The sequence below is a fragment of the Setaria viridis genome, chromosome 3 (genome assembly GCF_005286985.2).
Source record: "Setaria viridis chromosome 3, Setaria_viridis_v4.0, whole genome shotgun sequence".
In the NCBI taxonomy this organism is placed as follows: Eukaryota; Viridiplantae; Streptophyta; class Magnoliopsida; order Poales; family Poaceae; genus Setaria; species Setaria viridis.
In genome coordinates, this window is record NC_048265.2 from 62,690 (window position 1) to 190,613 (window position 127,924).

The 127,924-nt window shown below is 48.7% G+C and overlaps 22 protein-coding genes and 1 long non-coding RNA gene across 38 annotated transcripts; 11 read left to right on the forward strand and 12 right to left on the reverse strand.

The window, feature by feature from the left end:
• Positions 1 to 11,799: 11,799 nt before the first annotated feature.
• LOC117847935 (protein unc-13 homolog) lies at positions 11,800 to 15,492 on the reverse strand. Its single transcript, XM_034729239.2, has 2 exons — positions 14,200 to 15,492; positions 11,800 to 14,087 (listed from the first exon to the last, which is right to left on the reverse strand). Exons 1-2 carry the CDS (start codon positions 15,490 to 15,492, stop codon positions 12,483 to 12,485), a joined length of 2,898 nt encoding a protein of 965 aa, XP_034585130.1. The 3' UTR covers positions 11,800 to 12,482.
• A 1,169-nt stretch (positions 15,493 to 16,661) lies between these two features.
• LOC117847936 (glycosyltransferase BC10) lies at positions 16,662 to 17,677 on the reverse strand. Its single transcript, XM_034729240.2, has one exon. It carries the CDS (start codon positions 17,622 to 17,624, stop codon positions 16,662 to 16,664), a length of 963 nt encoding a protein of 320 aa, XP_034585131.2. The 5' UTR covers positions 17,625 to 17,677.
• Positions 17,678 to 43,955: 26,278 nt separating this feature from the next.
• Positions 43,956 to 44,452, reverse strand: LOC117851030 (cytochrome c). The gene has a single exon (XM_034732930.2). The coding sequence runs from the start codon at positions 44,441 to 44,443 to the stop codon at positions 44,105 to 44,107; it is 339 nt and encodes a 112-aa protein (XP_034588821.1). The 5' UTR covers positions 44,444 to 44,452; the 3' UTR covers positions 43,956 to 44,104.
• A 1,086-nt stretch (positions 44,453 to 45,538) lies between these two features.
• On the forward strand, positions 45,539 to 49,058 carry LOC117846820 (uncharacterized). Of its 2 annotated transcripts, none has more exons than XM_034727913.2 (6): positions 45,539 to 45,803; positions 46,306 to 46,707; positions 46,886 to 47,163; positions 47,651 to 48,037; positions 48,135 to 48,558; positions 48,645 to 49,058. In XM_034727913.2, the coding sequence occupies exons 2-5, from the start codon at positions 46,362 to 46,364 to the stop codon at positions 48,525 to 48,527; spliced, it is 1,404 nt and encodes a 467-aa protein (XP_034583804.1). In that variant the 5' UTR covers positions 45,539 to 45,803; positions 46,306 to 46,361; the 3' UTR covers positions 48,528 to 48,558; positions 48,645 to 49,058. The 2 variants fall into 2 exon arrangements, with proteins under 2 accessions (XP_034583804.1, XP_034583803.1); XM_034727912.2 differs by having other exon boundaries at positions 45,540 to 45,803; positions 48,135 to 48,533.
• A 501-nt stretch (positions 49,059 to 49,559) lies between these two features.
• LOC117848462 (ras-related protein RABC1) lies at positions 49,560 to 52,251 on the forward strand. The gene is made up of 6 exons (XM_034729884.2): positions 49,560 to 49,819; positions 49,950 to 50,018; positions 50,650 to 50,715; positions 51,202 to 51,323; positions 51,476 to 51,604; positions 51,932 to 52,251. Exons 1-6 carry the CDS (start codon positions 49,663 to 49,665, stop codon positions 52,037 to 52,039), a joined length of 651 nt encoding a protein of 216 aa, XP_034585775.1. The 5' UTR covers positions 49,560 to 49,662; the 3' UTR covers positions 52,040 to 52,251.
• A 1,156-nt stretch (positions 52,252 to 53,407) lies between these two features.
• Positions 53,408 to 55,766, forward strand: LOC117848454 (ABC transporter G family member 5). Its single transcript, XM_034729873.2, has one exon. It carries the CDS (start codon positions 53,662 to 53,664, stop codon positions 55,690 to 55,692), a length of 2,031 nt encoding a protein of 676 aa, XP_034585764.1. The 5' UTR covers positions 53,408 to 53,661; the 3' UTR covers positions 55,693 to 55,766.
• A 193-nt stretch (positions 55,767 to 55,959) lies between these two features.
• On the reverse strand, positions 55,960 to 57,965 carry LOC117848458 (uncharacterized). 2 transcript variants are annotated; one of them, XM_034729878.2, is made up of 7 exons: positions 57,765 to 57,965; positions 57,553 to 57,655; positions 57,291 to 57,458; positions 57,097 to 57,143; positions 56,507 to 56,666; positions 56,360 to 56,423; positions 55,960 to 56,277 (listed from the first exon to the last, which is right to left on the reverse strand). In XM_034729878.2, exons 1-7 carry the CDS (start codon positions 57,963 to 57,965, stop codon positions 56,217 to 56,219), a joined length of 804 nt encoding a protein of 267 aa, XP_034585769.1. In that variant the 3' UTR covers positions 55,960 to 56,216. The 2 variants fall into 2 exon arrangements, with proteins under 2 accessions (XP_034585769.1, XP_034585768.1); XM_034729877.2 differs by having other exon boundaries at positions 56,507 to 56,681.
• Positions 57,966 to 58,127: 162 nt separating this feature from the next.
• Positions 58,128 to 59,346, forward strand: LOC117848461 (uncharacterized). 2 transcript variants are annotated; one of them, XM_034729880.2, is made up of 4 exons: positions 58,128 to 58,319; positions 58,397 to 58,648; positions 58,802 to 58,876; positions 58,994 to 59,346. In XM_034729880.2, the coding sequence occupies exons 1-4, from the start codon at positions 58,128 to 58,130 to the stop codon at positions 59,135 to 59,137; spliced, it is 663 nt and encodes a 220-aa protein (XP_034585771.1). In that variant the 3' UTR covers positions 59,138 to 59,346. The 2 variants fall into 2 exon arrangements, with proteins under 2 accessions (XP_034585771.1, XP_034585773.1); XM_034729882.2 differs by lacking the exon at positions 58,802 to 58,876 and having other exon boundaries at positions 58,397 to 58,540.
• A 634-nt stretch (positions 59,347 to 59,980) lies between these two features.
• On the forward strand, positions 59,981 to 63,680 carry LOC117848457 (probable magnesium transporter NIPA4). The gene is made up of 9 exons (XM_034729876.2): positions 59,981 to 60,273; positions 60,860 to 60,916; positions 61,005 to 61,095; positions 61,187 to 61,347; positions 61,453 to 61,580; positions 61,661 to 61,798; positions 62,787 to 62,879; positions 63,066 to 63,174; positions 63,257 to 63,680. The coding sequence occupies exons 1-9, from the start codon at positions 60,099 to 60,101 to the stop codon at positions 63,376 to 63,378; spliced, it is 1,074 nt and encodes a 357-aa protein (XP_034585767.1). The 5' UTR covers positions 59,981 to 60,098; the 3' UTR covers positions 63,379 to 63,680.
• Positions 63,681 to 63,831: 151 nt separating this feature from the next.
• Positions 63,832 to 66,219, reverse strand: LOC117848463 (thylakoidal processing peptidase 1, chloroplastic). Of its 3 annotated transcripts, none has more exons than XR_004638892.2 (6): positions 65,770 to 66,219; positions 65,402 to 65,470; positions 65,249 to 65,317; positions 65,063 to 65,149; positions 64,696 to 64,987; positions 63,832 to 64,315 (listed from the first exon to the last, which is right to left on the reverse strand). XR_004638892.2 is itself a non-coding variant. In XM_034729885.2 (6 exons), exons 1-6 carry the CDS (start codon positions 66,013 to 66,015, stop codon positions 64,246 to 64,248), a joined length of 609 nt encoding a protein of 202 aa, XP_034585776.1. In that variant the 5' UTR covers positions 66,016 to 66,219; the 3' UTR covers positions 63,832 to 64,245. The 3 variants fall into 3 exon arrangements, 1 of the variants encoding a protein (XP_034585776.1); XR_004638890.2 differs by having other exon boundaries at positions 64,696 to 64,993; XM_034729885.2 differs by having other exon boundaries at positions 64,696 to 64,763.
• A 147-nt stretch (positions 66,220 to 66,366) lies between these two features.
• LOC117848456 (farnesylcysteine lyase) lies at positions 66,367 to 68,758 on the reverse strand. Its single transcript, XM_034729875.2, has 5 exons — positions 68,214 to 68,758; positions 67,967 to 68,140; positions 67,254 to 67,613; positions 66,969 to 67,144; positions 66,367 to 66,869 (listed from the first exon to the last, which is right to left on the reverse strand). Exons 1-5 carry the CDS (start codon positions 68,694 to 68,696, stop codon positions 66,578 to 66,580), a joined length of 1,485 nt encoding a protein of 494 aa, XP_034585766.1. The 5' UTR covers positions 68,697 to 68,758; the 3' UTR covers positions 66,367 to 66,577.
• A 395-nt stretch (positions 68,759 to 69,153) lies between these two features.
• Positions 69,154 to 76,611, forward strand: LOC117848453 (SNF2 domain-containing protein ENL1). Its single transcript, XM_034729872.2, has 20 exons — positions 69,154 to 69,662; positions 69,735 to 70,603; positions 70,887 to 71,017; positions 71,103 to 71,157; positions 71,359 to 71,595; positions 71,682 to 71,737; positions 71,834 to 71,924; positions 72,378 to 72,515; positions 72,601 to 72,684; positions 72,929 to 73,138; positions 73,230 to 73,301; positions 73,958 to 74,038; positions 74,113 to 74,231; positions 74,329 to 74,440; positions 74,819 to 74,887; positions 74,970 to 75,064; positions 75,404 to 75,532; positions 75,679 to 75,750; positions 75,839 to 75,971; positions 76,075 to 76,611. Exons 1-20 carry the CDS (start codon positions 69,470 to 69,472, stop codon positions 76,240 to 76,242), a joined length of 3,114 nt encoding a protein of 1,037 aa, XP_034585763.1. The 5' UTR covers positions 69,154 to 69,469; the 3' UTR covers positions 76,243 to 76,611.
• A 1,295-nt stretch (positions 76,612 to 77,906) lies between these two features.
• Positions 77,907 to 85,357, reverse strand: LOC117848464 (protein STAY-GREEN LIKE, chloroplastic). Of its 6 annotated transcripts, none has more exons than XM_072292480.1 (9): positions 85,048 to 85,357; positions 82,928 to 82,990; positions 82,403 to 82,453; positions 81,362 to 82,242; positions 80,980 to 81,056; positions 80,793 to 80,873; positions 78,932 to 79,434; positions 78,498 to 78,863; positions 77,907 to 78,423 (listed from the first exon to the last, which is right to left on the reverse strand). In XM_072292480.1, the coding sequence occupies exons 7-9, from the start codon at positions 79,091 to 79,093 to the stop codon at positions 78,154 to 78,156; spliced, it is 798 nt and encodes a 265-aa protein (XP_072148581.1). In that variant the 5' UTR covers positions 79,094 to 79,434; positions 80,793 to 80,873; positions 80,980 to 81,056; positions 81,362 to 82,242; positions 82,403 to 82,453; positions 82,928 to 82,990; positions 85,048 to 85,357; the 3' UTR covers positions 77,907 to 78,153. The 6 variants fall into 6 exon arrangements, with proteins under 6 accessions (XP_072148581.1, XP_072148585.1, XP_072148583.1 ...); XM_072292484.1 differs by lacking the exon at positions 85,048 to 85,357 and having other exon boundaries at positions 81,362 to 81,408; positions 82,122 to 82,242; positions 82,928 to 85,024; XM_072292482.1 differs by lacking the exon at positions 85,048 to 85,357 and having other exon boundaries at positions 81,362 to 81,491; positions 82,122 to 82,242; positions 82,928 to 85,024.
• Positions 85,358 to 85,392: 35 nt separating this feature from the next.
• On the forward strand, positions 85,393 to 86,720 carry LOC140222316 (uncharacterized). Its single transcript, XR_011897689.1, has 3 exons — positions 85,393 to 85,579; positions 86,095 to 86,359; positions 86,429 to 86,720. It is a non-coding gene; the product is annotated as an uncharacterized lncRNA (long non-coding RNA).
• Positions 86,721 to 86,778: 58 nt separating this feature from the next.
• On the forward strand, positions 86,779 to 89,990 carry LOC117847945 (uncharacterized). Its single transcript, XM_034729249.2, has 5 exons — positions 86,779 to 87,669; positions 87,752 to 88,211; positions 88,289 to 88,372; positions 88,443 to 89,055; positions 89,800 to 89,990. The coding sequence occupies exons 1-4, from the start codon at positions 86,899 to 86,901 to the stop codon at positions 89,051 to 89,053; spliced, it is 1,926 nt and encodes a 641-aa protein (XP_034585140.2). The 5' UTR covers positions 86,779 to 86,898; the 3' UTR covers positions 89,054 to 89,055; positions 89,800 to 89,990.
• Positions 89,991 to 91,416: 1,426 nt separating this feature from the next.
• LOC117848455 (proteinaceous RNase P 1, chloroplastic/mitochondrial) lies at positions 91,417 to 94,817 on the reverse strand. Of its 2 annotated transcripts, none has more exons than XM_072292479.1 (6): positions 93,657 to 94,817; positions 93,455 to 93,544; positions 93,155 to 93,336; positions 92,817 to 92,937; positions 91,784 to 91,847; positions 91,417 to 91,672 (listed from the first exon to the last, which is right to left on the reverse strand). In XM_072292479.1, the coding sequence occupies exons 1-6, from the start codon at positions 94,779 to 94,781 to the stop codon at positions 91,665 to 91,667; spliced, it is 1,590 nt and encodes a 529-aa protein (XP_072148580.1). In that variant the 5' UTR covers positions 94,782 to 94,817; the 3' UTR covers positions 91,417 to 91,664. The 2 variants fall into 2 exon arrangements, with proteins under 2 accessions (XP_072148580.1, XP_034585765.1); XM_034729874.2 differs by having other exon boundaries at positions 91,784 to 91,852; positions 93,657 to 94,815.
• Positions 94,818 to 95,222: 405 nt separating this feature from the next.
• On the reverse strand, positions 95,223 to 99,657 carry LOC117849853 (probable methyltransferase PMT26). The gene is made up of 9 exons (XM_034731563.2): positions 99,443 to 99,657; positions 98,301 to 99,169; positions 98,061 to 98,210; positions 97,378 to 97,648; positions 97,180 to 97,290; positions 96,908 to 97,082; positions 96,555 to 96,827; positions 96,155 to 96,349; positions 95,223 to 96,013 (listed from the first exon to the last, which is right to left on the reverse strand). Exons 2-9 carry the CDS (start codon positions 99,120 to 99,122, stop codon positions 95,797 to 95,799), a joined length of 2,214 nt encoding a protein of 737 aa, XP_034587454.1. The 5' UTR covers positions 99,123 to 99,169; positions 99,443 to 99,657; the 3' UTR covers positions 95,223 to 95,796.
• A 183-nt stretch (positions 99,658 to 99,840) lies between these two features.
• LOC117849854 (uncharacterized) lies at positions 99,841 to 103,069 on the forward strand. 3 transcript variants are annotated; one of them, XR_004639113.2, is made up of 6 exons: positions 99,841 to 99,998; positions 100,073 to 100,149; positions 100,307 to 101,249; positions 102,309 to 102,377; positions 102,566 to 102,640; positions 102,778 to 102,829. XR_004639113.2 is itself a non-coding variant. In XM_034731564.2 (5 exons), the coding sequence occupies exons 3-5, from the start codon at positions 100,338 to 100,340 to the stop codon at positions 102,889 to 102,891; spliced, it is 1,101 nt and encodes a 366-aa protein (XP_034587455.1). In that variant the 5' UTR covers positions 99,841 to 99,998; positions 100,073 to 100,149; positions 100,307 to 100,337; the 3' UTR covers positions 102,892 to 103,069. The 3 variants fall into 3 exon arrangements, 2 of the variants coding, with proteins under 2 accessions (XP_034587455.1, XP_034587456.1); XM_034731564.2 differs by lacking the exon at positions 102,309 to 102,377 and having other exon boundaries at positions 102,778 to 103,069; XM_034731565.2 differs by lacking the exon at positions 102,309 to 102,377 and having other exon boundaries at positions 99,846 to 99,994; positions 102,778 to 103,069.
• Positions 103,070 to 103,562: 493 nt separating this feature from the next.
• On the reverse strand, positions 103,563 to 106,075 carry LOC117849855 (uncharacterized). 2 transcript variants are annotated; one of them, XM_034731569.2, is made up of 10 exons: positions 105,654 to 106,075; positions 105,445 to 105,558; positions 105,337 to 105,382; positions 105,180 to 105,262; positions 105,036 to 105,097; positions 104,709 to 104,770; positions 104,415 to 104,474; positions 104,298 to 104,330; positions 104,142 to 104,207; positions 103,563 to 104,037 (listed from the first exon to the last, which is right to left on the reverse strand). In XM_034731569.2, the coding sequence occupies exons 1-10, from the start codon at positions 105,953 to 105,955 to the stop codon at positions 103,993 to 103,995; spliced, it is 873 nt and encodes a 290-aa protein (XP_034587460.1). In that variant the 5' UTR covers positions 105,956 to 106,075; the 3' UTR covers positions 103,563 to 103,992. The 2 variants fall into 2 exon arrangements, with proteins under 2 accessions (XP_034587460.1, XP_034587459.1); XM_034731568.2 differs by having other exon boundaries at positions 105,445 to 105,542; positions 105,654 to 106,074.
• Positions 106,076 to 106,251: 176 nt separating this feature from the next.
• LOC117849856 (tubulin-folding cofactor B) lies at positions 106,252 to 108,548 on the forward strand. Its single transcript, XM_034731571.2, has 7 exons — positions 106,252 to 106,451; positions 106,551 to 106,821; positions 106,898 to 106,959; positions 107,071 to 107,112; positions 107,569 to 107,702; positions 107,862 to 107,931; positions 108,277 to 108,548. Exons 1-7 carry the CDS (start codon positions 106,347 to 106,349, stop codon positions 108,322 to 108,324), a joined length of 732 nt encoding a protein of 243 aa, XP_034587462.1. The 5' UTR covers positions 106,252 to 106,346; the 3' UTR covers positions 108,325 to 108,548.
• A 2,039-nt stretch (positions 108,549 to 110,587) lies between these two features.
• LOC117849814 (UDP-galactose transporter 1) lies at positions 110,588 to 112,750 on the forward strand. The gene is made up of 5 exons (XM_034731508.2): positions 110,588 to 110,916; positions 111,109 to 111,358; positions 111,471 to 111,678; positions 111,853 to 112,084; positions 112,160 to 112,750. The coding sequence occupies exons 1-5, from the start codon at positions 110,800 to 110,802 to the stop codon at positions 112,370 to 112,372; spliced, it is 1,020 nt and encodes a 339-aa protein (XP_034587399.1). The 5' UTR covers positions 110,588 to 110,799; the 3' UTR covers positions 112,373 to 112,750.
• A 72-nt stretch (positions 112,751 to 112,822) lies between these two features.
• On the reverse strand, positions 112,823 to 118,716 carry LOC117849813 (putative 1-phosphatidylinositol-3-phosphate 5-kinase FAB1D). Of its 2 annotated transcripts, none has more exons than XM_034731506.2 (10): positions 118,395 to 118,716; positions 117,849 to 118,307; positions 117,226 to 117,736; positions 116,349 to 117,134; positions 115,809 to 116,140; positions 115,578 to 115,695; positions 115,316 to 115,477; positions 113,835 to 115,154; positions 113,468 to 113,728; positions 112,823 to 113,365 (listed from the first exon to the last, which is right to left on the reverse strand). In XM_034731506.2, the coding sequence occupies exons 1-10, from the start codon at positions 118,412 to 118,414 to the stop codon at positions 113,015 to 113,017; spliced, it is 4,320 nt and encodes a 1,439-aa protein (XP_034587397.1). In that variant the 5' UTR covers positions 118,415 to 118,716; the 3' UTR covers positions 112,823 to 113,014. The 2 variants fall into 2 exon arrangements, with proteins under 2 accessions (XP_034587397.1, XP_034587396.1); XM_034731505.2 differs by having other exon boundaries at positions 115,569 to 115,695; positions 118,395 to 118,715.
• Positions 118,717 to 123,499: 4,783 nt separating this feature from the next.
• On the reverse strand, positions 123,500 to 127,309 carry LOC117848785 (FT-interacting protein 7). The gene has a single exon (XM_034730321.2). It carries the CDS (start codon positions 126,801 to 126,803, stop codon positions 123,732 to 123,734), a length of 3,072 nt encoding a protein of 1,023 aa, XP_034586212.1. The 5' UTR covers positions 126,804 to 127,309; the 3' UTR covers positions 123,500 to 123,731.
• Positions 127,310 to 127,924: the final 615 nt, after the last annotated feature.

The window sequence follows — 127,924 nt, forward strand, 5'->3', positions numbered from 1 at the left end:
AAACACACATTTTCGTGGCCGAAAACACGTCTATAGGCCATTTTCACGTCTTCGTTTCACCCCCACATTTTCGACCCCGGTGGCCGGTGTCGCTGTTTTCGGGTTCCCGTGATTTCACAGGTTTTCGTGGCCGAAAATGCATCCGGAGACCATTTTAACCTCTTCGGTCTATCCCCCATGTTTTCGACCCCGATGGTCGGTATCGCTATTTTTGGGCTTCTGTCACCTATATCACACGTTTTCATGTCCGAAAACGCGTCTGTAGGCCATTTTCACATTTTGAACCCCGGTGCTCAACGTTGCTGTTTTCGGGATTCCGTGACCTATAGCACACATTTTCGTGGCCGAAAATGCGTCCGGATGCCATGTTCACATCTTGGGTCCATCACCCACATTTTCGACCCCGATGGTCGGCGTCGCTGTTTTTGGGCTTCCGTGACTATATCACACGTTTTCGTGTCCGAAAACGCGTCCGTAGGCCATTTTCACGTTTTTAACCCCGATGCTCGGTGTTGCTGTTTTCGTGTTTCCGTAACCTATAGCACACATTTTCGTGGCCGAAAACGCGTCCGGATGCCATTTTCACATCTTGGGTCCATCACCCACGTTTTCGACTCCGGTGGCCGGCGTCGCTGTTTTCGGTGTCCCGTGACCTAGAGCACACGTTTTGTGGCCGAAATCGCGTCCGGGGACCATTTTAACGTCTTCGGTCCATCCACCACGTTTTCAACCCCGGTGGCCGGTGTCGCTGTTTTTGGGCTTCCGTGACCTATAGCACACAATTTCGTGGCCGAAAAAGCGTCCGGGGCCATTTTCACGTTTTCGACCCCGATGGTCGGTGTCATAGTTTTCGGGCTTTCGTGACCTATAGCACACGTTTTTAGGGCCGAAAACGCGTCCGAAGGCCATTTTTGCATCTTCGGTCCATCCCCCACGTTTTCAACTTTGGTGGCCGGTGTCGTTGTTTTTGGGTATCCGTGGCTTATAGCACACGTTTGCATGGTCGAAAACACGTCCGATGGCCATTTTCACGTTTTCAACTTCGGTGGCCGGTGTCGCTGTTTTCGGGCTTCCGTGACCTATAGCACATGTTTTAGAAGCCGAAAACGCGTCCAAATGCCATTTTCACGACTTCGGTCCATCACGCACGTTTTCGACTCCGGTGGCCGACGTCGATGTTTTTGGTCTGCCGTGACCTATAGCACACGTTTTCATGGCCGAAAACGCGTCCGGAGGCCATTTTCAAATTTTCGACCCGAAGGTCGGTGTCGCTGTTTTCGGGCTTCCACGTCCTATAGCACACGTTTTCATGGCCGAAAACGTGTGTGGACACCATTTTGACATCTTCGATTCACCCCCCCTCGTTTTCCACCCGGTGGCCAGTGTCGGTGTTTTAGGGCTCCCGTGACCTATAGCACGAGTTTTCGTGGTCGAAAACGCGTCCGGAGGCCATTTTCAAGTCTTCGGTTCATCCCCCACGTTTTCGACCCCGGTGGCCGGTGTCGTTGTTTTCGGGCTCCCGCGACCTATAGTAGACGTTTTCCCAACCAAAAACTCGTCCGGAGACCATTTTAATGTCTTTGGTCCACCCCCTACGTTTTTGACCCTGGTGGCCGGTGTCGCTGTTTTCTGGCTTCCGTGACCTATAGCACACGTTTTCGTGGTCAAAAATGCATTCGGAGGCAATTTTTACGTCTGCGGTCCATCCCCCACGTCTTCCACCCTGGTGGCCGGTGTCGCTGTTTCCAGTTTTCCGTGACTTATAGCGCACGATTTCTTAGCTGAAAACGCGTCCGGAGGCCATTTTCACGTTTTCATCCCAAGTGGTCGGTGTCGCTCTTTTCAGGCTTCCGTGACCTAAAACACACGTTTTCGTGGCCGAAAACACGTCTATAGGCCATTTTCACGTCTTGGTTTCACCCCCAAATTTTCGACCCCGGTGGCCGGTGTCGCTGTTTTCGGGTTCCCGTGACCTCACAGGTTTTCCTGGCCAAAAATGCATTCGGAGACCATTTTAACCTCTTCGGTCTATCCCCCATGTTTTCGACCCCGATGGTCGGTATCGCTGTTTTTGGGCTTCCGTCACCTATATCACACGTTTTCATGTCCGAAAACGCGTCCGTAGGCCATTTTCACATTTTGCACCCCGGTGCTCAGTGTTGCTGTTTTCGGGATTCCGTGACCTATAGCACACATTTTCGTGGCCGAAAATGCGTCCGGATGCCATTTTCACACATTTTCGACCCCGATGGTTGGCGTCGCTGTTTTTGGGCTTCCGTGACTATATCACACGTTTTCGTGTCCGAAAACGCATCCGTAGGCCATTTTCACGTTTTTAACCCCGATGCTCGGTGTTGCTGTTTTCGTGTTTCCGTAACCTATAGCACACATTTTTGTGGCCGAAAACGCGTCCGGATGCCATTTTCACATCTTGGGTCCATCACCCACGTTTTCGACTCCGGTGGCTGGCGTCGCTGTTTTTGGTGTCCCGTGACCTATAGCACACGTTTTGTGGCCGAAATCGCGTCCGGGGACCATTTTAACGTCTTCGGTCCATCCACCACGTTTTTAACCCCGGTGGCCGGTGTCGCTGTTTTTGGGCTTTCGTGACTTATAGCACACATTTTCGTGGCCGAAAAAGCGTCCAGGGCCATTTTCACGTTTTCGACCCCGATGGTCGGTGTCATAGTTTTCGGGCTTTCGTGACCTATAGCACACGTTTTCAAGGTCGAAAACGCGTTCGGAGGCCATTTTCGCATCTTCGGTCCATCCCCCACGTTTTCAACTTTGGTGGCCGGTGTCGCTGTTTTTGGGCATCCGTGGCTTATAGCACACGTTTTCATGGTCGAAAACACGTCCGATGGCCATTTTCACGTTTTCAACTTCGGTGGCCGGTGTCGCTGTTTTCGGGCTTCCGTGACCTATAGCACATGTTTTCGAAGCTGAAAACGCGTCCGAATGCCATTTTCACGACTTCGGTCCATCACGCACGTTTTTGACTCCGGTAGCCGACGTCGATGTTTTTGGTCTGCCGTGACCTATAGCACACGTTTTCGTGGCCGAAAACGCGTCCGGAGGCCATTTTCAAATTTTCGACCCGAAGGTCGGTGTCGCTGTTTTCGGGCTTCCGCGTCCTATAGCACACGTTTTCATGGCCGAAAATATGTCCGGAGGCTACCTTGACGTTTTCGACCTGATTGTTGGTGTCGTTGTTTGAGGGCTTCCGTGACCTATAGCACACGTTTTCCTGGCCAAAATTGCGTCCGGGGACCATTTTCAAATCTTCAGTTCACCCCCCACGTTTTCGACCCCGGTGGCCGGTGTCGCTGTTTTCAGGCTTCCGTGACCTATAGCACACATTTTCGTGGCCGAAAACACGTCCCGATGCCTTTTTCACGTTTTCGACCCTGGTGGTCGGTACCACTATTTTCGGGCTCCCGTGAGGTGTCGTTGTTTTCAGACTCCCGTGACCTATAGCACATAATGCCAGCATATCAAAACCTAATTGCTCTTGCAAATAATCGTGTGCTATAGGTCACTGGGGCATCACAACGACCACACCGACTGCCGCGATGGACCGAAGACGTGAAAATGGCTACCGAACGGGTTTTCGGCAACGAAAAAGTGTGCTATAGAACAAGGGAGCCCGAAAACAACGACACCAGCCACCGGGGTCGAAAACATAGGGGATGGACCGAAGACGTGAAAATGGCATCCAGACACATTTTTGGCCACTAAAACGTGTGCTATAGGTCACGGGAGCCTGACAACGGCCACTTCGGCCACCGATGTCGAAAATGTGAGGGATGGACCGAAGACGTGAAAATGGCCTCCAGACGAGTTTTCAGCCACGAAAACATGTGCTATAGGTCACGGGAGCCCAAAAACAGCGACACCGGCTACCGGGGTCGAAAACGTGGGGGATGGATCGAAAACGTGAAAATGGCATCCGGATGCATTTTCGGCCATGAAAACGTGTGGTATAGGTCATGGGATCCCGAATACAACGCCACCAACCACCGGGGTCGAAAACGTGGGGGATGCACCAAAGACGCAAAAATGGCCTCCGGACGCGTTTTCGGCCAGAAAAATGTGTGCTATAGGTCACGATTCCCCGAAAATGGCGACACCGGCCACCAGGGTCGAACATGTGGGGGATGGACCGAAGATGTGAAAATGGCAAATGGACGTGTTTTCGGCCACAAAAACGTGTGTTATAGGTCACGGGAGTCTGACAACGGCCAAACCGACCACCGTGGTCGAAAACATGGGGGTTAGACCGAAGACGTGAAAATGGCCTCCGAACGCGTTTTCGGAAATGAAAACGTGTCCCATAGGTCAAGGGAGCTCGAAAATAGCGACACTAGCCACCGGGGTCGAAAACGTGGGGGTTGGACTGATGACATGAAAATGGCCTACGGACAAAATTTTGGCCCAAAAAAAGTGTGCTATAGGTCACAGGAGCCAGACAACAGACACACCGGTCACCGGGGTCAAAACGCGGGGGATGAAATGAAGATGTGAAAATGGCCTCCGGACGCGTTTTCGGCCGCAAAAACATGTGGTAAAGGTCCTGGGATCCAGAATACAACACCACCAACCACCGGCGTAAAAAACGTGGGGGATGGACCGAAGATGTGAAAATGGCCTCCGGACGTGTTTTCGACCACGAAAACGTGTGCTATAGGTCACGAGAGCCTGACAGTGGCCACACCGGCCACCAGTGTCAAAAATGTGAGGGATGGACCGAAGATGTGAAAATGGCCTCCGGACACGTTTTCCGCCACGAAAACGTGTGCTATAGGTCACGGTTGCCCGAAAACAGTGACACCGGCCACCAGGGTTGAAAATGTGGGGGATGGACCGAAAACATGAAAATGGCATACGGACGCGTTTTCGGCTACAAAAATGTGTTCTATAGGTCACGGAACCTGACAACGGCCACACCGACCACCGGGATGGACCTAAGACATGAAAATGGCCGCCGGATGCGTTTTCGGCAACGAAAATGTGTGCTATAGGTCAAGGGAGCCAAAAAACAGCGACACCAACCGTCGGGGTCGAAAACATGAGGAATGGACCGAAGACGTGAAAATGGCCTCCATACGCATTTTCGGCCACTAAAACGTGTGCTATAGGTCATGGGATCCTAACAATAGCCACACCGGCCACCGGTATCGAAAATGTAAGGGATGGACCGAAGACGTGAAAATGGCATATGGACGCATTTTCGGCCACAAAAACGTGTACTATAGTTCATGGGAGGTTGACAATGGCCACACCGGCCACCGGGATGGACTGAAGATGTGAAAATTGCCGCCAGACGCGTTTCGCAACGAAAATGTGTGCTATATGTCAAGGGAGCTTGGAAACAGCGACACCAGCCACCGGAGTCGAAAACATGGGGGATGCACCAAAGATGTGAAAATGGCCTCCGGACGCGTTTTCGGCCACGAAAACGTGTGGTATAGGTCACGGGAGCCCGAAAACAGCGACACCGACCACCGGGGTCGAAAACATGGGGATGGACCGAAGACGTGAAAATGGCATCCGGACACGTTTTCGGCCACAAAAACGTGTGCTATAGGTAATGGGATCCCGAATACAATGCCACCAGCCACCGGGGTCAAAAACGTGGGGGATGGACTGAAGACGTGAAAATGGCTCCGGACGTGTTTTTGGCCACGAAAATGTGTGTTATAGGTCACGAGAGCCAGACAATGGCCAAACCGGCCACCGGGATCGAAAACATGGAGGATGGACAGAAGACGTGAAAATGACCTCCTGACGCGTTTTCGGCCACGAAAACGTATGCTATAGTTCATGGTTGATCGAAAATAGCGACACCAGCCACCGGGGTCGAAAATGTGGGGGATGGACCGAAGACATGAAAATGGCATATGGACGCGTTTTCGGCTACAAAAATGTGTGCTATAGGTCACGGTGTTGACGCAAAATCTTGGTAGTTGTGGACCTTGCATCAGCACATGAGGACCTGAGAGATTTGCTTAACTCAAGTGCAGGTCGTGTAGATCGGCACGCATGGTGTGCGCGGGCGTGCCAGTCAGTTTGACCAATCAACTGACAAGGAGAAGATGATTCTCTTGAAGTTCGAGGCAACCGGCCGATCGGGCTGATGTGATCCTGGCACTAGCAGTAATGATGACGTAGCAAAATAAATCATAATAAATAAATATATCAGCGATGAGGCCGATTCCAACATCCTGATGAATGCAAAGTGGCTTATCAGCTATTCAAGCCGATTCAACATAATTTAGCAATAACCATTAGCTAGAAAGCCGATAGTAGACAGAGCACCGTCGAGCTCTTGCTCCACCATAGCCAGAGCCACAAGCTGATGAGATTCAAACTAACGTCGCTATCAATATCTCTAGGTGAAACCACAGCGATGCGCTCGGTAGTTGCAGCCTAGAAACACTCAGCAAGACATGAAAATAGCCTCCGAACGTGCTTTCGGCCACGAAAACGTGTGCTATTGGTCACGGTTGCCCGAAAACAGCAACACTGGCCACCGGGATCCAAAATGTGGGGGATGGACCGAAAACGTGAAAATGGCATCCGGATGCGTTTTTGGCCAAAAAAAACATGTGCTATAGGTCACGGGATCCCGAATATAGCGCCACCAGCCACCAGCCACCAGGGTCTAAAACGTGGGGGATAGACCAAAGACATGAAAATGGCCTCTGGACGCGATTTTGGCCACGAAAACATGTGCTATAGGTCATGAGAGCCTTACAACGGCCAAACCGACCACCGGGGTCGAAAATGTAGGGGCTGGACCGGAGGTGTGAAAATGACATCCGTACGCGTTTTTGGCCACAAAAATGTGGGCTATAGGTCACGAGAGCCTAACAACGGCGACACCGGCCATCAGGATCGAAAATGTGAGGATGGACCAAAGATGTGAAAATAGCCTCCGGACGCGTTTTTGGCCACGAAAACGTGTGCCATAGGTCACGGGAGCCTGAAAATAGCGACACCGGCCACCAGGGTCAAAAATGTGGGGGATGGACCGCAGACATGAAAATGGCATCCGGATGCGTTTTCAGCCACAAAAATATGTGCTATAGGTCACGGGATCCCGAATACAGTGCCACCAGCCAACGGGGTCGAAAACGTGGGCGATGGACTGAAGACGTGAAAATGGCCTCCGGACATGTTTTCGGCCACGAAAACGTGTGCTATAGGTCACGAGAGCCTAACAATGGCCAGGCCGGCCAACGAGGTCGAAAATGTTGGGGATGGACCAAAGAGGTGAAAATGGCCTCCGGACGCGTTTTCAGCTACGAAAACGTGTGGTATAGGTCACGAAAGTCTGACAATGGCCACACTAGCCATTAGGGTCGAAAACGTGGGAGATGGACCGAAGACGTGAAAATAGCATCCGGACGCATTTTCAGCCATGAAAAACGTGTGCAATAGATCACGGGAGCCTGACAACGACCATCGGGGTCAAAAACGTGGGGATGGACCGAAAACGTGAAAATGACCTCCGGACGTGTTTTTGGCCAAGAAAACGTGTGCTGGTCATGGGATCCCGAATACAACGCCACCAGCCACCGGGGTCTAAGACGTGGGGCATGGACCAAAAACGTGAAAATGGCCATCAGACGTGTTTTCGGCCATGAAAACGTGTGCTATAGGCCACGGACGCCCAAATATAGCGACACCGGCTACCGGAGTTGAAAACGTGGGGGTTGAACCGAAGACCTGAAAATGGCCTCGGAACGCGTTTTTGGCCTCGAAAACATGTGCTATAGGTCACGAAAGCCATAAAATAGCAACAACGGCCCCACGGGTCGAAAACGTGGGGGGTGGACCAAAGACGTGAAAATGTCCTCCGGACACGTTTTTGTCCTCGAAAACGTATGCTATAGCCACCGGGGTCGAAAACGTGGGGGGTGAACCTAACACGTGAAAATGGTCTCCAAACGCTCGTTGGGCCACGAAAACGTGTGCTATAGGTCACGGAAGTCCTAAAACAGCGACACCGACCACCGGTATCGAAAACTTGAAAATGGCCTCCAGACACGTTTTCGACCAGGAAAAGGTGTGCTATCGGTCACGGCAGCCCAAAAGCAGCGACGTCGGACACCGGAGTCGAAAACGTGGGTGATGGACCAAATACGTGAAAATGGCATCCGGATGCATTTTCGTCTTCGAAAACGTGTGCGGTCACGGAAGCCCAAAAACAACGACACCGGCCACTGAAGTTGAAAACGTGAAAATGGCCATCGGACGTGTTTTCAACCATGAAAACGTGTGCTATAGGCCACGGAAGCCCAAAAACAGCAACCCCGGCCACCAAAGTTGAAAACGTGGGGATGGACTGAAGATGCGAAAATGGCCTCCGAACGCGTTTTCGGCCTTGAAAACGTGTGCTATAGGTCACGAAAGCCCCAAAACTATGACACCGACCATCAGGGTCGAAAATGTGAAAATGGTCCCCGGACGCTTTTTCGGCCACGAAAATGTGTGCTATAGGTCACGGAAGCCCAAAAACAGCGACACCGGCCACCGAGGTTGAAAACGTGGTGGATGGACCGAAGATGTTAAAATGGTCCCCGGACGCAATTTCGGCCACAAAACGTGTGCTATAGGTCACGGGAGACCCAAAACGCAACACCAACCATCGGGTCGAAAATGTGAAAATGGGCTCCGGACGCGTTTTCGGCCATGAAAACGTGTGCTATAGGTCACGACAGACCAAAAACAGCGATGTCAGCCACCGGAGTCGAAAACGTGTGTGATGGACCGAAGTCGTGAAAATGGCATCCGGATACGTTTTCGGCTTCGAAAACGTGTGCTATAGGTCACGGAAGTCCGAAAACAGCGACACCGGCCACCGAAGTTGAAAACGTGAAAATGGCCATCGGACGTGTTTTCGACCATGAAAACGTGTGCTATAGGCCACAGAAGCCCAACAAAAGCGACACCGGCCACCAAAGTTGAAAACGTGGGGGATGGACTGAAGACGCGAAAATGGCCTCCGAACACGTTTTTGGCCTTGAAAACATGTGCTATAGGTCACGAAAGCCCGAAAACTATGACACCGACCATCGAGGTCAAAAACATGAAAATGCCCCCCGGACGCTTTTTCGGCCACAAAAATATGTGCTATAGGTCACGGAAGCCAAAAACAGCGACACTGGCCACCGGGGTTGAAAACGTGGTGGATGGACCGAAGATGTTAAAATGGTCCCCGGACGCAATTTCAGCCACAAAACGTGTGCTATAGGTCACGGGAGACCGAAAACAGCGACGCCACCGAAGTCGAAAACGTGGGTGATGGACCCAAGATGTGAAAATGGCATCTGGACGCATTTTCGGCTACGAAAATGTGTGCTATAGGTCACGGAAACCCGAAAACAGCAACACCGAGCACCGGGGTTCAAAACGTGAAAATGGCCTACGGACGTGTTTTCGAACACGAAAACGTGTGATATAGGTCACGGAAGCCCAAAAACAGCGATGCCGACCATCGGGGTCGAAAACGTGGGGATAGACCGAAGATGTTAAAATGGACTCCGGATGCGTTTTCGGCCAGGAAAACGTGTGAGGTCACGGGAACCCGAAAACAGCGACACAGGCCACCGAGGTCGAAAACGTGGGGGGTGAAACGAAGACATGAAAATGGCCTCTAGACGCATTTTCAGCCACGAAAACGTGTGTAGGTCACGGAAGCGTACCTTTGGTGGTTCTTCTGGGTATAATTTGCTGTCCTGATTTGCACACGCCAACCACCTACTGTAACTGAGGCATCAAGCTATCAACTGAAATATTGGTACATTACATCATTTGAAAAGAAACCAGAGGATGTCTCCTGATCCCTTGAGCAGATCAGAAGAACTTAGGTTCCACAAAATGGTATACTGCTGCTTTATACCCTTTTTTTTCTAAACTAGGTTTATAATAATGGCTGACATGTTACCTATATTAAACAGCATGGGCGTAGCTAGTTGAAATACTCAAATATGTTGTAAATTGTTCAAAAAAATCATGATCAATAAACAATTAAGTATTATCCATGAACAAAACCTAGTAATCATTTTTTTAATAAAGACTGCCATCTTTATTGTTCTACATCAAATTGCTAAGCGTCAAATCAGAAAACTAATTTTCCGATATACAGTGTGTTTCGATTATTATGCCACGTAAAGTTTTCATACTCTGGTGAACAGCTCATTCTAGTTATGCCAACAAGAGTAAAAGTAGAAAGCATGAAAAGAGCTACCCTTTCTTGCATCGTAGATTTCTTCAAGGTGAATCATAATTTTTTTAGATTGCAAAAGATCATAACCCTGGCACAAACTAAGTTGGTGAACATATTAGTCCCATTCTGACAAGTTTGCACAAGAAAGTAATGGCCATACCCTGCACTCCTGCAGATTGTCAAAGTTGGTGAACATATCAAAACGCAAGTACCACTGGAGAGGCTTACCTAGGCCAAGAATGTCTAGTGAAGAGACGAACAAGGGGTGGATCTTGGGTCTGGCAGCTTTGAAGTCACCAAGATGTAAAAGAAATCGAAACAGCAAGAAGAGTATAAGCCCTAGGTCATAGGAGAGGAGGAGAACTCACGTGCTGAGGAGGAAGACGCGTCGGCGCCACAATGGTGGATGTGGAGGTGGTGGTTGAGGCGGAGGCGTCGTCGCAAATCGGAGGTGGAGAGGTGGCACCTAGACAAGGAGATGGAGCGGCAGCGGCGCCTAGTGGCCAGGGAAGGCAGAGGGGTGGCGCTTGGATGCGGAGGGGCGGTGGTGCCTGACGGAGGTAGGGTGACGCGAGCGCTCGGGAAACGCCGCCCAAACCCTCAGGCTCGAGCTGGGGAGGAGCCGGCCCGTGGAAAAGGATGGGACGGAAGGGCTTCCAAAAGGCACGGTTGATTGAGCCGGATTCTTGCGTGGGCCTCCAAATCCCACTCGGGTCTGGGGTTTCCAAAGGAGAGTTCCACCGGTGCCATTCTGCGGCGGTGCTATGAGGCCTCCGCCGTGCTGCGCCCCGCGACCCTGAGCCAGCGGCTGGTGTTCTTTGCGGGCATATACCTCTGCGCGATCGGGACTGGCGGCGCGAAGGCGGGGGGCGGATCAGTTCGACGACGACAACGGCAAGAACGCGGCGGAGCGGGAGATGAAGGCGTCCTACTTCAGCTGGTTCTACGGGGTGGGCAACCTGGCCGTGCTCACCTCGGGGACCCTGCTGGTCTGGGTCGAGGAGAATGTCAGCTGGGGGCTTGGGTACGGCGCCTGCGCGGCGTCGATGGCGGTGGCCTCAAAACTCTGCTGCGGCTGGTCCCGATCTGGCTCACCTCCGCCGTGTACTTCGTCGCCAACTCCCAGACTCAGACCACCTTCGTGCAGAAGGGCACGATGATGGACACCAGGATCAGGATCGCCGGCGGCGCGTTCTCCGTCCCGACCGCGTCGATGACAAGCGTCATGACGGTGTCCGTGGTCGTCTACAACCGGGCCGCCGCGCCGCTCATGGGGCTCGGGCACGGCGCTGTAGTCGCCGCGTTCGCCGAGGTGCGCAGGCTGGCGAGCGCCAGGGCCGGGCATCGCGTGGCTGCTGCCGCAGTACGTGGTGATGGCCGTATCCGACGCGTCGGGCAGCTGGAGTTCTTCTACGACCAGGGCCGGAGACAATGAGGGCCGCGTCGACGGCGTTCTACTTCCTGTCGTTGTCGGTCGGGAGCCTCCTCAGCTCTCAGGGTAGCGTCGGCGGGCGGGCGGGCGGAAGGGGTGGTTCCCGGCGGACATGGACGAGGGGCACCTGGATTACTACTTCCTGCTTATTGTTGGAATCGCTGCGTTCGTTTTTATTTACCTCGCCAAGAATTATATTACAGAGTTAGATAGTCATAGGATTCTTTCTTATCTCTTTTAAAGGTCAACAAAATCTCAAATGTCTGCTAGCATTTGTCACTTATCACCTGCATGCAATCAAAATGCAAATATAAATTGGAATTGATGCAATTTGGATTGAACTTCATTCTGAAATGCACTTTGCTTATCTTTAGGAAAAGCTAACGCTCACTCAGGTGATTTGAGGGTCTCCCTGACACCGACAGGGGAGGACAACGATTTCGGTGAGGCGAAGTAGGAATAAGGGCAACGCGAGATGCTCCCAGCAGAGCCCAATCGGATCCCTCACGATCCGGATCTCGCCCGAACCAGCTCGACTATTTTTTTTCTCCTACACTTGAATTTTGTTTTTTTAGCTTCCTTCACTTCAGACCAAGATTGCTTTTTGTTTTTTTTTAGAAATTGCTCGAATGCTATATAACCTTTCCTTGTGTAATATATACACAGGCCAGACAAAAAGCAAGCTCGGCCGTGCAAAGAATTTCCCATCTCCCTGCTTCTTTAATTTCATCTCCAGTTAGTTGTTCACCTCCATCACCTACGTGTGTACTCGCCTACCTCCGAATTTGATCCTATGGGGGCTGGCGATCGAATTGGCTACCTTCTCTTGGGCAGATCGAAGGCTTTCCTTAGGAATCTGCTCGCTGCCTCGTCGTCTCGGTAGCACAGCACGCGGAGGACGGTGTTGGCGTCGGACCGGCTCCAGCGCCTCGTCGTGGGTGGCACTGCCATCGGCAGCTCAGCTGTCGGACTGGAAGCGTAGTGGCTGAGGAGCTCGTCGATGAGCTTCTCCGTGGGCAGAGCCATGAGCGCGAGCACCCCTTCCGCATGCGCCACCTCCCTCTCGACCGCCTCCTCCGGCAGCCCGAAGCTGCAGAACAGGCGCTTCAAGCTCGACAGGTCCTCCGCCACGGCCCCGTAGTCCGCTCGGCCGAAGGCCCGCCCGCTGCCGCCGGCGAGGACCACCGTGAGGAAGGCCTCCACGGAGGCCTTCATGACCTCGCGCACCGCCAGCGGCTGCGCGCGCTCGCTGAGGACGCTGGCGAGGAACGCGAGGCTCTGCTTCATGACTCGCAGCGCGGGGCGGATGCGGGCGTCGGAGACGACGCCCCCCTGGTAGAGCGCCTGGTGGAGAGCGTGGGCGGAGTCGAGGAAGACGAGGCGGTAGGCGGAGACCTCGGACACGTGGAGGCAGGCAGCGTCGAGGGCGGGGCGGGCGTGGTCGAAGGCGGAGCTCCGGGCGCGGCGATGATGCCGCTGATGCGCTGAGGAGGAGAGGGCCCTGTCGATGGAGTGGAGGACGGCGAGCAGATAGTGGAGGGTGTTGAGACGGACGTAGAGGCGCTGCGTGCCGCGGCTGGTGGCGGCCACCAGCCTGGTGAGCTTGCTGCTCGTGGCTATGTCGACGACCCCGCCGCAGCTGAGATGGCTGTCGGCGCCCGCCTGGCACGGCGGCGCCGCCTTCCTCCAGAGCTGCACGAGCTTCGAGTCCTGGTTGCACCGCGTCAGCGGCGGCAGCGGAGGGACGTAGCTCTCCTTACTACCGCAGGAGGCGACGAGCAGAGCGTACTGGTGGACAAGCCGGTCGATGCCGTCGACCAGGCACTGCAGGAGCTCCTCTCGGCAGGAAGAGGACGGCACCTGGATCTCCAGCAGCTCATCCATGGTGACCTTGGCCAGCTTCATCAGGTCTACCGCGGACTGCGCGTAGGGCTCGGTCTTGGACCTGGGGTTCCAGCTCTCCGAGTCCCGGACCCTCCTCACGCACTCTGCCCCCGTCGCCAACCGCTCGTCCATCCAGCCCTTGACGAGGCCAAAGATGGTGGAGTCCACGTCGTAGGGGACCATCTGCTGACGATGCTGCCGGCCGGCGGCGGCCTCGTTCTCGGCGGCGGCCATCTGTAGCAACGACTTGTCCAGCTTAGAGGCCGCGTGCAGGGCGCGCGCAGACTCGCTGCTCAGGCCGCTGCCCATCCTGGAGACGTACCGCTTCAGGAGAGCGCCGAAGCTGCCGTGGAGGGCGGCGGCGGCCACGACCGTCGGGCACGGGTGCCACTGCCGGAGGACGCGGCCGTACACCTCTTTCTCCACCCTCGCCAGCTCCATTGTCTGCGCCGCCACATACATCAGGGTCTCGCAAGGGTCCTCGTCCACCTCCACGATCATGCTGTCCATCTTCCCGGCGGTGCCGGTCTCGTGCAGCTGCCATTGCCAGCCATGGATGTACCGATCATGCATGATCCTTATTTTCTTTAAGAGAAGAGGGCATGCACGCACAGGAACACAGGATGGAATGGATAGGAACCGCACGTACCCTGATGAAAGCACGCCTCACCGACGACTTGATGTACCGCTCCACTTGCTCACTAGCCGAAACCGATGAAGACGATGATGATCCAGCAGAAAGATCACCGCCGGAGTCCACGGCAAGCGCCCCTCGCATCGCCGCCGTTAAGACAGCAATGGACACAACGTTCTCCATGGAACCTGCTGCTTGGTCACCAACACCAAACTCCTCGTGGTAATTTAGCAGCTTGTCTTCCGCCCAAGAATGCATGGACGCCAGTGTCGCCGCCAAGACCCTGAGGTGCCATGACTCGTCCTGCTTCTCGGCGTCGACGTCACTGACCTGCTTGAGCATCGTCAGGACCGCGCCAAGCAGGTCCGGCTCGACCTGCCCCGTGGTCACGTACCTCTCGAAGAGCAGCCAGGTGAAGCAGACGTCGTGGACCATCCTGTTGAGCCCCAGGACGCTCCAAGTCTTCCTGATGAGCTCGAGCAGCTCGTCAACCTCGTCCAGAACCGCCGTCTCGTCCCTGGCGTCGAACACGGCGCGGAGGAGGGACAGATAGAGGTGCACGTTGAGGGGGTAGCCGTCGGCCCAGCAGCAAGCATCGACCGAGCGCCATGACAGCGCCATTGCGGCGGCGGACACGGCGCGCACGTCGACGACGCCGGACCGGATCGTCTCGCGGAGCGAGGACGCCGCAGGGTTGCCGCGGTCGAGCGTCACTGAGGGGTGCGAGACGAGCCCCGCCTCTAGGACCTTGAGCTGGCGGAGCTGCCACGCGCGGTGGTCGCCGGCGTCGGAGAAGTCAGAGGGTTTGAGGTGGCGGAGGAGCTCCAAGGGAAGCACGAGAGATTCCACCTTCTTGGGCATCTGGGGGCCGACGAGGCAGCGCACAAGGGTCTTGCGGAGGCGACCGTCAGTCTGCTCGGTGACCCCCATCTGCCTCCGCATGATCTCCGCCGAAGTCATCGGGCGGCCGCCCGCTCCCACCATAGACCTCGTCTTCCTCACGCGCAAGCCAAGCGCACGCTTCAGGCGGCTCGTGGCCGCCATGTTCTTCGCTCCACCACCGGCGGCAGCTGTCGCTGGGATCGCCGCCGCCACCGCCCGGCCTCCGCCGGCTGCAGATGGGCGCGTGCCAGCGGGAGTGGATGATCGGCAGGCGGAGAAGAAGATCTCGTAGGCTGACTCCCGGAGCTCGTCCTGGCTGAGCGCGTCGAGGCGGCCGAAAGGCCACCGCAGCTCGGGAGGGAATGGATCCGGAATGGCGCCAGCCGCCTCCGGCAACGAGGATGCCGAGAGGCGGCGGCGGCCCATGGCGGGCAGGCACCGCCGATAGGATGGGATGGATGGATGGATCGGTCTAGCCGGCCTGCGTAGGGAAGAAAGGCGCTGCGCCGCGCGTACGTGCACGCATATCGCCGGCCTGCATGCACGTACGGCGGGCCGGGCGCCAACCCACGCGGAGGAGGCATATATGGGCGCCAACCCATGCACTTACGGCGGGCCTATATGAGATGCATGCGTGGATGACTAAAAACAGAAAAGAAAACCAGCAGTGTATCCGCTATACATAGATGGATATCCCCAAATCAGTATCATCAAGCATCCATGTAGCCCAGCAGGCATGCATATTTTGCAGCACCAAACCATAGTTCAGTTCTAGCTCTCGTATGGCCAGGGGGGGAAAATAAGCTGTGAGGTGTTTGACAACCTAAATTATTGGAGGTCTCGATTATTAGTTTGGAATGTTTATTCCCTAAGATGTCCTTGTTGCTACTGTGATTGTAATGGCAATTGAGGGTAATTTCGTTCAAGTGGTATGGGTAGTATGGTAAAAGACAAAAAATTAATCTGAAATAAACATATCTTGGACATGGGATTACGATAATCTAGTGGTACAGATTATATAGCCCTGTTTGTTTCTGCTTATAAGCGGCTTATCGGTGGAAATAAGTGAGAATCCCGCCAAACGCTTTGCTTATTTCCACCGATTCTCGCTTATGTGGTAAGCTGCTTCAGAAATCTGAACTACGAGAAGCGAGAAGCGAGAAGCGAGAAAATCTTCGCTTAGATTATAATCCAAGCGTGGCTAGGTAGACAAACAGGGCCATAATCAAACCCAATTATATAATCTAGAGGATTACCTAAGAGTTGAAGTGGATTAAGTTGGTGTGAATGGTGATTTGTTGGTTGTTTGAAAGCTTGTTTGTTGTTAGTTCTTGCTGGGAGCTAAATTGACGTGCGAGCCGAGTCAAGCAAACTCATTTAGATACCAAGATGCACCCCCTAGTGGCGACAAGCCCATGTATACAAACTAAACTCAAGTCAATGCAATTACCCAAGTCAACTAATAATTAATATACACAACACATACATCCGTACTCTATCTACAAAAGATGATAAGATGATGAGATGAAACTCTCGAGTAGCTTAGCTAGCAAGTAGATGATATGATATGGTGGTATGGGTGGATGAGAATTGAGTCAGAAGTCTAGGATGGTGGTGGTGAGGTTGAGCAGCGTCCCCAGCGCGCTGGGCGCGAACTTCCTGGCGAAGAGGTAGCAGACGGTGGTGGGCTTGCCGTTGTAGAGGCAGCGGGTGCCGTTGTTGCGGATGGCGGCGACGAAGCCGGCGGTGGTGGCGGCCCTGCCGAAGCGAGCGGGGTGCGGGCCCCCGCGGGACCAGTCGACCCAGGTGACGGTGCGGTTGGCGTTGCGCGCGCCGTGCCGCAGGTGCAGGTACGTGGGGATGTAGTGCTCGTCGGGGTAGCACGACGGCGTGCAGTGGCGGCGGAAGAGCGCGTAGTAGCGCTGGTCCGCCACCACGTCGACGGCGAGCTCCCGGCTGAGCTCGAACCACTCGGAGCCCTTGCGCCACTGCTCCTCCATCACCTCCGGCGCCATCGCCGGGTTGTACCGCCCGGCGCACTGGGGCACGTCGATGTTGTACGACTCCACGTAGCTGTGCGCCGAGTTGACGAGGTACTCGTACACCGTCCGGAAGTTGAAGACGGGCACGCAGCTCTCGGACACGAGCACGAAGCGCTGGTTGGACCAGTCCAGCAGCGCGTTGGCCAGCAGCCGCTTCTCCGCGTCGACCAGCGTGATGGAGCCCCACGACACCTCCCGGCTGGGGATCTGCCGCCCGTGGAACGGCGACGACCGCCGGTACCGGCCGGCGTAGCCCGGCAGCGCGTGCACGTACACCGAGAAGAGCCCCTCGTGCCCGCGGAAGAAGCGCTCCCACAGCGGCGCGAACGGCAGCGGGCCCCGCGTCAGGAACAGGAATGCCACCTTGGGCACGCGCTGGAACGGGTACTCCTCCGCCCGCGGCACCATGGACGCGCGCCAGAACAGCTCCGGGTCCGACATCGAGTGGCCCCACGGAGGCCCGGGGTCCACGAACCCGCGGAAATCCAGCAGTAATCCTTGTGCCCGCGGGCTCATCTTCAACTTCTTCTTTTGATGGTGGCTGCTGCCTCTTCCTGTGGCGGCGGCGCCATTATTGTCGTCGTCGCCGTCGTCGTTGTTGCTAGCTGCTACCGACGACGCCGCCGCCGCCGCCGCCGCCTCTGCCTGCATGGATGACGACGACAAAGCTGCAGACCCCCACACGCTGGTGCTGGTGCTGGTGCTGCTGTAGTAGTTGGCGCTGCTGGCCGCCAGCCCGATGATGACGCCGCCCATCAGGATCACCAGCGCCACCACGGCCTTGAGCAGCCCCGACGACCAGCAGTACTCTCTGCGCGCCGGGGCCAGCGGGAAGCTGTACTCCCCGCCGCCGCCGGAGCCAGAAGCCTCCTCCTCAATGCCTCCTCGCCGGGACTTGAGGGTGCCCGGCTTCATATCCCGATCGATCGGAGCTGAGGAAGAAGCACCCGATCGATCGAGGGTGGCGATCGAGATGGCCGGAGATGGAGATCCACCATAGCCGCGCCCAAGAATAAGGGATCGAATAATGGATCGAGGGGAGCGAGCAATGCATGCGTGCATGCATGCGCTAGCTAGCAGCAGATGGGCACGTGCCATTCCTAGCGACTACGACGGGAGGGGAGCGATCGATGGCCAAGACAAGGCCGGCCCGGTCGTCGCGGCGCCCGCATTCATCGCCTGCACTCTCCCCCTCCACTGCCACATATGGTACTGGATCTCTTTTCCTCTGCAGGCTTCCTAGATTCCAAACACTTCCTTCAAATAGTTTTAAATTTTTGGAAAAACTTGGGGTTTTCATGTTTCCGCCGAATACTAACTTGGGGTTTTCATGTTTCGGCTGGGGCACTACAGAATACAGACCGAATACTAACTTGAGGTTTTCATGTTTCCCAGTTTGTCTTGAGCTTTAATTTGTAATTTTCTTCCTTCTTGTTTTATTTCTTTTCTTTTATAGGGACCGTTTTCTTCCTTCCACGATACAATGACCCTGTTGCAGTAGCCCTACCTCTTGCTTATATGTATATTGTTGTTGATGTTGTAATTGGAAGTCACAAGGAGAAAGAAGTACAAGATATCTTGCTTGGAGCCCAATATCTCCCCTTCTCTTAGCCGAGGGCTCTCCTTATATCATCTTAAGAGAGCCCACCTTTTTTTCCTAACAAGACAAAAAAGTTACCATTGCTAATCTTATTTCTATATGTGGATGCGTATTTGGTCTATCTTGCTGATGTCATCCTATATAAGAGAAATCTTGGCCCCCATAGGGGTGCTGTTGTAGGCTTGCTTTTTCAATATTAGCGGCTGGTATCCATGGCCATGTTCGGCAGGCTGTGCAGCAGCATGCAAAGGTTCAAAAAAAAAGCATCGCAAACTGCATGCAGCCAGCAGTGTAGCGTAGCGCAGCCAGCAGCCTAGCTGCCAAACAAGGCCCATATGTCAGGATAAAGTAGCAGGTGGGAGACTTGCTTATCCTCCCATATGACAGAATAATGCAGTCTGTCTTGCCAACCACCAGAGCTCTTCCTTTGTAGCGAAGGTAGCCTTCTTGCTTCCTGGGACAGCATCGTCGTCGTGGTCGTTGTCCTGGGACAGCTCTTCCTTTGTTGTATACTTCTCTACTTTTACCTTGCATCGCTAGTTACTTTGCCTAAAGTTGTAACTCATTTGTTAAGTACATGTGATATTATGTGCAGCAGCTCTTGCTATGAGAAACTTGAGACATCTAGAACTACTTAAAATGCATGACTCAATAGTACTTTAATGGGGGTAATGTTAGTTTGAACTGAACCTAGTTCTTCACGTGTTGTCTGTAGCAATTTCGCCAAAATTTGAGAGTGGAGTACAGCAAGATGCGCATGAGTTCTTCTGCAACTTGCTTGAAAAATTGGACGAGGCATGTGTCGTGCCTAGATCCTCGTTAGAGGAACCATCTTCGACTGAAGAAGGGGGCATTGCAAAAAAAATATTTGGAGGCTGACTAAAAAGCCACATAAAGACTTGTGAACTTATTTTTTGCCTCTTGGATCCCAATGATCTCTAATGCCTTACTGCTACTTATTTCCCCTTTTTGCTTTTTCCTCAGCTGCGTTGATCAGAGTGCAACTGTTGCTCAGATAAATCTGAGCCTCTAACACAGGAGACCAACTCTCTAGAAGGGACCCAAATCTTTTATTCACCTACTCATAACTTGATACAACACTCACTCTTACACTCTATATGGCTATCCTACCATGACACCACTACACAACATGGCAACCTTGTCATCTCTTCACCTATGGCTCACATGCCACTCTATGCCATGGTATGGCTAGGAGGGAGGGGGCACCTCTATTTATAGGTGCTCATGATCATTGTGGTGTTGCCATGTGGCAACTTCCACACTCTTCCATACAAAATATCTTAACTCTAGAATCATTCTCATCCTTATCTAGTTTGTTATATTTCTACCATGCTAAAATATCTAGTTCTAGAGTATTCTACACTTCACCATGAAACATGGTAACTATGGCTCATGCATTCTCTCCAATTTTCTAGAACCTTCTTACCTTGCCAAGATTTTATCCTTATACATGGCAAAGTTAGTCTCTTGAAATTTCCATAATCTTCTGGAATGTTCCAAGTATGCATTGTATATTTTAACACATTGTTTTCAATTTCCACACACAAGTTTATTGTCTTTCTATAACAGCTTTTGATGCGTAGGCGCCTTTTTGATTCTTGCTCACCTAAAGCTTCTCAAGGCGCAACGGTAGAGCAATGAACTCCAAAGCCAAGGTATTCCTTAATATTGTTTGTGATGTGAATAGGACCTTTTGAAATTAAAGGATTCACTAGTTATAGCATGTACTCAATAACATAAAATGTTATGTTCTGAATAATTTTTTAACCAATCTCATTTTTTTTTATGAAACAGGAGGGGATGATCCCCTGCTGGATATATATTATAAAGAAAAGAACAGCAATTTGAGAGGTACAAATCAGGAAACAAAGAAAGAAAGAAAAACATAAAGATTACAATGAGTGCTCTAGCCATTCCAACATTGGTTGCTTCCAAGCCTCTTTTACTCGCAGAACAACCTGAGTAAAAATAATCTTAAACCGCAACATAGCATCTTGAACTGATGGAGTAATGCCTCTGAATATCCAGTCATTTCTTTCCATCCAAATACACCAGCTCATGAGAACAATGATTTCCATAAAAAACGGAACGTGCAGTTGAGTTTTAAAGCTAGTGAGGATGGTGTAGGGTTCATCTGTCAAGTTAGCAAACAGGCTTATATTGATCCAACATTCTTGGGCAAAAGGGCAATGTAGGAGAAGATGGAACAAGGTTTCCTCATTGTTATGCTGACACAAGACACAAGAATAAGAGGCTAGAGCCATATGTTTTCTTTGAAGTACATTTCTTGTACTTAATCTGTCATTGAGGAGGAGCCAGGAAAAAAATTTGTGCTTACTTTGGCATTTAGATTTCCAAAGCCACCTGAAAACTTGGTGGACTTGTCGATGTCCAGACAGTGCATGATAGACTTTTGATGAAGAGAAGTGTGAATTACCCCAGATATATGTCCAACAGTCTTGATCCTCATTAAATTGTACTGCATTCAAATATGTACCCAATTGAAGTAGCTGATCCATAGCTTGAGTCGATAAAGGCAAGTTGAAAAGCTGATGCAAGTTGGACAATTCATATGCTTGCCTGACAGAGATGTCATCCTTTGTAGTGAAAGAGTATAAGTGTGGGTAAGTTTGTGCAGGAATCTTATTGTTCCACAAGTCATGCCAGAGAAGACATGTCATACCATTATGCACAATTACGGATGCTAGACCTTTGAATTTATCCAGAAGTTTTACAACATCTTTCCACCAAAAGGATCTTTTTCTTACTTGTCCTGGTAACCTACCAGAAGTATAATATTTCTCCCAAATTAGGTGTACCCATGGAATATCTGCCTTGTTAAAAAATTTGTGGAGATATTTGAGTAGAAGAGCTTCATTCTGAGTTCTCAAATTTAACACTCCAAGGCCACCCTCTTCCTTTGGCAAACAAACAAGTTCCTAGGCAGCTTTTGGTGCTTCCCTATTATTTATATCAGATTTTCTCCAGAGGCAACATTTTCTATATTTGTCCACTTGTTTATACACTGTCTTATGTAGCAGAAAAGTGCACATATAGAACATTGGCATGGCTATGAAAATTGAATTTGTCAACTGAAGTCTTCCTGCATCTGACAGAAAATTTGAGGTGGATACCAATCATCTTTCACATCTAGTTACCATGGGCAAAAACTCTTCAATCTTTAGCTTGGTAAGACCAAGAGGTAGCCCTAAGTAAGTAAAGGGAAGTTTGCCAATAGCACATCCAAAAGTCTGCGATAAGAATTGTAATTTTTCCTCTGTGATATTAATGGGCACCATCATTGATTTACAGAAATTGACTTTGAGACCAGTGGACAGAGCAAAATTGTGGAGGAGCTGCTTCAAATGTAACAGCTGATTAGGGCATCCCTCCATGATTATTAGGGTGTCATCAGCATACTGTAGAATGGGGAAATCATTACTATACGTCAGTGGAATTGGGAGTGTGAGATGACCTTGTTCTTTGGAGTCATTTACAACTGTTTGTAGAAGATCAGCCCCTAAGACAAAAAGAAGGGGTGAAAGGGGATCCCTGTGACGACCGACCCCTAATCTTCCGAGTTAATCTTAATCGGAGCCCTTGATCATAGTCATCTATCTTGTTTTACCGCGCCTGAGTGCTCAGCCTTCAGCCCGATCCCGACCCCTGAAACCCAACCCCTCCCCGCTTCGCTCCGATCCCGACCCCGGCGATTTCAGCCCACCATCGGATCCTTCTAAGTCTTCCTCAAACGTCCGTTCTATCCGCCCGGTGGACCCGCGAGATCTTTTCCCCCAGATCCTCCGCGACAGGCGCACTCGAGTTGCATGCCCGCTTCAGAGTCTCCCTGCCGCGTGGCTCGTCTTCTCCGACGCCACCGCTCAGTTTTGTCTCTGGCTAGCGACCGAGTGGTTTCTCGCGCCCCCTTCCCTAATGGCAGCGGAAGCCCCTCTGCAACCTTTCTGCAGAGCCTCGCCTCCCGCGCCCATCATCACGCCGCCAGATCCCAGCCCCAGAGCCCGATGTCGCCCGTCTTTTCCGTCACTTCGACCACAGTCGCGCCGCCTGGTCTCCGCTACACGACGATTCCTCCATCGCCAACCCCGACCACGGCAGCGACAGCTCCTTTCCCCGCCCTGTCAGAAGCCGCCCGACAATCTGTTGCTCCGCGCTCGCCCGCGCGCCCGCGGCTGTCTGTCTTCTCACCTGTGCGCCCTCGATTCTAGCGCCGTTAAACCGGTCGCTTCCATCCAATCTTCCGCACGGCGACGCCCGCCTCCGCCAAATCCCAACCACCGGCATAACCGCTCCTGCGCCGCCCTGACGACAGAACCCAATGACCGCTGGCGTCACCCCCGGAGTCCTGCACCACCGCCCTCTTCGCTCAATCGCCGCCACGGCAGAGCACTCCATTGCTTCTCCCCAGCCTTCGCGCCGCTCCTCTCTCTCTCTCTCCCGCGCCACTTCCTTTCTCCGTTCCAGCAGCTATAAAAGGGATGCACCAGTCGCCGGAGTTCCCTCCGCCATTGTTGCCTTCAGCCATTCCCTCGCTCCCTGCTCAAGCTCCTAGCGCCACACACCAAGTTCTTGAGGAACTCTTCTCTCAGATTCTCCCTCAGTTTTCTCCAAGTCACCCAGCCGCTTGCTCCTCCGTGCTGCGTAAAAGCTTACTTGTGATCTGCAAGAAGCATCGCCGCCGCCGGAGCATTGCCGGTCTTAGCCGTTGTTCAAAGCTTTGGTCCCTCCACCCAAGTCTGCCTCTTCTCGACCCCAAGCTTTCCTTTCAGGAAGAAGGTAAGTTGCCGACCCCCAGTCCGCTTCGCCCGACCCCGGTTCCGTCTCGCCCGACCCTATATGTTCCGCCGACCCTTATCTGCCTCGCCTGAGGGTTCGGCTGTGATCTTTTTCTTCAACCCGAGGGTGTATGTGTAAAAGTTAGGAACCCTCCAGCGCTTGCGTACGAGGAACCCTAGTATACACATCCTCTAGTTCAAGGATCAGATCATAAGTTCCTTTCCGACCCTTGCCTCTTGATCATCACCAGCTCTCTTGAACCTCCCTACCCTCTTGCTCTTTGTCGCGAGTTTCTGGGCTCAGGCGAGCCAGTGTTGCGGTTGAAATAACCGTCTATGCTAACTTTTGCATTGCATTCGTGTAGAGCTACACCTCGCCGACGGCTTCTACGAGCTACACCCGGCGCCAGAAGACGAAGCTGTAGCTGAGCTCCTGCCCGCTGAAGCCGAAGTCGCCCCCGAAGTCGAGCAGTTTCCTTCCTCTTTGCTTGAAGGCAAGCCCCGGTTGCATGAAAACCCTGCGTGTTTTACCAAACTTGCGCATGCCTTCTGTAACATGCTTGTGCATTTAAGTATAGGAGTTGTTTGAAACCCTAGATGCATGACTTAGTTGTTCCCATGATCTGATCACTAGCTGTTGGACCGAGTAGTTGCATTGCTTAACTAGGAAACGGTAAAAGCCGAGTGATTTCCTGTCACTCGCGAGTTGTAGGAGTTGGATGTCTACCTTCCTGTTATAATTATAAGGATGATGGACGGGGCAGGGTTTTGTTAACTCTTTGGTGGTCGGATGGTTGCCCCGTCTGTCTATGAAAGCTTGCTAAGGCCCGACAGCGGTGGTGTTCGTGATCAAGTGTTTGAAAGTACTAGCCTCATACTTAGTATGGGATGAGGAAGCCTAGTATCGGATTGAACCTAGACGTGAGCGGTCGCCCCATTGTTCTTGGAATGGAGTTTCCCCTGCTGGTTGTCGCACGTGGTGGCAAGCGTGGTCACGGGACGGCAGAGGCCGGGTCTGTGGAACCTTGCACCAAAGGAAATGGGCCCGACACGGGTTAGGGGATTGATGGGGAAGGCCGACACAGGAAGCGACCTCCGGGTGTGCGGATGTCGTGAGGCTAGGTTCACCATGCATGGTTAAAGAACTCGAATCGATTCGTCTGCCTCTCACAGTTTGAGATTGCTTGATCGCTATGTCACCCTGAGTAAATGAGGAATCTGATGATGACATGTTTGTTGACTTATCTACACATCTTGTTTGGTTCTATGATTGCTTAGAATAGGTTGCAAAACCTAGACCGGCTAAATGAACTTAGAACCGGAGCTAAAACTTAAAAGTAAGGTTTTACTTAGTGCTTTTGGCAACCAAACCCCTCAGCCATAAAGCCCTGCATGTCTAGAAGGAGGAGTAGTTTTACTCCTATCGGTTAAGTCTTGTTGAGCTTAGTAGCTCAGCCTTGTTGTGGCTCCTGTTTTTCAGGTGAAGCTGTTGCTCCCGACCCCTCTCTTGCTGGCGCTTGGCCGCCCCAGCTTCCGCCGGGCTGGACGGTCGAGTGGGATCCCTCCTCGGACGGCGAGGAGAGGAATCAGTGATGTCCCGGTTGGCCTCACCAGGACATACGACCACGACGATTGCTTCCGCTAGTGTTTACATCTATTGTTTCTTTTGAATCCTGTAAAACTCTGATGTTGGTTTCTATGGCCGAACTAATGGGTAAACTTGCCTAACTCAGTGGACTCGTTGTATTCTCTGGAACCACTCACCTTCGTGTGAGGTTGCTAACTCGATCCTGTTCAAGTGGTTAATCGGATGTAATCCGACGGCACTTTGTGTTAACTTGGTTTAGGCAGGAGTGTCGCATGTTAGGCGGCTTAACCCTGTTTAATCCAGCTAACCCGAAGTGGATCCGCCACAGCTGGTATCAGAGCCGTGTTTAGCAGTACAGAGAACACAACAAGCTCTAAACACTTCTTTGAAAAGATAAAAGTTGCAAGAAACTTTTGAAAAATCTCGTACGATCGTTAAGGATGGCTTTAGTGCGAGAGGCCCTAAGGGATTTTGGGTTTGTTTTAGGTGACTAATAATTACTTGGTTATCTTGCTAACCCTTCCAGCACTTCGCCACGTCTATCATACGTGTGCCGAGTTCCGCATCACGAGCATGCGAAGGTTGATAGGGAGTTCTATTCAAAGGACCCTATCCTCGTGGTTGTTTTCGCCCACGTTACACACGTGCGCAGGTTCCGTATGTACTCCATACGAAGGTTGGTACGGTTCGATTCCAACGAACCTATGAGCACGGTTGGTTCGCCACGTTTATCATACGTGTGTTGATTCCGCATCACGAGTATGCGAAGGGTTATATGGTTCCATTCAAAGGGAACCTATTTCCACGGTTGAGTGCTGTCCATGCAGCCTTAAACGCATGGGTGCCGTTCCTATAGTGAGCGGTAATGTTTGGGAACGCTTTCGTGGGTGCTGGCACGAAAGGTTCGTGTGTTGGTGTTTTCTGTAGGTACGCTAACCGCGTTCGTTAGGAGACGTTGTAGAACCGACTAGTTATTATCGGGAGAGACGTAATTGTTGCCTTGTCACCGGCACTGACCCTGTAAGACCCAAAAGTTTCGGGCAGTTGTTTTTGGTTAAGTATAAGGTAGGCCGTGCATGCGTCATAACTAAAAAGCTGTAAGGTTTCCTTCTCCACAGCCACCTTGTTCGGAAGAGTTCTTTTTGGATCTAAGGATTTCTAGTTTCTTCAGTTGCTCTCGGTTAAAGCCGAATGCTTCTCTGTCCGACCCCTGACCTGACCCTTGGAATCTATATCACGTGGTTTTGGTTTCTTGGTTCCAGATGGCTGTTCCCGGGCATGTTCTTTTTGGAGCGGATGGTACTTTCCAGTCGACATGTCTGCATTTCGAGGGTTTTCCCGCGATTCTGTGGGACACGTTGAAGTGGTTTGGGTACCAGTCCCCACCCTTGTACGCCGGACGGCTGTATCTGGAGCAGGGTATCCAGACGTGCCAAGTGCAGGCGGTGGTACCTCCTCCCCCTGTGCGGCCCGACTGGCCCTCTTTCGGCATAATAGCCTATGGCTTTGCTCCTGAGGACACATGGGAGTCTGCCGCTCTTCAGCTTCTCACCCGATTCTGCCAGCTGCATCCCTTGGAGATCATGCTCGACCCGATCGGCCTTTTCCCCGTCAGGAACCGGCTGGACCCGGCATGGCTTGACCGCGTCGGGAATATTGAAGGGCTAGCCACCACATGCGCCATGGTCACCATCTCCACCAATATCAGGTGCATGACAGCTCTTTACCGGCTGATAGAGCTTCAAGGGAGAGCCATGACCCTCTTCGCCCGAACAGCAGCGGATGCTCACGTGTACCTCCAATCGGCACGGAGAGATATGGTAGGCCAAACCTACCAGCTTATTCAACGGGGTATCCAGATCCACGACATGCAAGACCGGATCTCCGAGCTTGAGGGAGAAGTCGCCGACCTAGTGGACGGCATGATAGAGCTATCGGAGGAGAAGATGGAGATAGAAATGGAGTTGGCAGTTGCCAATGCCCATTTGGAGGAGCATCAAGCTGAGCTCGATGATATGCATGCCCTCCACCTGCAGCTCGAAGCTCAAGAGGACCCTGAGGAAGACGAAGGAGCGTCCAGTATGGATATCGAGGAAGATGGCGCCCCTTCTCCTACTCATAGTGTCCATTGGTAGATTGAGGGTTCTCAGGGAATCATTCTTTTGTTGTACTCCTCGGCAGCCTAAATTTTGGAAAGGTTGTAATATGTTAGCCTAGAGTTGAGTACTCCCTGTGATTGGAACACCGTTGTATATAAAGTCAATTCTGATATCTGGCCTTTAATCCTTGCACGGTGTGGATGCTAGGCTAAGTGAGTTGCCCCTGTGTTGACACCAGATTTTGACCAATCCTATAAATTCGGAGTACAAGATAATTGGAGTCACGTACAACATTAAGAAGCTAGCATGCGTGCATATCGGCACGGAGTCCAAATCGGCTTCATTGGATTGATCGGCAAGGAGAGGCAAGGATGATATAAAGGAAAGGCCAGCACGTATGGATAAAAATGATTAGAATATACAACATGGATTCTGATGCACTTTGCATGCCATGTGTGGGAGGCTTCTAGAATAATTATGCATGCCGCCGATCTGTGCATGTACGGGAGGTTGTTTCATAGAATAAAATATTTTAGAGATAGAGTTGGGTTAGTTAGAGATAGAGTTTTTTATTAGAAAAGATTGTGTACGTGACTTGCCTTGTGCGTGGTTGTTGCCAATTATGTAACGTCCGCCCTATAAATATAAAGGGACGTGGCCATTGTAAAGAATAATCACACGATCAATATACAACACATTTATCTTTTATTTACCTTTCCGGCTTCACGCCATTGCATTAGGAGTAGGAGTAATGTAGCTTCTCGACGAGTTCCTTCTAGCAAGCTGGGTTGCATCGACCTCGATCTCCGGCGAGCTGCAAAGTTCCGTCACCAGGTGTTCTAGGCTTTAACCACTGGGCGCATCGCTGTGGTTTCGTCTATTTTCATCTACCAGTTATCGAATATCTTGGATCTTTGACTTACGGCGCATCGCTTCTGTCTCGATCTACGGTATTCACCAGTTATCCCGCCTTGATTAAGCTTGCATCGGCTGATATTTATCTGTTCTATCGTCTTGCCGTTTACGACATATTAATTATTATTAATTCTGTCGGAATAGACGATAGATCTATTTTTAATAGCCTGTTGCATCTTGATCTTGGCCATCCTTCGAGTGTTGTTGGGAGTAAGTTCCGTTGTGATTGGATCATCGGCTAGCGGGGTTCAGATTAATGTCCTGCTAAATATTTCTACACTGCAACTACCGGGCGCATCGCTGTGGTTTCACCTAGAGATATTGGTGGTGATGTTAGTTTAGATCTCATCGGCTTGTGGCTCTAGCTATGGCGGGGCAACAACTCAACAGCATCCTGTTTTCTATCGGCCGTTTGGCCGATATTTATTGTAAATTATATTAAATCGGCTGGATGGCCGATGAATCACTCACATTCATCAAGGTACTGGAATCGGCTTCACAGCCGATATATTTGTCATGATTTATTTTGTTGCACCATTATCGCTACTGTGCCAAGATTATATCGGCCTGATCGGCCGGTTGCCTCGGACTTCACAATAACTATCATCTCCTTGTCAGTTGAATGGTCAAACTGACTGGCACGCCCGCGCACACCACGCGCGCCGATTTGGATTCTGCACTGGAGTTAAGCAGATCTCCCAGGTCCTCATGTGCTGATGCAGGGTCCACCACCGCCAGGATTTTGCGTCAACAGCCGTGACCATATGCCGTTTTCGGGGAGCCTGTTCAGTTGGCCGACCCCATTTTGTGAGACCGAGTGCGCCGACCCTTGAGGCAGTTGCCGCCTCGTCCGACCTTTTTAAGTATAGATCGTTGCCGACCCCTTTTTCTCGGAAGGATCGCCTAACCCGACCCCTTGGCTTGAGTTGGATCATAGGAGTCCGTACATGACATGTTTTGCCTGAAGTTGAGTACCAGGTCAAGATAAATGCTATCTACACTGAGAATGAGAAAAGTGTGTTTTCCCTATGAGGACGTGTGTTGCACCATTGGCAAGAGTTGCATTGGAGAATTTAAATTAAACGATCCATTTGTTGGAGTACATCTAAGGTTATGAAATTAATGGAGCGTTAACTCTTGCAGATGGCGCATTGCACCAGGTCTGGTTCTGTGCCCGGCAGTAGCGAACCGCGACCGGATCTTCCCCCGCCCCCGCCCTCATCGCCACTGGAGGCAATCCTAGCAACTCAAACTGAGCTGCTAAGGCATCTGGTACACGGGCAATAGCAACAGCCACATGATGGAAGGGCTCAGCAGCAGCTGCATATCACTCGGTATGAGGAATTCCTGGGGACACAGCCCCCTTTGTTCCAAAAGACACAAGAACCGCTCGATGCTGACGCCTGGGTTCGTACGATCGAATCCAAGTTTGAGCTTCTCACCACCCCATGCCCCGACAACAACAAGGCTCAGTTTGCAGCTCAACAGCTACGTGGCTCCGCACGGCTTTGGTGGGATCACTACCACGCCATGCTGCTGGCTGGCCACGTGGTCAGTTGGAATGAGTTCAAGACGGCGTTCAAGGCGCATCACATTCCAGATGGTCTCTTGGAGCGCAAGCTCAACGAGTTTCTGGCCCTTACCCAAGGAACCCGAGACGTGCTGCACTACGCTCAAGCTTTCAACGACCTGTGCCGTTATGCCGGTTACCATGCAGACACAGACGAGAAGAAGCAGGACAGATTCCGCCGAGGACTGAGCTTGGAGCTCAGGGAAAGGTTGAACCCCATCAAGGTGGACACCTACAATGAGTTGGTCAATCTGGCCATATCTCAAGAGGATTGCATGCAAGCTCTCAAGGCCGACCAGAAGAGGAAAGCCTCTGTGGCATTTCCAAGTCCGCCGACTCGAAGGTTCCGGATGGTTCCTCCACAAGCCCCTGGCCGACCCCAGCAGTCAGGAAGGTAGATCGCCCAACCCCCGCCAGTAACAGCGCCTCGTTTTCCAGGCTTCCAACCGCAGGTGCCCCGGCCGACCCTGCCAACACCACCCCGCCCGGCAGCTAGTAGCCGTTGTTTTACCTGCGGCAACGAAGGGCATTTTGCAAAGGACTGCCCCAGGAACAAGAATCAACAGCAAGGTCAGAACCCCATGGCAGCCAGAGGAAGAAGGCCCAAGGTGCAAGTCCGACAAGGCCGACTCAACTACACCAGCTTGACCGAGCTCCCCAAAGGTGCGCCAGTAATGACGGGTACTTTCCTTGTTTTAAATCAAGCTGTTGTTGTGTTGTTTGATTCGGGAGCCTCTCATAGCTTTATCGGGAGTAAGGCTAGGGAAAGATGTGAGCTGGATGTCGATCACACTAAGGAACCATATGTGATCGCCACTCCTGGAGGAAGGATAACTTCGGATCAGATTGTTGTTCTTGTACCTCTCCAGCTAGGCCCCACCCTCTTCAAGGAAAACCTTATCATCCTTGACCTAGAAGGCATAGATGTCATCCTTGGTATGGATTGGATGGGACGACATCAGGTGGTTCTAGATACAGCAGCCCGATCCCTCTCCGTCAGCTCACCCTTCCATGGCAGTTCTACCATATCCTTGACCCATCCTAAGTCTGCACTCCCTTGTGCCTACCCCCTATCGGGAGCCCGTCTAGAAGGCCTCCCTGTTATCTGTGAGTACCCCGACGTGTTTCCGGAAGACTTGCCTGGTATGCCACCTGATAGAGAAGTGGAGTTTTCCATAGAGTTGATCCCTGGCACAGCCCCAATATCTAAGAGACCCTATCGGATGCCACCCGCCGAGTTAGCCGAGTTGAAGACCCAGTTGCATGATCTGTTAGAAAAAGGCTTCATCCGACCTAGTACATCATCTTGGGGTTGCCCTGCCCTGTTTGTGAAGAAGGATGGCAGTCTACGTATGTGTGTGGATTACCGACCCCTCAATGCTGTGACCATCAAGAACAAGTACCCACTGCCACGCATTGATGTCTTGTTTGATCAGTTAGCCGAAGCAAAAGTGTTCTCCAAGATCGATCTTCATTCTGGTTATCACCAAATCAAGATCCGACCTTGCGACATACCCAAGACAGCTTTCTCTACCAGATATGGACTGTACGAGTACCTAGTCATGTCCTTTGGACTCACCAATGCACCCGCCTATTTCATGTACCTCATGAACTCGGTATTCATGCCCGAGCTGGACAAGTTTTTAGTGGTGTTCATTGATGATATCCTAGTGTACTCGAAGAACGAAGAGGAACATGCCAACCATCTTCATGTAGTTCTCCGACGGCTAAGAGATCACCAACTCTATGCCAAGTTTTCCAAGTGTGAGTTTTGGTTAGATAGTGTTAAGTTTTTGGGACACACTATCTCCAAGGACGGTATAGCTGTTGACCCCAGTAAGGTGCAGGAAGTCATGGAATGGAAGCCTCCTGCCTCAGTGCACCAGATCAGAAGTTTCCTTGGACTGGCCGGCTACTATCGGCGTTTCATACCGGATTTCTCTAAGATAGCTAAGCCGATGACCGAGTTGTTGAAGAAAGAGGTCAAATTTGTGTGGGACAACAAGTGTGAAGAGGCCTTCAAGACCCTAAAGCACTTGCTGACCACAGCCCTGGTTTTGGCTCAGCCCGACCCCTCTAGGCCGTATGACGTATACTGTGACGCCTCTGGCACTGGACTTGGGTGTGTTCTTATGCAAGGCAACCGAGTCATTGCCTATGCCTCACGGGCGTTACGACCTCATGAGCTGAGCTACCCAACCCATGACCTTGAGCTAGCGGCAGTGATACATGCCTTGAAGATATGGAGACACTACCTAATGGGAACCCACTGCAACATCTACACCGACCACAAGAGCCTCAAGTACATCTTCACCCAAGCCGACCTCAACATGCGCCAAAGAAGATGGTTGGAGCTGATAAAAGATTATGAATTGGAAGTGCACTATCATCCCGGCAAAGCCAATGTGGTAGCCGATGCCCTTAGTCGCAAGCACCATTGCAACTGCTTGTTGTCAACAACTTTCACCAAGACTCTGTGTCACGAGATGGGAAAACTCGGTTTGGAGATTATTTCTCAGGGAACCCTTGGTCACATCACCCTTGACTCAGTTTTGGAAGACCAAATCCGGTCAGCACAAGTAAGAGATAAGGAAATACAACTGTTGACACCGGATTTTGACCAAACCTATAAATTCGGAGTACAAGATAATTGGAGTCACGTACAACATTAAGAAGCTAGCATGCGTGCATATCGGCACGGAGTCTAAATCAGCTTCATTGGATTGATCGGCAAGGAGAGGCAAGGATGATATAAAGGAAAGGCCAGCACGTATGGATAAAAATGATTAGAATATACAACATGGATTCTGATGCACTTTGCATGCCATGTGTGGGAGGCTTCTAGAATAATTATGCATGCCGCCGATCTGTGCATGTACGGGAGGTTGTTTCATAGAATAAAATATTTTAGAGATAGAGTTGGGTTAGTTAGAGATAGAGTTTTTTATTAGAAAAGATTGTGTACGTGACTTGCCTTGTGCGTGGTTGTTGCCAATTATGTAACGTCCGCCCTATAAATATAAAGGGACGTGGCCATTGTAAAGAATCATCACACGATCAATATACAACACATTTATCTTTTATTTACCTTTCGGCTTCACGCCATTGCCCTAGGAGTAGGAGTAATGTAGATTCTCGACGAGTTCCTTCTAGCAAGCTGGGCTGCATCGACCTCGATCTCCGGCGAGCTGCAAGTTCCGTCACCAGGTGTTCTAGGCTTTAACCACCGGGCGCATCGCTGTGGTTTCGTCTAGTTTCATCTACCAGTTATCGAGTATCTTGGATCTTTGACTTACGGCGCATCGCTTCTGTCTCGATCTACGGTATTCACCAGTTATCCCGCCTTGATTAAGCTTGCATCGGCTGATATTTATCTGTTCTATCGTCTTGCCGTTCAGTTTGCTTTAATTAGCTTTAGATCGGTTCATCATAGATGATAGATCATTTAATAGCCTGTTGCATCTTAATCTTGGTTACCCCTTCGAGTGCTGTTGGGAGTAAGTTCCGTTGTGATTGGATTCATCAGCTGGCGGGGTTCAGATTAACGTCCTGCTAAATATTTCTAGACTGCAACTACCGGGCGCATCGCTGTGGTTTCACCTAGAGATATTGGTGGTGACGTTAGTTTAGATCTCATCGGCTTGTGGCTCTAGCTATGGTGGAGCAACAACTCAACAACATCGTGTTTCCTATCGGCCGTATGGCTGATGGTTATTGTAAATTATATTAAATCGGCCCGATCGGCCGAGTCCATCGAACTTCAAGAGAATTATCTCCACCTTGTCAGTTGAATGGTCAAACTGACTGGCACGCCCGCGCACACCACGCGCGCCGATTTGGATTCTGCACTGGAGTTAAGCAGATCTCCCAGGTCCTCATGTGCTGATGCAGGGTCCACCACCGCCAGGATTTTGCGTCAACACATTTTGGCACGCTCGGTGGGACACGATTGACATTTTAATGGCGATTGATAATCAAGTTTATTTTCCAAGATAAGCATGCGTATAATTCCAGGGCTCTACTTATCTACGTGGTTGAAGGGCCATGTCAATATACGTATATATCCTAGGTTGAGGCATCCGATCGACTTAGCATGGTTCCCCTGTTTCGCATCTGTGCGGCTGATCAGAATTGGCCTGGGCGTTGTTCGCTCATCGGCTAGCGCTGCCGATTGCTCCCTTGGCTCCACGCCTCTACGCGCCATCGGCTGAGGCAACCGATAGCCAATCGAATCCAATCTCCGGCCGATCTGTTCCTCTCTCTATCGGCCAACTCTGAGCATGGTGCCAGACAACATAGAGAGTGACGTTACATTGATTTTGGGCGTCATTAGTACAGTACACTGGAAGAGTTCAAAAGGTCATGATCGCGCAAGGAGAAGAATTTCAAAACATAATATATTATTGTTTGCAATCAAATCGGCTGGGCACATAGTAGCCAATGGAGTTTTTTTTTTCTTCATTATCGACTAGTACAAAGAAAGCAAGAATCAGTTGGCCAGCTGATGAGATTTGTTTTAAATTCAGCTGGAGGAATTTTTCTGTTAATTCAGCCGGTGGAATCTTTTAGTTTAGCTGATGGATATTTTAATCATGGGAACCTAATCATGTTGTTATTCAGCTGATGCACACGTCCATGGCTTTTCAGCCGATCATGGACTATCAACCAATTTTGGTCAGCCGATGAAGAATTTTGGTCAGCGGATGGAATATTTTCGGCCGATTGAAATAAAAATACCATCGGCTGATTGCTTAGCAAAATAGCATCGGCCGATTTACGGCAAAGTAGCATCGGCTGATTCCAAAGTATTACCGGCCGATTTACCAAAGTATTACCGGCCGATTTATGGTAAAGTAGCATCGGCCGATTTATGGTAAAGTAGCATCGGCTGATTGAAATAAAAATAGTATCGGCTGGTCCTTTTGCATGGTGAAATAAAAATATCTCTTCATCTCGATTGACGCAAAGGATAGCCGATGGCAAGTCCGATGGGGTTAAAAATGCATCGGCCAATTGGAATAATAAAAAAGAGAGGAGTTGCATCGGCTTATTGATTGCTTGGCCAATAAAATAGAATCGGCCGATTTATGGCAAAGTAGCATCGGCTGATTTGTTGCAAAGTAGTTTCGGCTGATTTATGGCAAAATAGAATCGACCGATTTATGGCAAAGAAGCCAATAGACAGAAGCATCGTCTGGTTGAGAAGCCGATTGAGCAAGCATCGGTTGATGAGCTATGTATGGGAAAAAATATTGGCTGCTTAAACAATTGACAAAAGCCGGTTGATGAGCTATGTATGGGAAAAAATATCGGCTGCTGGTTCAAGCGAAATGGTATCAACGGCTTGGTTCAAAATAATATCGGCCAAATATATACATATCGGTCTCCGAGCCAATGGCCAATAAAAAAAATAGTATCAGCCGATTGACTGCTTGGCAAATAAAGAAAATTGCATCAGCTGATGGAAAATGGGATCGGCCGATTGGAGTTGTATCGGCTGATTAAGAAATATACAACAGCCAGAAAGGCATCGGCCGATTAGCATCAGTCAGTTGGAATTAAAAAAAACAGAGAGAGGCATCGGCCGATTAGCGTCCGCCTGTTGGAATTAAAAAAAAAAGAGGCATCGGCCGATTAGCGTCAGCCTGTTGGAATTAAAAGAAAAAAACGGAGAGAGGCATCGGCCGATTAGCGTCAGCCAGTTGGATATTAAGAAAAATAAAGCGTGGCATCGGCCGATGGAAAATTGGTTCAGCCGATTGGGAAAAGAAAGAAAAGGAAGAGTGGCCGATGGAATTATCTTGCTGGCCATACAATAGCCGATTCCTTTCAGCCGACGGAATTAATAATGTCGGCTGGCCATATTTTCAGCTGACGGATTTGTTTTCGGCTAATGGGATTTTTGCTATATTTTAGTCCGATGAAGTTAAAACTGCATCGGCTGATTGGTCCAAGAAAAATAGTATCGGCTGCTTATAGTATCGGATATTAATTTCGAAGCATGAAATATTCATACTCCGAAGCTGGGGGGCCTGTGTTGACAACAAAAGCTTGCTGGTTACTGCACCAAGTTTTGGTGTCAACAGACTAATCTATTTCTACTGCCGGTGAATTTATCGGCTCAGGGTGGGATCAAGGCATCAGGCCGATGGAGTTCTTTATATTTCAAGAGGAGTCGATGTGGCTTTGAATATGGCAATCAGACGTCATTAGCTCTGAAGACAAGTATCAGACTTCTATAATTAGTTTCAGAACATGAAGTATTCATACTCCGAAACTGGGGGGCCTGTGTTGACACCGGATTTTGACCAAACCTATAAATTCGGAGTACAAGATAATTGGAGTCACGTACAACATTAAGAAGCTAGCATGCGTGCATATCGGCAGATCCCAGTAAAGGAGGAGGGATATAAGCAATTCCGGCAGGACAAAACTGGAGGAGTGCATTATGGAAACCGACTAGTAGTACCAGCCGATCCCGAGCTGAGGAAGCAAATCCTAGATGAAGCTCATCTCTCCAAGTTCTCAATCCATCCTGGCAGCACTAAGATGTACCATGATCTCCATCAAACCTTCTGGTGGAGTGGAATGAAGCCAGAAATTGCCCGGTATGTTTCAGAATGTGACACCTGCCAACGCGTCAAGGCCAGTCATTTAAAGGTAGCAGGTACCCTGCAACTGCTACCTATTCCCTCTTAGAAATGGGAAGACATCAGCATGGATTTCATAGTTGGACTGCCCCTTACATCACAACGATATGATTCCATCTGGGTTATAGTGGACCGTTTGACCAAGACCGCACATTTCCTTCCTGTTCGCACCACCTACACAGTCAGGCAGTATGCAGAGTTGTACCTCGACCGCACAGTTTCCCTACACGGTGTACCCAAGACCATCATCTCTGATCGAGGAGTTCAGTTTGTGGCACGCTTTTGGGAGCAACTACAAGCATCTATGGGCACCAAGCTCATCCGAAGCTCAACATATCATCCTCAAACCGATGGCCAAACCGAGAGAATCAATCAGATCCTCGAAGACATGTTAAGAGCTTGTGTTATCCACTATGACAAGAATTCGGACAAGTGTCTGCCCTTAGCAGAATTCTCCTACAATAACAGCTACCAGGCCAGTTTGAAGATGGCACCGTTCGAAGCCCTGTATGGCTGGAGATGCCGGACACCCCTGAACTGGTCCCAACCAGGAGAAAGACAGGTCTATGGCCCTGACTTGGTGGCAGAAGCCGAAGAGCAAGTAAAGGTAATTCAAGCTAATTTCAAGGCTGCCCAATCTCGACAGAAGAGTTACTCCGACCGACGGAGAAGACCCCTGCAGTTCGACCTTGGTGATCATGTGTACCTTCGAGTCTCCCCGACCAAAGGAGTACAACGGTTTGGAGTAAAAGGCAAGTTAGCTCCCCGTTACATTGGCCCTTATGAGATTGTGGAGATATGTGGACCCGTCGCTTACAGGATCCAACTCCCAGAGCAGCTATCGGCCATACATGATGTTTTCCACGTGTCTCAACTGAAGAAATGTGTCCGAGTTCCAGCAGACATCTTAGAGCAAGAACAGCTTCAGGTAGAGCCCGACCTGACCTACGCCGAGTACCCAGATCGAGTTCTTGACCAGAAGGAAAGGCACATCCGACGCCAAGTAATAAAGATGTACAGGATCCTCTGGAGAAACCACACCGAAAATGAAGCGACATGGGAAACGGACGAGTATCTGAACAAGCGCTTCCCCGGTTTTCTATCTCGTCAAGGAGGTAAAAACGGCACCTCGCTTTTGATGCCTGAATCTCGGGACGAGATTCTTTTTAAGAGGGGTAGGCTGTGACGACCGACCCCTAATCTTCCGAGTTAATCTTAATCGGAGCCCTTGATTATAGTCATCTATCTGGTTTTACCGCGCCTGAGTGCTCAGCCTTCAGCCCGATCCCGACCCCTAAAACCCGACCCCTCCCCGCTTCGCTCCGATCCCGACCCCGGCGATTTCAGCCTACCATCGGATCCTTCTAAGTCTTCCTCAAACGTCCGTTCTATCCGCCCGGTGGACCCGCGAGATCTTTTCCCCCAGATCCTCCGCGACAGGCGCACTCGAGTTGCATGCCCGCTTCAGAGTCTCCCTGCCGCGTGGCTCGTCTTCTCCGACGCCACCGCTCAGTTTTGTCTCTGGCTAGCGACCGAGTGGTTTCTCGCGCCCCCTTCCCTAATGGCAGCGGAAGCCCCTCTGCAACCTTTCTGCAGAGCCTCGCCTCCCGCGCCCATCATCACGCCGCCAGATCCCGGCCCCAGAGCCCGATGTCGCCCGTCTTTTCCGTCACTTCGACCACAGTCGCGCCGCCTGGTCTCCGCTACACGACGATTCCTCCATCGCCAACCCCGACCACGGCAGCGACAGCTCCTTTCCCCGCCCTGTCAGAAGCCGCCCGACAATCTGTTGCTCCGCGCTCGCCCGCGCGCCCGCGGCTGCCTGTCTTCTCACCTGTGCGCCCTCGATTCTAGCGCCGTTAAACCGGTCACTTCCATCAAATCTTCCGCACGGCGACGCCCGCCTCCGTCAAATCCCAACCACCGGCATAACCGCTCCTGCGCCGCCCTGACGACAGAACCCAATGACCGCTGGCGTCACCCCCGGAGTCCTGCACCACCGCCCTCTTCGCTCAATCGCCGCCACGGCAGAGCACTCCATTGCTTCTCCCCGGCCTTCGCGCCGCTCCTCTCTCTCTCTCTCCCGCGCCGCTTCCTTTCTCCATTCCAGCAGCTATAAAAGGGATGCACCAGTCGCCGGAGTTCCCTCCGCCATTGTTGCCTTCAGCCATTTCCTCGCTCCCTGCTCAAGCTCCTAGCGCCACACACCAAGTTCTTGAGGAACTCTTCTCTCAGATTCTCCCTCAGTTTTCTCCAAGTCACCCAGCCACTTGCTCCTCCGTGCTGCGTAAAAGCTTACTTGTGATCTGCAAGAAGCATCGCCGCCGCCGGAGCATTGCCGGTCTTAGCCGTTGTTCAAAGCTTTGGTCCCTCCACCCAAGTCTGCCTCTTCCCGACCCCAAGCTTTCCTTTCAGGAAGAAGGTAAGTTGCCGACCCCCAGTCCGCTTCGCCCGACCCCGGTTCCGTCTCGCCCGACCGTATCTGTTCCGCCGACCCTTATCTGCCTCGCCTGAGGGATCGGCTGTGATCTTTTTCTTCAACCCGAGGGTGTATGTGTAAAAGTTAGGAACCCTCCAGCGCTTGCGTACGAGAAACCCTAGTATACACATCCTCTAGTTCAAGGATCAGATCATAAGTTCCTTTCCGACCCTTGCCTCTTGATCATCGCCAGCTCTCTTGAACCTCCCTACCCTCCTGCTCTTTGTCGCGAGTTTCTAGGCTCAGGCGAGCCAGTGTTGTGGTTGAAATAACCGCCTATGCTAACTTTTGCATTGCATTCGTGTAGAGCTACACCTCGCCGACGGCTTCTACGAGCTACACCCGGCGCCAGAAGACGAAGCTGTAGCTGAGCTCCTGCCCGCTGAAGTCGAAGTCGCCCCCGAAGTCGAGCAGTTTCCTTCCTCTTTGCTCGAAGGCAAGCCCCGGTTGCATGAAAACCCTGCGTGTTTTACCAAACTTGCGCATGCCTTCTGTAACATGCTTGTGCATTTAAGTATAGGAGTTGTTTGAAACCCTAGATGCATGACTTAGTTGTTCCCATGATCTGAGCACTAGCTGTTGGACCGAGTAGTTGCATTGCTTAACTAGGAAACGGTAAAAGTCGAGTGATTTCATGTCACTCGCGAGTTGTAGGAGTTGGATGTCTACCTTCCTGTTATAATTATAAGGACGATGGACGGGGCAGGGTTTTGGTAACTCTTTGGTGGTCGGATGGTTGCCCCGTCTGTCTATGAAAGCTTGCTAAGGCCCGACAGCGGTGATGTTCGTGATCAAGTGTTTGAAAGTACTAGCCTCATACTTAGTATGGGATGAGGAAGCCTAGTACCGGATTGAACCTAGACGTGAGCGGTCGCCCCATTGTTCTTGGAATGGAGTTTCCCCTGCTGGTTGTCGCACGTGGTGGCAAGCGTGGTCACGGGACGGCAGAGGTCGGGTCTGTGGAACCTTGCACCAAAGGAAATGGGCCCGACACGGGTTAGGGGATTGATGGGGAAGGCCGACACAGGAAGCGACCTCCGGGTGTGCGGATGTCGTGAGGCTAGGTTCACCATGCATGGTTAAAGAACTCGAATCGATTCGTCTGCCTCTCACAGTTTGAGATTGCTTGATCGCTATGTCACCTTGAGTAAATGAGGAATCTGATGATGACATGTTTGTTGACTTATCTACACATCTTGTTTGGTTCTATGATTGCTTAGAATAGGTTGCAAAACCTAGACCGGCTAAATGAACTTAGAACCGGAGCTAAAACTTAAAAGTAAGGTTTTACTTAGTGCTTTTGGCAACCAAACCCCTCAGCCATAAAGCCCTGCATGTCTAGAAGGAGGAGTAGTTTTACTCCTATCGGTTAAGTCTTGTTGAGCTTAGTAGCTCAGCCTTGTTGTGGCTCCTGTTTTTCAGGTGAAGCTGTTGCTCCCGACCCCTCTCTTGCTGGCGCTTGGCCGCCCCAGCTTCCGCCGGGCTGGACGGTCGAGTGGGATCCCTCCTCGGACGGCGAGGAGAGGAATCAGTGATGTCCCGGTTGGCCTCACCAGGACATACGACCACGACGATTGCTTCCGCTAGTGTTTACATCTATTGTTTCTTTTGAATCCTGTAAAACTCTGATGTTGGTTTCTATGGCCGAACTAATGGGTAAACTTGCCTAACTCAGTGGACTCGTTGTATTCTCTGGAACCACTCACCTTCGTGTGAGGTTGCTAACTCGATCCTGTTCAAGTGGTTAATCGGATGTAATCCGACGGCACTTTGTGTTAACTTGGTTTAGGCAGGAGTGTCGCATGTTAGGCGGCTTAACCCTGTTTAATCCAGCTAACCCGAAGTGGATCCGCCACAATCCCCTTGTCGAACTCCTCTCTTGCAGGTAAATCTTTTCCAAGGGACGCCATTCAAAAGTATAGAAGATGTACCGGAGGCAAAAAATTGTTCCATCCAGTGAATCCATTGTCTCCAAAGCCCTTCTGTTTCATGATTGACAACATAGTTTGATGCTCAATTTTATCAAAAGCTTTTTCAAAATCAAGCTTGAGGATGACTATCTCCTTTCTGGATTTGTGACATAAATGGAGGTATTCAAATGCCCAGGCAAGACAATCTTGTATTGTTCTCGTCTTGATAAAGTCATATTGATTTGCATGTATGAGTGACTGGATCACAGTTTGCAGTCTATTGGCTAGAAGTTTAGTCAGGAGCTTCATAGATGTATTCAAAAGGGAGATAGGTCTATAGTCAGATACTTGTGCTGCTCCCTCAACTTTAGCTATTAAAGTGATAAATGAGCCATTTATACTTCGTAAAGAGATATTTCCAGAATGAAAATTGTCACAGAGAGCATAAAAGTCTTGCCTGATGATTGGCCAACACCTCTTTATGAAATTTGTATTAAATCCATCTGGACCAGGAGCTTTGTCATTTGGCATAGAACTGATTACAGAATCTATCTCTTCATGTGAAAATGGTTCCTCCAGACAATTCAGATCCTCAACTTGGTATAGCAGTTGTTGCAGATCAAAGGACTACCAGGTTCTGGGTATCATAATGATTGTCCTGCTAAACTTGCCTCGATGTAGTAATGTGTACATCAAGAAAGTCTAATAATGTGTACATCAAGAAACATTTCTTTGTAAAATGGATTATGGTCGCACAGGAAGTAGTCCTGACACTATGTCCTGACACTATATCTATTTTTTTTCTTCATCTTTGTAATGCTATTTCCTATCTATTTGTTTTGAAGTTGCCTATTATGAGTAGATGGTATGTATGTATCTGATTGCACTACGTTTAGTTACTTTCTTTACTGAATTGATGCTCCTACTTTCTGCAGCGAATAATACTAAAACGGTGATAGATCTCTTGTGTGAAGCTGATCCAACATGATATACTATAGTTTCAAAAAAGATCACTATTCTATTATGGATGAACCTTGTTTCTCATATCAACAGAAAGTATTGATAATTCAAAGGCAATAACGGTACGCCCCTTTTACACCTTTTACACGTACTTTCCTCAAATTTGAATATTTATACTTTTTAAGAGTTTTGTCATTTGTTGGTTCTTTTGCCTTTGCAAGCTATATTGTGATGGATGTATCGTGTAGAACTACCCTAAACCCTAATATTTTGTCCAACGGTATCAATATTTTATTTCCATGGTTGCCATACTCATCATGCAAATTTGCACGGCTTGTTGAACTAATGATCTATTGCATCAAAAACATTTTTTTAACATGCTTCTGATGTTATTAAATACTCAATATAAGTTTGTAATGTAATGAAACATATTCAGTTTTGTGGATGAATTTTGCAAATAAGTACCTTATTTTATCTACTATCTATTAATCTGGTATATACATTCATTGTTATGTCCTTTTATGTAGCCCTAAAATAAGCACGTGGATGAAATTTGCTATATAAGTATATAACCTTATTTTATCTACTATCTATTAATTTGGTGGTATATGCATTCATTGTTATGTCCTTTTATTTAACCTAAAATAAGCACGTATATTGTGTGTTTTTTGGGTGATAGAACTAGGTTTAGCACACGGGTAAATTTGACCCTAAGTACCCACCTTCTCACTCTTTCCCTCTCTTTCCCTATTTAGACATTAGGCATGGATTGATGAGTACTAGCTTGCTTGCGGGCACAGGTGAGTTAGTTGGAGAGGGCTCCTTCTCATCAATTCCTACCGTACGGTAGGACTTCAGCAAAGCTGAAGCTAACATGCTTTTAGACAATCTTGGGGGTTCTTAACTTATGCTTTTAGGGTTTCTTAACTTATGCTTCTAGGATGCTTCCAGGGTCTAAGAGGTTCAGGGTTGGGGGTTTAGGGTTTCGGGTTAGGGTTAGGGGTTTCAGTTTCGGGTTTTGGGTTTTAGTGTTTAGGGTTTCGGGTTTAGGGTTAGGGTTAAGTTTTTAGGGTTTAGGGTTTAGATTTAGGGTTAGGATTTAGGGTTTAGAGCTTAGAGTTCAGCAAGGAGCTACTAGAATTTTCATAAAAAAAGAACTTCCAGAAACCAGGTGTTTGCGGAGTGTTTTTTTGGCGGCTAATAGAATGTACTCGGCAAAAGAGCTAAAAAAACACTAGGGCTGGGGCACTATAAGATAGAGACCGAATTTTAACTCCTTTCATACAGTAGTCCTCTATCGATATCTCTCTCCAGTTTGTCTTGAGCTTTAATTTGTAATTTTCTTCCTTCTTGTTTTATTTTTTTCTTTGATAGGGACCGTTTTCTTCCTTTCACGATACAATACGGTACCTCCTACTTATATGTATATTCTTGTTGATGTTGTAATTGGAAGTTACAAGGAGAAAGAAGTAGAAGATATCCTTACTTGGAGCCCAATGCCTCCCCTTCTCTTAGCTGAGGGCTCTCCTTATATCATCTCAAGAGAGCCCACCTTTTTTTTTCTAACAAGATAAAAAAGTTACCATTGCTAGTCTTATTTCTACATGTGGATACGTATTTGGTCTATCTTGCTGATGCCATCCCATACAAGAGAAATCTTGGCCCCCATAGGGGTGCTGCTGTAGGCTTGCTTTTTCAATATTAGGGGCTGGTATCCATATGTCAGGATAAAGTAGCAAGTAGGACAGTTGCTTATCCTCCCATATGTCAGGATAATGCATTTTATCTTGCCAACCACTAGAGCTCTTCCTTTGTAGCGAAGGCAGCCTACTTGCCTCCTGGGGTCTTTCTATAACGACGCCCTCAAGGCCTCCGAGCTCCTGGGACAGCATCGTCATCGTGGTTCGTGTGCCCGCGACTAAGGGAAACCCGTTCCTGTGACGCCGACAACCATGTTCGCACATGACTTATTGATCTAAGTCATTCATCGTAGACATACGATATTGTAATGCAAATCAAAGGTGATCTATCCTACTAGAGAAATCATTCTTATCGACTCATTCGTGCAAGCCATGGCACGAATAAGTTATTGGTACTATGGAGCTGACACAAATAACCTATTATATGCTCTCGTTCTATCAAGAGCCACCCTTCAAAATTATTTGTATTGGCGCTCAACAACAGCCTGCAGGGATAATTAATTAATTATTCAGAGCCGGCGGGATAATCTTAAGGATTATTCGCGCAGGCTCGTGTATGAACTCGAAAATTCAAAAATTCATAACTTTTACATTTTACATATTGATTTGGATAAAAATAAATTTTACGTGAAAATTGTACCAAGATCTACAATTTAACAATCAAATTTAGCCGTGGATTCCTTGAGGTAGGCGATGAGATCAGTGCTCAAATTAAGCCGTGGATTCCTTGAGGTAGGCGATAAGGTCGGTGCGCTCCTTGGGCTTCTTGAGCCCCGGGAAGACCATCTTGGTGCCCGGGATGTACTTCTTGGGGTTGAGCAGGTAGTCGTAGAGGGTGCCTTCTCCCCAGACGACGGCCATGTTCTTGTTCGCCGTGGAGTAGGCGTAGCCGAGGGTGGTGCCGGACTGGCGGCCGAAGAGGCCGTGCAGGTTGGGGCCCTGCTTGTGCGCGCCGCCTCGCTCCACCGTGTGGCACTGCGCGCACTTGGTGCGGAAGATCTTCTCGCCGCTGCCGGCGTCACCGGCGGGGGCCTCGGCGAAGGAAGCCATACTATACCGTCGTCGTCGTTGGTGAAGAAGCTAAGGATCTGAAACAACAATTGATAACAGTACAGGTAGATGATCATAAAATAGATCCATGCATCAGGGTGGGGCCGGGGTTAAGTCGCCTACACGGACACTAAGAATAGCAGCAGGTATCGATCGAAGCGGGCGGGCGATCGATCATGCTTTCTAGCTCAGGTTTAGCCTGCATGCGCGTTCATGCTATTTTTTGACCGCGTTCCGACACGTGCAGTCCTCACGGCGGTAGGCAGTTGAATCGGTGTGTAGGACTGCAGGTGAGGGTAGAATAGTAAGTTTTAGTAGCATTTTATTAAGATTGAATATAATAATGGATGTGGCATACTGTGGCAAATTACCACCATTGAAGAGTGTGTTTTGGTAAAGCCATTTGTAGACCTACTTTCAGTCAACCTTTTTTAAATGAAGTGGAGCATGAGAAGCAACAGGTAGTATAGATGGCCATTCAGGCGGCTCGATCCGGGCTCGGCAAAGGACGGGCCCGGTTCTACCGTGCTTGGCCGGGCACGGTGGTACTGCTATGCCGTGCTAACCCACGAGCTGAGCCAGCAGCCCAAGCACGGGCTCGAAAGGCTACAGGCCAGCTCGAGGCATGGCGGGCCCTCCTGAGCCCTGGCCTACTCCCTGCGCGTCGGCGCCCGACGCTGCTTGCCCACTCGCCCCTTGCTATAGCCACAACCAAGCTTGCCGTCATCGGAGGGGAGGTGGAGCTTGGAGCCTAGAGGGAAGGCGAGGAAGGCGGCCGTCGTGGTGCCTAGAGGGGAGGCGGAGGCCGGAGGGGAAGGGGAGATCGAAAAGATGGCAAGGGAGCTGGGGAGGCATTCGTGTGGGTGGGATGGTGACTGGTGAGATAGGCGAGGATAATAACCGGATAAAGTTGGAGATGTGAGTGTAAATTTTGGGAAGTTAACGGGCCCTCTCAGGTCAGCCTCTAAAAATCGTGTCAGGCCGTGGCTGGATGGCGGCCCACGTCCGGCACGACCTACCGGCCCGGGCTAGGTTGGGGCAGAAAACGGGCTCCGTATGAGGCTAACGGGCCAGAGTGTCCGGTAGCCAATTTTGCCAATTGATTGCGGGGATTGCAGAGGGGCGGCGGGGAGGAAGAACAAGGGGGGCGGGCGGCGGCAGAGCAGCGCCGTGCAGTGCAGTGCAGTGGCAGGCATTCCTCATCGATGTCCAGCAGCCTTGCGCCGGCCTTGGTTTCTCTCCTCTCCACTCCTCCACTGCGGTTGGTCGCCGCGCCGCAATCCATTGCAACCCGTCGCAGCTCTCGCCACGGCGGCTTCAGCGGCAGCGCTCCTAGCCCCACCGCTGACGCCTCCCCCTCGTAAGTCTCCTCTCTCCGCCCCCATTCCTCTTCCTTTTCCTTTGCCTAGGACCTGGATCTCTCCTCCAATACCTCTGACATTATCCAGCTGCCTGCCCCTTGTTGTCTATCTAGGGTTCATTCCGTTCCATTGCATTGCATCTGCATTGCATCGCAGTGGTGCTCAGAACGTCCCCCCAATCATTCCACAGCATTAGTCCAACGCACTGTTCCTTCCAGGACGGACTAAGTTTGCTTGCCAACGGATCACTGTTCATGCCTGCATCTGCACTGCAGATGGGCGAGCCTGTTTTGTTTTGCGCCATCACATCCCCATTCCAATCCGCTCCAATCGATGCCTGCTTTTACTGCTGTGATCTTAGAAGAGACTGCACACACACTCCTACACTACATTTCACTTAAGATATTCCAGTAGTGCCACTTGGTGCTCATTTTTTCATATAAGACATGCAGTTTTCTTTCCAATCATGTTCCTAACACAGGCATGCACTCTTTCATCCAGGACTTTCAGATGTCTTTTGATATCATAGAAAAGGATTGCCCCTTTCTCTGGTGTGGATGCTACAGACGCTTCTGGCACCCCACAATATTTCGACATTGGACTTAATACCGCCAATCTTTGTTGTACTGGACATTCCAGCTTTCACTACGTTGCTGCTTCAACCAGAGCTTTTCCTTCTTTATTTCCAATTTTGCATCTTATTATTATCTATCTTACTACTAAAAGAGAACTGCACTATTCTCCCTATGGCAAAGACATCGCTTCCTCCTGGATTTCGGTTTCATCCAACTGATGTAGAACTCACCGTCTACTATTTAAAGAGGAAGTTGTTGGGAAAACACTTACGCTGCAATGCTATTACAGAGATTGATCTATACAAGTTTGCCCCTTGGGATCTTCCAGGTATTTTACCAGAACAGTTTCACATATTTCTGCATAACAAAAGGACTGATACCATCACGTGCATTGCTGTATTGTTTGCTTCACTCGCATTTGCATTTGGCTGTAGATATCTTACTTTCAGATGATGGGTCCTTAAACTGTCATGATGGCTTATCGTCATTTGTGTTGCTTCTTGTAGAGAAAGCTTCCTTGGAGAGTAATGATCTAGTGTGGTACTTCTTTTGCCCACGTGATAGGAAATATTCTAGTGGGTTAAGAACTAACCGGTCAACTGGAGTTGGATATTGGAAAGCTACTGGGAAGGATAGGCCGGTGTTTTATAATTCTAGGACTGTTGGAATGAAGAGAACTTTGGTGTTTCATCTTGGCAAGCCACCACGAGGTGATAGAACTGACTGGGTAATGTATGAATATAGGCTGGAGGATGAGGAACTCGCTGCTTCTGGTGTTAAACTGGTATGAAGCCTTTTTCATGTGTCTGTGGCATTTTCATTATCAACCTTATGAAATGGATCCTTTTGCATAATATGGTTAAAAACTACCCTTGTTTAGGCAGATTGCTCTCATTTTGCTGTATGTAGTTCTTACAGAGAAGTTTGGAAACTGAACAAAACTGATGAAACTAAGGTGATCTAGATATTTGCAAAAAAAAAATTGATTTTTTCTCCCTCAATTGATGGATCAAGGCCCCTCCTGCTGGCTCGAATGGAAAGCTCCTATGGCCATGTTGCGGGTTTATTGAGTATTTTGGTTGAGCGAAGTTCATAGCTCTGAATCATTTGCCAGCCTGCATAACTGAACGAGTTTGCAAATTAATTAGAGAACAGAATGGCACAAACATGTGCCAGAATAGTTGCATTATTTTGATATTTTATCCTTGCTGAATTGGAGTCACAAGTGGCTTGGTTTACTGTATAATTCCTTTTTCACTTTCTTCTTGCAGGATGCCTGCGTTCTATGCAAAATCTTTCAGAAAAGTGGTCCAGGCCCCAAGATTGGGGCACAGTATGGTGCTCCATTCAACGAAGAGGACTGGAATGATGCCAGCAACGTGGAGTGTTCACCATTTGCACCTTCTGTGGCCCCTCGGGCACCTGAATCAAGTCATGGTGGGTTGAACTCTGCTGGTCAACACCTAGCTGTGAGTTATGATGGGAAGGTTTCTATGGGTCTCTTGTCAGAAAGTAACAACGAACGTGCTGTCAATCGTGTTCATCCTGACAGACCTTCCAATATTCCTATCGATTGCATACATATAGAGCTGCTAACGGAGATCATCAGATGTTCCTCAACGAATCTTCTATGTACTGCTGCTGAAGATGGTTTGCTGGTAATTTCTTTGACGACTGGCTACTTTCTGTTTGTGTCTTCTGTCCTTCAAGTTAGCTCCAGTAACTTTACTTTTTTTATTTCCGGTTCCGATGCAGCCAGATTCAACTGCTGGCTATGGTAATGAGGATGGAGTATCGTTGGATGATACTGAAACAATATTTTGTGGGGTGGATGAGGTTGCATCTCAGCCCGTGGTTAACAACTCTAACCATTGTGACTCATGTGAACATTTGATTCACCCTATGCCGGAAGCACGAGGAACCGAACAGTACTTGGAGCTAAACGACCTGTCCTTTTCTCTTGCTGATGGTCCTGATTCCTGTGGCATGCTGTCGTCCCATGATATATCTATTGAGCACCCATTTGATCTTGAGCCCAGGTCTGAGCAAGACTCTTTGGACTGCATCTCCAATACCGGTAATACTTCCACATCAACAACTGGTGGTTCATTTCCTTCAGTGCCCGCAGTTGATGAGCGCAGGACCTGATCCAGAGTATGCTCACCGTCACTTACTTGAGGTTTCATGATTGCCAATTTTTGCGTGGTTTGTGTGTTGGTACTTGATAACAGGCCTGGATAAACAGTTGATTTTGTCATTTTGCAGGTGAGTTGTGTAGCTTGCTTTTTAGTGGAGTCTCCGGAGGATCCACATGACGCGGCTTCCCCTCTTTCCAGTGCTGCTGAGAACTCGGAACTTGAAGGCAGGTCCCCAGCTGACAACATGAGTCACTTTGCACAGGATCATCTAGTGGTGCAGCTACTGGGTGAATAGCCTCATCAATCCAGGAGCATTCCTTTGTCATCCCTGGTCTTGCACCGTGGCATGGACTCCTAATGTGATTGTCATCATTTGGTTAGAGCCTAGAGTGGGGCAATGTAGTTACAGCTGGTTTAATGTAGCAGAAATCTCGGAAGAGTGCGATGTAACGTAAACATCTGGTTTCGTTCATGGATTTGCTTTGCATTGCTGGTAGCATGACGGCAATTTCAGCAGTCATACTCTCAGCTGCTGGATGAACTTTGGGACCGGTGCAAGTGCAGTGGGGTAGAAAAATAGTAAACTGAATTCACAACCCGCCGTCAGATCTAAAAACAAAGCGGTGAGATCGCGTGGCGCTGTAGTAATTCATTCTTTTTCCTGAAGGTGAAGAAGATTGTTAGGTTCGTAGATATTACTGTAAATGTAAATCTATCTATGAACTTAAAAAAAAGGTAAAACAATTTACCATCTGGAACGGAGAGAGTATATTATTATTATTATTATTATTATTATTATTATTATTATTATTATTATTATTATTGTGTTGTTATGTTGAGAAATAACCCTTTGATCCTTGAGCAAAAGAAAAATCGATTCTTGTTCTGTTTTGCCAAAATCACCCAGGCGGCCAGGAGGGGCCCAACCCGGCCCAGCCCACCCGTATTCTAGTATGTTTCTTCTTCCTTCTCTCTCGCGTGCGTGGTGGTGGGCCCTCTCCTCCTCCTCCTCCCCCCCCCCCCCCCCCCCCCCCCCCCCCCCCCTGTCTTGCGTTGCCCGCAACCGGAAGCAGATCAAACCCTAGACTAGATCTCGTCTCGCCGCCCCGATCCCATCCCATCCCATCCCATCCGATCCGACCCTCATGGATTCCTCCTCCTCGTCGTCGTCCAGCCTGAGTCAGCAGCCCGAGTTCGACTACCTCTTCAAGCTGCTGCTCATCGGCGACTCCGGCGTCGGCAAGAGCAGCCTACTCCTCCGCTTCACCGCCGACTCCTTCGAGGACCTCTCCCCCACCATAGGTGACCTCTTCGACTCCGGTTCCATCCCCCGACCGATCTGATCACCTCGCCAACCTCAACCTCTCTTATATATATATATATATATATATATATATATATATAATAATATTCCGCTACTCGTCCCCTTCAGGTGTTGACTTCAAGGTGAAGATGGTTAACATTGGTGGCAAGAAACTCAAGCTTGCCATCTGGGACACAGGTAACCGATCTGTTGCTCGGATTTTAGAGTGGCAAAATTTTAGGCCAGGCCAGGCCTTAAACACTTGTCTGCTGGTCATTCAAACCACTTCCTTGCTTGCTGAAATGTTAGCGATATCTGTGCTCAGTGCGGTACGAAATCTAGACCCCTTGTGTTATTACCTACTATAGTGAAAAGGAGAGTAATCAATATTCGTGCCCAGTGCTGTAGGAAATGTAAATTTCTCTTATTTACTAGTACAACTTAAATGCTGACCACAAATTAGCATTAGCATGTCCATCAATTCACCTGTTTCCAATTTGTTTCACCACATAAATGCCTAAATTGCTCAGCATGTCTAACGAACCCTGAGGATTGAAATGTACTTAAAACTCGAAATTAGAAATCTAAGCCAATTTTTATCTTCTGATGAAGCTTTCATTTGTGGTATACCATACTCCATCGTCTGAGTTAATTAATGTAGATATTAGGATGAAATAATCATTTGAGTCTATTATTTCTTAAATCTATGCTCTTCTTTCAAAGAGCTAATCCATTTCACAGCGTCATTCTTATTCTGAGTTTACCCATAGCCGTACATTCTTTGAATATATCGCTTATGTTATTCTGTGACCGACTGCCTCTTATGCAGCTGGACAGGAGAGATTTAGGACCTTGACCAGCTCATACTACAGAGGGGCACAGGGAATCATTATGGGTATTATTCGTAACCCTTGATCAGTGAATCTGTACTTTTGTTTGCATTGTTTATGGAGTCTTTACTGTGTTTTGCTTTTTTCTTCTGTCCCTTTTGCCATACACCCATACATCGGATCAAATTACTGTCATGTCACTGAGTGGAGTCTGGAATGTCTTTCAATGAAATTTGAGTTTGAACTCAATCTTCAGTTAATTTTGATTCAAAGTTTCTGCTAGATGCACTCTATGTAAGGACTTGTAATGTGTTTTTGAAGCTTGAATTGTTAACGGGGGAATTTCTTTAGTTAAGAAAGTGCAGAATTTCTATTTCCAGTTTTGCATACTACCCAAGTAGGGAAAGCATTTGCTGCTCATATTGATGCATGTGCATTGGTATCTGAGGTGGCGCACATTTACCCTTTTCTTCATCTGCACGGATCTTGTCAGTTTCCATTGAATTCTTGCATGGAGGCTCATGATAATTAACGTCTCATCAAATTTGCAGTGTATGATGTCACTCGACGAGAAACGTTTACCAATCTTTCTGATATATGGGCAAAGGAAATTGACCTATATTCAACCAACCAGGATTGTATAAAGATGCTTGTTGGAAACAAAGTAGACAAGGTACTTCTTAAAACCGATTTTATATCTTGCCAACACTGTTCATACATGCAGTTACGCTGCTATGCTGCTTAGGTTTGGTTTTTGGTACCCCCTTTCATCTTTATACAGTTTATTACTGCGCTATAGCTAATTTGATGTTCTCATTTTGGCAGGAAAGTGAGAGGGCTGTCACAAAAAAGGAGGGAATTGAATTTGCTAGGGAATACGGATGTTTATTTCTAGAATGCAGTGCGAAAACCAAAGTAAATGTAGAACAGTGCTTTGAGGAACTCGTCCTAAAGGTATGTATCGGGCCATGATATTTGGATTTCCCATATCAAGTATGCTTTATTCCGAACTGCAAATTTGTCTGATTGAAGTACCAGGGCATGTTCTTGTTACGTTCTTCTAGTGGGCTCATTGCTTATTTGCAATGTCTCTTTAGCCTTAGTTTTAGACAGAAAACAGTATGCCCTTTAGTGCTACCTGCCAACTTTTGATCCTGGTGCAGGCTAGTACAGTACTTAGTAGCGAGAGGAAGGTGCATAGTTTTGATCTAGCAGATTCTTTTGTGCCATTCAAGAGATGAGTTGTATGAGTATTGAGGTGATTTGTATGCACGTTTGCAGATATTGGACACGCCAAGCCTCCTGGCTGATGCTTCGTCGGGGGCCAAGAAGAACATTTTCAAACAGAAACCTCCGGAAGCTGACGCCGCTGCAAGCAGCTGCTGTTAACTTGGTGCTAATCCCGTGGATGATGATATCTTTGTTTTGTTGCATAAAGTGATAAGCTTTGTTGTGTTTGGTTTGTTTTGCTTTTGGTGGTGTATATTGCCATGCTAAAATTAGACCCACACAGACACACAACATTACGTTGGCAGCAGATATATGATGTATTAAGTTGTTAAATCTACCTGACAATATGAATTCATTTTGGCCTTGAGCTAGCTGCATGTATGGGCATGGTGGCGGTTAATCATTTGGTTAGATCAGTCCAAACTTAACCAGCTGTAAGGGTTACCATCATCATCAAATAAAGCATGGCAGAAGCTCGGTCACAAACTATTGCACGTGACGTATATTATTAGCAGGCTAGGGCCAGGCCAGTAGAAGTTGAGAGGTGTGTGCAGGGGGCAGGGCAGGTGCATCCGTGCGTGGTGGGAAGGAAGAGGGTTCACGGGCGGGCAAAGGGTGGGTGGTGTCTCGTCTCGGAGGTCACGGGTCACGCCAGCCAAAACAGCACACGCACGACAGACACAGCGGGGCATGGCCATGGCAGCCAAATCTTCTCCTGTCCTGCCCATGTCCATGCCAAGGTCAAGGTGATGGCACGATCACCAGCCATTGCAGAGTAGAGTAGTAGATATTTTTGTGACGGCGACCGCCGACTCTTCCTGGCCACGAATTGAGATTCTTGTTCGGTCCTCGAATTGCGTGCAGGAAGCTTCTCGAACCAATTCTCACCGTATCCCGACCATTGATCCAACTATACTCCAGCAATGAACGAAGGCGATGCTATAGCTCCTCCTAGTTTCAAAAATACGTACGTACGGTACAGTCTACCTGCGAGGATACAGCATGCATGTACGCGCTACATGATTAGGGTGAGCCGCTAGCTAAACTAGTAGCAGCAGCTAAAAAAAAAGATCGATACTGCATGTGATCCATGAACCCAACCAGAAACTGGTAACGAACAGGACAACCAACCACAGCTAGCTAAGCTGCTGGCTAGTGACCACAGCGCGGCCTTCTCCGCTCCTTTTCTCTCACTTTCTGCCTCTCTTACTCCTCCGTTCTATAAGTGTTTTACCTTTTTCTAAATACATACACATTTGGCTAGAGAAGAGATACGAGTTTCAGCCTCATGAAATGGCAATTAACAGTCCTATGAAACTTGCATTGAGCATGTTATGATTTCATGGCATGTATATTTGATCGTAAAAAATAAATGGTTTAGGTTATGTATGAAATTGTGTTTCATTTTATTAAAAAAACTAACATGGTATTCTTGGTAACAGATGAAGTGTTATTGGGCACATTGGGCACAGTTACTTTATGATGACCGTGCAACGAAAATATGGGAGCCATCCATGGCCATGACAGGTGACACAGCTAGATCTCTCTCCATCGTACATGAACATGATACGGGACACTTGCTTAATCATTAACCGCTGGCCCTTGCCTGCCCAACAATATATAATCATTCTGCTACAGTACATACTTACTGCCTACTACACCAGACAAAGAGCATATAAGCATACATGGCGTCGTCAGCTCCCTCCTTCCTCGGCCACTCGCGAGCTGCTCTCTCCATGTCCTAGCCTGAGAGCATCCCCATCAACACATCAACCATAGCCATGAAGGCGAAGAAAGCCTGCGCCGGCGGCGGCTGCGACATCGAGGCCAGGGGCATCAGCTACCGCATCGCCGTCTCCACCGGCCGATCGCGACACCATCCTCCTCTCAAGGTCTGGAGCAGGTCCGACGACGACGCCGCCCAAGATCACCACCAGCAGCTCAATGGCGGCGGCGTCCGCCAGGTGCTCCGCAACGTCACTTGCCGCGCGCGCCCCGGCGAGCTGCTCGCCATCGTCGGGCCCAGCGGCGCCGGCAAGTCGACCCTGCTCGAGATCCTCGCCGGCCGCCTCTCCCCTTCCCCGGCGCCCGAGCTGCTCCTCCTCGACGGCACCGCCGCCACCAGCGCCGACCTCCGCCGCGTCTCCGGCTACGTCACCCAGCAGGACGTGCTCTTCCCGCTGCTGACGGTGCGCGAGACGCTGCTCTACAGCGCGCGGCTCCGCCTGGGCGCGACGCTGCCCGGAAAGGACATGGACGCCCGCGTGGACGCGCTTCTGGACGACCTGACCCTGCGCCGCGCCGCCGCCACCAGGATCAAGGACCTCTCCGGCGGGGAGCGCAGGCGCGTCTCCATCGGCGTGGAGGCCGTCCACGACCCCGCGGTGCTCATCCTGGACGAGCCCACCTCCGGCCTCGACAGTGCCTCCGCGCTCCAGATCGTGGGCGCGCTCCGCGCCATGGCCGAGACGCGCGGCCGGACCGTGCTGCTCAGCATCCACCAGCCGGGCGCGCGCATCGTCAAGATGTTCGACTCCGTCCTCCTCCTCGCCGCTGGCTCCGTCCTCCATCACGGCACCATCGACGGGCTGCGCTCCCTGCTTGCCGGCGCGGGCCTCAGCCTGCCCCCGCACGTCGACGCCGTCGAGTTCTCCATCGACTCCGTCGACGCGCTCCGCCTGCACCGCCGCCACCTCACCAGCCCACAGCAGGCGGCGCCGCCCGATCCCCAGCCCCATCCGGCGTCCTCCCGGGAGGGCCGGTGCACGCTGCAGCAGCTGTTCCAGCTGCACAGCAAGCAGCAGGTGGCCGACGAGGACGCCGCCAAGACCACAGCCATGGCCAAGACGGGCAGCCGGTACGCCAACTCCCGGGCGCGCGAGGTGGCGGTGCTGTCGCAGCGCTTCTTCAAGAACGTGGCGCGGACGCGGCAGCTCTTCGCGTGCCGCACGGTGTGCATGCTGGTGGCGGGGCTGGCGCTGGGCTCCATCTTCTACGACCTCGGCGAGGAAAAGGTGGCGGAGCGCGTCGGCCTCTTCGCCTTCCTGCTCACCTTCCTCCTCTCCTCCACCACGGAGGCGCTGCCCATCTTCCTGCAGGAGCGCGAAATCCTCGCCAAGGAGACGTCGTCGGGGGCCTACCGCGTGTCCTCCTACGCGCTCGCCAACGCCGTCGTGTTCCTGCCCTTCCAGCTGGCGCTCGCCGTCGTGTTCGCCGCGCCGGTGTACTGGCTCGCGGGGCTCCGGCGCACGGCGGCGGCGTTCGGCTACTTCCTGCTGGTGGTGTGGCTCATCCTGTACACGGCCAACTCGGTGGTGGTGTGCTTCGCAGCGGCGGCGCCGGACTTCGTGGTGGGGAACGCGGCGATCCAGGGCGTCATGGGCTCCTTCTTCCTCTTCTCGGGCTACTTCATCGCGCGGTCGGCGATGCCGGGGTGCTGGGTGTTCATGCACTACCTGTCGCTCTTCAAGTGGCCGTTCGAGGCGCTGCTGGTCAACGAGTTCGCCGGCGGCGGGAGGTGCGTGGTGCGGGCGCTGGGCTCCTGCGTGGCCACCGGGGACGAGGTGCTGCGCCGCGAGGGCCTCGGGGAGGAGTGCCGGTGGCGCAACGTCGGCGTCATGGTGGCCTTCATGGCGTCCTACAGGCTGCTGGGCTACGCCGTGCTCAGGATCAGGTGCACCCTCGCGCTCAACAGAGGGGCCATGGCCGACATCAGCCTCGGCCGCCGCCTCAAAAGCCAGCTAGCCATCGTCGGCGCCGCGGCCTCGTCCTCTGCTACAACACCGTCCGTGTCACTCGCTGCTGCCAGATGATAATAAGGGCTTAATTGAACTTGTATAATTTCAAACCCTTCAGATCTGTCGAATTTTGGATCGTTGGATCTCAACGGACGGCTCAAATCGCACATTAGTGAAATATATGACCTCAACCTACCCCACCCATCCGGGCCGCCGGGCCGGCTAGCTCCCGGCCATCTCCTCTATAAAGACGTCGGTGTATTTTACCATAGTACTCATCACCCATAATCCAACTTATATAATCTAGATGGACAAACAAGCATGAAGATGAAGAAGAAAACATTACTGAATCAGCTGATAGATGCATAATGATAAGCACCATAAGCTCATGGAGAGCAGAATCATAGACGAAATATGCTGGGGAAAACAATTCCCTCTTGTTGGCACTATACCCTTTTCTAAACCATGAGCTGCATATACGGTTCCACAAGTTTGACATAAGTCAAGCAGCCAAAAAAAAACTGACAGTTGTAACTGTCACCCAAATGTAGTAGGTTTACATGCCACAGCGTTAACCAACGCCAGTAAATCAGCAACATCTAACTATCATAATCATCATTTTCTTCAGTATCTTGCAACAAAGCTCCTCGTACTCTTGCCCTAAAAAACAACAGCAAACATAAGTAACAACATTTACCACTCACATAAAGCTAAAAGTACTGTTTCAAGGGTTGAGTACAACCTCCGAGGCACAGGGGCCACCCGCTTCACAGCTTTAGCAGGAGGAACTTTGCTAGGTGAAGCCACTGCAGGCATGCAACCCGTTAGCTGACAGAGTTTTAGGTTCTTTTCTTACTTGCAATTATGCATCAGGAAGAAGCCATGTAACCTGATGTTTGCTGCTGCACAGGAACAATAACTTGATCAGAGACTGGAGGCGCACCAGATACACTTGGAACCTGATCAGTCACCAGCTTTTGCTTTGTTGCCTTTCTTTTGTCAAGGAATGAAAGGGCTTCAAGTTGTTTTTGCATTACTTCATTTTTTTCCTGGAAAATGGAACACTAAATGCTTTCAGGACTACAATCATCATCGCAATGCATTCTGAATATCCAAATATTGGACCAAGAAATCTGCACACGATGTGCTTTGCTGTATAAAATCACAATGAAAGCACATAAAAGCAAAGATGTTGGAACTTTCATGAATCATGACTCAGAAAGATTTCAGGAAAAGAATGAAGTACTGAATATAAGCATTTATATACATCAAACACCCACGAGTCAAGTTTTAGGCTGCCAAAAACTGTTTTGACATGCTCCAGCAACCTAGGAGTACAAGTGCTAAACTGTTCCGCATTCTGGCAGGCAAATATGTAGATTAAATAAGAGATTTTGTTTACCCAACTATGTTGGTCAAGCAGCAGCAAGAGCACTAGTGGCCACTAATAATTTAAGTGGCAATGATGGGATAACCTACTCTTTCAGATGCTAAACTGTCCATGAGTTGTGACAATCGCTCTTGTTCTGCAAAAGAAGGAAAACTGAATTGGAGTACAGATGAAAAAAAAATGAATTTCCCTATTGCAATGAAAACTGAAGAAACTGGTGGGGTGGTTGACAAACAGGCAAAGAAAGGCAGCAAAGAAAAGAAGATCAAGTGACAGGAATCACCTCTGGATGCATGTTCCTGCGTGGTCTTGTAAGATGCATAGAGCGCAATGGAGAAATCGGCAATGGCATCTTCGAGCTCGGAGGCAGCAACAGGATGGAGAGAGAGAGTTATGAGAGGTAGCCCCTTTGCCTTGGTAGCCACAAGCTTAGCAGTAGCAGTGCCAGGGCCTGCATAACATACAGATGGCTTGCTATTGTTCGTCATAGGATGTAGCCATGTAGGAGGAGAAGGGACTAAAGGGAGAAGAGATGATCTGAATACCTTGGTCGACAGGGAAGCGGATCCTGACTTGGCCGGAAGACAAGGAAGAATAGAGGTAGTCGAGCAAGTCGGAGCAGGAGCCACCGATGCCAACATCATCTTGCTTTGGATTTGAACCATGGATGGATGAATCCCAACACACAAGACAAGACACACATCAGGAGCAACCATGGATGGATGGGAGGAGGAGGAGGGAGGCATGCGACACGTACAAGGTCCTGGAGGTCGTCGAGGTCGAGGGAGCAGTGCCAGGCGAGGGAGCGGAGGTCGGTGGCGACGACGCGGAGGGGCCCCTGCGAGTGCGCGTGGGCGTGGAAGAGCACGGGGCGGCGCGGGAGAGCATCGGCGTCGTTCTCCGGCTTGGCCTCGCCGAAGACGGCGGCCGGCATCGTGATGCCAGGGGGCGCCGCCATCTCGGCTGGGAAGGCGTCGTTATACGTGAGTCACCTTTGAAAGCGTAAAGGCGAAGGGGCGCCTTCGTCTTCCTCTCCCTCTTCCAGTTCCAGTCTTCCGCCTTCAGGGCAGGCTCCATCCGCCACCGGAGGGGAAAAAGGAGAAATTTGGTCATCGGCGGGATGGCCTCCGGCTCCCAGGACAAGTCGTTGGAGACGGCGCGGCTGCTGCTGGAGGAGACATCCCCGGCGGGGGCGGAGGCGGATCTGCCCTCGGGGTTCTACGACGCCTTCGTCCTCAGGGGAATCCGCGTCGCGCAGGCCCTCCAGCCCGGCACCCTCCTCTGCCACTTCACCGTCCCCTCCAGGCTACTCGTCAGCCCAGCCAGCTTGCCTTTCCTATGAGCTCTATCATCTCATCTGGTTCCTATATTGATTCTCGATGGATGCAGAACTCGGGCGGCTTCCTGCACGGCGGCGCAACCGCTTCCCTCGTCGATCTGGTTGCCTCCGCCGCCTTCACCACTGCCGGCCTCCGCACCAGGGGCTCACCACTCGAGATGAACATCTCCTACCTTGATGCTGCTTTTGCCGACGTCAGTTTCCTTTGCTGCCCTCTCTTTACTATTACTACTGCTGGCTCTCTTCAGAAAAAAAAAGGAGATGACCACAACACGGGAAGGGAGCCTCTAATCTTAGGGCTGGTGAGCCTATTGCATTCGATGCTGATGAATAATCAATCATGAGATTGCCGAATAAGCAGTTTTCCGGTTTCTGCTTATATTAGCCTTGTTGTCATGAGATGAGAATGAGAGGGTTCCATGATTCTGTTTATGGTGAATTGTCTCTCATTGTAGGTGTATCAAGATCACTCCTCCTCCAATTCACTGTCTGACATTAGCTATGCACATTTCCCTTTTTCCTCTGCCCAAGTATGCCAAACTATTGATTTTAAATAAATAATCAGTTGAATTGCTGTGGATCATGGCGTGCTTGGATCTTCTTAGGGGCTCAGATGCTGACAGACATGCCATATTTGGCTCTCGCAGGAAGAGATTGATATCGAGGCGAAGGTTCTGCGCGCTGGCAAGGCAGTAGGGGTGGCCGTTGTGGAGCTGAAGAAGAAATCTGGCAAAATCATTGCTCAAGCTCGTTACTCCAAGTATCTCGGTGCAGCATCTAGTAAACTTTGATCTGACTGGATCAAGGAGGCCTTGCTAAGCACTGCGTATGGTAGCTAGTATGGTGTGGTGTGTGCTTGGACCATGTCTCTGTGACAGAAAGCAGCTTCGTTTCTTTGTGCAATGCATATGGTACTGTTGGTTGTATATTGTATAATACCATACGATTACTCACTCTAATATGGAATATGGAATAAAATCTTTCTTGGCTCTTTACAGTAGTTATCATTCTTATGTACTACGTTTCAAATTGTAGGTCATTCCAACTTTCTTGGAGAGTCAAACTATTTTATGTTTGATCAAAATTATAAAGGGGATTATACGAAGATTTATGCTACCACCGATTTAACGAAGAATCTAATTGTACTTATATGGTATCATAAATATTAATACTTTATTGTATAAATTTGGTCAACAATGTTTTGACTTTGCAAGAAATTGGAATAATTTACAATTTGAAACGGATGCTTTAGCTCTTTGCAGTGGAGTGGACCATCACTTATCGTTTTCTTTTTTCTGATCCGCCTGAATGAATGCACAAACTACTGATGATCCAGTAGGCCAGCAACCAAATCAAATCAAATGCTGAAACCCGAGAGATCATATTAGTTGTCCTACCGAGGACTAGTTTTCTTTTTTGAAGGGAAAAAAAAAAGGAAATTCCAACAAATGTAACCAGTCATTTTCCCAATTTATTTATTCCGAAAAGAAAAACGAGAAAGAAAAACAAGGTAGGGACTAGAGGACTAGAGAGGAAAAAGGCAAAAAGAAGGAAACCATCTCATCTCGCCGCGGCCGCGCCACCCGACCGACGACCACCGGCCGGCTGGCTTCCTCCCGGAGAGGAGAGGAGAGGAGAGGGTGGGAGGGGGGGAGGGATCTCGCCTTCACTTCGCTGCCGCACGCGCACCGCCCCTCCTCATGACACCACCTAGGGCACCGCGGTGACCGCTGGTGAGCCTCGTCGGCCCGCATGGACGTAGCCTCGACCGCCTCCGCCTCCGGCGGGGGAAGGTGGTACACGGGCATGTCGGCGGACAACATCAAGGGCCTGGTGCTCGCGCTCTCCTCCAGCCTCTTCATCGGCGCCAGCTTCATCATCAAGAAGAAGGGCCTCAAGAAGGCCGCCTCCTCCGGCGTCAGGGCCGGTACCCTTTCTGTTTCCTCTCCTGCTGGTTCCTTCGACATTTGCTTGCGATGCTTCTTCAATGCATCATGGAAGAATTGGTGTTCACTCCATGAGTTTAGGATGCAGCAGCCTAATCAGTAATCGCCCCCTGTGACCCTCATTCACGAGTGATTGCAGATTGGATTCCCCTGAAATCTCGATTTTCCATTGGCACTCTAGTTGACATGTTTGGAATACTAATGCTAACTTGGACTAACTTATCTATACGAACTTCACTCAGCACACACATACCGTCCTCAATAATAATTATTGACATCTAGGCATCTTTGACGGTGTTTAGACTTGCAACCTACCGAGTGGTATCCTTAGGTAGTAGATTGGTTGGTGGGGGTCGTCGAGATTAGGAACTCGAAGGTAAACGCTAACATTTCATTTTAGATGTTGCTGTTCATGGAAAAAACTGCAGCTGGAGTACAACCGATCAAAGCTTGCTAATTTGCTATACCAAAATGCCACATCTGTCCCTTACAAACTACTTTGTTACTAAGCATTGCCTTGCGGCTAAATAATGGCTAATCTGACTTTTTTGTTCCATGTTACAACAGGGGTCGGTGGATATTCCTATTTATATGAGCCTCTTTGGTGGGTTGGCATGATAACAAGTTAGTGCTCGTCTCTTCTTTTTTATTTTGTTTCGCTCTAACAGATAGCTTATTGTCGTACTGTCTGTTTTGGAAAATTCTTTTGCAGTGATTGTTGGGGAGGTTGCAAATTTTGCAGCTTATGCATTTGCTCCAGCTATTTTGGTCACTCCTCTTGGTGCTCTTAGCATTATTATCAGGCACGAGTTTGAGTCACAGAACTGTATACTTTACCTTACTGCAACCTTTGTTGGTTTTGTAACTAATCTGGAACTATATTCTGTTCTGCAGCGCTGTGCTTGCACATGTAATGCTGCGGGAGAAGCTGCACATATTCGGCATTCTTGGATGTGTCCTATGTGTTGTGGGATCCACCACAATTGTCCTTCATGCTCCACCAGAGCGTGAAATTGAGTCTGTGACAGAAGTGTGGGATCTGGCAACGGAACCAGGTATTTGCTATTCCGTTGCTTTCTGTCTACTTATTTTCCTAATGTTTCCTGGATAAATAACACCACACCACACCACAAGTCCTAACCATTGATGTTGTTTTTCAGCTTTCATGTGTTATGCAGCAGTGGTAATCGGTATAGCTGTCATACTTGTTTATCGGTTTGTCCCACTTTATGGGCAGACACATGTCATGGTCTATATAGGTGTTTGCTCTCTTGTTGGTTCCATCTCGGTATGTGTTCTCTTGATATAGCATGCATTTATCCTCTCTGGTTGTGTGCTTTTTACAAAAGTTTTTTGCGAACTATGCAGGTTATGAGCGTGAAAGCTCTTGGCATTGCTTTGAAGTTGACCTTTTCAGGAACGAACCAACTAATATATCCACAGACATGGGCGTTTACTCTGGTTGTCATCTCATGTGTCATTACCCAAATGAATTACTTGAACAAGGTATTCTGAATTTTTAAAGCACAACTGAGGTCTTCCCTTTCTTCTTGGATCAACTCATTTCTATAATATTCTCTTCCGCAATTCTTGCCTATACGGGCATTGTCGTTTCGCAAAAATAAAGGCATTGTATAGTTGTTGTTTTGATTTCTTCTTTTATATAAACATCAACATCAAAGCCTTTCAGTCCCAAGCAAGTTGGGGTATGCTGGAGTTATTGATGCCTGCTTGCTAATCATTATTCACAGAAGTTATTGATTTCTTCTTTTATATATAAAATATAAATTTCAGTAGGGGCTTCACCTACTGTCTTCGCTAAAAAAAAAGGGTCCTAATTTCTTCTCTCTGAACTAAGGGGGTGTTTGGATACACCCACCTAAACTTTAGTACCTGTCACATCGGATGTTTGGATACTAATCAGGAGTATTAAATATAGTCTAATTACAAAACTAATTACACAGATGGAGTCTAATTCGCGAGACGAATCTATTAAGCCTAATTAGTCCATGATTTGACAATGTGGTGCTATAGTAACCATTTGCTAATGATGGATTAATTAGGCTTAATAGATTCGTCTCGCGAATTAGTATAGGGGTTCTGCAGTTAGTTTTATAATTAGCTCATGTTTAGTCCTAATTAGCGTCCGAACATCCGATGTGACCCTTCTAAAGTTTAGTACCTCGCATCCAAACACCCCCTAAGTGGTGCTTTCCTGCTTTCCGGGATCTAACATAACATAGATTACAATTCTCGAAGTTACTGGACAAAAAGGAGGATATTGGGATAAAGGCATATGATTAAATTTTTTTTATTCTCTAGTCCACCAACTGGCCTAGATGTTGGAAACTCCAATAGATTTGATCCCTTAGGAAATGAAGAATGAATGTCCTGAAATATTGGTGGTATCATTCGATGACGAAGCTTTAGGTTGCACTATATAAAGCCAAAGTTTCATTGCTTGACAGTGATTTCTTTTTTTCCTTGAATGCAGGCACTCGACACTTTTAATACAGCAGTTGTGTCACCCATTTATTACACAATGTTCACATCTTTAACCATTTTGGCTAGTGTCATCATGTTCAAGGTATGTGTTTCCATAGCTTCAGCTTATCTTTCCAGTTTCATACTTAAAATTATGAGTTTCGCTCGAATAACATTAAATAAATATATGAAAAAAGTACGATCTTGAGCTTCAGGCATAGTCCACAAATGCTTGTAGTCAGAATTCAGAAGGTGATATTTTGTAGTTTCATTTTGTATCTTTGCCCAGGACTGGGACAGGCAAAATCCAACACAAATTGTGACAGAGATGTGTGGCTTTGTTACGATCCTTTCTGGAACTTTTCTTCTACATAAAACAAAAGACATGGCTGATGGTGGTACGAGTTTCTTGCCATACCGACGTCTCTGTCTTCCTTTGTGGATTGCATGTTCTGAAACCATATTCGTGTGTGAATGTAGGGCTTTCGACTTCATCTTCCTTCCGTCTTCCTACGTCTTCGTCAGTGCGGTTCTCCAAGCAAACAGACAATGACAGTGAAGGAATTCCTCTGAGGTCGGAATCATTCCGGGCACCACATTGACGCGTCTTTGCTAATCACTAATTCACACAAGTTAGGGTATATATATGCATGTGGATGGGCTTGTACTAAGGGTACAATACAATGTAGAGATCCTCTTTTGCTTCCTTTTATTTTCAGTGGCAGATTTGTATGTATGCCCACAAAATATTCTCAGTGGTTAGCACTGGAGATGTAATGCTGTTAGTGTTATCTGCCCGGTCTTAGCGTGGAATCCTCAAGCGGTCACGCAGGATGCCCTACTCAGCATATTTCTATTCCGTGGCCTGAAATATACAAAAGTAGTCTCTGCTCCGGTAATGCTACACCAGACATTGCTCGCTTGACTGAAATTGCTACTCCAATTGTTTAGTGGCATCATTTGCTTCAACAAAGCGTAATGAAGATGCGCAATTTTAGAGCTCCCTGCACCTGCAGCATGCAAACAGGGAATGTAGCGAGCTGACACAGATGAACTGAAAAGAAAAACACGCAATCCGGAACAAATGCACAATCATGTCCAAGGTTCTTGCACAAATTGGGTTCAAGCATTATGGCATTTGTCATCGCTGATAAGCTTCATAACCCAAGGCAACCTCTTCCAAGTTTTAGATACATATCAACAGGTAATTCATAAGCTCAACACACGACAGCCTGAGGGCACGTGCCAACAGCGAGCGGCAGAGGTGACCTCTTTTACAACCACAGCTGGCTGGGAGTAGGCCATCACGTACAACAACAATGCTACAGCATACTCGAGGGCAAGTCCTCACACAATAGACATATAACAGAGTGGCTCCAGGCTCAGCACAACTTAGTAACTATATTGATGTGAAGCAGCATCAGCCGTCAGGAACACTGGAGATGATGGGTCGCACCTCTTCACCTCAGTTACTGGAAAGAGGATCTTGTGAAGGACGTCATGTACCTTCCAACGATGTTGCCAATGGGAAGAGGCCCCCTGTTACAAAAGACACCACAGATATATTATCAATTATCACTGTTAGTTACCAGACAGATGGCAATGAAAAATAAGCTGCAGAACAGCCATACAAGAACAACAAACCAACTGTAAATAGGCAACAGCAAACACTATTGTTCTTTTTTTTAGCGAAGAAGCAAACACTATTGTTCAACTCCTAGCAATTGGGAAATCACTCTGACAGTGCTGATTCTTATCAATCTATAGCCAAATTTATTGCCTCCAATTCTTGCAGTTACTATGCTTAGCAAGAGATTTTCTCAATGAATGTGGCAGTCTAGGATCATCTCAAACTGAACAATCAGTTATATCTGCTACTAGAGTATTTGAGCTAGTGCAGGTATAAGCATGTTTCTTACCAGGCACGAGAATCACAGCTGTTATTTCGGTTGTCACCCATGACAAACACATGACCTTCAGGAAGGCGCTGCAGGAGTATGAATAGTTTCAGTAGAGGATCCAGGTATGCAGCCAATGAGGAAAGACGGAAGGAAGAGATCATCCACCATCTGAGGCCTGTTGATTACAACAAGGCACTCAAGAAGTCAACAACATGGAGCAGCCAGTCCACTTTTGATCATCATCTTGTGGAGAATGAAAATTCTCTGGTCACATCTGTTAACCCTTTTGTTAACAGCACTTTGAAAATCCCTGGACCTGGCAATATCAACTCCTCAATGTTGTTCAAGGAGACAATGCTCACAGAGTAGAGATGTATGCACAAACCATTGCTTCCATTGTGTACAACGCATGGGATGCTGTGTAATGCTCCTTTTGTGCAACACCATTTACAATAAGTTGGCCCTGCCGAACCTGTAAAGATGTCAGGGGTCAGAGGATGTTGGGTGACTGACGGGACTTGCTATGAAAATGATGATATCGGATTGAACAAACAATAGCGTTGCAGTTCACCTCAATGAAATCTCCAGGTGTTGCCAGTACCCTCTTAATAAATACAACATCCTTATTGACACCATAATTCTGAAATTGGAAGCCGCACATTTTTCAGAGTGGACAATGCAAGGAACTGAGAGACGGCAGGCGGGGCAGAACAGAGGGGCAAACCTGTACGGCGGTTGGCACTTTGAAGAACACTATATCCCCAATAGATGGCCTCCGGAATAAGTATGTAACCTGGAGGATGTCATAGAGATGCATCAGGTTAATTTTTGTGAGGACAGGGTAAGATGCATTGTTGTAGTATATCTCCAAGATTTTCCTTGTCAGATGTGTGTTTCCGGAGCAAGTATTTCATAGTTTCCAGTTTCGATGATCCTTGAGAAGCGCGGATCTAGCAATAGGTTACTAGGAGTGAAGATCAGGGGTAGTAACGCACGCGCATTTGCCTTACTCGTAGCACCGCACTGATAATATAATGATACAGTAATACGGCAAGCAGCGCAAGGAAGGAATGGGGGGAAAAGAGGAGCGACCTTCTCGGCGACGGCTCGGTCGCCTGGCCGGAGCGTGGGCGCCATGGAGGAGGAGGCGATGTAGCGGACCTCAGCCAGGGCGGCGGAGAAGAGGAGCAGCACTAGGAGAAGCTTGAATCCGTCGGAGGCGGGCGGGCGGAGGCGCGGGAGCGAGGGGAGCCAGTGGTGCCAGGAGGCGAAGAGCTCGTGGCAGGGCAGCCAGGCGGCCGGCGGAACGAGGCCCCGCAGAAGGCCCCCCAAGGCCATGGAATGGATGCCTGAGGCTCTCTTCCTCACCTCCTCTCCTCTCCACGCCTCTGTTGGGATTGGGAGGAGCGGCGGCGGAGGGGAGGTAGAAGAAGCAGACTCTCTGGTTTGGTTGGCCGGACCGGACAGGACAGTCAATGCGCTCGCTACTACTGCTTGTTGCTTGCTTCCGCACGAAGAGACACAACACAACGCGACCAAGAGTCGCCGCAGAACCGGCGGTTCGACAGCAAGCAAAAGACCCGAACCGCTGGCCCGACCGCCCAGTGAACAGCTGGCCCCTTGTCCCCAGTGTCATGCGATGCGATGTGGCCCAGCCCATCAAGTAAGTAAACATGCCACTTTTTCAGATTTCAGGAATAAAGAATCATCTATAATTTGAAAAGGAATACAGGTACAAAAGTTAAAACGATCTACAATTTGAAACGAAGGAAATAGTAATGTTCAGAAGAAAAAACTTTCAACCAGATCATATCCATCCACACAACATTTATCACCAAGTCAGGTGCACCGAAACAGTCGCCGCAACTCACAGCAGCAGCTATACAACAGCAATCCTGCTTCACAGGTCTTCTACATGCCGACGCCAGGATCCTTCTTCACCCTCTCCAGCGAATGACTTGATATGAGGGCCAGGAGGCTCCACCCCTCGCATCGGTAGAGAGAGCCTAGAGATGATGAGCCGCGCCACGTTCTCCGCTGCCACAGCGCCCGTCTCCATGGCGCTCGCTGCGCTCTCAAACGTATTCACGTAGTACAGCTGCTTCCCGTCCAGCACTATGGGAGCAAACTCTTCCGGGGCTTCATAGTGCGGGTAAGCAGCCCAGTTTATCCGGATCGTCTCTTTCCTTGCGCTGCTCTCCCAACCAACACAACAAACATATAGTATCAACTTACCAACCTCATGCCATCTGACTCTGAGCAGCTATAATTATTAAACTACTACTACTTACCTGAAGATCTGATCCAGTAAACCATCATCAAGCTTTGCACGTGAGAACATCTTGTAGGTCATGTCATCTTCGCTGTATCTCTTCAGAACTGAGATGCACGAGAAAGGGATATCAGGGAGCTCTAGTGTACCAATCAGCTCTGGAATACTTGAAGCTGAGTTTAGACCGAAATATCCCTGAAACCATAGAGAACAGCAAAAGCCAAGTGACTTATTTGTCATATTCCTGCCATGTTCATGCAATGGACTACACATGCAGAAAGAAGACTGGTGTGCTAACACTTACAGGGTTCAATAGGCCTCTGACAAAGGTTGCGTGTGTGTGCTGCATCTTCCTCGGTGGAATGGAGATGGGAGGGCTAAACGTAATGTTCATCTCGTCAAGTGGTGTCGCCACCACCGTCGCCGTACAGTTGTATTCATTCCCAGTATTGGATCTCAGAACATAATAATCCCCGGCATCAGTGATCGAGTCTATGCCTTCCTGGAGATGCAAGGTGGCGTTAGAGGTCTTCAGCAATCCGGCAGCTAGCTGCCAGTTTCCTCCTTTGACGGCCCATAGTCCTGACTCTGACCCAGCTAAAGACACGGCGCCAGCCAGGCCACTTATGCGCGTGCTTTGGCCATAGTTGATCCTTGTGATCACCTGTCAGGGATAGGATACATCGTTATTGATCGTAGTACTACTTATCAGAGCGACATGCTTTTAGGGAGGGACTGATAAAATGAGATAAGAGAGCGGCATCTTCCAGAAGAAAGCATGAGCGGGTCGGTATCATCTCTGTCTTGTTCAGGGTACATGTTGGAGACGGTAAGAAATTTGGCTGGCCTGTTCAAAAATATTGCTGCTGCTGTGTTGGAGAAGTAAATGCAAAGAGTATTTTGAACTAGGCAGTACCAAGGAAGTTGTCCACTAAATTATGGAAGCACAGAGCTGTGGCTTGGTCGAGACGAGGAAAAGACAATATAGTGCGGGATGTTGAGAAGAAGCATACATACAGTGACAAGCTCTGCTATAGTCTGAGAGCTGAGGCCGGCATCGAGCAGCTCCTCCTCGAGGGTCCTGCGTGTGAGGCCATAGAGGCCCGTCCATTTGAGCATCTCCTCAACCGTGGCAAAGACTGGGCGAGACTCGAAGCCATTGTAGAAGAGCATGAACCTTTGCAGCATTTCCTGCATGCCAAATTTTGTGCATCTTAGATATGAGCAGCGAATTAGGGGTGGGACTTGGGAGGGAGGGAGGAACCTGGACAAATTTGTCCATCTTGAGCAGGGACAGGCCATATCGCCTGAGCAGCAGCAGCGAGTTGAGGAGGCCGTGCAGCTTGCGGCGCCACCAGGAGCTTCCGGGCGGCAGCGGGCGGAGCGTCTGGAAGACGAATCTCTTGCCGTCCCAGATCCCTAGCCAGTCGTCGTCGCCGCCGGCCTTGACGGCGAGGCCCAGGAGGTCGGCGAAGCGGCGCGCGTGGAGGTTGCGGGGGTGGATGATGGAGCCCCCGGCCTCGAAGTGGTCACCGGCGATGGCGACGGTGGCGAGGCGTCCGCCCACCCTGTGGCGGCGCTCGAAGACGCGGAGCTGCGCGCCATGGAGGGAGGTGGTGTAGTTGGTGAGGAAGAAGGCGGTGGAGGCGCCGGAGATGCCGGCGCCGACGATGCAGATGTCGGCGGAGGCACGGGGGAGGGGGAGCGCTGGCAGAAGCAGCACGAGGAAGACGAAGAGGGGCAGCATCGATCCGATCTCATCCGATCCCACGGAGAAGCGAGGGGATACGAATATGAAGACGTAATACGGGGTCGTGTTGAAGTATCGGTATCATTCTGTCAACGGCCCACAAACTTAATTTGGATTCAAATATCCACCCCTCTCCCACGAGAAAACGAGAGTGGTTGCCGTGCAAGTGTGGATCAATAGTTTGACTATTCTTTTCCATTTTCTTTAGCTGACTAGCTTCTAATCGGAAACCAAAATCTGAGTTGACGAAAGATTCGTACTGGCCATGCTTAAATTATAATCTAAACGAAAATTTTCTCACTTCTCACTCAAATTTTTGAAACAGCTTACCACGTAATAGGTGGAAATAAATAAAATGTCAGCTACTTATAAGCGGGGCGGAAACCTGGCATTTGAAGGGAGGAGTTCCGCCTTCGAGAAAGAAAAAAAAAATCCCGTTCAACGAAACACCCTTTCCGTTGCGCTGTGCGAATCCGTCCCGTTGGAAGGCGGCGGGGCCGTAATAAGAAGTTTTGGAATTCGAAATTTGAAATGGCGGCCGCCCGACCCACCTCCACTCCCCCCAACTCCCGAGAGAAGAGAGAGAGGGGGAGGGAGGGAGGAGTTTTGGATCGATCGATTGGTGTTGCTGCCATTCCCCACCCCTCCCTTCCTTCCTTCCCCTGCTGATAAACCCAACCCTCCCTCGCCGCCAGTCGCCAGAGCCAGATCCTCCCCTCCCCAATCCCGCCTCCATTCGATTCGGTTCGGTTCGAATCCTCGGCGGGCGAATGGCGTCTCCCCCGCCCTTCGAAATCTGCGACGATCTCGACGACGACATCGACGAGCCGGCCACCGCCGTCCCCGCCGATCGCCATCACCCTGCCGCTGCCCCCACGCCCAACGGCCTCAACGACCGCCTCCTCCGCCTCGCCCGCAGCCGCCAAGACCCTAACCCTAACCCCAATCCGATTCCGCCTCCAGGTACTGTACTGGCTGCCTGCCTGCCTGTCTGTTTCCCATCAATCAATCCACCAATCCCATCTCTTCTCGCAGAAGCCGCCGCCGCTGAAGAAGAAGGCAGGAAGGTCAAGCTCGCGGGCCGCCGCCGCCTATGCAAGCTCGCCGCCACCGCCACCCACCAACTTTTGCAGGACGAGGAGGAGGACCACGACGACTGCGAAAGCATCCGCGACATCATGGATGACCTCACCACCCGCCTCGACTCGCTCTCCGTCCGCAAGCCCAACCCCACCGCCAGGCCCACACAACAGCAGCTCGCACCCCTGCCCTGCGCCATCACTGCGGATCCAGATGCCGAGGATGGCGCCTCCTCGCCCCTACGCATTTCTAGCTCTGATGATGAAGCTACGGCCATCACCAGACGGGCTGAGCTCAAGCCACAACCTACTTCAGTCGCCTCAGCCTTTACTGATTATGCCTGCGGAGCGGTCCGTGGCAAGGGGAAGGGCAAAGGTACCAAGGATGCGGGGAGGATAAATAGGGTATCAAAGGCCTCATCCTTTGTCGATTCTGATTCTGATTCTGATTACGACGATGGTGATGAGGGGGAAGGAACAGCCACAGCTTATGCTGCTAAGGATGTCGCAAGGAAGAGAAGGCCACCCAAGGCATCAACATTCAGGAACAATGACGACAGCAGCGATGACGGCCTGGGTCAGGAGAAGGAAAACCGTGGAGTTGTGGAGAACGATGCTGAGGATGTTGGATGGGAGAAGACCGAGGACTTCAAGATGGAGCCAACTGGAACTGCTGCAACATCCAAGCCGTACAAGCTCCCAGGAAGGATATTCAAGATGCTTTACCCTCATCAGCGTGAGGGCCTCCGGTGGCTCTGGGTTCTGCATTGCAGGGGAACTGGGGGGATCCTAGGGGATGACATGGGCCTTGGTAAGACCATGCAGGTTCGTCAATCACGCTCATCTCCCCTTTTTCCGCTTGTACTCTTTTCTTTATCTTTTTAGTGTTTCTTGTTCAATGCCATTTGATGACATTAAGGCTTAGGGAGCTGAAAACTGTTTTCTTCGGACAGAAGCATATAACTCTTTTGTTACTCTATACCTGCTAGTCATTTCCCAGTTGGCTTCATATTGTGAATTTTATTGACAACTTCTCATCCTTTGCCATCAGTTCGTTTAGTTGTGGAACCCACTAATGGAAGCATGCGACCTTGTTTGTGCGGTGCAGGTTTCTGCATTTCTGGCTGGATTGTTTCATTCTCACCTAATCAAGAGGGTGCTCATTGTTGCTCCAAAGACACTTCTGGCTCATTGGACCAAGGAGCTTTCAGTTGTGGGCCTTAAGCAGAAGATCAGAGAGTACAGTACATTGTACCTTTTATCTTCAAAGGATCCAAGTCCTGTTAGTTGGTGCTAATCATCTATTCCTTTCCATTTTTGACAGCTACTCTGGTCCCAGCACAAATATTCGCAGTTATGAGCTTCAATATGCTTTCAAGGTAAGTTCTTCTACCACAAAGGTATCTTTTAGGGGTTAATCTTGATCTGGCTTATTGTAACTTTGCAATGTGTATTGTATAACAACTGAAAATTTGACTAGCCAGTCATTTTTTTTCATATCATCTTTAAAAAATAAATTCATAATCCCTCCCAAGATGCTGTAATTGATCCGGCAAATGTTTCACTCCATCTTTCTACAGGAGGGTGGTGTCCTCCTAACAACCTATGACATTGTCCGGAACAATTACAAGCTGATAAGAGGCAATTCCTACAACAATGATGATGACGATGAGGAAGGAACATTGTGGAATTACGTCATTCTTGATGAGGGGCATCTAATAAAAAACAATAACACACAAAGGGCCAAAAGCTTGTTTGAAATACCCTGTGCCCATCGCATTGTGATCAGTGGGACACCTATCCAAAATAACTTGAAGGTATACCTTATCCCCTTTCTCAATTCCTGAAACTTTTATGTGGTGTACTATATGTGTTGCAAGTAAAAGTTTGATTATTATTGCAGGAAATGTGGGCTCTCTTCAATTTCTGTTGCCCGGATGTCTTGGGTGATAAACAGCAGTAATTTCATACATTCAATTACTCTCTATCATTCCTGCATTCCCGAAGTTGCTTTATCGCTCAATCTAATGTATTTATTTCTGTATATTGTTACAGGTTCAAAACGAGGTATGAGTCTGCTATCCTTCGAGGAAATGACAAGAGTGCTACCGCTCGAGAGAAGCATGTAGGCTCAAATGTAGCAAAGGTAACAACTTCTATCTTGAACTTCTTCTGTCTATGATCTACTAATATATGGATGGATTCATTGTAACTCTGGTTCCCTGCTATTGTGGTATATTCCAGTACTGTATAAGAAAGTTGCCTAAAGGGAGCTGTACAAATGTGGGGAAAAAAACAACTGAAAGAAAAGAAAAACTAAAAACAAAAGAAAGAAGAGGACTGTACAGAGCAAACTCTCAGAAAGAAAGATAAGCAAGAGAGTTTAGCCAAGCTAGGATATGGCTTGTCTTTTTACTCACTGAATCTTTAGGCTTCAAGCACAACTTCATTGTTGACTTTGATAAAGTAACACAGTTACAAACATGTTTGGTTTGCTCCATTTTTTGTGTGCTCACCATTCCAGATTAATACTCTTAGGTATGTTGCTCATTACTTGATTTAATCTGCTTCTTGGTTGGTTTTGAACTACATTTCACAGGAACTAAGAGAGCGGATCAAGCCATACTTTTTGCGACGCATGAAAAGTGAAGTTTTCCTTGACAGTGGGGCATCAGAGGAAAAAACGTTAGCCAAGAAGAATGAATTAATTGTCTGGCTGAAGCTAACGCCATGCCAGGTTTGACATTGGTGTCATTGTTGTAAAAAGTTGGTTGAGCTATTGGTTAATGGATGTTCGACTGATGACCTTTCTCTGGGTGCAGAGGAAGTTATATGAAGCTTTTCTAAAAAGTGAGTTGGTCCATTTAGCCATACAACCAAAGGGATCACCATTGGCTGCAATCACAGTAAGATCATCTTCAAAAAAAACTCCGTTACACTGTTTACCTTCCTTTGCATGCATGTGTTCTTCTCCCATAGGGTCTGTGAGGTCCTCTCCTTTGATTTTCCTGTGTTTTCTCCTTTGTGTGGGGGTGGGATGCACATTCTCTTGTTCAAAAACTAGTTTCCTTATAGCCTTATATAGAAAAGTTTTTGGGCATGTTTATTGGTGCGATTATGTTTGGTACACTGCTTTATTCTCTCCAACAGATACTGAAGAAAATATGCGATCACCCACTGCTATTGACTAAGAAAGCTGCTGAAGGTGTCCTGGAAGGAATGGATGAAATGTTGAATGATCAAGACATTGGAATGGTAGAAAAAATGGCTATGAACCTTGCAGATATGGCTCATGATGATAATGCACTGGAAGTTGGTCAGGATGTCTCATGCAAACTATCATTCATCATGTCTTTGTTGGTAAGTATTATTGGACGCATGCCCATTTTGGTTGTTACCTATGTATTTGGCCTTAATGTTAAATTTAAATAAGTAATATCTGATGTTGCAGCGGAACCTTGTTAAAGAGGGGCATCATGTCTTAATATTTTCGCAGACCCGTAAAATGCTGAACCTTATTCAGGTAAGTTGTTGCTATTTCAATTCTTTTGTACTTCACCCTGCCTTAGCACATTTGCACATGACACTTTCTTGTGATTTTGGGATTGCATTTCTTCTAGTTTGATACATTGATTGTTCGAGACATTGCCTCTTACATACATTATTTTTTTGGACCATTCGTTACTTGAGTCTCAGTGCACATGGATAAGCTTTATAACTGGACAATGACATATATGGTTAGTTGCCTTTAGTAAATGTTAGTGAAACTAAAATACATGGATTCATTCCTATCACATTTGTGCAAGCTGAAGTGTAACATCACATCTGTTCTGGTTGTCTTTGAAGCTTACTGTCATTGGTAATCACTGCTGCATCAATATAGAGCTTTTTTCCCCTTCAGTAGTGGTTGAGATACACTTCTTTGGAAGAACTTGACAGCAATTGATCTGATAACATGATCACTAGCTTGCCAATAGCCTTTTTGACCTGTGATCCACTTCTGGCATAAAGCATCAGTGATGCTTTGACTTTTTGGCACCAGAATGTTCTTGCAATCTTCATTGAGAGTTTCTTTGTTGACAAGTATATCTGTTGTAATAATTTTTTCTTTTGTAAAATGATTACCTACATTTTGGGGCCTATTAGCTCAACAGTTCAGTTGTTGGCTTGTTGTAACAGGAAGCAATATTATTAGAGGGCTACAAGTTTTTGCGCATTGATGGCACAACCAAGGTTTCTGAGCGGGAAAGGATTGTGAAGGTTCTTTCTGTGAGCTCTATGTCATAGAGTTGACCATACCTGCTTTGTTGCTTACATATACTTGCATCCTTCAGGACTTCCAAGAGGGTCCTGGAGCTCCAATATTTTTACTAACCACACAAGTTGGTGGACTTGGACTTACACTCACCAAGGCAACACGCGTCATAGTAGTTGATCCTGCTTGGAACCCAAGGTATCTGGACAATGACACCTAAGCACATCACTTTTCTTGAATGAATGTTTAACACTACAAGTTTTTATCCTTATATACTTGTATTTTCCATTTACAGTACAGACAATCAAAGCGTAGATCGCGCTTACCGAATTGGCCAGACCAAAGATGTGATTGTATACCGCTTGATGACATCTGCAACTATTGAAGAAAAGATATACAAGTTACAGGTTCAATATCAGTTCTTACCTGCTGGTTTGTTGAAGCAATTATTAGGAGTATATGAGCTAGAAATACATGGTTTTACATGGTGAAATATTTGTTACATCCTTGCGTTTCTCTCTGCAACAGCATAGACCCTACCACTAAAACTTGATTTCTCCGTGTAGAATAAGCTGCTGTTTTTTGCTGATGTGAATGGGAATTTATGCATGTTTGATGTCCTTTTTACATAGCTATATGCTCACAGCTCTTTTTCTTTCATGGATTTCTCCAGCCTTGTTCTGTGAACTTTCATCTTAGCAAATTACTATTTTTTATTTAAAAATTTTGTAAAAGAATATATGAAAGGAAAGGTAGGCTGAGTGATAAATGATCTTTTTTCCCAGGTTTTCAAGGGGGCTCTGTTCAGGACAGCTACGGAGCAAAAAGAGCAAACACGTTACTTCAGCAAGAGTGTACTTTTCATGATCCCATTTCCTGTCATTGTTTGCTCAATCTCCTACCAGATATTTACAGCTATCTTGTTTGTGCCCTCAGGAGATTCATGAGCTTTTTAGTTTGCCACAACAAGGTTTTGATGTTTCCCTCACGCAGAAGCAGTTGCAAGAAGAGCATGGTCAACAAGTTGTTATGTAAGAGATCTGTTTTAGTTGAACTTCCTTCAATGGAGCATAGTTAATTTGATCTTGATGATAGTCTTATGTGCCACTATCACATAAATTTGAAATATTACTGCGGTGTCAATCAGGCAGAACCTGCGCACTGCAAAAGTGTTGAATTCCCTCTGGGAATTTTGTAGGAATTCCGTTATGCATAAAGCATTTGTTACTTGCAGAAGTCAATGGAGTGCCCTAGAAAAATGTAGCTGCTTGTTTTTAGATGTTTTTTTTTCTGCTCAACCAGTGTGCAGTAGTTACTCATAATTCCAGGTTTACTGAAAACTGCTGAGAAGTTTATTATGCATCTTACAGGGATGAGTCCTTGAGGCAGCATATACAGTTTCTGGAGCAACAGGGAATAGCTGGCGTGAGCCATCACAGCCTGATGTTCTCTAAAACAGCAACCCTGCCCACATTGAGTGAGAATGATGCACTGGACAGGTTAGCCTTACTGCTTTCGACACATAGCATAGCATGTGCTTCTTTTGGTTAATGAAGGATACCATGCTTTCCCAGTTCCCTACCTTGCATTAATGAGTGTTTTTGACTGCTTGTTGTTATTATATATATGCTGTTGTTACGTGCAGCAAACCTCGAGGGATGCCCATGATGCCCCAGCATTATTACAAGGGATCCTCATCTGACTATGTTGCCAGCGGGTAAGGATCCTCATCTGAGTACCTTGTGTTTCTATTCTGTGTAGTGCTTGGTCTGTTAAAACTTTGTACTTATGTTTTGTATATGTAGGGCGGCTTTTGCATTGAAGCCAAAAGATGAAAAATTCACTGCTCCAAGGTACAGTCCGAGCAACAGACATGCAGAGAGTCCTGAAGAGATTAAGGCAAGAATCAACCGGCTTTCGCAGACCCTCTCCAACACAGTAACTCTCTTCCTCTCCCTGTCTAGCGAATCTGCGAATCTTTGCATTCAGCCAATAACTACATATGTGATGATATGAGGGTAAATAAAATTGTTGGATGCAGGTGCTGGTGTCAAAGCTACCGGACGGTGGGGAGAAGATAAGGAGGCAGATAAGTGAGCTGGATGAGAAGCTGACTTCTGCGGAGAAGGAGAAGAAAGATAAGGCCACCGAAGTGATCTGCTTGGATGATCTGAGCGCGGACATGGAGAGCAATGTGTTGTCGGTTTAGGCTGTGACTGTGTGTGTGTGTGTGTGGGGGGGGGGGGGGGGGGGGGGGAGCCAATGTGTTTTGTAGCACCGCAGGCAGCATGGATGTTGTGTTGCTAGACAAGACAAAGCATTAGTCACTGGGTTGTGACTAACAAGGCCACCACGTCGCTAGACTAACAAACTAGTAGTATGTCCTTTTGTTATCCCTCTAAAACTCTTGCTGGCTGGCTGGCTTTATCTGTAACAGCCCTAAAGCCAAACAAGGAGGAAATGGCAGCAAGCAAAGACTGGCTCATCGTTAGCTGTCTAGCTAGCTGTATTATTGGTTATAGTAGTTGCTTGCATGTAGTGATGTAGTAAAGGAAGCAGGCTCTCTGCTCTTTTGTTCCCCGCCCTCCTCGGTCAAACGAAGCGGTTGACCGATTTTTTTTTTTGTGTGTGTGCGTTTGTGCGAGTGATAAAACACAAATCTTTTACAGTGGGGGGGAACTCAAACTCAGCATACCATACATACCATGTGATTTTGATGTGATGATACATGCACTACACCAAGTACTGAAGAGGGATTTTCATCATCAAGAAGGCTGAAGCAATCCATGAAGGAGGCGATCGTGAGTCAGAGGAAGATGAAGCAATCCATGGCGATGACGGGATTGGTGAGATCGTCTTGTGCAGGAGGAGGAGGAGCAGCAGCCTTGGTCTTGTTGTTCCTGGGCTCCGTTGCCGGCTCTGTTGCCGGCTTCTGCCTCTTGTGCTGCTGGAGGTTGTTGGGTGGCGCCGGTGACCGCCGGGTGGGCAAGGGCAAGGGGGACACCGACCGCGCGCGCTCAGGCTTGGTCGGCTTGGGCATGGTGCCACTGCCACTGGCAGGGTGGTGGACACAAGAGGTGTGCTTGCTGCAACAATGGTGTTGGTGGCAGTAGGACTTGTTGGGATCCAGCACCACCACGTCCCACTCCCTGCTGCTCTTGCTCTTGCTGCTGTTGCTGTTAGGGAGGAGGAGCGACGCCGCCGATGACGACATCGACGACGCCGAGTTGGAGGTTGACGCTAGAGACAGCGAGGAGGAGGAGGTGGTGGTGGTGGGACAAGGAGAAGCCGCCCCTGCGGTTGCCAATGGGAGCGGCGGGTCCTTTGCTGGTGCTGGTGGTGGTTTGTTGGTGATGGAATCGGGAGGAGAGGAGGGGTAGCATTTGCTCACGCAGGTGCCCATGCTATGCGGCAACAATAGAATGCAGAGCAGGCCATCTCCCTTTCTCCCTTGCTGCCTTGCCTACTTATATAGGCGCAGGCAGGGAGGTTATCCGTTGTCAAAGTTTTTCAGGTCAGTCTGTAAAGAAAAGGCAATTCCATCCACTTCACTTTTTGGGAACCAATCGATCATCGTTCATGTAGGTGAAAAGCGTGCGTGGCTGGCTAGCTTTTTACGCGCACCGCATGGCTGGCCCCCTGCCTGCAACTGCTACTGCTTCTCTAGAGGCCGGGAGGAGAGGAGCGCAAGAGGTTTGAACTCGCAACGGCATTCGTGCCTGCCTGTCCCTCCCTCCTTCCATCCATCCACGATACAACGGATTGGTAAAGATGTGCAACGCACGTAGCTTGCGCCTGGAAATGTGCAGCCTCTCAAGGCAAGGCATGGCTCAAACGAAGCAGCTAGCTCATCGATCTACCCAAAATTCATGGTTCAAGCTGCAACCAATTCTAAACTGCATCATCACAGGGAAAATTATCTTCACTTTTGGTATGGTACATCGATCATAGGAAGAATGCATGCATGCCAGTTTAATTATCTGCTGGTGATCGAATTCATCCATCAGCCAGAGCAAAGAATGAACACCCTTTCCCAATCCTTCCAGATCCTTGGTGTTGCTTGTAATGTATGAACACAAGACGCAAATGCTCATCGATCAGTTGCTCCATCTATTTGTTATCATAGGAGAAGTGCGACGAGGGCGTTGAAGATTGTCTCCGGGCTCGCCCACTTGCGTCGCCTCCTGGTGATTGCGCTCTGCAGTTCGTCCAGCCGCCCATCCAGATCCAGCTGCAGGTTCCTCTTCGTGGCCTCCCTGAGCGGACCCCAACACTCTATCCGGTTGTACTTGCGCGAGCTGGAGTGGAAGTGCACCCACACCTTGGCATCCATCAGCTCCGGCCGCTCAGCGAACAGCGCAGCGTCGCCGTGAACCACCGCCTTGAGGACCTGAGTAAATCGATCGATGATGAGCTCCCGCCATTCCCAATCCCAGCTTGGGAGGAAGAAAGAAGACGACGTACCAGCGGTAGCTCCTTGCAGAAGACGTAGTATCTGAATCCCGCCGCCAGCTCCTGCAGGAGGTTGGCGCCGCTGACGAAGCAATGCACGTGCAGCGTCGTCGTCATCTCCCCGCCGGCCGCCTCCTTCCACTCGGCCACCACGTCGTCCCTCTGCAGCGTCGACTGCCAACTCCGCAGCTGCTCGCTGCTCATTGGCCCCGTCACGGCGAGCGTCAGATTGGCCGTGAAGTCGCAGTGGGTCAGAGTGTAGGCTCTGGGGAATGGCTGCTTCTTGTTCTTGCCCCGCAGCTGCAGATCCTCCCCGGTGAACTCCACCTTGAGCTTCGCCGCGTTGAAGGTCGTGGGAGGCCCCAGTAGCTTCGCGGCCTGAATATATATGTACATCAGGCGGCCAATTCAGTCGGTCGGTTCTTGAATCTTGCATTGATTCTTACCAGGGAGGAGTAGACGTCCGCTGTCCTGGTGTCGCAGCTGACGACCAAGAACCGCGGCGGTTCCGGCCTGCAGCCACCTGTCCTCCTGCTCGGCCTGCTGCTCGTAACGGCGGCGGCGCCGGACGAGGAGGAGAAGCACAGCGCGCCGCCGCGCGCCGCCATTGATGAGAGCTTTTCAGATGACGACGATGAAATCTGGCATGCATATCATGAGGCTACCTGGGGGGATGATGCAGGAGCTACCAGCAAGGCCCCCCCATGGCAATTGGCTCTCTGTTCCAAGCAAAGCAACTTCTTTCTGGTGGTGCTGCTGCCCGTGCCAGGGAGGGAGAGAGGGGAGGATAGGGACGTGGCCGCCGCTTCGGCTTGTGGCTGTGGAAGGCTGACGACAGCTTGAGAGGCCTCCAGCCACGGGAGCACCGCTGACATGTGGCCAGCCTCTATTGGCTGGCCTGCCCAAATAAGGATAACGCGACTCCAGTTCCTGTGCAATTTTCTTGCACCTGTATCATAATACGCATCATTCATGTAAACTGTTTTAATCTGTTTTTCCATCTCCAACTCTGTACAGATTACTATTTCGAGGGTAAATTGCTTGAACGTACAGATCGGTGCAGCAAACCATTTATATTGCAGTACACGAATTATAAAACAACAAAGACAACGATAATTTTAAAAATAAGCATAAATATTAAATAAGTATTTAATCCAAAAATATAGTCACCGAATCAAAGTTAGGTACGCCACAGCATCAAAGGCCAACCAAATCTATCTTATATCTTTGCTAAGATAATGTTTTATGTCAGTGGGAATATGTAACGGTGTTTTAGAGCTAGTTTTACCCGCCAGTATCATTTGCAATAACGTTCGCACGGTTATATTCCCATTTGAAAACATTCTGATACAATTGCTACGGGCGGCAAAAGATTTTCAACGTGATACACGAAGCATGGGTACTGTGATGTTGATCCTAACAACATGCTATTTTGATGCTAATTGATACAATTGTTTATTACATTATTAGCTAGAGCATCGTTGATGCAATTGTTCACTCTTGGTGGATGAAAAAAAAAGCTATTTTCTTAAATATAGTAAGCTTGCCTATACACATGCCTTTTAGTCTAACTTGATCATCTTCTTCCTCTCATTGTTCCTATTATGCGATCATCTTTGTTCCATGGTCCACCCATCCTCATCCTGCTAAGTGCCGCTCTTTTGTCACTATGGCCGGTGGCCACCGGTACCCTGTCCCAACATCCTATAATCAATAATGCAGGTTTTCCCACTCATTCTATCAGGGTTAGGACAATACATATATTTTTTTTCTGATTAGTTCACTATTAGAGTCCATATTTTCTCTTTGATAATCATAGAAGAAATTTTATTATTAAGAAGATGGAGCCAGTCAAAAGATGAGTCCATGTTTGTGTATCGGACAAGATAGCAGATTCTAATCCAATACAAGATCCACCTTGTATGTAATACCTGAACAAACACATGAACAAAATGCAAGTAGCACATGAACAAAATGTAATACAAGATTCTAAAATGACCTTGTATGCAAGTAGCACATGACTTCATAAAAGAAATGCATAGTTCAAAAGAACAAAAAAGAGATAGGGCACTTCCACATCAGGGGGTGACAAAGCCAAATCGTCAATCTCGATTAAAACGGGAATGCAGCATTTCACCGTAGAAAAATAAAAACTATCTATACACCGCAGAAGCAGAGGATATATAAACATAAGCATGCAGCTCCCCTGATTAATCTAATTAATTGAAAATTTAGAGATTACAAAGGTGATGAAAATACAGTGAGAATAAATGAATACACTACAGCTAATCCAACAATGTTACCTACCCCAATATGAGGAGATCCTGGCTGAACTCTATCAACAATGTTTTCCAGTTAATGTATGCATTACGATTGCATACCACGTTGCTTCCAAAAAAATTAAGCAAGATATATAAGTCAAGCATAACACTGAGAATTAGTAGAATCAATTAAGATATCAATACCAAACGAAAATTAGGCAAGCTGGAGATACCATTTCATGGAGGCACTCCAATGTATTGAATCGAAGTTACAACATCCTGGGAAAGTTCTCTTAAAACCATTTCTTCCCTATGAAACATGATAACATGGTTACAGTGCAGCATATTGAATACCGTGTGATTAAGAATGGCAACAAAATATTCAAAAACTAAACGTTCTGCTGCCAAAGTGCCAATTAAAAAATAAATTTCTAAACAAACTTGATTTATAGTTAGTGATATAAAGAGGGGAGGGTGTATATGGGATAATACTGAGATTGCACCCAGTGATGGAGCTTCAAATAAAAAGGGGCTATTAGCGCTAAATTTTTATGCAAATAACTTAGTGAAGCAAAACACAATAATGCACCGATGCGAGAAACCTATGCAACAAACCTTCATGGTGAGTTGGAGGCTCTATGGCTCTCTGCACCAGTCTCCTCCTACGGCAATAGAGAAAGGCAATCAGCAAGATTGATGGCCAGGCAGTGCAGCTAAAAGGAGCTCCGACATTGCCATGTTATAGCTGCCAAAAATCAAACCAATAGATTAAAGCAAGCCATTTAGGCACGGAATGAAGTTTGTTTATTTAATTGGCCTAGTGAATTCTAAGTGCCCGGGAGAATACTCATACCGTTCAGTTCAGTCAATTAAATTGGCATTAACAAATGTTCTAAAAATATCTATGGATAGAAGAGGAAACAAAAGAAATGTACAGAGAATATCCTCACTGGGTGGCTGCACTCCCTCACTGATAGTGATCTAAACCACAAGTCACAAAATATTCCGAGTCAAGTAAATTTCTGATGCAAGAATTTTGAGTCTGCATACCCTGAACTTTACCAATATTATGAATTGAGGCTCAAGACTTATTTTAAAGAGAAAAGCCTAAACCTTGAAGTTTTTAAACCTGAAATCCTCACATCTGAAGATTTTTCATCATTACTATGTGGAAGACTTCATAATTCAATTATCCAAAAATACAGATTATCAAAATATCACTGTCCACTTGACAATTGAAAGTGGGCGATGATATAGTGAGCATTGTCTAATCCAACATGTGAAAATATGTTAATCATGCAATTGTTGTTCTTATATGCAATAATGTATACCTCGAGTCTGAGAGGCAGGGTATTCTAGGTTCAGACAGCCCAACCTGATTCATATGTGCCAATATCCAATCTGATATTTTGCAGAGAAATAAGGTTAACTTCAGTCTCCTTTAAATCTCCATGCCGATCAAAGTAATCCTTGGAATCAGTTCCTCAGCAAGCAATCTGGAAGACAGCAAAATGAGTTTCAGAACATAAAAATTCAGTATAGGCACTGGTTCACACTCAGTGGTCTGTCAATCATTTCATTGAATTGAGCATTGTCCCTGCATCCAATATTTCCATATTTTAGCATTCCATTTCTCAGCAAGCAGGCATGACATACCTCACTGAATTTAAGATCGAAAGTTGTTCAGTAGTTCTGAGGAGAGAGCACCTAAATCACAAAAAGCCAGAAAGGGTTATCACAGTTGGATAAGAAATCTGAATCCGGCAATGGGTACCGGACTATAGTTTGTAAATAGCAGGACAAATAGAGCATAAGCTACTACTGAGAAAAGGAAAATATATAGATTTATATCATACTACTGCACAATTAAAAGAAACCATCAGTTGTATACATATAGTTTTGAATTGTTTTCAATTGCGCTCTTCTTTACACATCACCTATAACAAGATTCGAGATTGACATAGACCAAGCAACTGGTGACATGAGACAACAATTGCTAGTATGTAGGCTTATCAAATTGCGATCACTAGGAAAGAATTCAACGATCACCACATCTGTACAATATGTTACTTCAGTGATTGCTTTTTCAGATGGAAGATGTTGGAGCACTACCGAGAGCTGCAGGGGGCAGTAAGCCAGGAAGCAATGTATGAGGGAAATCAGAAAAATAGACCAACTCACCGAACTTGCAAATAATTTTGTTCTTTCCTCGTGCTCATCAGTGGATGGCCTGGTGCACCATTGCTTTTAGAACATGCAAAGTCATAGTAAAACAACATAAAGATAAGAATCACACATTGCCTTACTTCTCCCTCAGGCCTCAGCAAAAGGGAGAGCAAGTACAAGAACTAATCACTGAAGAGGTACAAGAACTAATCACAGTGAAACATCCCAGGAGAAGCAAATTGTTCAATGACCTTACATGCAGTTCCTTTTGGAACTACATCAGGTTTGTCAACTTAGACCAGAATAACTCATATACAAAAGATACAGAGTTACAAACTACCAAATATATGAACTGAAGCCTTGTATGCCACTGCAAGGTACACGATATGCATCTTCAGCTACGGTAACCACCAGAAACACAACTACAATTCATTCTTATGAAAATTCCAAAGCTCAAGGCTGCCTGTAGGCCGTATATTTCCAATCATTGCTGAAGTCGCATGTAAACACCCAAACAGCACCCTTAATGAATATATTTCACTATTGCTTATGGTTCCCATCATTGTCATGCATCACAAATCAATTGTGAGGAGGACAGCATGGCATCTTACTGTTCAAACCAGAAACAGTTAAACTACGTGATCACGACAGGAACCAGAAACAAGTCCAAAACCTAACTGGAAGAAATTGTCACAAATCAAGTCCAAAACCTAACAGGAACAGGATAACATGTCCAGATAAGAACACCTTCCCACACCTATGTAACAGGATAATGTTGTTTAATTAAAATGAAAAGATCGGTAAAATAAAGAAGGTAGCAATACTTCTTTTTAACAGTTAGAGAGTAATACTTATTTCAGTGAAAATCATTAGGAAACCATTAGGTAATAAATAGAGTAAACCATCGGGGTCCTTAAAGTACCAAAGATATATTGTAAGCATTGACATGTTTTATCTTACCATAATTAAGAAACAGAGCTGTTCATGAAATTTGGAGGCATTATAGACCTAGCAGGCAGCACAAGGCAGAGATAACTACAAGGAATGGGCTAGAAAATGGCATGCCCCGATGAATTTTGCTGTCCCAGCAACTTGAACCAGCCACAAGAACAGGGAGAGAAAAGGAACATGTTAGTAGATAGATTATTTGGTTAAGCTTCTGATCAGGATGACAAATGGAGCTCTATGTTCCTAATAAAAAGAAACGTCAGCTTCTTTTGTTAAGCTTCTGACCAGGTTGACAAATGTAGCTATTCAGCTTCGTTTGTTCAGAAACTTATTGCTCCTTTGTCAGAAGCTTGCATCAAATTTCTTTTATTCATAATTGCTGCAACTTGGTGCAGAAAATTATAAGTTCCAGAAGAACAAAGATATTATGGATTTAGAGGGCTGCAAACTCCCAGGCTTACAGCTCATTTCAGTAACATAACAACAGTTCATTCTAGTACATGAGTGGGCAGGCTAGACGAGCTACAAACGAATGAAATGAAAGAACCAGTACTACTTTGGACCACCACTCAGACATGTTGAGAAAATTCAGTTGGTGATAATCTGATGTGATATGTATAATAAAGAAACAATAGAGAAACAAGCTGCTAGGTGAGTACCCATAAGTTTCGTATGTTAACTGAAACAGAAGTATTGATAATATTCACAGTCCACAACCTAAAACTCCTAGAATTGGACTGCAATCTCTTATGTGTCATGGACATTTAATTTATCTTCCAATTTTGACAGTTTCAGCACGGAGGAAGTGACTCAATCTGAAACATCATCTCATGTTCTATCTAGGTCTGATATAATTACCATTGTCATCACTCAAAACAACTGTCAAGCAATTTCACAATCCTGACAATGGAGAACAGGAGAATAACCCATGAACAAGAGGCGTTCATTCATTGTTTTTCCACAAACAAGAGGTGTCACGAGGCCCGGCATCCACAACACATATTAGTTCATTCATCAGATTAGGTTCTCAAGAACTGGACACATTGAAAAATTATTCGCCCGAAAAAACGAAATCGTTGAAAATTGAAAACACACGAGATTAAACATCCAAAAGACCAATCCAAATGCGTGGTAAATTGGAAGGCACAATCACAGATTAGAAGCCATGGAGATTCGTGGGGATTCACCGGTGTCGCGTGGACTGAAGATCGACGAGGAGGCCTGCCGCGACGTGGGGTCCGGAGGAGGATTGGCGGCAGCGGGGGCGCGGGCGTGGAGGCAAGGCCGGACAGGGGGCGCCCCGGCGTGGAGGTGCGGCCAGGGGGTCGCCCGCGTGGGGGGCAGCCGGGCGGGGGAGCCCGGCGGACGGAGGTTGCCCGGCTTGGCGGCGGAGCAGGGAGGAGGTGCGGCCGGGCGGCGGACGCAGGAGAACCGACCAAGGCATTTCTCGCCGCCGGCCCAGTCAACTCTCCTTCTCTCTCGTCAAAAAAGAAACAAAGACTCCCTCTGACCTGGCACAGCAGTCACAGAGGCTCCGCCTGCTTGCACAGCAGTCAGAGAGCGCTCGTACCTCCCACCCCCATTTCCTCTCCGCAGAGACGCCCTCCTCCCATTTCCTCTCCTCCTCCCACTCTCATTTCCTCTCCCCACTCACATTTGCTCTCCATCACAGGGACGGAGAGACAGAGCAAGAAGAAAAAGCACCTAACGCCCGCTACGGTAAGGTTGCCTCCTCCTCCTCCATGGCCTCCTCCTCCTCCTCTTCTTGCATTGCAAAGAGGACTGAACTGTTCTTGGCATGCAACAAGCAGTACGCCGGCCACTAGCATCTCGCCGCCGGCGTGCCGAGACCTTTTGCTCAGTTCTTCGTATAAATTCATTTGCAGTATTAGCCCTGTGCATGTTTGTTTAAAGAATTTGATGCAAGACCAAATATTTGGATGCATATTTAGACTTTTAGAGTAAAGAATTCAGATTGATAAAAGACTTGTTGCACATTTTAAATTGTGACCCCTCGTCTCATTTATGGATATACGGATCTCTACTACTGTCTGAACACTATTCAGAATCGCGCCTATCTGAATGACTTGTGCGGTGTCTTTTCCTGTAAAATGGAATTCAATAGGGTGTTTTGAATGCTCTTCTTTGGCAAGAATCATGTCTTTGACTTTTTCATTGTTTTTTCAAGAACCTAATGTAAAATTATTTGACAGACACTCATTGCAAAATTGCAGACCCCGCCGCCCTTCACACCACTGGGGGAGCACCGAGGTGAGTTGTATCCCACGAATCCACGAATCAACCAGTGCTGATCAAGAAAAAAAATGAGGCTTGAGACCGATTTGGCACCTGCACCGAAGAAGAAGCGGACGGTCACTAGGACGCGCACTCCGAGTATTCTGCGCATCGTCGAGCTCGCGCCCCCGTCGGCTGAGGATGTAGCCCCCGACCCCACTGTTCCACCGGCGGAGGGAGATCCAGCTCCGGCGGCAGAGACAGGTGACGTATCACTCGTTGCTGCGCTGATGCATGACGAACTCGACTCAATGGTTGATGTTGCAATGCCAGCCCCCAAGCCTGCTGTACCCGGGTCCCTTCCCATGGCGATTCCTGTGGAGACCTCGTCCCCGCCTGTGGCCATGGAAGCTATCCCCATCAACGTTGCTGCTGGCGAAGCCCCCGAGCTCGAGGCCGCCCTGGCCCTTGTAGCCCTGGGCGCCGGGATGTCTTCCGAGGCCGCTCCGGTGGTTTCACCACGAGCTGGTGGCCATAGCCGTCCGCAGTCGGGTCGGGGGTCGGCCGGGTCGCCCCAGCCCCTGGTTGACCCGAGGGGGCACGGGCTACGCCCCCCGAGTGTCCATCGTCCGGTCTGCTCGTCGCAGGCCGACCAGGCCTTCAAGCCTCTTCCGTTCGGGTATGTGATCATGCTTTTCTTTGTCCGCATGATTAAGTTTTTAGGTGTGACTAACTTGCTTTAGTACTTCTTTTGCAGCGGCCGGCCGCCGGTCCGGGCGGGGATCACCCCACCTCCCCTGCACATGGAGTGGAGGCCTAGCCTGGAGCCGGTCGCGACAGGCGAAGGGGGGAGTAGGCTGGTGGCGACCCGACCTCCCTTGATGGGGGTCACTTCTCCCCAGTGGGTTGCGAGCGCGGCGGCGGTTGTAATGGCGGCGATCCCCGTGGCAGCGACGGGGCCGGGCGTGGAGGAAGAGAGAAGGGATGCCAGGCTCCATGCCTCGCCCGGCGGAGGGGCGCATGGTTCGCCCGCCTGGTCCGGATTGGAGGAGGCCGGAGGGCCTGCGGTCGGGGATGCCGTCGCAGTGGTGGAGGCCAACCCATCCCCCGAGATGGTTGAGGCCCAGGCCCGAGCGGGCGACCTCCCCAGCCGGACTGGGAGTGGCGCGATGGAGGTGGTCGGGGCGGAGGGAGAGCAGTTACCAGCGAGCTGCAACATCCCAGTGGTGGACATCCTCTCCGACGTCGAGGAGGACACCGGGGTGGCGCAGCCGGGCGTCCCGCCGTCCCAGGAGCGGGCGGTGATCCTAGCGTCGCTTGGCGCTGCGGCAGCCAGATCTTCCGGCAGGTCGGGGGCAGACCGCGAGCTGGTGTGGCCCCAGCCGGGCGAGCCGGGAAAGGCCCGGTTCGTGCTCCACGATGGGAAGGAGCAGGAGCTCTGGGGCCTGCTCGAGCAGAGCGGACTATCGGTGCAGTCCGACCTCGCCCTTACCGCGGCGAGGCTCAAGGAGGCCCTAGAGAGGGTCAAACTCGCCCATCAGGCCGTGTCCGTCGACCTGCCCCGTGTCGCAGAGGTAGGCTTTCTGTGATCCCGGTCTTGTCTTCGATTTTTTGGCATTCAATGGTCATCTTAGCGCACCTGCTCTTGTCTTGTAGGGCTTGGAGACGATGTCGGTCCGGAAGTCCCAGTTCCTCCGGGAGGAGCACGGTCGGCTGGAGCGGGAGGCGGCGGCTTTGCAGCGGTTCGATGAGCTCAGTCGTGAGCTGGAGGCTGCCCGCCGCGAGTCCCAGGACCGGGCGGTGCTGGTAGCGGGGGTCGACGAGGCGGAGCGTCGTGCGACCGTTGCCGAGAAGAGGCTTGCCGCGGTGCATGCCCGCTTGGCGGAGACCGAGGCGGCGGCCGGGGAGCGCCAGGAGGCTCTGGAGGCAGAGCGGATGGCTCGAGCGCATGTCGAGCAGCAGGCTTCATCCTTGGAGCAGAGGGCGTTGTCGTCGGAGCAGGAGGTTGTCGCACTTCGGGGACAGCTGCTCGAGGCGGCGGAGTCAGTCGCTCAGCTGTGCGAGAAGGTGACCCAGCAAGAGCATGGGCTTGCTATCGGTGAAAACGCCCGCCTCGGTATGTCTCTTTTCTTCACTTGGTCATTGTTTTGATCCTTCTTTTTCCTGGCTCCTGACTCTGTCGTTCGTACCCAGAGCTGGGTAAAAAGATTGGCCTTCTACGGCAGGAGCTGGAGCAGTCGGAGAAGGGCCGCCGCGCAGCCGATGCCGCAAAGGAGGGTAAGTTTCTCCGTCTTGGAAGCTTGAGTTGCGGTTGTACCCGTTTTTATTGACTTGGCGTCCCATGCAGCACTGGAGTCGGACTTAGAGGCGGCCCGAGCGGCGGGTGGTCGGAGTGCAGAGGCGGTGGCCTGGTCCCTGGAAGAGCTAACCGCTTATGAGAAAGAGCTCAACCAACTCCGCAACGTGGCGCAAATGGTGGTCGCTGAGGTGTTCGGGTCGGGCTTGAGCACCAGCGCGCCTGCCGTCCAGCTCGCGGAGATCCCGGACGAGGTTCGGGCGCTCATCTCTGACAGCGTGTTCTACGCGGTATCGGGGGTGCTAATGTTGGTGGTGACCCACTACCCCGACCTGGACTTCAAGGCCATCTGCGGACGGTACGCCAGCGGGTGGAGCGCGAACGAGATCCAAAAGCTGGGGCAGAGCTTGGTGCCGCACGCGCAAGTGGTCGTTGAGCAGACCACTGCGCAGTGGGTGATGGAGGCTCGCCGCTCCGTGGAGGCTGCGAGCGTGGGCCAAGAAGGCGTCGCCAATCCTGTTCAAGCGGTGGAGGCCGGGTCGGAGCCGAGCGCCGTCCCGACCGCACTTGAGACGCCTTCGTCCCCGCCAGCCGCACCGCCATCCGACGCGACTGGGGGGTGTAGTAACACAATTCAGGATTTAACTCACATGGAATTTTAGAGGTAAGCTATTGGTGCTACATGATACTACAATAATGCTATTCGTTTAATTTGAGGCCTCTTGAACTACTGTTCCAAGGTCTCATTGTAGCCATCTTGTTTGTTTGCCCTGTCCATCCATGGATAATTTCATCAGTGGCCAGAGATGAAGGCACATTTCCATGTTGGAAAAATGCCTGGATATTTCTTTCTTGTGTTGGACAGTAACATGAATTTATTTTCTATTGTTAGTACGAATAGCTTAGTGGCTATTTGACCTTCATCCTGACATGTTGTGAAACAAAGTTCCTATTCTAACAATCTAACACTTATTACTTGCGTACGTTGATAATTTTGGTGGAATCATTTGATTGATTGCTTCACGTAACTACCTGTGTGATATAGTAGATAACTAAAGTCACTAGTTATCATTGCAGGAGCCTGAACAGAATGAAAATCATTCTGGCTCTAAGCTGTTGCCTGTTAGTAGCAACTTTAATTTGCAGTACAACAATTTAGGCCCGTTGGTGGCTTTAGGCTATGATATCTGAACGGTAATGGGCGGTTAGCTTTTGCATATGTGCAACATTTTAATCTATCATCGGCTAAGATGTGAACTATTGTCAATTCAGATTTTTGTTGGAGATTGCTTTGAGTGACATAAAATTTTCTGCTGTTAGCTATTGTCAGGACACACTTTAGAACAAAATTTTTATTGATTCTTATATCTAATGTGTTCTCCTTTTTTTTCAAATTTTTCCTTTTCAGCTGAGGATAAAGAAGAAGCTGGCTGGATTGAAATAACAATGGGACTTGTGATCTGTCAAAGTGTCATTCTAATGCGTTGACAGTTTTTTCTCTTTTCTTTGTTAGTTATCATTAGATCTATCTTTTCCAGTTTACTACGGAATCATCTAGAATAATCTGTTTGTAGACTTGGTTCGGTGATAGTTACTCACTCGTGCTTCAGATCTCACTTGGTCTTGTGCTGCACATCATGATCTTATCTCTTGTACGTGTTCACCATTGAGCAATGGACTGTCTGTAGCACTGGGTGCTGTCGTTAATTGAGAAGGACAGAAAGCCTGCATGGATGGTCCAGGCAAACCCTAGCTTCCTGGATAAGTTCCACCTAGGGATTTGATCCATGGCAACCGAACAAGGCCTTAGGGAAGAATGTTTTGTTCTTGATGCAGGTGAGGCAGGAAGACTTGTAATAAGAACCAGGTCCAGTAGTAGAAAGTAGACAGAGGCATTAAGGTGTGGTCTACGATGAAGCTGGTGAAGAGATCTGAGATTGCTACGTGGATCAAGCAAGCATGGTGATCAACTTGCCTTGCCATATAATCCTTGCCGACGGCACGGGTCAGGTCATGGCTCAGTCAGCAAACACCAAAACAACCGCATCCCTCGCACCAACAGGGACCGTTGCATTGCACGAATGCCAAAAATCAGATATGATAACTGAGATAAGATTACAGTTCCCTGCAAAAATTAGTGTCTTTTGTGATAGGTCACAAAACTCTTACCAGCACCAGCAGCAATTACACCTCTTATTTTGCTTTGACAACCAACCTCCTCACTTCCTCAGTACCCCAACATCCACAAGGGCTCCTACCTCACCTGAACCAAACAAAATACAAAAGGATTACTTCTTCCTGACAAGGGTGATCAGCAATCATGTGGATTTTTCTTAACTGATTGCCATAAACGGGGACACAAGAAGGAAATACATGTGATGGTTCAGTTCCAGCTGCTAAATGTGATTGATGTTCCACGATCCACTCCAGTGGAGCCAACCATGTCTCTTTTATTGCTACCGGCAAAAATCATATACTACTATTCTTGACTGCAACCATATACTAGCTAACAAAACAAAGAATTTGCACTCAGGTGGTGCCCAGCAACCAACTTCTGGGCCTAATCCGTCCCGACATGCAACAGGCTCGCTCGTGTGGTGGGCCTGCCACGACACAAGGCCAGCCTACGGCTGAAGGCCCAGTCCATATATTTTTTTATTTGGAAACGAACGAATCACCACTACAGCTTAGCTTGCATCCATGAAAAATTAGGTGTATTTGGTTGCATGCATGAATGATCCTGGATAATTAGGGTGTGTTTGGTTACATGCATGAATGATCCTGGATAGGATGGTTCAACCAATTTATTTTTACGATACGGTTCCTCTAATTAGTAGAATAATAATATATTAAATAGGATGGCCTCATCCTAGATGAGTTGGTACAATTCACTAAAAAAATCATTATTATTTCGAACCACTTCATATATGAATCAAATGATACAACCAAACCAAACACACCCTCAATCAATGAAACTTGCAAAAAGGAAATTACTGGTAGCCCAAAACATGAATCGACAGTCAGGGACCAAGGCAAATCATGAATCACCAATCATAATGATCTCAAGTTCTTATATATCCCGGTTCCATATGGATGCCGTGCATCTATTTGTTCTGTTCAAAGCTCAATTTCAGCATTTGACTACTTCCGCATATGCACAGCTGGTTATTATGAAATCCCGTCTACTTGGAAGATTTTCTTGTGGAGCAGATCCACTGCCGCGGCTTTTCAATATCATCACCAGTTGTTGTTGGTACATGCCAGGTTCCATCTTCAGATTCCTACATCACATGAATGGTAATAACGTTTACTGCGCTGCTCAGTTTATATTTTCATGCATGATTGGTGCCGGACGAAGATAGATATATTTTGTTCATGTTCAGATTCACCACCTGAATAACAATTGAATAAGGAGGCGGTAAGTGAAGAGTCGGGCCACGTCCTGAGAAAGTAAGCCTGACCTGCATAGAGTTGCATAGGTCATTCACATTGAAACTTTGACAGGGAAGGAAAAACGAGAGCACAAGATTCAGAGTCTTAGGAGTTAGGAGTACAAAAGGTTCACTTATGACTTGGCCTCAGCACTGGTGCACGATTTAGGGGGTGTTTGGTTTCTTGAGCTATAGTTTAGTCCGTGTCACATCAAATATTCGAAGGCTAATTAGGAGGATTAAATATGAGTGAATTATAAAACTAATTACACAGATGGAGGCTAAACGGCGAGATGAATCTATTAAGCATAATTAATCCATCATTAGCAGATGGGTACTGTAGCAGCACATTTTCAAATCATGGACTAATCAAGCTTAATAGATTTGTCTCGCTATTTAGCCTCCATCTATGCAATGGGTTTTGTAAATAATCTATGTTTAATACTCCTAATTAGTATCTAAACATTTGATCTGACGGGACTAAACTGGACTAAACTTTAATCCGTTTGAACGAACAGGGCCTTATGAGCAGGCCTTTTTGTGCTTCTTAAAGCAACTCCAAGAGTACCCCAAAAAAATCTTCCCCAAAACTATGTATTGGGGTTCTCCTAAAAAAATTTCCACCCAAAACATATCAATCCACAGGATACGCTAATAAATAGCCCCCAATATTTCAAAACAGCCCACGTTATCGTATTGGGCCCATCGGAAGGGACGCGCGGGCGTGCGGGAATCAGGATTGGGGGAGGAACGCCAATGCTAAAATATACGCGGTGACAGGCTGTTTTTTAGCGTCGTGAAAAAATTAGGGAAGGTTTGGTGGACTGTTGGAGTTCGTTTTTTCTTCTTTTTCCATAAAAAAGGTATTGGGGTAAGATTAGCAGCCTCCTGGAGTTACTACTAAAGTGGAGCAACATCAGTTTGCTCTTAAAGTGGAGCAACATCAGTTCTAGGAGGTACATACTTCATGCCGGAGTTCTGCGCAAAAACAAACCTGGTGTTTCTCTTTCCACCTGGGGAAAAAACCAGTACCAAGCAGTTGAAACAAGTGGTCTCGCATCTCATCATTTGTAACAAGCAACGATCGGCAACTGACAGCCGCATACAGCCAATACCTGCAGCAGAAGGGGAAGAAATGATTTGCTGATGTGGCAATTATGCGCTAAAGCAATATATGGAACTTATCCTTCAAACCGGGAAAGGAAACATTAGCATAACCTAAATAACACCGTCAACAGTATGATCCACTCCCTACAATCTTTCGGTACATGATCCAGCTCAACAGTATGAATTTACTGCTGTTGAAGAGAAAGGAAAAAAAAGGGGGCTCACCAATCATCATTGGAACCAGGAGGGGTAGCATACAGAGCTCCAGCATTCCTCCAACCCTCTAGAATCTTCTGGTTGAACGGAGCTTTCGCAGGACCACCATTTACACGGCTCCTATGCAAAATGATCAGCGGCAACTTCTTTGATTTAGTTACTCTCTGTATAGCATTTACAACAGAGTTCACCTGCAAGGAGAGAGTGATCCAAGATTGACAGCATTAGCTCTGTCCGTCTGCCTGCCTTTGTGTCAAGAGGGATGGGATCATAGCTTTACACTGCTTGGCTGAACAAAAATGCTCGTACCTGGGAAAAACTGAAAGCTTTACTATTGTAAAGGCCGACATTGGCGGCATCTATAACAGCATCAAATGGTCCATGGCGACGTAGCCAGCTCTGCAGAGACGAGGCCGCCCTCAGTTAGAAAGACAAGCTTACAAAGTTGGAACTGGAGGAGTATATGTTGCGAATGGTAGAGGAGAAAGAAGAGAATGGATTGGAGACTGACCTGAAAGCCGAGGAAATCCTCCCTGACCTCGCGCTTGATGGCCAGTTCGGTGAGGGAATTTGCAAAGTTGTCAGTCTCGGATGGATCAATGTCTATGCAGACAAGCCTCTCCCCGCAGCGTTGGCATGTCCCTTCCTTGTCCATCTCGCTCCGGCCAACGCTCCATTGCCCCTTGCCAAGCCATCCCTGGCCATGCCAGCCGCCGCCGCCCTTGACGACGCCCTCCCTGACCTGGCTGGGATCCCACTTGTCCACCCCCGCCTCCGACGCGGCGTCCGACCGGAACCAGGCCTCGACAACCTGGGCGGTGGTGTCGCAGACCTGCCTGACGAGGGCGCGCGTCCTGTGCAGTAGCCTGTACACCTCATCGGCCCTGCCCTTGTCCGCGTTGACGCGGAGCAGCGCGGCGAGCTCGGGCTCCTCGGGCACGACGCCAGAGGCGTCCATGTGGGCCTCGACCTGCCCGGCCCCGTCGGCGTCTTTGGCGTCGCAGTACGCGAAGAGGGCCGGGCCGTAGGTGCGGAGGCGCGGCGGGGTGCCCGCAGCGGCCATGCGGCGGACGACGGAGAAGGCCATGGCGGGGTCGCGCGTGGCGGCGGCGAGGCGCGCGACGCTGGTGAGGGTGGCCTCATTGGGCTGAACGCCGTCGGCCTCCATCCTGGCGAAGATGTCGAAGCCCCGCTGGGCGGGGGCGGCGGAGCTTTCGGGGTCGGAGGCGGCGGCGTTGGAGCAGAGGTAGAGCAGGCAGTTGTAGTGGTGGAGGGAGAGCGGGACGGGGGAGTCCGGGGAGAGGGCGGCGTCGTAGAGGCGGAGCGCGGTGGTGAGGTCGGCGTTGCGGGAGCACATGTCGAGCTGGTGGCGGAGGAGACCCTCGGGGGACTCGCGGGCGCGGCGGCGGCGGGTGGCCTTGCCTTCGGCTTCCCCTCTGGCACCGCCGGAGTCCTCCAGCGTCGGCGTCGGGTCAGCGACCGTGGCGGTGGAGGAGTAGGAGTGGCGGCGCCGGCGGGCGAAGGGGAGGTGTAGGGTGGGACGGCGGTGCTGGCGCGGCGGGGAGAAGAGGAGGAAGGTGGCGGCCGTCGGGCGGAGGGCCCCCGCCGCCGCCGCCGCCGCCGCGGCGACACGCATGGCTTGGGGGTTCTGCTGGATTGGGTTGGGTTGGGCCTTGCTTTGCTTCCTTGGAAGGAGAAAACTCTTCTGGTGGCGTTTGTTCCTTTTGCTTATTTTTAGCATGTGTCACATCGAATATTTAGATACTAATTAGGGGTATTAAATATAGATTATTTACAAAACCCATTACATAAGTGGAGGCTAAATGGCGAGACGAATCTATTAATCCTAATTAATCCATCATTAGCAAATGTTTACTGTAGCAACACATTGTCAAATCATGGACTAATTAGGCTTAATAGATTCGTCTCGCCGTTTAGCCTCCACTTATGTAATCAGTTTTGTAAATAGTCTACGTTTAATACTTCTAATTAGTATCTAAACATTCGATGTGACGGGTGCTTAAATTTAAGTCAGTGAACCAAACCAGGCATAGTTCTGGACAAAACAAAACAATCATCTGGAGAAAATCCTTCCACAGCAAGCAAAATCAGACAGCTCTATGTTCCACAACAACCAGAACCAGGATGCCAACCACAATGGCCAATGCATACAAACATCCCTATTCAACAGATAACTTTGTTTCCAACCAATTCCACTGCAGACAGAAGTTTCTTCTGCACTGCTGCTGTACAAGGCCAGCATGCTTGCATCACACTTCACAACACCCATGCAATGCTCAAACTGCCTTTCACAGTTCCACTTGCCCAAGCCTCAATCTGAATCCCAAAGCCACTAGATTCCTTCAAAATTCACACATACTTATCAGTATGATGAATTGATTTCCCAATCATATGCTATGCTACACTAGTACAAAATCTACACAAAAGGGAACAGCACCACCACCACGAAAAAGAGCTAATCTACACCAACACATTCCCCCTCCCAAATACTCCTTAACATCCTCCTCTTTTAACTTGCTGCTTTGAAAAGAACCCTGATAGTATATTCCTACTTGTCTGGTAAATCTCCTTTTTTTTTCTTCCACGGGTTTTAGTGTCAGAGTGGTGGTGATGACAATGATCTTGCCACATCATAGCTTAGCTTCAACTTCATTTGGTCGCCATGACGTCTTTTGCACAAACAGCAAGCCTTCTTTATCCTGGGAATAAGACATCCGGACCTCCCAGTGGAGTGATTTCACAATATTCTCCACCTCACTTATTGTTTCAATGTTGTCTCTTACAATTAGCCGGCCTTCTGGCCTCAACACCCGATCCACCTCCACAACAACAGGTAATAATTCACACCTGCCATGTCAGACAGCACACCCCAACAATCAGTGTCGAGGATGAAACTCTCATGACTAGTATGAATAAATGCAAGAACACAATCTAATTGAAAGTTCAGTCCCAGGCAATGTGGTACCCGAAGCATTCACAATAACTTACCTCTTCTTAACCTTGGAGAACAGATGGTTAGCATGCAGAAGATCATAAGTTCTTGGATAGGTGCTAAACGACTCACACCAGTCATGATACAGTCCAAACAGCCCACGCTCATATATAATTGGAAGTGTGTCAGGTGAATCAATTGGGATCACATTCATGACCCACACCTTGAGATCATGCAAAGCTGCCGCAAACCTACAACAGAAAGTGGAATTGAGAAATGAATATGCTGTGGTGCAAGATGGTGCGTTTTTTGTTTCAGGAACTGCAAGTAGGAGCTAAAAAAATAAAGTCTAACACAGATCCCAGTGAGAGAGAATTCGATAAATGAGGCCAGAGAAAGATCTCCACAAGTTCAGAAAGGCAGATTGAACAATATAAAACGACTGCACAGCCTTACCCTCCATATACAGCTTTCATATCCATAACATTTCTAACAGCCGACCAATCAACACCCAAACCATTCATGTATGAATTGCTCACGACTCGCTTCCAATGTTCATAGTCCACTTGAAAATCTTCTGGGGCAGGTTTCCCGTATACTCCAGCCTCAGAACTTTTCAGCCAATAAGGTGGTTTCTCCAGTCTCAATGGCCATAACTCCGGCCATTTTGAACCACGAATGGTAAGATCTACAGGCAACTTATGCATACAAGTCCTCAATGATACGTTCCTGAACGACGACAAGAGATGAAGCTAAAATTAGGTCCAATGTGATCAACATCGGAGGTATAGCCTGTTGAGAACACTTACCACACTGCATCAGGATCATCATACTCTCCACAGATTGGAGAGTTTGCTTCAGATCTTTCTTCATAGCAGCTGTTATCTGTTGGCTTTCTGAAAATTGCTATACCCACTCTATTCACTCTATCCTTTACTTTGTTGACCATTTTCCAGCACATTGACCTAGTTAGAGCAGACATTGCTAGAACAATGCAAAACAAAGATAATTCTTAGGCACAAAATTTATAATTTCATTACAACATTAGGAAAAGAGTTGATGTCTGAATACTCAACAATACCTTCCCATATCTCAACGTCTTCAGGCAACTTCTGGTATACAGGAGTAGCAGACCACACGAAGTAACCACCAGGACGCAACAGTCTGTCCAATTCGAGCAAGAGTTTACCCCCTGCCAAATATCAGGCATAGTATTAAAAAAAACAGCTACAGAAAGGGACTGTATTGTACTGGTACAGTATTCCCGTGACAAAAGCACCTTCAATATGCCATGGTACCCTACAGCGTGCACAATGAACAACATCAAAGACCCTACTGGGAAATGGGAGCCTTTTTGTACCCATGACAGCTGATATAGCAGGGATTCCTCTTTCAAGAGCAAATTGCACCTGAGCTTCATGCTCATCTTTAGGTGCAAATGACATAGTGATCACATCTCTGTCAAATAGATATCCTCCAAAGCTAGCTACTCCACAACCAACATCTAAAACTACACGAGTACGTTTTCCCCATGCTATGTCCTTCTTTGCCTGTGCAGTAGCATTAAAAAATGTCAGTCAAACTTTAGGTACAACTACATTAAAGCACCAGTGCAAAATCCTTTTTTGCAAGTAAAATGAGCATGTTCTGCTTAATTGCATTTAGTCTCAATCCTCAGGTGTGTATGCCAGCATAGCTACTACATATGCATAAACTCAACCCAGAGAAATTCATGCAGGGCACCTACTGAACAAATCATGAGAATTCTGTATGCATCAGTAAATTGCACCTGACAAGCCTGTAGTCACTTGCCATGCATGAAGTCTTGCAGTAAATATTTTCTTGAACAATTGAAAAGTTTGTTTGTCAACATACCAGGAATTTATAATGCATCAGTAAAAAAACATTATAGTGCACACTAGCAACGACAGTTGATCCACATGGAGAAACGTATAGTGTTACCTCCTGAATGAAATCAATGTAATGCAATGCACCATGTTTGAACTGAGTTCCACCTCCCGGAAAAATGAGGTGCTCCCCAGAAACCTTAACCCAGTTTTGGTGTCCCTTGTATTCGATCAGCTTAGTATGAGGGACGTTATTGTACCATATCTGTAGCAATAAAACCTTGAATAAATAAATAAATAAACTTGATAGATAACATGGTATAAGTATCAAGGCACATGAATGGCCAACACAAACCTGATCCCTGCTCTTAGGCCACCTTATTGGATTACTATAGCCCTCTGGTAGAGGAACAAGGCAGGTAGGAGGCTTCTCAGGGCAATGCCTTTCTCGATGTTCATAGTGCTTGGTGGAACGAAGCTTGTTGATAGCTTGTACGTTGTCGAGGCATGGAATATAATCTGCTCTGGCGTCAACATTGCACAGCTTCCAACTAAAGCTCATTGGGGTACTCGACGTCGCTGTTTGCTCCTTAGTGTCCTTGTTAGATTGTGCAGCCTGAGTAGGCCATGGTCCGCGCTCCGTGGTGGTCTCGTTCAGAAGCTCTGCTTGACTCCCATCAGGGAACACCTCTGTTGGCTTATCTTCCTTTGGTGCCTGCTTATTCTCATTCAACTTCTCCTTGAGCTTTGAGGCACTCTGTTCATCAGGCTGCTTGACTTGCTCCCTGACATTCTGCTGCGGACCATCGGTGCTGGACTCTGTGGCAGCGTCCTTTGTTACAGGAGGCACTTGCTCTGTAACAGGTGGTGGATCATCATCGGTGGTTGTGGTTCCCTCGGCCGGCACTGGATCAAGGGGCACATCCCGTTCCATTTCACCGGTGGCATCATCCTCACCGGCATTGGTTAAGCCTCCGGTGGCAGGAGGAGAGTCATGAGGTGCCAATGGGCGGACTTTGGGCTGAAAAGGAGGGAACTCGGCGGGGGTGACGAGCATGGTTGATGCCATCCACACAGCGACCAAGCAGAGCGCGACGACGATGGTGGCGGTGGAGCAGGAGCAGTAGGAGGACTGCGGTGGCCGCCGGGCATCGAGCCGCGTGTGGCCGAACGCCATGTCGACCCGTCCGATGCTCACATCTGACAAGCAGAGCGCCTCACCTCCTGATTAATCAAACAAACCAACGAGAAGAGTTGGAGTTAAGCCTTAAGCGCATTGCATACATGGATTCTTCATCGCATTTTGGAGGCTGCAAGAACGGCAGCTCGATTAAATGTTTGAGGGGCGTTTCGACAACAAACTAAAAGAATCGAAGAGGGGAACTAGCTAGTAAAAGAAAGAAATTGGCAAAGGGAAAAGGAAATCGAGCAGACGATGAATTGAAACAACGCGGAGCGTCAGGGACGGAGAATTATGACTGCTAATCTGGTACGTACCTTGGCTGGGAACGAATCGACGGAGAGGGAAGGGACTGGATCCAGATTCCGCGTGTCGGCAGCCAAGAACAGCCACCGAAATCAGACAGTGGATTGTTCTAGGAGGAGCGACGGATTGCCCATGCAGCAGATACGGAGGGGATGAGCATCAAGCAAGGGGAGGGTGCATTCATGCCGGGCACCAACTGTGCTGCCGCCGCGTTCTCCGCTCTATTTTCCTACTACCTCCACTCCACCAGCCGTCGTCCAGCGCGGTCGCGGAGCAGCAGCAGCTGGCATGAGACGCTGGACGGTGGGCCCTCGAGGGAGAAAATAGAGATTCCACCAGTCCCCGCAGGGCCCCACTGGCCAGCGAGGGGAAGGAGATTAGAAGCTCCTCAATGGCCGCCCTGCAAATCAATCGGAAGGAAGGAGGGGAGGGGGGAGAGGAAGGGAGCAGCAGCAGCAGCCGGGTGAAGGGTGAATCGGTGATTCGATTCGATTGCTTGCTTTGCTTGGCTTCCCCGCCTCAAGCTCAAATCGAACCCAGCAGTTGCAAATCCAAATCCGCGGGCAGGTATCAATCAATTTCCGCCGCCTCTTCCTTCGTCCTCCTGCTGCTGACTCCTCCTATCTACCATGCCGCTGCAGTGCAGTGCAGTGGCCCGTGCAGGTTCCCGCGTCCCAATCATCCAACCAGGTGCTGATTTCCTGCCTCAGCTCCAGATGTAAGTATATATCTGCTTTGTTTCCTTTCATCAACGCCAGCCTCCTGGTCCTGGATTAGCATTAATCTCATCATGAACCACCCAGCCAATGCACGCTCCTTTAAGAGTAGACCACACCCCCCACTAACAGTAGCATTAATCTGTGTTGGGTACTCAGATTTCACAAGGACATGGTCTTCTGATCCGAGATGTTCCTCAAGGAACAGCATCAGCAACCCAACGCCACTGATCAAACTGATGCCATCAACTCGCCTACTGCTGATGACCACCACAAACCAGGCGTCCCCCGTGTATCAAGCTGCAGCACCGATAAGGATTCTGGCCTTTCACTTTGCCGGGTCTGTCATTGTGTCGAACCTGATTTGGGAGGCGAGTCTGCCTTAGGTTTCTTGGGCATCGTGCCACCTTCTAGAGAGCCATCTGCTCCAAGGACCGACGATGACGCTACCAAGACTTCCACCAGCAAGGATGCCATCACTGGGCCAAAGGATGGAACCAATGCTCCCAGGTTTGTTGAGTTCATAAGCCCCGAGGGGGAGATATTCGTATGCACTGCTGACGTGGAATCAGGCCCCCTCCACCAACAAGATCATCTTGTGGATCTAGGCTGTTCCTGCAAGAACGAGCTTGCCCTGGCGCATTATGCCTGTGCATTGAAGTGGTTCATCAGCCATGGATCCACTGTATGTGAGATATGTGGAAGTGTTGCTGCAAATGTAAGGCCTGATGATTTCAACAAGGTCCTCGCGTCCTTGAAGGATTATGAAGCTCTCAGGGAAAGGACATCTACAGGGGAACTCTCATACTTGCAGCATGTGCCTGGTACAGGTGTTGATCCAGATGCTGTTGCAGCAATACGAAGGCAGCGGCTTAGTGAGATATCATCTTGGTTCAATCCTCATAACTCTCACATGGCTGTTTCTCAAGGCCACGTTGATCAACCGCCACTTAGTCCAACCAATAATTCTGTACTAGAGCATAGTGTTGTGGCAGCGAGGCGGGTACATACAAGATGGAGTTTGGAGAGTACTGGAGTTCTTGTTGCTATCGGCCTAGCTGTCATTGTTCTTGCATGGTTGGTTGCTCCACATGTTGGCAAGGTATGTAAAAAGCTCTGTTCTTATTTACATATCCTCTGGTGGCATTTGAAAATTGCAACTTTTGAACTCAACTGCACACCCCTTCTCATAATTACTAAAATTTTCTGATATTTCATTTTTACCAGAACAGCGCAAACAAACCTCCCATCTGTTTAGCTGAAAAAATTAAGGAAAAATAGGCATTTTGATCCCTGAACTTTGCACCGAGAGTCAAGTTCATCCCTCAACTTCCATATTGGCCAATCTAGTCCCTCAACTTTTGTTTTTGGATCAAACTCGTCCTTTGTGCTTATATGGAGCTCCATATTAGCATGAAACTGATGCGAAAAGTCTTTTATACCCTTGTCTCCTTCTTTCCCTCTTTAATTTCCACCGTTAGAGTACAATAGCAGTATGATCCAAAATAAATATGAGCAAATATGTGTTTATTGAGAGAGTATGAATACATATGTGGAGCATGTATACCGTACCATAAGTATGTGAGCACATGTCAATTTCAATTTTAAAGCATGTGTACATACACTGAATTGTATATATACCAAAATAATATGAGTACATACTTGTTTGATTACATACATTTTGCATATCAAATTCGTATGAGCACATACATGTTTGACCTACAAGAGCCAAGGGCAAAAGTGACTTTTAGCATTAGTCTACCGCATCAACATAAGGACGAGTTTGACCCAAAAACGGAAGTTGAGGGATTAAATAGGTCAATTTGAAAGTTGAGGGACGAACTTGACCCTCGGTGCAAAGTTCAGGGACCAAAATGCCTATTTTGCCAAAAATTAACCAATCAAGCAGTCACACAATTGTAATTAGACGGACATATAAAACAAAGAGACAAAGAACTTTATATATGCATAAATCAGGTTATCGATCCTTTGAAGGTTCTCCACACATTAAGTACCATTGACTGAAGGACACTGTTATTCTGCTAAAACATATTTGTTTGTGTGATGATGTGATTTTCCTTTTTTTTTTCCTTTACGGAAGTGCAGTTTGTAACTATTAGTGTAGCTTCAAGTTAATGTAAGTGGTCCTCTGTGTTTGAAGGTTGTTATAATGACAGTCTTCTGATCTGTAGAAGTTACATGTGAGGCTGTGTTTGAGGGTGTATGATAGGTGATGTACTGACATGCATATTCCTTTCTTTCGTTTTTTTAGTTCTACCATTTTGTCTATATATAATTTTCAGCTAATTAGCAAGGATTCCTTGCTCAAAGGAAACTAATGCTGATGTATGCGCAAAGTAGTCCTATGAATGAAGCATTTGTTGGGAAGTATGATTTATTTTTGGGGTTTTTGTGCAGAAAGCTGCTGTAATTGGTCTTCATATGCTTCTTGGAGGTTTATGCGCGTTGACTCTAGTAATATCCCTGAGATTTGTAAGTAGACAATGATATTTCATGATATATGGCATTTTCTTTTTACCAGACCTTTCTACCTTTGACTGAGAGTGAATCTGCAGAAAGCGATGGTCATATACATTTGGTTTAATTGTGATGATCCTCTATGGTTGCAGGTTTTCCCGAGAATCCAGTATGGGTCTATGCAATATTGGGCAATCTTGTTTGTGTCCTGGTTCCTTGTGTTTGGTGTTTGGGCCTCTCGAACTCGCAGCATACGCTCCTCATGAGCATATGTAGTGTAGCGTGAGTCACTGTGGCAGACCCGGATTGCTTCGCCATGGCAGTGTTAGGTACTGCATCCCTGTATATATTCACCATACTATCTATAATGGTTGCCTTTTTAGAGTTTTTTTCTTATTTAAGATGTATATGCTTGACCTAAGGAAAGATGGAAAATCATGTTCAGCACTGTGTGTTGTGGTAATAGTATATTTGTTGGACTTGTTTGAGATAAGCAAACTAGGCTAATATTGAGAACTGAGACAGATAAAACTAGTTATTATGTAACAAGAAAAGAAGTAAAAGTTGTGCAGGCTAGAGTTATTTTTTTTGAAACGTACAGGCTAGAGTTATAGGCCGCCCAAAATGGATCTCATCGCTCCAGTAATTACAGGCATTGTTCCTATGGATCCTTGGTAATGATCTCCGAGCGAGCTTGATGCTGTTCGAGTGGTTTACATGAATGCTGATTCATCATCACCTGAACTGAACCTTTTTTACTTCTTTTGAGCTGCAACTGAACTGAACTTTAGTAGAAGCATGAGTCATCCGCTCCTAGTAGAATTAGAATCCTTATAAATGGAATGGGAATGGCTTTGCTGGTGCGATTGCGATGGCCTAACCTACTGCTTCGGTCTACTGCAATCCACAAAGCTAGCAACAGTTGGGGCGTTTCAGATATCAGAATAGATTGGGGCAATTTTATTTGGTACTCCCAAATTATAGGTCGTATGCATACAAACACCTATGAATTTTCTAGATGCATACAAACACCTTGGAACAGAGGGAGCAATTCAGTTTATCAGCGGACCAGCAATAGCTTTGGTTGTCCTAATCATTTGATTAGGAAAAAAAGGACTCCTTGCAGCTCCTTCAGTAATCTATACTACACTAGTTGACACAGACGACGATTAACAGCAGCAGCGGTATGTGACGATTAACATTACATCATCATCCATCCTAGGGTTGGCAGCTCAAATGCCCTGCGCTGCACATCTAATCATACTGGTATATTTCACCAGCTTCTTCTTCATTCTACTGCTTGATGGAGTGGATTCAGGTCTCCTCATCCTCCTCTTCCTATACAAGTACCCCCTCCTTGCCATTCATCACCTTTCACCAAGTACCGTTTCAAGAAGGGCCTCTTCCTCCTCCTGCAGGACACGGAGTAGGATAGCCAAGTTCAGGAAATCTTGTCCATTGCGTCCTACCTCAGAGCACTGAACTACATTCATAAGGTAAGGAAGAGTCAGCGTACCACTAGAGCTGTAAATTCTGTCTCTTCGTCTATGGCGTCAACAACTGCAGGATCATCCATCAAATCCTGTGAAAACATTCACAATGCATCATCAGTTGTCTGCTCTACATACAGGTTGCGGTGATAAAGGGAAATGCCGATCATAACACTGCTTACATCTTCAGCGATGTGCAGCACACCATCCTTATCCTGCACAAAACATGTGGCACCATTCTCAGACATCATGTACAAAAATGAATGTTGCAACAAGAAGTTCGACAACAGCCGACTAACCTTGACTGCGACGAATAAAAGAGGATCAACTGGTGTGTAAATCATATAGTGAGCACCATCCTGCAAATACAAAGTGTCAGCAATCACAAGCGTGCCAATGAAGGCCCAAGATTGGATATTTATCAATTACTTATTTGGGGACTTGTACGTCAACTGTGAAGACTCACGATAGCAGTAGCAGCATAGCATGCCGCATATGCCAATTATTCTGGCAAAAGCTAACAAAGTCACAGCAAATGTATATCTAGTTGATCGAAACTGCATTCCCATATTACATCAAAGCAGTTTGCTCACCAAATTGAAGCAGCAAATCTCTACACCCTCGAAAGGTACCCCGTCGCCACCATCACCGGAATCTGGAATCTTTAAATGAGATACCAAAGAGGATGTTGCAAATGGTAGTTCATACTAGTAATCAAATAGGTAATTCATACTAGTAAGCAAATAGGTAGTTTGTGACATTGTTGAGTTATTGTCTACAAACATTTTGTACTGACAAGATAGATATTGTCAAAACCTTTGCACTGACTCTCTCAAAAGCAAATACAGTTGTTTAATGAATTTGGCTAGATGATAAGGTACGTTGCCCAAAACAAAATGCACGCCTGTAGTTTTGGTTACCATGAAACTCTTGAATGGCTTCTTCAGGGAAGCAGAAGCCACCCCTTGCTGTATAACAGAATCTGAAACAGAGAGCAAGATGCTTGATATTTTGGTTACAGCAGCAAGGTACTGGACCATTTTTTTGCATTTCTGAGTCCTTACCCGCTTTCGACAAAGTGCATATGCACTCTCGCAAGGGCATAGGCAACGGAAGGAATGATTTGCTTGAGTTGGTCGTCGTCAACCTACACAGGTTTTGCTTAATAAAAGGGGTGGGGGAAAACGTATAGATGAGGTGGAGAGGAGGGTGAAGACATACAGCTATCCATCCACTGAAATTTGTGCTCTTGAGGACCTGCACAGGCCTGGAAGAAGATGAGGGTTACGATGTGTACTTATCAGTAGCAATGAATAGAATGGGGTTTACATGTCAACGGGGCAGAGAAGCATGCAGTCGTGGTCCTGGGAGCTCCGGAAGACTCTCCTGATTATGCACTCCAAGGGGCGGTTGGTGGCGTCATCGATCTGCAATGCCTCTCCTCTGAGCATTTCATTTCATTTCATTTGTAGCTCAGGCGCTCAGCTCCTCAGAAATCAGAATGAAATGCAAAGCAGAAGAGGAAGAAGAAGACGTACGATGGTGACGATGCGCTTGGATGCTGCGGCGATGCACCTGCCCTTGTCATCCAGCACGAAGCCGGCCGGCGGCTTGGGCATGGCGGCGGCCCGGGTGCCACCAGCGAACCTCCCCACCTCATCCTCCTGGTCGTCGTCCTCGTCGTCGTCGTAGTCCAGAGGAGGGGCTCTGGGCGGACGGCGGGCGGGCCGGTCGACCCGCTTGTTGTTCCTGGGAGGGGGGCGCGGGCGGGCGCGGTGTTGCTGTTGCTGTTGCTGGCGGGGCGGCGCGGCGCGGACGGAGACGGCGCGGCGCGCGACATGGGGCAGGGGAGGCTTGGTCCCCTGCTTGCACAGGAAGACCACCGGGGGCACGAGAGTGGCAGCCGCCATTTCGCTCTGCCGCTAGAGGAAGCGGAAGAGAAGATCAGAGGAGGACTGGATGGATAGATAGCTCTCCTCCCTCGCCACTCTCTCTAGCTCTCCCCTCGTGGGCTGGCTTTGAAAAGAGCCCAGCTTGCGGCGACTCCTCAGGTGGGCTGGCCGCCGGATCAGGGCCCAGCCCAAAACTGACAGAGGCAGGAGGCAGCCCATGGCCCCAAATCCTCGCCGGCAAGCACGCCGCCGCCGCCGCTGGCTGCTTGCTGCCTTGCCTGTCTCACACACACAGAGCCCGTGCCCGGCGACAGCGGCAGCGCCCGATCCCCTCCGGTCATGGCGTCATCCAAGCTGCAGCTTCCGGCGGACGACAGTGTCCTCCTGCTCGTCACCCACTCCAATCTCTCCACCTTCGCCGCAGACATCCGCGTCTCGCAACAGGTACGCGCGTTGGATTCGATTGGATCCATTCCTCCCCCCCCCCCCCCCCCCCCCCCCCCCCCAATCTCATCTCCTAAAGGGAAGTGCCTCCGATCGCAGACCACCGTCGAGGCGCTCAAGGACAAGCTCTGGCGCAAGACCGGCACCGCCGTCGCCTCCATGCGCCTCCAGCTCCGCGACGACACCGGCGCCAAGGTCGCCGACCTCGACGACGACGACGCCCCACTCGCAGCCTACGGCCCCTACAACGGCTACCGGATCCATGTCCTCGATCTCGATCCCTCCTCGATCACCTCTGGGGGCTGGTTGGAAGACACTTCCCTTGTTGACAAGTACAAAATGTCCGATGAGGCATACGACAAGCTCCACAGTAAGTGTTTAAACAACACCAATATTCCTACGCCTTACCCAATCCCACTCCTCATGTCTTGTAATTTTGGTGCCAGCTAACTTTCGAAAATTCAAAGAAAAGATGGCCCCGAAAACCTCTACATCAGAGGATAAACAAGTAAGTTAGCTCCTGTTAATTTCGACTCTTCTCTTCCATCTTCTTTTTTTTTACGGACAGTTAATCAGAAACCCATCTTTCACCTCACTTCCCTTACTCTTATCTCTTCAGCAATCAGAAAAGCACATGGAGGAATTGTGCTCCAAAATCAAGGTCAGTTAATTTGCTTCTACCCATGTGCATTCCATCTGGTTGCACTAACTAGACTCTCAAACGCTCCAATCTCAGCGTCGGATTTTTTTTCTTCTTCTTCGGAAATGCTGATGATTTGTCTTTCAAAAAAAAAATGCTGATGATTTAGCACCCAAAAGACACCCTTCCAGCACCACCTTTAGTTTCCATATGTAATGGCTGCCACTATCCTAGCTGGACGTGCTATCTATATACCAAATACCATCCTTGATACAATAGTTATTAATAACCTAATTTTTGAGCTAATAAATCAGCACGGTAACCCCTTTCATTGTCTGGATATGTCATGTTCCTCTTCCGGTGCACCCTTTTCCCCGAGGATTATATTTGTAACATCCTTAGACCTTAGGATGGATTTCAAACTTGCAGTCTTCATGATTGCCAACTGCAGCAAGTGATCTAACAAGTATGTCACAGGTGGGAGATAGATGTGAAGTGGAGCCAGGTGCCAAGAGGGGCACAGTAAAATTTGTCGGCAGAGCTGAAGCTCTTGGGCGTGGATTCTGGGTTGGAGTGCAATATGATGAGCCACTGGGAAAGCACGATGGCATGTATGTTCATTGCTAAATCATTAAAATAATTTTAAAAACTTTAAGTTGATTGTGTGATTACTCGTTATTATTTGTGATGCCAATTGCAATTTTTGCCGCATGACATGTCAATATATAGCTCTTTATAACGTTTTCCTTTTCTTGTTGGTTGCTGGACAGGGTGAAAGGCATTCGCTTCTTCGAGTGCCCCCAAGGTCATGGGGCAATTGTGAGGCCAGAGAAAGTAAAGGTATTTTGCTTGCTAGATGCCTAACTGGTTACTGAAATTTAGTTGAAATAAGCTTATGGAACTAGAGTAATGCAGGCTGTTTGCAGTAGTGGATCATGGGACATGATCACATGAGGGTGTGTGTTGTGCTTTAAGGTCTTGAGAATTTTTCTTTTAATCGTATGCATGCTTCTTTCTTTGCGACGTCGGATATTTCAAGTACCTATTTCTTAGTTTTTCAGGAAAAAAAAAGTACTTATTGCTTATTAATAAGGGTGATAAAATTAACTGGCATGGGAAATTTTGGTCACAGAAGTTAAAATGTCCCCTAACAGTTTTTTTCTCCTTTTAATTCTATTTTACCAGGTCGGCGACTACCCAGAGAGAGACCCGTTCGAAGAAGAGGAGATATAGGCAAGCGAGGTGTGGTGCATTTGTTGTGTAATTGAAACGCGTGTGAAAGCCGATTGATTTTTAGGGTTTGGGTGTGCTGTTACTATCTTGTTGGTCAGTCAGACTCGGTTACTGTTATTGTTGTAGTATAAGTTGGTCGTTGAAGTCCGTATGCGCTTGCCCTGCCGTTACAATCTTGGTGGACAGATGTTTTCTTTGCAAATGCTTTCAGTTCCCGAGTTCAACTCGCTGTAGAATTATAAGTGAATTAAACGGGGCTAGTCGGCTGTTTCGAGTTGTACATGAAATCACCATGGGTGCCTTCAGCTGAGCATCCGGTCAGCTGTGCTTTGCAAACCACGGATCAGTGCAAAGCTGTGAGGACGGTTTTTCTCCAACCAATCGAGTTTTTTTTTTTCAATAAAAAATCATCCGCTCTCTGTGACGATGCACCACCTAGTATTTGCTTAGCTATGGTATTTTGGCTGAGGTATGGCTAGCAATTTGAGACAAGATTTAGCTAAAGAATAAGCTAAGGTGTAAGAAGGTTTAGCTAAAGAAATTTGAAATTTTTTAGCCCTGAATCCGAAGAAAGTTTGCCAAAACTAACCAACAGCTGCACAAGAGTCGAGAAAAAAAGTTACGCAAACTGCAGTCTCTGGATCTCAGTCATCTGAAAACCCAAAACTTTTCTGTAATCCTAAGGTTTCCTCTTATGGTCAAAATTTTCCTTTGGTATTTGAAGAAAGGTGTGATCCTCACTCAAGATAATTTGGCAAAAAAGCATTGGCATGGCTATAATACTAATGAATCTATACAGCACTTGTTTTTTATTGCCATATGGCTAGGTTTATTTGGAATACCATATATATTGCGTTTAATATTTTAGTCACCTTCTATTGTATCCAATATGTTTGGTTCTTGACTCAAAGGTCTCTCTTCTAAGCTTAGACGTCAAATTTTAGTGGGTGCGACTGCTCTATGTTGGGCTATTTGGTTGAGTTGAAATGATATGGTTTTCCATAGATCCTCTTCTAACTCTTTCATGCATGTTATTTTTAAGGAACTTACTGATCAGAGGTTGATCATTGCTGTTTAAGAGGAAGAGATAGATAATCCGAAGATGGGATGCAGGAAGTAGGAGTCTACCGTCGCGTAGCTCTTCAACAATTTTGGTTAGCTCCAACAATTTTGGTTGGAAGTTTAGGCCCTGTTTGGCATGGCTCCAACTCCGGGTGGAGTTGCTCCACTCCAGAACTCCACGTGGAGCCAGCTTCGCTCCAAAACTCCAGAACTAAAATGGGATGTTTGGCTAGATGGGTGCTCTCAGCTCCAAAAAAGATCGATTTCAGTGTGGATTGCCATTGTTGCCCCCCAATTAAGACCCCACTTGTCATCCTCTCTATCCCATCTTCTTCCCCTTGGTCTGTCAAAATCTTCCACTTTCAATATGCTAACGGGTGACGCGGGCGGCGGGTGGCGACGGGTGGGCGGCGACGGGCGGGGCGCGGCGGCGGGCGGCGACGGGTGGGCGGCGGCGGGCGGCGACGGGCGGCGGGTGGCGACGGGCGACGGGCGGCGGGCGGCGACGGGCGGCGGGCGGCGGGCGGCAGGCGGCGACGGGCGACGTGCAGCGGGCGGTGACGGGCGGCGGGCGGCGACGGGCGACGGGCGCGACGCAGGGCGGCGACGGGCGACGGGCGGCGGGCGGCAGGCGGCGACGGGCGACTGGCGGCGACGGGCGCGGCGCTGGGCAGCGACGGCGACGGGCACTGGGCGGGCGACTGGCCTTGACGATGGGGAACAATAGAATAGAACGAAACGTTTTTTTCCATAACCAGTGGCATTTGTGGGTAATTATCCACCAACTCCACGAGGAGGTTCAAAAGAGAGGTTTCTGGAGCAGCAAAAGAGGTGCTCCAAAACTCCACCTCCATTTGCACTACAGCTCCATGGAGTTGGCAACTCATGGAGTTTTGGAGTTGGGGTGTTTGGCTGAATTTTTTGATGGAGTTGCTGGAGTTTAGGAGTGGAGCCGTGCCAAACAGGGCCTTAGGAACATGATTGAAGCTTAGTTTTCACTCCATGTTTGCTACTTGGTCTGAAACTATTTCCTTTACGAGGTGTCTAATAGTCTAATTGGTCAGTATTGTTTGGCTACATACACTCGTGTATGGGTGTAGAGGCCGGAACACTTTTTCCTTTGTCCAAAAAATCTGAAAAATCCAAAACAAATAAATTCTTTCCGTTGACCGGTCCAACTTGCCGTCTCTCTTTCTCTTGCTCTCCCCAGCTAGCAGTAGCCATTCCATTGAGGCTGCGGTCTTCCATTCCACCTCCCCCCACATCTAGAAGCTCCTACCGCCCCTCCCCTCCACGACGATGAGGTGAGGTGACCGGGATCCACACCGACGCCGACGCCGACGACGAGCCTGCTTCCACCCATCTCCACCCTCTCGTCTTTCTTCTCATCCGGAACAGGGGAAGGAGGAGGAGATGGAGGACGGCGGCAACGCGGCGGCCGGCCTGGGCACCCTGCGCGCGGTGCTCGCCATCCTCCAGTGGTGGGGCTTCAACGTCACCGTCATCATCATGAACAAGTGGATCTTCCAGGTCTCATTCTCCTCCATCCATCCATCCATTCTCTGCCTCGGATCTGGATGCCAAATGCCCCCAACCCAAAGGAAAGTACTCTCGCATTCTAGATTTGAATGGGCGGGAGGCCATGCCTTCCAAATGGAGCTGGGGCTTATTCTAGTGAAAATCTGCGTCGTTGGTAGTAACACAAGATGCTCTTCTCTGCAGAAACTGGATTTCAAGTTTCCTCTCACCGTGTCCTGCGTCCACTTCATCTGCTCTTCAATTGGCGCATATGTTGCAATCCATGTGCTTAAGGCCAAACCATTGATTGAAGTTGAACCGGAGGACCGATGGAGAAGGATATTCCCAATGTCATTTGTCTTCTGCATTAACATTGTGCTGGGAAATGTGAGCCTGCGCTACATTCCAGTCTCATTCATGCAGACCATCAAATCTTTCACTCCTGCAACCACAGGTACCTTCGTTATATGTGCTGTTTTCTGCCCTCATTCTTCATTCAATCTTCCTCTTGCTATTGTGCTGTGCTATCATCTTCTGAGATAAAAGGCTGTTGTCATGTCGTGCAGTTATTCTGCAGTGGCTAGTCTGGAGTAAGCATTTTGAATGGCGCATATGGGCTTCACTGGTCCCTATAGTTGGGGGAATACTCCTAACTTCAGTAACAGAGCTTAGCTTCAACATTTTTGGTTTCTGCGCGGCCATGGTTGGCTGCCTGGCTACATCCACAAAAACCATCTTGGCAGAGTCCCTACTCCATGGATACAAATTTGACAGGTAGACACTTGTCTAACGGTGATTGATGGCTGGTGCTTATTTAGCAATTGGTGTTTATGCCTAGCATAGTGTCTTATCTTCTTTGTTGATTTCTCAAGGGCATCATTTTCTTCTACTGAATGAATGGAAATTAGAAGTGCTAATTAGTAGGATGGTTTGTTATGTTTTCTGCAGCATTAACACGGTGTACTATATGGCACCCTTTGCCACCATGATACTGGCTCTACCAGCAATGTTGCTTGAAGGAGGTGGCGTCATCAACTGGTTCTACACACACGATTCAATTGTTCCTGCGCTGATCATCATCCTAGGTTCAGGGGTGCTTGCGTTTTGCCTTAACTTCTCCATCTTCTATGTGATCCATTCAACTACAGCAGTGACTTTCAATGTTGCTGGCAACCTTAAAGTAAGACACGACTATATTCTGGGCTGTTGTTCTCTCCCTGCTCCCTCCGCTCGCTGAATCAACATGCTTTTGTAGGTTGCAGTGGCAGTACTAGTGTCGTGGTTGATCTTCCGGAACCCAATCTCTGGAATGAATGCAATTGGATGTGGAATCACTCTGGTTGGCTGCACTTTCTATGGCTATGTGAGGCATCTGATCTCTCAACGGCAGGCTGTGGCCCCTGGGAACTTGCCAAGAAATCAGATGGAGATGCTTCCCCTTGTGGACGACAAGCAAGAAAAGGTCTAGCAAGTTGGCGTTTCTGAAGTGGAAGAGGTACAATACAGGCAGATGGTATACCCAGAGAAGACTGACAGTGGTGATAGGAAGGTTGCTGGGCTCAAGGCTGCACAAGGCAGGACTTACAGTAGTTTCTTGGAGACAGAATATATATGTACTCATGCATGCTTGGGGCGTGTAATTGGGCACTTCTTATAGAATCATTTCATCGTCTCATTTGCTGTGGTATATTAGCCTCCAGCATCAGAACTTGGATTTGTTATTAGGAAGGTTGTTTTGCTGTGATATGTATTGAAGCTGCAGCCTGCTCATCGACTCGATGCTCTGCTCGATCGATTTGTATTCTATTCTCAATAGCATTTCCAAAGCTGCTCGATTTCAATGCCATTGCCCATTGCTGGGTCTGGTAGCGTTGTTAGCATGGCTTTCAGACAGACATGCATTGTGAGGTCAGTCAGGTGGGATTAAACAATCATGTATGTAATTTCACTATTAAGTGGAAAATTACATGCGATGTGGTTGTGGCTCCAAAAATTTGCCTAAAATAAAGCTGCATACTTTGGACAGCTTGGGGCACCCCTTCTACTGTATGTACAAGTACAACATTGATTCAGAAGAAGAGAGAGGTTTCTCATCATGAAAACCCTGGGACTAGGCACACGCCACGATTGGATTTGGATTTGGATGCTGAGGAGCCTGCAACTTGGTGCTGTCGGCGTGAGCACAAGAAGATTTATAGGACGCCGGGCTATTCTCCGTACTCCAGTCATCCGGAACTGTCAGGAAATACTTGCTCATGAATTTCCTGAACCTCTTCTTGTACTCCCTGGGGGAGATCACCGTTGGCGATTCGTTCTTGGGCACCACCAGAGACGTCTTCACCCAAGTCTCCAGCTGCTTGTCCCATGTGTACTGCCTCAGGTAGTCGATGATGCCAAACACGAGCTCATGCTTCTGCTTGTCCACTCCCACCAGAAGAGAGTAGTCCATAACATTGATTGACTGCAACCACAACTCTTTTGTTAGCTCATGTTTATACTGACCTATAAAGCAAACATAGTGGTTGATTGGGTGGCTCAAATAAAATCAAAGCCATACACATACAGTGAGAAAAGCCGTATCATTCCAGATTGCCCGCTGTAAGAGATGCTTTGTTCTTCCACCAATATAGATTGGAGAGACACGCATGTCATCCACAAAATTTTGATCCAAGTAGACGGTGTCATGGTCGTTTGAGTCAGAGACATGTCGTGAAAAGACGGCGCCTTTCAGATCATATGTCCGGGACACATTGTGCCCAAACAGAATATTTTCCATCACCATCAGGTCCATCTTAATCTCCTTGCCATGTCTTATTTGCTTGACCTGAAACAAAACAGGATACTCATCACTGTTTAATAAAAATACATAGCAAGACAGCAGAGAGGTACGGAAAAAAGAAGAGGAAACCCTGAAATAACCATGTGCCTACCTGATAGATTCCTAGGATTTTGGCAAGGCAAGTTTGGCTCCCGGTGTCCAGAGAATGGTAAACATGCTTGAAATAATCAGGTGCAAATTTTATGAAGGACTCAAACTCTGTCTTCTTTATTTGCTTTATGACGAACCTGTCATCTACTGTTTTTGCGAAGAAAGCCTTGCTTTTTCCGCCTTGAGCATCCCACTTCTTGCAACGGCTCAAGGAAGTGATATATGCAAGCTCCGATGGACAGCATTTCTTTCGAAGATTGTAGAACTGATTAGAGTGTACACAGGTTACTGAATATTTCCCTTTGAGAGCTACTCTCCCGTTGACAGATATTTCCGGGTGGAGAGAGGATGATAGAAGCGAGCTATCATAGCTGGAGAGGTCATCAGATGAAGTGCTTGCCTCAGAATCTGAAGATCCGGAAGACGACCATGCAGACGACCAGGACGAAGAAGCAGAGGAACTTTCAGATACCGAGCTGTAAGACTTCTCCATTGTTTTGGTACGCTCTCCACCCCTGCTGTCTGCTGGTTCACTCTCAGTGATGGCATCCAGTAAGTGACGACGCTCCTCAGATATAGCAAGAGCACGGGATATTATGCTGGATATCTCATCCTCTGATACACACAAGACATTGCCACCAGGACCTACTGTGAACTGTGGAGAGCCCACCTCGTCATCAGCTTGTTTGTGTCTATCCAAGGGGGATAGATGGGATGGACAATAGTGGTTAACGAGTTCGAACCTTTCCAGACATCCAACCTCAAGTTCCTGCCTGTAAGCCAATCTGGACTCGTGCAATGGGTTCCAAACCCATTTTTCCCTGTCATCCCATTGGGAAAGTCTGAACTGCTGCGAAATACTAAACGGCTCTTGCTTTGGAGACACTGAACGTGCAACGAGCTCATTGCTCTGCATGTCCAAGCAATTTGAGATTCCAGAACAAGGCACTTTCGTGCTATGTTGCTCTTCGTAATGCTTGCCCCATGCATTTTCATCAAGCAAGGTTGTGCCAATCCCTTGTTGACTGAACTTCTCTGGCTCGATGCATCCATCCTCAAAGGACGCATTGCTGTTCGTGCACTCAGCAATACCATCTGCTTCAGCAACTACATCAGTCTGGTCATCTGTAAATTCATAAGTTCCCTTGATGCCAATTCCCATTCTTTCTCTTTCAGCAGATATGCAATCTAGAAGTTGATGCAGCCTGCGATCCCACACATATAGTTCAAGCAGAAGATCCTGGTAGAGCCAATTTACATTAAGGATCTCGTGCACAGAGCTTGGTGTCCCACTTCGATCAACAGCCTGTGCTAGAGCACACTGCAAGATGATAAAGGTAAATGTGAGATGCTAATTACCAGAAACCCAGAGTAAACTAATCAGAAAGTAACAGATGTAAGGGCTACCAGAAAAAAAAAAAAGAGGGGGGGGGGGGGGGGGGGGGGGGGGGGGGGGAGCGGGGGGGAGATAGGAAGGTTTACCATGAACTCGGACTTTTCTTTAATCAACATATCTTCAAGTTGGCAGAACTCTTTAATAGGAAGGAAGGTGCCACAATAGATTGCCACCTCAGAAAACTGATCCTTCAGGTCCTGTAGTAACCCTGTGACTTCAGAGAAAAGCATGACTCCTCTAGCAAGTACCTTAAAGAATACAACAGAGGCATCAGGCTCCACTCATAACTGATCACTTAATAAGCATTGGACAAAACAAACAATTGAGAATGATACATACATTTCTTACCTCTTGCCCGTACCACTCGTGAGCATTGGGGTTGTGGAACTCAAGAGTAGGCTGCGGTTTGCAGGCAGTGTAAATTTCCACTGATGAATACTGGAACATTGCAACTTTGGAGCCCAACCTGAAGTTGAGAGATCCCAAACAAAAGGGGGAAAGAACTCAGTACAAATACGACGGAAGAAAGAATAGCTTCAAAATCATCTGCAATTGATGTTACAAAGTTCTTGGGCTTACCCAAAAAAGCGCAGACAATCCTTATTCAGCGAATGCCCACATATTGATAGCCTTCTAGCAGTGGAATGGCTTGAAAAACTGAGTTCAAGGAACTTCCCAAACGAAAGATAGTGTGCTTCAGTTGACATTAGCACCCTTCGTGATGATCTGGAGATCCCACTTTCATGCTCACATCTTAGACATCTAGTCCACATCCAAATTTTTCCTTCTGATTCACCAGGCAAATGGTATTTTGGCAGATGCTTCACAAGAACAGTCAGATTCCCGTTGCGGTGAGTGTAAGAGTACATGTGAGCCTCTGGAGGTTCTCCACATGATGAACAGCTGAGATTCTGCTAAATTTTTTTTTAAAAAAAAGTCATGAATCATGCGCATATTCTCCAACTCGAGTTGGACAAGTTTTTATATGACCATAATAAAAGGATATATAAGTAAAAGAGTGGAAGAAAGAAGTTTTTTGCCTGTGCCCTGTAGGTATCGAATCTATGCAGCTGCCTGAAGTAGACCAGTAAACATAACTTAGAATGATAATGGCGTTACCTGATTCTGTAAAATATCTTGCAAATATCGTCCCAGAGAGACATCAGAATTTCCATAGTACTTTATACGGGATAGGTGGCTCTGCTCGCAGATAACCTGCTTCGTGATGCATTGGCTGGACAAGAGAATAAGTATGCTCTGAGACTCCAAGACATCATCCACCTCATCTACATCTGAGGTATTGTCTCCGCTAATGTAGCTGGTGCTTTGTTGTTCCCCATTTTCCAATGGGGTTGATGGATGTTCATGTTTTCCACTAACCCAAGGATCATCCGATGTTATATGTTGATCGCCTTCCGTGGATGCTTGATTCTGGGGATCGCTTAAGTGATCCACATTCTCACCAGAACCAAATTGTGTGTGTATGTCTTGAATATTGTATTGAAGCATGTCTTCTTTCTGATGATCAGTAGCCTCTTGAGAAGAAGTGACTGGTAAATAAATATTCTGATAATAACGGAATATATCGATGGATCTTCTTGGTGATCTTTGGACTGATGAGACTAGTCTTTCAGAAGGAAGTGCTTGGTTAGAATCATAATAGGTGATTGGACCCTCTGGGATCTCATTATAACAGGTGACTGGACCCTCTGGGATCATAACCGATGATACCGTCTTACTGTGGACACAACTTTCTTCTTTGGAAGCATTTCTATTATTCAATATTACTCTCTGATCTTCGAAGAAGGATGTCTCAAGAACGAGGTGGTATGCTGCAAACACTGTGTAGAGCATGACTTGCTTGACTTTCTTCAATTCTTCAGTATTTGCTCCCCGTAGTAATATCTGCAGATGATGAATTTGAATTTGATGATGTCTGGGGAGCCAGCCAATGAAAATGAAGTGTACTCCTATGTAATTAAGACTAGCTTATTACCGTGCATCCCAATGGCTTGTGAAAGCCTTCGAGGAACATTAATGTTTTAGATTGCCTCTTCCCAACTTCAGCAACGGTATGGTTGTTGTGCTCCTCCGTAAGTTTTTCGATGTGGAAGTAGTCACAGTGCTTCAACTTTGGCTTCAACTTCAACAACGATAGAACCTCGGGAAACTCGAGTATGGGAGATGCAGAACAGCGAGCGATCCTTTGCAGGCGGTTGAGCTTCATGTCGAGCACCAGGGTGACACCTTCCTCGAGAAGAAGCTCCTGTACGTCGCGTGAAACTGTTTTCTCGACCATGATGACATCCGGCCTGCAAACCTCCACCATCCTGCGGACGGACTCCTGCAGATGCTTCTTTTCCTGCTCTATGGAACTGAATGATGAGAGAGCAGTATGGGAATCACCGAGGGCTCCTCTAAGAAGCAGCAGCCTGGGATTGTGACACCTGGTGGGCATGTGCTTGTGGGCGGCGTTCTTCTTGAAGACTAAGCCCCTGATGACCTCACTGCATGCATGCAGGTTAACCAACGCTTCAATTCTTGTAGCTTTTTGTTTCAAAAAAAAAATTCTTGTAGCTAGGTGTAGCAATTAGCTGCATATATGAAATGGATGTTTACCATTGGCGCCGCGTTCCGGATGCTAGGCACTTCACCTTGACGTAAGAGGAAGGGTCCATTTCGTTGCCTGCAGTGGCGTCAGGCCTGATGAGAAGGGCGGCTTCCCAGGACAGGGAGGTGACGACATCAAGCCAGCAGCTGTCGGCAGGGATGCCGGCCGACTCCAGGAAGCGGGCGGCGAGCATCTTGAGCTGGCCGTTCATGGCTCTGAGCATGGCTTTCTGGCGCACCTCCTCCGGCCTGTACCTGCAGAAGCTGCTGCTGGCACCATCATCGTCATCGGAGTCCTCATCAGACTCCTCCTCGTCATCTGTAGTAAGCAGGATGGCATCTTCCATGTCGTCGGCTGCCTCGGGCGGTATCCAGATGGCATCATCATCCGATAATTCGGTGGTATCGTCCCGAGATGATGATGATGATGATGGGTGAGAATGCAGCAGATGGTTTGGAACCTCGTCCCTGTGGATGCATGGGTTAGGAACTACTGTATCTGTATGATGGATTGGAGGAGCAGACAGAATAGAATTGAAGAGGTACATACTATACCTTGTGTGCAGCAGGATCATGGCGGTGCTTCAGATTAACTTGGCAGAATTGAATCAAGTCAAACTAACGAATTAGTTGTGACGATACGTATACGATGAACCTGAACAAGGGGAAATTGGCCGGAATAGAGAGGATCGGAGGAGAAGGATGCAAGTCAGCAAGGACAAGCAGGCAAACGAAGGTACGGTGCAGTGGAGCCCGCTGGGTAGAGCTGGCCTCCTGGTTCTGGATGCTAGCTGCAGTCTTTGCTTGGACTCTTATCACCATGCACATTGATGATTAATACAGTAATAATGACCGCTCATTCCACTAGCTAATACTAGATCAGCATGCAGCACAGAGAATATATATATATATATATATTATCCCTAGCTCGTTGGACAGGTGGACATGCATGCATGGTGACACGTACAGGCCGCGTGTGTCTGTACTGTACATGATATGGTTTTTCTCTCTTTAATTTCTTTCCAAGAGGCCCTCCTGAATTGTTCTCCTAAATTCAATCAGAATTATTAATTAATTCAAAGCCACTATTCATTTAGGATTTTCTAGATATATGTACTTAGATATATATTAATGTCCGTAAGTAAAATATATGTATTTAGAAAAATAAAAACGAATAGTAATTTAGGACGGAAGGAATAGCTAGCAGAGCTCAAAGGGATCAAACTCGGCGGCTCAATGGAACGAATCATTATTGCCTTCATTTGCTGAGGTGTCAACACCGCAATGGTCACTTACACCAGATTGCTACGTCATTGCTACCCAGCAGAAGGGTGAACTGAAGGCGTCCATAAGCTAGCTGATGGATGCAACGAATGGATGAGTCTATTTCATCCATCGTTATTACATATATATACTCGATCTTCCAGCTGGAGTTTATAGTTTTTCCACGCGCCACCTGGAAGGCTGGAACAACAACAATCATGGGCATGCATACTCACATTAAACCAAATAATGGCCAGATAATACCATCAATTAGTTGCAGTCCAACACATCAATCATCATTTATTTATTTTTTATTTATACACAAGGCGCCTGGTTTGAGAGATGAGAGGGTGATGGATCCATCATATCATTCACTATAAATATATATATGACAACACAAGTTTTTTGAAGTTAAATTTGTATGCCGATGACGGTTTACCTGCTGGGGATGAGATGCTCTTAGCTTAGGAGCAGCTAGAGCTACGAGGATTAAGTCACGTGAGCATCATATATCGATGATCTGGAACAATCAGGTAGTGCAATCATTAGGAAGATATGATAGCCTCTATGTTATCACACATATATGGAGAATCATATCATATCATCTCTATGGAAGGAGGGAGAGAGGTGTGTGCACGCTTGCACCATGTATACGCACTCGATCGATTTTATAATCTGTAGTGATGCCATTGGATCGATGGAGAGGCAGCCAGGCAGGCCTGTAAACTCACACGTACGGCTGAAAACCCAGAAAGCGACCAATCAATCATTCATTTTTTTTATCTCCATCCATCGTCCATGCGACGATCCATTATTGAGTGTTTTCCGTGCACAAAAATAACAACATGCAGTGTATGTATATGTTGACGTGGCCTTCCAACTAGTCCGCTACTACTAGACCAACACATTAACCAACAATATGCACACAGTTACACGCTCTAGCTCAACACAAGCAATTATGTAGATGAACAGCTTTATGATTAAATGAACAGTGTAGTTATATCTTTATATATGGTGAAGGATACGCGCCTAAATTAAAGGGCCCACGAAAGGTTCGGACCCTTTCGTGGAACGTCGTGACTATCAACTTAGAGGTGTTTACTTGCAAAGAGACACTATCTAATTAATTGGCCATTAATATAATCTCAATTCTAGCAAAATTCGTGCAGTTAGCTAGGGTCTATGATGAAATACATACTAAACCCGGGAGCGCATGCATATTCTTTTAAGCAACAAACGCCGGACAGTGTCGTCTTCCAGGGCCGGCCCTAATGGAGACGGGGAGGGTGTGTGGCCGCCCTGAGCCCCCAAACCCCAGGGCGTCACCCTAGGTGTGGTTATTGCCCTGCTGTGCAGGTCGCAATCAGCATGGTCCAAGGCCCGACAGATGAGTAGACGACGCGATCCAGGCGGTCGATCGAGTGTCGATTCGTCTAATCGCGATTAGATTCAATTCCTTTGATCCTTTCTTTCGCTCGAGCCTGGTACTCCATACTCGACCGCGGCATAGGGGCTAGGGCCGCCGCGGACACCGGTTCTCGGCTTGTTGCTTGCGGTTGGCGCTTGCGTAGGTAGTACTCACTACTCAGCAGGAACTCTGAACTCTCCTCTCATGGCAAACAGCCCTTGGGTATGAATGACGCGGTCACACAGAATGGCGGACAGGCGAACATCAGATAGAAGATCGTCAATTCGCTTCTATGATTCGATTGCCAATTCCCCAATTCTCCGTACTATAATTATTAATTCACTATCAAAAGCTATTTAATCTCAACTGATTTATAACTATTGTGTATTTATAATAATTTTAGCACCGTGGGATATCATGTCGTCTAGAAAATATGAATCGGGTAACGAGAAAAGGAAAAGAAAAGGACGTGTGGATGAGTTGATAGAATCACATAGAGGAGCTATGGATAAATTTTGCAAGAGTAATCAGAGCTATGAGAGTAATACGGGTGCTTCGACGAACATTTTTCATATGCTCATTATTCTAGAAAATTAAGCAATAAAGAGGACATAATAGAAAATGGTTAGTTTATTCAAAGCATATTAACATCTCCGAATTTATATTAAAAGTTCCCAAATTTTACTTTCGTCTCGGGTCTCTAAATCTTAGAACCGATCCTGTCATCTTCTATTGATGTATGTACGTAAGAGAGAGAGCTTTGAGGGGCTATAATACGTGAGGAGGAAGGGAGTAGCAACCACTCTCAACGACCATCAATAACGAAAAAAAACAACAATTGACACTCCACACCACAAAGGCTGTCGCAACACCACTCAAATGCACCACGGCTCACAATCTGACACGCCATAGTTGCCATGCAAGGCTAGCCATCATAGCCGTCGCCACGTACAACAGGCCAACACACAATGTTACTGACACGTGTGCGACTATCTTTGGCCAACGCGTCACACGTGTTCTCGATGCCACTGCCACAGTGCAACTCCCTAGTCAACGCCCACTCCCTACAGAACCCGGTCGCGTCGACGTATAGGGATAGGCTTGCCCTCTTTGCGATCGCCTTTCAGGGACTTTAATTATCTAGAACTCGAAATGGATCTACTCCCTCCGTCCTGCAAAAAAAGTATATTTTAAAAAAAAATTCTAAATTTTAATTAAATTTACAATGAAAAGTATCGATATTTATAACATAGATATGCTATGAAAATATATTTCATAACGAATCTAATGAAACTGGTTAAATACCAAAAGTGTAATATTTTTATATAAATTTGGTCAAACATAGAATGGTTTGACTTAGTCAAAACTAAAAAGATACTCTTTGCGGGATGGAGGGAGTAGAGTGGAACATGCGGTGGGTTTAAAGTGCTTGATCAAAATTGGGAGTTTATATCAACATTGGAACATAATAATTCCACATTTTCTAAAAATCACATTAACATCTAAAAATATTTGATGAAAAAAAAATACTACATTCAACATTTTCCATAGTCGACATCTTGATAACGTTTACTCAACATTTTTCAAAACAAAATTCAACATTAAGAAAAAAAAATTGTCTTCTCCAGCCTGGTAGGGGCACCGGCAGACGGCAGTGCACGCCGGGTGGCACGTGGAGGCTTGCATTGCATGCACGTGGTGGAGGCAGTAGGCCGGCGGAGGAGGGGGAGGCGTGCGGGCGCGCTCTAGCAGGAGGCGGCGGAGGGGCCACACGACATGGCCGATGGAATAAAAAACGAGAACAGGCCCTTGAAGCGAGGGTGGGCTGTGTCACCTCCGTCCAGTGGGAGAATTCCAAGTCCAGTCCCAGCATGCAACCGGCAGTGGGCCAGAGTGGGCTGATTTTATTTGACGGCTGAATGCGAATTGGCCTGGTGGTCATCATCATCCATCATACTGTACATAATAGGCCCGCAGCCACCCACCGACAGGCCTCTTACTCTATAGTTTGTTGTCACGTCTCCATCTCTCTGTCTGTCTGTGGAGGGAGCCAATCACGGTAGACGGCATTTGCACTGCGGCACCGATGGATCCATATCATACGCACAGCCACAGCACACGGCAGTGGGAGCCCGACCAAAGAGGGGAGGGCCTAGTGTGTACATGCATGATGCACACGGCATGGCTTCAGTGAATGTGTGCCCTGCCTGGTCCCCCACGACCTTACTTCTCCCTCCGTTCCAAATTATAGGTGTTCTGACTTTTCATTCTAGATGTGAAAATATTATTATACATCTGGACATAGGGTATATTAAAGAAGTCTATGATTATATTAAAATCAAAACGATCTATGATTTGGGACGAAAGGAGACGAGTCGTCGGTTGGCCTATCATTTTTTTCCCAATCAAATCCAGGCTGCGACGGCTGCTGGTAGCATGGAATGCAGTCCGTGTCCATTTGATAATTAATTAATTTGCATTGGTCAAGGAATTAATTATTAACACCACACCACGTAATTGCATGCTCTCTTTTTTTTTTTGTTGTTGTTGTAATTGTATCTTGTGCTAGCTATCTTATCTTACCATGCGTGCAAGGGCAATGGATCGGAGTAGTGAGCAATTATATATATTTTTTATTGGAAAAGGATGGATGGTGATGGAGCAGCTTCTGCCGGGCCCAGAGCCTATCCTGGTCCTGGAGCTTTCATTCATTTTTATTCCCTGATCTGATGGTCTTTCCTCCGCGTGCTTGCTATTTGCCACTACACACGTACTAGAATCGCATCCAGCAGGAAAAGAAAAAAAGAATAGAGCAGAAAAGACAGCATCCCAATCCCGATATGCTCCGGTCCGATCCATAAAGGAAGAGGAATGTGCACACACCATTCTATTATTATATAGCAACAAAGAAAGAAAAGAAAGGAGCTAGCTTTTAGTTTCAGTTGCATGCACACATCGCACATACACGCATGCATACGTAGGCCAAAGATAAGAAAGAATATGCAAGTGCATCTTGCACAGCTTTATTCCATTGATATGATGCATCATGTCATCATACCATACATCTCGTAGCAAAGGGAGGGGTTGAAAAGAACTGCCTACCGGCCGTTGGTAGCACCCACCACACCACTGCACTGGTAGCAGCTACTAGTTTTTCATTTCATTAATGCAAATACAGGACAAAAAGTAGTTAATTATTTTTTAATAATAAATAATTATTCTCAGAGCAGCATGTCTGTCTTGGCGGGCAGCCTCTTGTAGAAGTTGAAGGGCACGGACGGCTGCTTGCTCCGGAAGCGCGGGTGGCGCAGCAGGTAGAGCCCCACCACCACGGCCACCACCTGGAAGGGCGTCACGTACAGCACCACCGCCACCACCAGCGACAGGATGAGGAAGATGGCCGTCGCCCTCGGGTCGCGCCAGCTCAGCAGCGACTGCGCGCGCTCCCCCTGCGTGGCCAGGTCGCCGACCACCGTCTGGACGCGGCCGGCGACGCTGCGCAGGCGGTCGTAGCGCATCCGCACCACGTCCCCCGGCTTGCTCGTGGGGAAGGTGTCGAACTCCTCGTCCAGCTCGTCGGGGTGCACCAGCCCGGGCTCCGCGTGCGACAGCACCGTGTCCATGTGCGGCGGCTTGCGCGGCCGCCGCCGGTAGTTCCACACGCCGATCATGAACAGGTACAGGAACACCGTCGGGAGGATCAGCTCCGGGTAGCACACCAGGATGAGGAACAGCACGTGCACCAGCACCGTCGTCAGCGGGTTCTTCCACTTGCAGATGCCGTCCATCCACTTGCCCACCGCCACCGCGCCGGAGAAGAGCGACGTGATGCGGTAGAAGTTGGCCTTGCTCCGCCGCAGGCTGAACATGTGCGAGTCCACGTCCAGCATGTACTCCACCACCTCGCGCCGCAGCGGGGGCTCCGCCCTCCCCAGCCGCGCCGCCACCTGCTGCATCGCCTGGAACCGCAGGTAGTCCAGCTGCAGCACGGAGATGGGGTGGGTGTAGTGCATCTTGGGCAGCAGCGGCCGCCCGTACATGCCCAGCATGTTGGCCCAGGCCGTGCAGGTGAAGCGCACCGCCAGGTGGAGCTCCCCGGTCTTCTTCAGCCCCGACGGCGCCAGCGCCATCAGCGGGTAGTAGTGGGTGTACACGCGGTCGATCTCCAGCGTCGACAGCCGCACGCGCACCTTGCCGATCCGCTGGTCCTTCTTGCTGCCGTCGCCGGCGCCGTGCACGAAGGCGTTGTCGAAGGCCGCCACCGTCAGCACGGTGCAGGGGTCGAACACCTCCCAGGTGTACTGCTCGTTCCACTGCGGCGACAGCGTGTTGAGCGCCGTCCGCGTGCGCACCCACTTGGCGCCGTACTTGGCCACGCAGTAGGGGTGCTTGGTGGGCCCCGCCAGGTTGCGCGCGCTCAGGATGCCCAGCTCCAGGATGCCGATGGACCCCTTCCGGAGCTTCTTCGCCGACGGCTGCAGGTCGCTGGCGTAGTGCGTCGACTCGTCCAGCACGTGGTACGCCGTCTCCAGGCTCAGCCGCAGGTGGATCTTGCTCGAGAACTGACGCTCCTTGTTGTGCGGGTTGCCCGCCGCCGCCTCGTCCGCCGACAGCGCCCGCGACAGGGGGAGCCACTTGGAGTCCACCGCCTTGGCCAGGTCGTTGCGGTAGACGTACGGCGCCGCCACGGGGATCACCACCCGGCCCACCGGCTCGTCCCGCCCCGCCGCCACCTTCTCCTCCACCGTCACCACCAGCGGCTCGTCGAACGGCTCCCCGGCCACGAACATGAACTCCTCGTTCCACACCGGGTTGGGCGACCCCTGCGGCCGCGTCCGCCGGATCTGCCCGCCCAGCTGGATCTTGGCGATGGTGGGAGCAAGCGCCCGGCCCTTCTCCGCGGGCACCAAGTCCTGCGCCGCGATGACCACCACCTTGAGGTAAGCGAGCTTGGGCGAGTAGTACACATTGGAGCGCGTGTTGGCGAGGCCCTCCGGGGGCAGCGAGTGCGCGTCCGAGTGCCACGCCTCCGGGAACGCCTCGTCCGCCTGCGTCCCCTTCCACAGCGCCAGCATGATCTCGCCGTGCCGCAGCTTCTCGCCGGAGCGGTCGGCGAGGCGGTACCACTGCGGCGCCAGCGGGCTGTCGGGGGGCACGCGCGCGGGGATGTCGGTCATGTCGAAGAGGACGCGGCCGACGAAGTCGTCCTTGATCATGTCCTTGTCCTTGACCACCACCTCCACCTGGTTGGACTGCAGGTGCTCGCTGGAGAAGGCGAAGGTCTGGCGCCACACGGGGTTGGGGTTCTTCTCCAGGTGCTTGGTCACGCCCTTGAAGTTGCCCAGCTTCACCTCCACGAACGGGTCGAGCGCGCCGGTGACGTCCATGGTCGGCAGGTCTCGCGCCTTGACCACCGTCACGTACAGGTAGCTCATGGGCTCCACCATGTCGTAGGTGGAGGCGATCTTGGCGGCGGCGGCGGCGGCGGCGCGCGGGCCCATCTTGGCCGGCAGCGGCGGCTTGGTCTCCACGAGGCTGTAGCCGGAGCCGGGCGGGGCGGCGGCGGGTGGGCCGGCGGGGCGCGGCATGGCGACCGTCTGGCCTGGAGGCGGGGGAGGTGCGGCGACGGCGTGGAGCGTGCGGCGCTGCTGCTGCTGCTCTTGTGCTGCTGTAGGCACGGAGCGGAAGATGCGAGGAGGTCGCGGCTCTTGGTGGTGGTGATCTCCGTTGGGCTTGTGCTGGGCTTGCGATGCTGCTGCTGCCGGCTGATCCTCTTGTGGTGCGAAGGCGGAGCGGACCATCCTCTCGGGGTCTCCGCTGGCCGCGGCTGCCGCGACGGAGTCCTGCTGCTGCTGGTTGGTGGCAGCAAAAGCGTCATCATTCTGCTGCTGAAGAAGGTAGATCCTTAGCGCGATGTCGCCGGAGACGCGTGAGAAGAGCCCCCGCTTCTCGAGCGGGTACCTCTGGAGGACTGCCTCCTCGGGGGATCGCGCGACGGAGGCGGCGGCGTTGATGCGGACGCGGCCGAGGAAGGTGTGGGGGCGGAGTGCGTTGTGGTCCTGGAGTCGTCGGTCGTGGAGGACGGAGACGTCGATGGGGAGGGAGGGGAACCTGGCGGGGTCGCGGACGTCGAAGACGAGGGTCTGGTTCCAGTAGGGGTTGCGGTCGGCGGGCTTGGTGGCGGTTCGCTGGCGCTGGTCGTCGAAGTCGACCTCGACGTAGGGGTTGCAGGAGGCGGCGCCGTCCTTGGGGGCGAGGTCGGAGGCGTCGGAGATCTCGACGGCGAGCTTCATATCTTCTCGGATTCGATCGATCGATCGGTCTGCAGTGGGTGGGTGGGTGGTGCTGGAATTGGCAGTTGGTGGGAGGGGAAATCGATCGCTCGAGAAGGAATGAAGGTTAGAGTTGGAGGAGGAGGAGCAGGCTGATCATGATGATGATCGCCGTGGTGGTGGTGGTGGCGGTGGAGGATTCCATTCCATGGCCAGGTGAGTGAATGAAGTGGTGGAAGGGAAGGCCAATTCCTTGCCCGGGACGGAAGCGAAGCGAAATATAAGAAGGGAAAGCAGCAGCGAGGAGGAGGAGGCGTCTGGTTGGTTTCGGCGGCGGATGGAAATAAAATAAATGGAAGGAACACAGACCGGTGAGACGAGGAAGGGAACGCGAACGTCGTCGGCCCGGTCGGCACGGCCGCTTGCTCCTCCTATCCTTGCTGGCTTGTTGCTGTTGAGAGGGGTAGTCGGTGGCCACCACAAGGCCACAAGCCTGAAGAAGCCAACAACCTCCTTCAGCTGCCTGCAGCTGCTCCGTCGGCGCCAACCTTAGCTTGTTGGAAGTTGAAAATCTTAATCTCCGGGAGCTTAGCAAGCATTAGATGAACACATAAGGTTGGAATCAGTTTTCTGTGCTGCTAGTTCAAATGAGAACATTGATACCTTTAAAAAGTTAATTCTCCTTTTGCAGTGAAATGCGAAAGAAGCTAGAGACGTTAACTGAAGATGAAAAACAGATAGAGGTCCTTGTGTTTTGCGTGTACCGTAAAAGAGCTTTCCGCGAAAGGCCCCAGAACAAAAAGAGCTCAAAGGAGTACAAAGGAGGCGGTGCTTAATGCTCAGCAGATCCTTAGAACTCCTGATCGGAATGCTCCGTGTCCTTCTCAAGGAGCGTTGAGGAAGATTAATCCTTTCAGTTGTTGATGTAAGTTGAAACCAAAAGTTCTAACCTCAAAACTTTAAAAACAAGAGTACACAGTTCTGGACTCCAGTTCAAACTTTAGATGCATACTATTGAATTGCATCTTAATTTCTTTTTTGTCCCTGCATTTCGCATTATTTTTTACTTGTGAAAAATACATTTAGTTTGCCTCTACATGTTGTTTCTTCTCTGCCCAATAAGATCAAAGCACATGGAAGAC

Coding starts and splice junctions, on each gene's coding strand:
- LOC117847935 (XM_034729239.2), bottom strand. CDS start 15,492: ATGGGCCGCCGCCGCCTCTCGGCATCCTCGTTGCCGGAGGCGGCTGGC. Junction 14,088..14,199: donor TGAGGCGTGCTTTCATCAGG/GTACGTGCGGTT, acceptor TGGCAATGGCAG/CTGCACGAGACCGGCACCGC.
- LOC117847936 (XM_034729240.2), bottom strand. CDS start 17,624: ATGAGCCCGCGGGCACAAGGATTACTGCTGGATTTCCGCGGGTTCGTG.
- LOC117851030 (XM_034732930.2), bottom strand. CDS start 44,443: ATGGCTTCCTTCGCCGAGGCCCCCGCCGGTGACGCCGGCAGCGGCGAG.
- LOC117846820 (XM_034727913.2), top strand. CDS start 46,362: ATGCTACAGACGCTTCTGGCACCCCACAATATTTCGACATTGGACTTA. Junction 46,708..46,885: donor TGCCCCTTGGGATCTTCCAG/GTATTTTACCAG, acceptor TGCTTCTTGTAG/AGAAAGCTTCCTTGGAGAGT. Junction 48,038..48,134: donor CTGCTGAAGATGGTTTGCTG/GTAATTTCTTTG, acceptor GTTCCGATGCAG/CCAGATTCAACTGCTGGCTA.
- LOC117848462 (XM_034729884.2), top strand. CDS start 49,663: ATGGATTCCTCCTCCTCGTCGTCGTCCAGCCTGAGTCAGCAGCCCGAG. Junction 50,019..50,649: donor GCTTGCCATCTGGGACACAG/GTAACCGATCTG, acceptor CCTCTTATGCAG/CTGGACAGGAGAGATTTAGG. Junction 51,605..51,931: donor TTGAGGAACTCGTCCTAAAG/GTATGTATCGGG, acceptor GCACGTTTGCAG/ATATTGGACACGCCAAGCCT.
- LOC117848454 (XM_034729873.2), top strand. CDS start 53,662: ATGAAGGCGAAGAAAGCCTGCGCCGGCGGCGGCTGCGACATCGAGGCC.
- LOC117848458 (XM_034729877.2), bottom strand. CDS start 57,965: ATGGCGGCGCCCCCTGGCATCACGATGCCGGCCGCCGTCTTCGGCGAG. Junction 57,459..57,552: donor CCGCTTCCCTGTCGACCAAG/GTATTCAGATCA, acceptor TATGTTATGCAG/GCCCTGGCACTGCTACTGCT. Junction 56,278..56,359: donor GTGGCCCCTGTGCCTCGGAG/GTTGTACTCAAC, acceptor GTTGTTTTTTAG/GGCAAGAGTACGAGGAGCTT.
- LOC117848461 (XM_034729880.2), top strand. CDS start 58,128: ATGGCCTCCGGCTCCCAGGACAAGTCGTTGGAGACGGCGCGGCTGCTG. Junction 58,320..58,396: donor CCGTCCCCTCCAGGCTACTC/GTCAGCCCAGCC, acceptor CGATGGATGCAG/AACTCGGGCGGCTTCCTGCA. Junction 58,649..58,801: donor AGCCTCTAATCTTAGGGCTG/GTGAGCCTATTG, acceptor CTCTCATTGTAG/GTGTATCAAGATCACTCCTC.
- LOC117848457 (XM_034729876.2), top strand. CDS start 60,099: ATGGACGTAGCCTCGACCGCCTCCGCCTCCGGCGGGGGAAGGTGGTAC. Junction 61,348..61,452: donor GGATCTGGCAACGGAACCAG/GTATTTGCTATT, acceptor GTTGTTTTTCAG/CTTTCATGTGTTATGCAGCA. Junction 61,799..62,786: donor AAATGAATTACTTGAACAAG/GTATTCTGAATT, acceptor CCTTGAATGCAG/GCACTCGACACTTTTAATAC.
- LOC117848463 (XM_034729885.2), bottom strand. CDS start 66,015: ATGGCCTTGGGGGGCCTTCTGCGGGGCCTCGTTCCGCCGGCCGCCTGG. Junction 65,318..65,401: donor AAGTGCCAACCGCCGTACAG/GTTTGCCCCTCT, acceptor TTCCAATTTCAG/AATTATGGTGTCAATAAGGA. Junction 65,150..65,248: donor CACCTGGAGATTTCATTGAG/GTGAACTGCAAC, acceptor ACATCTTTACAG/GTTCGGCAGGGCCAACTTAT.
- LOC117848456 (XM_034729875.2), bottom strand. CDS start 68,696: ATGCTGCCCCTCTTCGTCTTCCTCGTGCTGCTTCTGCCAGCGCTCCCC. Junction 67,145..67,253: donor TCAGAGGCCTATTGAACCCT/GTAAGTGTTAGC, acceptor CTATGGTTTCAG/GGATATTTCGGTCTAAACTC. Junction 66,870..66,968: donor TTACTGGATCAGATCTTCAG/GTAAGTAGTAGT, acceptor TTGGGAGAGCAG/CGCAAGGAAAGAGACGATCC.
- LOC117848453 (XM_034729872.2), top strand. CDS start 69,470: ATGGCGTCTCCCCCGCCCTTCGAAATCTGCGACGATCTCGACGACGAC. Junction 71,925..72,377: donor TAGGCTCAAATGTAGCAAAG/GTAACAACTTCT, acceptor TACATTTCACAG/GAACTAAGAGAGCGGATCAA. Junction 75,751..75,838: donor TCTGACTATGTTGCCAGCGG/GTAAGGATCCTC, acceptor TTGTATATGTAG/GGCGGCTTTTGCATTGAAGC.
- LOC117848464 (XM_072292480.1), bottom strand. CDS start 79,093: ATGGCGGCGCGCGGCGGCGCGCTGTGCTTCTCCTCCTCGTCCGGCGCC. Junction 78,864..78,931: donor CGGACGTCTACTCCTCCCTG/GTAAGAATCAAT, acceptor ATATATATTCAG/GCCGCGAAGCTACTGGGGCC. Junction 78,424..78,497: donor TCTGCAAGGAGCTACCGCTG/GTACGTCGTCTT, acceptor CGATTTACTCAG/GTCCTCAAGGCGGTGGTTCA.
- LOC117847945 (XM_034729249.2), top strand. CDS start 86,899: ATGGAGTGGAGGCCTAGCCTGGAGCCGGTCGCGACAGGCGAAGGGGGG. Junction 87,670..87,751: donor ACCTGCCCCGTGTCGCAGAG/GTAGGCTTTCTG, acceptor CTTGTCTTGTAG/GGCTTGGAGACGATGTCGGT. Junction 88,373..88,442: donor AGCCGATGCCGCAAAGGAGG/GTAAGTTTCTCC, acceptor CGTCCCATGCAG/CACTGGAGTCGGACTTAGAG.
- LOC117848455 (XM_034729874.2), bottom strand. CDS start 94,781: ATGCGTGTCGCCGCGGCGGCGGCGGCGGCGGCGGGGGCCCTCCGCCCG. Junction 93,545..93,656: donor AGGATTTCCTCGGCTTTCAG/GTCAGTCTCCAA, acceptor TCGTCTCTGCAG/AGCTGGCTACGTCGCCATGG. Junction 91,853..92,816: donor GGTGGAAAGAGAAACACCAG/GTTTGTTTTTGC, acceptor AACTCTATGCAG/GTCAGGCTTACTTTCTCAGG.
- LOC117849853 (XM_034731563.2), bottom strand. CDS start 99,122: ATGGCGTTCGGCCACACGCGGCTCGATGCCCGGCGGCCACCGCAGTCC. Junction 98,211..98,300: donor GGCCTAAGAGCAGGGATCAG/GTTTGTGTTGGC, acceptor TTATTGCTACAG/ATATGGTACAATAACGTCCC. Junction 97,649..98,060: donor ACATTGATTTCATTCAGGAG/GTAACACTATAC, acceptor GCTACTGCACAG/GCAAAGAAGGACATAGCATG.
- LOC117849854 (XM_034731564.2), top strand. CDS start 100,338: ATGTTCCTCAAGGAACAGCATCAGCAACCCAACGCCACTGATCAAACT. Junction 101,250..102,565: donor TTGCTCCACATGTTGGCAAG/GTATGTAAAAAG, acceptor GTTTTTGTGCAG/AAAGCTGCTGTAATTGGTCT. Junction 102,641..102,777: donor TAGTAATATCCCTGAGATTT/GTAAGTAGACAA, acceptor CTATGGTTGCAG/GTTTTCCCGAGAATCCAGTA.
- LOC117849855 (XM_034731568.2), bottom strand. CDS start 106,025: ATGGCGGCTGCCACTCTCGTGCCCCCGGTGGTCTTCCTGTGCAAGCAG. Junction 105,543..105,653: donor CCAAGCGCATCGTCACCATC/GTACGTCTTCTT, acceptor GAGGCATTGCAG/ATCGATGACGCCACCAACCG. Junction 104,771..105,035: donor AGCCATTCAAGAGTTTCATG/GTAACCAAAACT, acceptor TAAAGATTCCAG/ATTCCGGTGATGGTGGCGAC.
- LOC117849856 (XM_034731571.2), top strand. CDS start 106,347: ATGGCGTCATCCAAGCTGCAGCTTCCGGCGGACGACAGTGTCCTCCTG. Junction 106,822..106,897: donor GGCATACGACAAGCTCCACA/GTAAGTGTTTAA, acceptor TTTTGGTGCCAG/CTAACTTTCGAAAATTCAAA. Junction 107,703..107,861: donor CTGGGAAAGCACGATGGCAT/GTATGTTCATTG, acceptor GTTGCTGGACAG/GGTGAAAGGCATTCGCTTCT.
- LOC117849814 (XM_034731508.2), top strand. CDS start 110,800: ATGGAGGACGGCGGCAACGCGGCGGCCGGCCTGGGCACCCTGCGCGCG. Junction 110,917..111,108: donor TGAACAAGTGGATCTTCCAG/GTCTCATTCTCC, acceptor TCTTCTCTGCAG/AAACTGGATTTCAAGTTTCC. Junction 111,679..111,852: donor CATGGATACAAATTTGACAG/GTAGACACTTGT, acceptor TGTTTTCTGCAG/CATTAACACGGTGTACTATA.
- LOC117849813 (XM_034731505.2), bottom strand. CDS start 118,414: ATGATCCTGCTGCACACAAG. Junction 118,308..118,394: donor ATGATCCTGCTGCACACAAG/GTATAGTATGTA, acceptor ATGCATCCACAG/GGACGAGGTTCCAAACCATC. Junction 115,478..115,568: donor ACGGGCAAGAGGTAAGAAAT/GTATGTATCATT, acceptor GTATTCTTTAAG/GTACTTGCTAGAGGAGTCAT.
- LOC117848785 (XM_034730321.2), bottom strand. CDS start 126,803: ATGAAGCTCGCCGTCGAGATCTCCGACGCCTCCGACCTCGCCCCCAAG.